This window comes from Episyrphus balteatus, chromosome 3 (genome assembly GCF_945859705.1).
Source record: "Episyrphus balteatus chromosome 3, idEpiBalt1.1, whole genome shotgun sequence".
NCBI classification, from domain to species: Eukaryota; Metazoa; Arthropoda; class Insecta; order Diptera; family Syrphidae; genus Episyrphus; species Episyrphus balteatus.
The window spans coordinates 97,041,517-97,178,854 of NC_079136.1; the positions used below are offsets into that span (position 1 = coordinate 97,041,517).

The 137,338-nt window shown below is 32.9% G+C and overlaps 9 protein-coding genes and 1 long non-coding RNA gene across 13 annotated transcripts; 4 read left to right on the forward strand and 6 right to left on the reverse strand.

The window, feature by feature from the left end:
* Positions 1-22,696: 22,696 nt before the first annotated feature.
* On the forward strand, positions 22,697-84,014 carry LOC129916656 (protein spartin). Of its 4 annotated transcripts, XM_055996751.1 has the most exons (6): positions 22,697-22,709; positions 77,088-77,113; positions 81,333-81,935; positions 82,011-82,712; positions 82,771-82,901; positions 82,965-84,014. In XM_055996751.1, the coding sequence occupies exons 3-6, from the start codon at positions 81,342-81,344 to the stop codon at positions 83,206-83,208; spliced, it is 1,671 nt and encodes a 556-aa protein (XP_055852726.1). In that variant the 5' UTR covers positions 22,697-22,709; positions 77,088-77,113; positions 81,333-81,341; the 3' UTR covers positions 83,209-84,014. The 4 variants fall into 4 exon arrangements, with proteins under 4 accessions (XP_055852726.1, XP_055852723.1, XP_055852725.1 ...); XM_055996748.1 differs by lacking the exons at positions 22,697-22,709; positions 77,088-77,113 and adding an exon at positions 76,848-76,947; XM_055996750.1 differs by lacking the exon at positions 22,697-22,709 and having other exon boundaries at positions 76,954-77,113.
* On the reverse strand, positions 61,549-66,705 carry LOC129916677 (uncharacterized). The gene is made up of 4 exons (XR_008772525.1): positions 66,467-66,705; positions 66,251-66,334; positions 66,079-66,177; positions 61,549-61,674 (listed from the first exon to the last, which is right to left on the reverse strand). It is a non-coding gene; the product is annotated as an uncharacterized LOC129916677 (long non-coding RNA).
* Positions 70,408-74,390, reverse strand: LOC129916655 (mediator of RNA polymerase II transcription subunit 17). The gene is made up of 4 exons (XM_055996747.1): positions 74,179-74,390; positions 72,800-74,113; positions 70,602-71,022; positions 70,408-70,536 (listed from the first exon to the last, which is right to left on the reverse strand). Exons 1-4 carry the CDS (start codon positions 74,283-74,285, stop codon positions 70,453-70,455), a joined length of 1,926 nt encoding a protein of 641 aa, XP_055852722.1. The 5' UTR covers positions 74,286-74,390; the 3' UTR covers positions 70,408-70,452.
* A 5,059-nt stretch (positions 84,015-89,073) lies between the features above and the next one.
* On the forward strand, positions 89,074-90,576 carry LOC129916663 (beta-1,3-galactosyltransferase brn). The gene has a single exon (XM_055996759.1). The coding sequence runs from the start codon at positions 89,231-89,233 to the stop codon at positions 90,482-90,484; it is 1,254 nt and encodes a 417-aa protein (XP_055852734.1). The 5' UTR covers positions 89,074-89,230; the 3' UTR covers positions 90,485-90,576.
* An 828-nt stretch (positions 90,577-91,404) lies between these two features.
* LOC129916662 (acyl-coenzyme A thioesterase 9, mitochondrial-like) lies at positions 91,405-93,441 on the reverse strand. The gene is made up of 5 exons (XM_055996758.1): positions 93,323-93,441; positions 93,139-93,240; positions 93,005-93,066; positions 92,586-92,828; positions 91,405-92,517 (listed from the first exon to the last, which is right to left on the reverse strand). Exons 2-5 carry the CDS (start codon positions 93,216-93,218, stop codon positions 91,592-91,594), a joined length of 1,311 nt encoding a protein of 436 aa, XP_055852733.1. The 5' UTR covers positions 93,219-93,240; positions 93,323-93,441; the 3' UTR covers positions 91,405-91,591.
* A 6,112-nt stretch (positions 93,442-99,553) lies between these two features.
* On the reverse strand, positions 99,554-100,969 carry LOC129915151 (uncharacterized). Its single transcript, XM_055994618.1, has one exon. The coding sequence runs from the start codon at positions 100,967-100,969 to the stop codon at positions 99,554-99,556; it is 1,416 nt and encodes a 471-aa protein (XP_055850593.1).
* A 2,707-nt stretch (positions 100,970-103,676) lies between these two features.
* LOC129916670 (programmed cell death protein 6) lies at positions 103,677-107,304 on the reverse strand. Its single transcript, XM_055996768.1, has 4 exons — positions 107,169-107,304; positions 106,727-107,102; positions 106,493-106,605; positions 103,677-103,885 (listed from the first exon to the last, which is right to left on the reverse strand). The coding sequence occupies exons 1-3, from the start codon at positions 107,222-107,224 to the stop codon at positions 106,504-106,506; spliced, it is 534 nt and encodes a 177-aa protein (XP_055852743.1). The 5' UTR covers positions 107,225-107,304; the 3' UTR covers positions 103,677-103,885; positions 106,493-106,503.
* A 3,080-nt stretch (positions 107,305-110,384) lies between these two features.
* Positions 110,385-112,157, forward strand: LOC129916661 (protein FAM98B). The gene has a single exon (XM_055996757.1). The coding sequence runs from the start codon at positions 110,536-110,538 to the stop codon at positions 112,048-112,050; it is 1,515 nt and encodes a 504-aa protein (XP_055852732.1). The 5' UTR covers positions 110,385-110,535; the 3' UTR covers positions 112,051-112,157.
* Positions 112,158-114,629: 2,472 nt separating this feature from the next.
* On the forward strand, positions 114,630-116,755 carry LOC129916659 (uncharacterized). The gene is made up of 2 exons (XM_055996753.1): positions 114,630-116,285; positions 116,352-116,755. The coding sequence occupies exons 1-2, from the start codon at positions 114,897-114,899 to the stop codon at positions 116,589-116,591; spliced, it is 1,629 nt and encodes a 542-aa protein (XP_055852728.1). The 5' UTR covers positions 114,630-114,896; the 3' UTR covers positions 116,592-116,755.
* Positions 116,756-120,896: 4,141 nt separating this feature from the next.
* LOC129916676 (enhancer of yellow 2 transcription factor-like) lies at positions 120,897-121,561 on the reverse strand. Its single transcript, XM_055996775.1, has 2 exons — positions 121,394-121,561; positions 120,897-121,332 (listed from the first exon to the last, which is right to left on the reverse strand). The coding sequence occupies exons 1-2, from the start codon at positions 121,456-121,458 to the stop codon at positions 121,107-121,109; spliced, it is 291 nt and encodes a 96-aa protein (XP_055852750.1). The 5' UTR covers positions 121,459-121,561; the 3' UTR covers positions 120,897-121,106.
* Positions 121,562-137,338: the final 15,777 nt, after the last annotated feature.

Below are 137,338 nucleotides of genomic sequence, written 5' to 3' on the forward strand. Positions count from 1 at the left end.
GGAAATAATGGCGATTAAAGAAGTACTGACTTGGCTCAAAGAAAACGTGATATCTACATCGGATATCCGCATCTTCTCTGATGGCCAGGCCGCCCTTAAATCGTTAGCTTCGGTTTCCACAAACTCCGTTACTGCCCGCGACTGTCGATCATCTCTCATGGAGATGTCAGAACAGTTTAACATTCACCTTTTCTGGGTGCCGGGTCACAGAGATATTCTGGGAAACTGTGAAGCAGACGAACTCGCCAGAAATGGAACTCTAATACCAATTTTACCCAATAAGGCAAATATTGGTATACCAATCGCAACGTGCAAACTCATGCTGAAGCAAGAAGCTATAGAGGCAACAAACATACGATGGTCAAACATTATAACTTGCCAAACGACCAAGCAGATCTGGCCTAGGCTAGATCCAAAACGTTCAAAAAATTTGTTGTCTCTAAGCAGATTGCATATCAGCTCTGTAATAGGTGTCTTAACAGGACACTGTCTCATAGGTAGACACGCCATAAGACTTGGCGTAATCTCTAACGACTTCTGTAGAAGTTGCCTTGATGAGGAAGAAGAAGAAACAATCCAACATCTTCTCTGCTCATGTCCTGCCCTTTCCAGTAGACGTAAAAAATACCTGGAAAAATATTTCTTAGAAGATACCAGTGAGCTAATCAATACTGACATCTTCAACCTTCACCGCTTTATTAAAAGCTCCAACTGGTTTAATTAGTGAGGAATTTCCTCACAAAATCATGGTATCACAACGGACCAATAATTGGTCTAAGTGTGTCAGTTGTTTTCCTGACAGCCATTTCTACCTAACCTAACCTAACCTAATGCCATCTCGTCCATTTTACTACGCCTGCGTTGATTTTGCGGGTCCTATAAAAGCGCATTACAAAGTATCTAGCTATTTTTGTGTGCTTTTCAATAAAAGCAATTCATATAGAAGTTGTTGGAGACCTTACTACAGAGTCGTTTATCAATTGCCTCACGCCACACTTTATTATGCGATAATGCTACCAATTTTTTTTGGTGCAAATAACAAACTCAAAGACCTTAAGAGAGTCATGCAATCAAAGAAAATGGAGTCAGCCATTACTTTAAACCGGGCAAAATGCTTAACATTATTGAAAAAAAACTTCAGAAAAAAAGTTTTGTTCGAAGTCGTAACGATAAATCGAAAAACTAATGATGCCAATCGATTTTTCAGGTCCGAAATAGGGAGAAACAGTCAACAGCGCACATGTCACATGAGACTTTGGAGAAGTTCTGTTATTATTGCGAAGAGTGCAAATCTCTGTCGCCTGTCCAAATCTTGCGGGCAATAAAGTGCAATAATGACCTTCTGCGGTCATTATCAGACACTTTTTTAGACCTTAAGACTGAAGTGCGTGGTTATAATAATAAAGTCAATTCGACTATTGACAACACTTTGGATAATATCAATTTTTATTTGGAAAAGTTGGACAACAATGCCAACTCGAAATCACGTCGTGATGTTGTTCCTGCCCCATCTCAACTCAGAGCAGAACTTAATAAAATGTTTGACTTGCTTTCAACAATGTACACTAAAATTGAAACGCATCATCTATCTAATAAATCTGTTAGTGATGATTTAAAGATTTTAAAAAGATTAGTAAACGTAATGGAAAGCCTAAAAAATAAATCGGATGGATTTAAGGAGTCGATAAATGGCGTTATGGATGAACTTCGTTTTCTCTACAACAAGTTTGATAACAATTCGGCCTCAGCAAATAACAAATCCATCCTTGATGAAATACTTGCCATCAACGTTGAACTCAATCCTGTTTTACCTGCACCTCAACCTATCATGCCTGGCCCTACAATCAATGTTCCTGTTGTCCCTGTCCCAACAACTTCGACAATATCACCACTAAAATCTTCTATTTCGGAACAATAATAATAACCATAAACAAAGATTTAATAAGTCCGAAAAATAGAATTAGGAAGTTTTGCTAATTGGCCAATTACTTGGCATGAACATTGAAGATTTTTTCAGCTTATTTTTATTTCCAACGTTTCGTTTTTTTTTTCTGTAACGAGAGCTCCTGTGTGATTGATTTTTAAGTTCACCAAATGAAATACGATAAAGTGTTGTAAGTAAAGCACATTGTTCAACGGAACCACAACGATGCAGAAAATTTTGGTATTAAATTTTATCCTCATGTGTGGGAGCAATCGTTAATATCCCACTCGTTGCGATTAAGCAAGGAAAGGGAAAAATGATCACCGGGAATTACAAAATCATTTACCTAATTAATCTAACTATGTTCGAAGAGGTACTAAGTAAAATCAATATGGACAACAACCGCAATATACCCAAAAACAGCCTTTATCTACCGCAGCTGGAACTACAAAAAAACAAAAATAGAAATTCTATTAGAACAGCTTCGAAATAAGACCCAGAACAGTGAAGAACGGTCAATCAACTGAATAGGATCCTCTTGGTAGTGGCTGGCAGGTAATCCCGATGCGACGGATTGCGACAAAATTGTCACCGAAAATAACAAGCTCTCCAGTCTCCATCAACAATAATAGACAATATCACATAAATAAATACTTAACTAATGTAACGGACACCTTGATTGACAACTACAACAAAATAATTGAAGGAATTAATACTAATATCACCGAAAGATATGAGCAAATTATTTTTAAAAAGCTTATAGCCTCTTAAAGAAGGAAATAGGAGAAATAGTAGCGCAACTCGCAAAAAAGGTATTGTTAACTCAAATTTATTAAGCAAAATTGAAATTTCTGATATCCTTTCCAAAATAGAATCACTTCCATTTAGAAACGAGCTTCGAGCTATTGAATTCGCTGAACCAATGATGCTTGTAAAAAAATCAGTTTTACTCTACGTTATATTTCTATTCCAACCTAAGGATACGACATTTAACAATATTATCGTAAAATCAACAATTAAAAATAATAAGAGAATTCATCAAAGTTTTTCAAATCTATTCATTTCACAACATCTTAAGCTTGGCATAATAAGGAAATGTTTGTTTAGAAATCGAAGAAACTATTCTTTATAATAGATGTAAAGAATTAATAGTTTCACTATTTTTAATCAATTAATTTTTCATATTGATTTGTGTTAACTTCGATAACTTGGATGTGCAATATTGAAAAATTTTCACATTATTTTATCAAACTGCTTATATTCTTTTTTTTATTTTCAGACTTGGAAACGTCTATCAGGACTAAGCCCACATTTAACAACTCAGGATTATTTGCAAAAAGAAAGGAAATGAAAAAAATAAAATCACAAAACAAAACTACAACAATGATAAAAAAAATCATTGGATACATCCAGCTCTAATCATTGGATACCAATACTTACAGCTCTAATCAGAATTGCAGCGCATCAAGGATGATTCCAGCTCCAGCCAGGTTCAACCCTTTATTTTTATCTGTTGCATCGTTTGCTTTTTCAATCCTTTTCTCTTTTTATATATTAAATCTTTTGTAATCCTGAATAAAACTAGTGTTGTGTCTCCTTCCAGATTGCCAGGTGTAATCATTTCTGGGACTTTTGAATTACTATAGAAAATTTATACCGCAATTCTCTAAAATAGCAAATTGTTTGAATATCGATGTAACATCATGTATAAGCCTGCCAAAACCAACTGCAATGCAGATGCGTTAAGCAGGATGCAAGTTATCACAGTATAAGTTGTCGTCGCTAACAACACGCGCGACACAACTTAGCTAACACAACATGTTGTCGACCCCAGTCAACACGAGCCAGTAACCAGACTGCAGCGAGAGTTCCCACAGGTGGGAATTCCAAGAATACGAAGTCAGCAGTAACACTAACAACATAGCAATAAATTAGGTTTCTTTCGGGTTAACAAAATGTATCTAATTGAGTTTATTACCGTCAATAAAAGAGCTCACATCATTGAGCGAAAAATACAAAAAATTGTTTTTTTTTAGTTCCACTAATTAACAAATCCATAACTTGCATAAAGATAATGATAGTATCAAAATTGTACAGATAAGGAGTAAGGCCAAACAGAATAGAGAAGTTCTTAATATTGGAAACAACATAAATATTAAAAACGACATCGAAATTACTTCTAATCCAGTTAAATAAGGGTTTATAAATAGTATAAGAAAAATTAAGAAAAGGGGAGTCTTGAGAATTACACTGGACGCAGAATTACTTAGCGGAGAAACTTTTAATCTTGTATCCTAATATTCATAAACAATAAACGTAAGAAAATTGTACAAACAAATTAATTAACCTTTTATTTTCTTTCTTCCAGGAAGTGGGCCATAGTTGCCTCTAAATAACTGGCCTCCAGTGTGCCTAACCACTGGGAAGTAGGGAACTTTAGGGAAACTATCTTAAAAAGGGAGAGGAACCCTTTTGTCGGGTTTACATCCCCTGCCTTTACGGCAAATCCATTACAATAATATTCGTTATGTATGAAAGATTACATAACAGATTCGTCGTCAGTATAGATGGAAAAGCATGAAGAAAGATATTGCAAATTACATCAGGAATTGTGACAAATGCCAAAAGAAAGTCAGGGAAAACGACCAGAATGCCAACGGTATTGACAGATACCTCATATTTTCCGTAAGAAAAGGTATACATGGACATGGTGATCAGTGGCTGAGACAGGCAATGCATGTCCACAACAACAATGTGCATACCGCCACTAAACTGGCACCAACGAATAGCTTGTATGGTTTCGAGTTCGAAATGCCGACAAATTTAAATGTAACACCTAAACCTCTGTATAATGATGAAGATTATACGAAACTTCTCCAACATTAACTTCAGAAAACGCACGAACTTGCGAGAAAGAATCTCGAACTGACAACCGTCAAACCAACCCTGTTTCGTTACCAGTCGGAGCAAAAGTCATGCTTAAAAAACCAACTAGGAAAAATAAGTTCTCCTCTATTTGGTTGGGACCCTACGAGGAAAAATAAGTTCTCCTCTATTTGGTTGGGACCCTACGAGGTACGAGGTGGTCTCCGTAAATGATTCTAACTACCAATATTGGAGTAGGTAGGAAAATCAAAACCAACTCAAGGCTTATTTTCATTTTTTTTATTTAAAAACGCTCGGTTACAGAGGAAACTGACGCAATTGGAAAAAGTGCGTATAAATAGTTCCGAAAAGAACAATAGGTGTAAAAAGTTCGGAAAAGAAAAAAAAAAAAAACGCGTATAAATAGTTCGGAAAAGAATAAAAGTACGTATAAACAGTTCGAAAAAGAACAAAAGTGAATTATAATATATGTTTCGATCAAAACACAAAACGACAAAGAATGCAAACTAGTGCTATTAAAATCTTTAAATAAAATGTATTCGAAAAAATAGTGCGGCGTGTAACAGAACCTTGTAAGAGAATAAAAATCATTTATTCTGAATCAAAGTCAAGTGTTGTTCATATTGTTGCTTTCCCCCACCAGCGGTAAGGGCAATAATCACTATCAAAGTTATACGAAATATACTAAGGTACAAAAAACCTTTTGTATCAATCTACGGTCTGATCAAGGTTTATGTACCCTGATCAGCAAGTCGGTACAAACTAGTGCCGACTATAAACATTGGTGACCCCGACGTGATTTGAACACGCAACCTTTCTGTCGTAAAATCCGAAACACCTTCTGCTAGTGCTCTAATACGAGTTAATCTGTTTCCGAGTTCCAGATCAGTAGTACTTTCTGCTAGTGCTCCAATACGAGTTCCTGAGTTCCAGATCCAAACAAGAAAATGGAGGAAGTGCAAGTATTCACTGTTGTAGCCAGACAAAAGGCCATTACTGAGGAAGTACAGCGTCTCAAAACCAATATAAGTAAAGATGGTTCTGACCGAAAAACAGCAGACTATGTAATAGAAACCTTATCATGTTCCATCGTGAGAATCAAGGCCAACCTTGATTCCCTCGATGCAACATGATGCAACTCCAAATGCATCTAATTACATCTTGGGAACCATTCCTATATATGGTTCTCCAGGTGTATCATGCTAAGCTTGAATTTTGCAATATTATTATGTTATGTTATGTTTGACCAACCCTAGACAGTCAAAATACAAACCTCGTTCCGTCTTGTTCAATCTTCTACATGGCGACCGTGACAGTTACTTAAATATTATAATAATTGTTTACTTATCCTAAATCTTATAATAATTGTTTGCTAAAATGGGAAAAACCCAATCAAAGCTAATAGGGCGAAGCTCTGCCCAAATAAAAAATTGACTTTTATTTTTCAAGATACATTCGTAATTTAACTCGCGCTTCTTGTTATTTTCATTTATTTTCTTTGTTTGTTATTTTTGATTATTTGTTATTGATTGTAAATATGTAGACTAAGCTTTTTTTTACCTATAAATATGAATGATTGAATAAAATTCAGGGGTCAGTCACTTAAATGAACTCTCGTCTTTTACTTGAATTTTCAAGCGAATAAATCACAAAATTACAAGATCTTGGTGTTTCACCTGGACCTTTGACATTAATCAAACAACTTATACTCATAGTGCTACACTGTGAGTATACATCAGTCACAGTACTACACTGTGATGTGATCATCTTATACAATTTCGAAAGAAGCTTCGAATTAACAAGCACACTAAACTCATTTTACTGTCACTGCACATTCATATCATTCACCTTTTATTATTATTAAATGCATATTTTGCACACTTGCACTTTAGGTATTACACAACTACACTGCGCTTGGTTAAATGACACACTTTAGAATTTTATATTTTGTATTGCTGAATTTCATTTTTATAGGTTTTATCGATTTATTGTTAGTATATAAAGAATTTAATTTTACAATAAATAAGACTTGAAATCTCAACGTCAATCACTTAGTATCGATTTATTGCGAGTTATCTCTTGCCATCAGGGTGCATCGCTCCGACTGGCAATACGAGTTATCGTACGTTTACTATAAAAAGATTCCGACGGCGACGTTTTTTTAGATTCGAGGACGGGTTGTTGAAATGTGCAAAGAACCGCGATCTTTTATTGTTGAAGGTGAAGATGGAACTTTGAGTCGTCGTAATCGCCAACATATCTTAAGCAAAAATTCGAATAGTGCTACACTCATTTTTGTAAATCCTGATCCAACAGAAAATGACATTCAATCCAGTTGTAAAAATGATTCGTGTTAAGCTACCTTTGAATGATCGGCATAATGGGCACTCGTTTTCCAACCACCTTTAACTACACATCTTCAAATAAATTTATAATTAATCTCAATAAGAAAATATAAGTGTTTTTATTTTATTAATATAAAAAGTTCTAAAGTTTAAGGAACAATTCGGAACCTTTAAAAAATAAAATTTTGTCGGATGAAATTAAAACTCGTTTCGGAAGGAAAGTAAAACCACCTGATAAACTTAACTTTAGACATATTAATAATAATTCATCAAACTTCAGAAATAATGCAATTAGTTCAGGAAACTTCAGAAACAATTCAACAAATTCAAGAAACATTAGAAACAATAACAACTCAGGAAATTTTAGAAATTCAGGACAATATCCTCACAATCATTCAAATTCGAACCAATACCAAAACAACCCAACAAACTCAGGACAAGAACCCATGGACACCCTATCCACAAGTTATGCGAGGCGTGTTAATTACATCCAAACGAATTTGGATTTTCAATTAACCAGCCTCCAAGAAAATTACCTTACCTATATAATAATAGAAGCTAAAAACAATACAAAACTCAGATTTTTGATAGATCCGGGCTCAGAAACCAATATCATTAACCCATACTAACAAATGGGAGAAAACAAAACAGCAGAGTTTTAAGAATTTCGATTTTATCAAACATTAGATGGATTAATCGGAAACAACATACTAATATCTGCAAATGCTATTTTAGACTTCAAAAACAGGAAACTAACAAATTAATGATATAGAAACGCAAATCTTTCTTTCCAAAGACGATGAAGTTTCTAATAATACATATCACAATCAAGTATAAAAATTAGAAATGTACTATACCGAAGTTAACTAGTATAGTTATTATAGTTATTTCAAAGACACATAATTCCTTTAATCATAGAGGAATCAATGGAACTTACGAGAATTATAGAGATGTCTATTACACTCCAAACTCAAAAGAAAAAATCCAACGTTACATAAATAATTGCGAAATTTGCAATGAAGCAAAGAACGAGAGGAGATCACCATATAAAATCCCTTTCAAAATTTCTGAAACACCGACTAAACCAAATCAAGTGTTACACATTGACATTGGGTATGCAAGTATCAATTTAATGTACGTAACAATGATCGTCAAATTTACAAAATACGTACATGGACATCACTACTGAACACATTAGAATACAAATTTGCAAATAACGGTATACCAAGTAAAATAATTACAGATAATGAGACAGGATTTTCTTCAATGGCAATCAAAGAATACCTCAAAGAAAACAACGTCACATTACTACACCGTACCACAAAACAGGCAATTCGGATATCGAAAGATTCTATCAAAATAAACGAGCACATTAGAACATTCGCATATATCCAATAACATTGTTTTGTTTTTCCTTTTTTTTGAAAGAAAACAAAAACAGATAAGTATAATTTTGTTTTTATTGTGTTTTGAATCGTTTTTGATTTTTTTAACTTTTTTTTGAAAACCGATCTACTTATTTTTTTTTTTTTTTTTTAATTAGCTTGAATTGTTTTATTACTACGGCCAATATTAATTAATTTAAGTTAATGTATATAGGTCAGTTTAAAACTTCAAGTTTGGGATAAGCGAATTAAATATATCTACAAGTTATGACACCCACATTTCATACAAATCCAATTGCAATCTATGCAATTAGTAATCCATAAATTCCTTTTTGGATTCTTTTCATATCTTTCAGATACAGTATCTTACACAGTATCGCTTGTGTGTCGAATATGAATATCATATTCGATGCCTTTGATAAAATAAACAATGATGAATATTGATGCTTCAGATTTGTTTTGAAGTGAGTCTTAAGTAAAACTCCGAAAAATAAAGTCATTTATTTCATTATACTGTTTTATACTGTGCTTAACAAATTGGTGGCAGCGGTGTAATTCGAAATAAAGATAAAAGTACAAGTTAACAAACAATTTAATTAAAATCAAAAAGTAAACATCCAACAGTCATCCTCATCACATATTGATATCCAATCCATATTAATAAACAGTTTTAAAGAATACAAACAGTCAGCACATTACCAATTTTACCATACGTCAGCACATCCACCATACGTGGGAGTATCCAGACCGCCACCAACGATGCAGTACAGATAAGAAATCAAGAAATGTCAATGTAGGCTAAGATAGGATTAAGATTCAATTATAAAATTAGTTCTAAGTTGAAAGTCTAATAAAGAGGTTCGTCCTCATAAAAAATATTTTTTTATCAAAATTAATTAATATAAATTTAACTTATATAAAAACAAAAATCAAGTCGAGATTCAACCCTAAAATCTTTGGGTGAATCAACAATTCGACACGAGATTTAAAAACGAAAAAAAAGGAAGAGACTGATATCTTGTGCGTTATGTGTCTAAAAATTACAAAAAGATTGATGAAATTTTTTATGTAAGTTTGTTTAAGTTTTATAAATATGTTAGAAACTTCGGATCACGAGGAGAAAAAAGATTTATTGTTTATATAATATAATTCATTGTATTGCTGATTACCTGTGTATTAGAATTATGGCTTCTAATAATTCTGAATTAAACCTTAGAGAGGAAATACTGGACTCCCAATTTCAACGCAATGGGGTTCAAACCGGGAACATATTTAATTTAAAAGTTTTTGAAATAGTGGCAAACAAAGGTGAAGGTGCAAGGCAAAGAAGGTGAAGACTACTTAGTCTATTTTAAAAATGAAATTTTTTCGAGAAGAACATTTTTAGTTCTGTTAGAGGAAGAAAACAAAGTTGCTCTACAATTCAGCAGAGCTCATGTTAACACACATTCCACTGACCCAAAAGCTCAGAATACTTTGAGATTTCCTCCACGGAATCAACACAATAACAATAGGAAACCAGAACCTATGGAATTAGGCAGTTCTGCCCATAGGCCAATAACTTGGCACGACCAAAAAAGATTCGAAAATCAAAAAAGACAGTATAACCCCTTTAACCAAAACCATTTTAATAATAATTTCAAAACCAACCAGCCTCGATGGCAAAAACCGACATTTAATACGTTCAACAACACCCAACGACCAATATTTAGAAAAAAACGTAACGAAAGTTTGCAACAAAGTTTGCAAAATCCCCCACCGAAGATGGAACGAATTAACAATCTAAATGAGGAAAAAGAAACTTTTTTAGATCAGCGCATGGACTACCCCATATAAGAAGAATAAATAAACGCATTAAAATTTTAATAAATACCGGAGCTAGTGGTAATTACTGTAAAGCAGGTATCCTTGACTTTCGACAAAAATTAATAATAAAAAAGAAAGCAATAACGGTTAACTCCGAAATTATAATAGAATATTTTTATGAACCTACAACTTTTGACCAAATAATAAGAATATATGGAATAAAAGACTAAGAATACGACATTCTAATAGGTAGTAAGACTTTGAGACAGGTAGGAGCAAATATAGATTACGCTATCGATTTGCTCATAATAAATAATAAAAGAGAAAGGCTCTTTTATGATGATTTCCCGAATTTGCATAATATAACAAATTTAAATATAGAAGATTTGAGATCTAAAGTTATCTCATACAGAGGGAACATAAAAATATAAATACAAATCTACCATTTAGAACAGATGTGATTGCTGAAATAAGAACTACAACAGATAAAGCAATATGGTCAAAACAATACCTATATCCTCTCAGTGTGAATAATTTCGTCAATAAAGAAATTGAGTAACTATTAAAGAATTAAATAATTCGCCCAATTAAATCGCCATATAAAAGTCCAGTTTGGGTCGTTCCCAAAAAAGGTTTTAATAAAGATAGTAAAACAAAAAACAGAATGGTGATTGATTTCAAAAAATTAAATGAAAATACTATATCTGACAAGTATCCGATTCCAGATACAAACGTCATATTGAGTAATTTAGGTAAAGCCAAATATTTCAGTTCTATTGATTTAGAATCAGGGTTTCATCAAATAAAGATGAAAACTCAAGACATAGAAAAAACAAACATACCAATTGGTTTGAAGAATGCACCGAGTATTTTTTAAAGAGCTATGGATGACATACTTCGTCCATATATAGGAAAGTTCTACCATGTGTATATTGATGACATCATCATATTTTCGAATACATTACAAGAACATACCACACATAATCATTAATACGCTTAAAGAAGCACATATGAAAATATGTTTAGAAAAAAGCTCGTTTTATAACGATCAAATTGAATTTTTAGGTTATGTGGTAGCACATAATATCATTATTACACATAAGTAATAAAGTCAAAACAATTAAAGAATATCCATTACCAACTTCTTTAAGACAGTTACGGAGTTTCCTAGGAATGATTGGATATTATAGAAAGTTCATTAAAAATTACGCTCAGATTTCGAAACCATTATTAAAGTATTTTTCAGGTGAAAACGGTCAAGTTTCCACGCACGAGTTACATATGATATAGCCGATACCAAATAACCAAATGCAACAGCAGTACATTTGGGTCAAACGAAACAAACAATTGCAACATCAAAGGGTCAACAACCAATATAAGTTATCACAGTATAAGTTGTCGTCGCTAACAACACGCGCGACACAACTTAGCTGATACAACATGTTGTCGACCCCAGTCAACACGAGCCAGTGACCAGACTGCAGCGAGGGTTCCCACAGGTGGGAATTCCAAGAATACGAAGTCAGCAGTAACACTTACAACATAGCAATAAATTAGGTTTCTTTCGGGTTAACAAAATGTATCTAATTGAGTTTATTACTATCAATAAAAGAGCTCACATCATTGAGCGAAAAATACAAAAAATTGTTTTTTTTTAGTTCCACTAATTAACAAATCCATAACTTATATGCAGCCTATAAAAGTAAAGGCATTGCATATCAAAGTGCTCCAATAATACGTTTATAACCTTTGTAGTCGCAGTGACGCTTGGACGGCGGACTACTCTGGTTACTTTTTGTAAATTACCTAATATTTAATATTTCTTTCAAATTAAATGAAGCATAAGAGGCCAGTGGCCCAAGTGAAATATAAGGAAACTATTTTTTTATTTCCTTAGCCGCCACTTAAAATATCAGTCACGTTGCAAAGAAAACGGTAATTAATCTAGATGAGAGTGCAATTCAAGCTTTCAAGATGCAATTCAAGCCTTCAGTTCTAGGTTGAACTAAATCAACCAAATTATACGAAAAACTTTGTTTTGACAACAAATGAGTCTGATGATGCAGTAGGGGCAGTATTATCACAAGATAATAAACTCATAACTTTTATTAGTAAAACATTAAGTAATACAGAACGATCTTACGCAGCAAATGAAAAAGAACTATAAACAATGCATTAATTTATTGAAGTAAAACTTAATACTTATATTTTAAGTAAAATTTTTCAGTGAAACATTTATAAAAATATAAAAATTATAATTGTAAGAAAATAATTATTTTAAGAATACTGGACGACTTACTATACAAATTTGACAATTTAAAGATAACAATGCATTAGACTCAAGACTTAGTCGCAAGATTAATAGCGACCACTACTGCTTCCATGCAGTCAGAGATTACTTCATTAAAAAGTACTCTCACAGCCGTTACAAATAGTAACGTGGTAACTGAATACAAAAAAAAACAAACTATATCAGACGAAGTGACATGTAATGAGTCACTAGACGTTATAAAGTCACTACCCGAATTCTCTGTGAATAGTGCAAATTCGTCGTAAGCTTCGTAAGCTGGCGTGAAGCAGCTAACAATTCAATTCCTCTGTACACAAAAGGTAGTAGAAAATATTTCGCTACCCTGACAATTTTATGAAACAAAATAACACATAGTGCAAATGACGTACTAACCAACCATGGTACAGTACTTAATTACGATGCGATAATCGCTAGACTCGACTTTGGTTACGCAGATAAGCGCCCTGCTCATATCATTGAGCAATCGTTAAGTATATTACGACAAGGTAATACAACTCTCATTGATTATTACAATCTTGTTAATACGAAATTAACACTTTTAACCAACAGGACAATAATGTCACATGGTACACTCAGCCCTAACTAGGGAACTTAAAGACACTCATCGAAGGAATGCTCTCCGAGTATTCATTACAGGATTGAATGCTCCGACACACAATACGTTTAACAATCCACAATACGTTTAACAATCCACAAAGACCGATCTTTAAAAGAGAACGTGATAACAGTTTGCAAAACTCCCCCCCCCCCCCCCCTCAAAGAATTAAGTGTATTACTACAAGGCAATACAAGTTTGATAGATTATTACAATCTTGTAAACGTAAAATTAACACTACTAAAATAAAACAATCATGTTTCATGGTAACGAATCATCCTTAACAAAGGAATTAAACGACACTCAAAAACGAAATGCTCTCCGATCGATATTTATAACAGGATTAAATCCTCCACTGTCGAATATTCTATTTTCTCTTTCTCCTGACGATCTACCTTGCGCTTTAGCGAAAGCACAAGAGTTAGAATCTAATAAAATAGAACACAATTTGCTATACAGTTCAGCAGAGCTCATGCTAACTCACATTCCACTGACCCAAAAGCTCAGAATACTTTGAGATTTCCTCCACGGAATCAACACAATAACAATCAACATAGGAATACAGAACCTATGGAATTAGATTCGAAAATCAAAAAAGACAATATAACCCCTTTAACCAAAACCATGTTAATAATAATTTCAAAACCAACCATAGATGGCAAAAACAGACATTTAATACGTTCAACAACCCCCAAAGACCAATATTTAGAAGAGAACGTAACGACAGTTTGCTAAAAAGTTTGCAAAAACCCCCACAGAAGATGGAACGAGTTAACAATCTATATGAGGAAAAAGAACCTTTTTAGATCAGCGCACGGACTACCCCATATACGAAGAATAATTAATAATAAACGCATTAAAATTTTAATAGATACCGGAGCTAGTTGTAATTACTGTAATATAAAAAAATATAAGTTTTATCCGATATCACTTGTGCGCCTCCAAAATAAATTCAAACAAAACAGCGAGACCTAAAAAAAACAATACAACATTGTATCGATCTACAATGTTGGATTATGACATATACCCTTCTGGTATTTATCTTGTAATACAAAACTGCGACACCCAAGCATCCGCTAAAACGACTGTAAGATGCTGTGTCATCAAAAGAACATTGTACCGATCCCCAGTTGGATCATTCCAAATATCAGAATTATAATTTAATCTTAAGTCAACCAATGAACAAGATACTTCGTATCTTAATTCAACCTCCAAGATTAAAAACTAATAAATTTATTTCTTTTTTAAAAAGTGTTTTAAAGAAGTTTAATTTGAAATTTACATATATTTTATATCTGCTAAATTACAAAAGTAACTACATAAACATTTATTCCTGTATATTTATGTTAAAAATCCTCAAAACACTATAATATAAACGAAAATTCAACATTCTCAAATTTACATTATAAAAATGTTAGAATTAAGCTGTAAAAATTAAATAAATTAGAAAAACACTCCAGTGAGTCCGATTATATCACTTAAAAAAAAAACGGTTGTTTTAATATAACGTCGTCAAAAGCACCTTAACATTGGCGCAGCTGGTAGGATAAGTTTAAGTACAAAATATACCTATATCGTATTAAAAAAAAAAATTTTACATTGTGGATTCAGTGATTAAATAAAAAGTTCACAAAACACAACAAGATACCTACAACTGACGTGAGCAAATATCCATTATAGGGTATTTTAGACCACATGTTATGCCCCATATTGCATCACTCAGAAGTGACCCGCTCTACCTAAATATATTTATAATTAAATAATGAATTACAGCAACTTTGTGTCACACTTAATGTAACCATACGCTCAGTGGGTCAAGCCAACTTCCAGAATACAACTCAGCAGGTGAAAGCTGAGTAATGCATTTTGGAAGTTCATGACGTTCCGGGTTGGTCTTTGGAACTCGGGTTGAGTTTTAATTTAACCATCAACCAAGACGGTCCCTTTGTCTTTTAATTTATCCCTAACATATTGGCGCAGCCGGTTCGCGAACCGTATACGAAAAGAAAAAAAAAATGAATATACGACCCGTAACTGAAAGAAAAAAAAAATTAATATAATATCCAAATAAGAAAAAAAAATAACAGAAAAGAATTCAAGAAAAGTGTTCAAGTTTCATAACAAAAAAATTATAATACAAAATATAGAAAGTGCATTTAGTGATTCAAATTCAATAAAAAAAATAGTGGAAAAATATAAATTTAGTGATTCAGTGATTAAATAAAAAAAAAGTTAAAAAAAAAACCACAAGCTACAACTGACGTAGCAAATATCCACAGGTAAGTATACGTATAACTGTTTATGTAGGTTTATGTACCTAGCTATTTGTTTAAAAAAAAAAAAATTTATGAAGTGCAAAGCGGAAATTTGAGCTTGTGCACTTAATTTTTTTGTTCTTCTAATTAATTGTTTTTATATTTGGTGTTATTGGTTGTTTTATGTTCTTATTTATTGTTTTTATATTTGGAGTTATCTGTTGTAATTTTTTTTTCCCACGCGAAAACGTTTTTGTTGGCATAGGTCGCGATAAAAATATTATTTTTTTTGCATACTTCTTTTGTTGGGAACCGTACAATAATATAAGGTTGGGTTAATTAGCTCCAGTATTTGTGATAGTTTTATGGATAGAACAGAAAGGTCTAAAGATCAATTGATAGAAGAAATCCTTCAATTGGAAAAACGATCCAAAGACCGAGGTGACGAAATTCAGAATTTCAATTACCATCTATTACGGGAACTTAAGGCTATCACAAGTAGGGAGACATATTCACTTATTTACTCCCAGTTAAGTTTGCAGTGGGGTAAACTTACACGACTCGAGACTACCGACGCAATACTCGTTGAGTATTCAGAGGCAGTCCAAAGGCTCCAGGATAAAAATAAAAGAGAAATCCAGGAGCTGAGAGCCGAACTCAATAATATTCCAAAAAATTCGTTTGAGTTTTAATCGGAGTCAGCTCGAGTCCGAAAGCGTAAACGAACGGACCGAAGAAGATATATCAAAACTAAACTTCGAAATCGATATACTTCGGTCGAACCTCACTAAGGCAAACAGTGAGTTAAAGTCTTTCCAGAAGTCTGTGGCAGATAAAGAAAGGGAAGTTACGTGGTTTGGAATTAGAGCATTCCACGGAATTAGAGGTTTTAAAAAACAAACTAAAAGAAAAAATAGTCTGCTTGCAAATTCCCGAGAATTTAAACACGGTTGAAAAAGAAGATAAGCCCGTCATGTCACACGAAAAAATTGTTAAAATTGTTGCCCAATTGGTCCCACAGTTCTCGGGGGCAAGAACGCCTAAGTTGTCTTGCCAAGCTTATGAGATCCTAAATGCTTGCGCTTTGGGGTTGAAATGTATTGACGTGGAACATGAACCAATTTACGTGTCAATACTTTCAACAAGACTGATTGGAGATGCCTTTGAACTGGTAAGGTAATGTGGGTATAACAATATAATAGCAATACACATTTCAATTTTACTGCACGAGTGCACATCACGAAGAAGACATCAATGACTCTGAATGCATGGGAAACTTATGAAGAACTAAGCAGCTACTTGCCCTTTCACCGACAAAGGCAAATGATCCGAAATTTCATAACCAGAGAAAAATTATATTTTGCTATTAAAATACAACAAAATTACTAATTAACTCTTATGTACTTGCAGCACAAAAACTTCTGTGCTAGAAGGCACGGCACTCGTTTATTCCGGAACTGCAACATTGCGATAAATGGCCTCACTTATGAAGATAGTCCTGACACCATTTGGAACGAAATACATATTTCACCACCTCCAAGCAGCCATATTAAGGCTACAGTCATCAAAGAAGCCCTTAATCTGGAAAAGCTAAAGGAGTAAAATTTCATCACTAACTCAATTTTTTGCAAAATTCTATGCAAAAACAGAAGTCCTTCACCTCATATCAGCATCAACAGCATTATATACAATATTCACCATCATAGTCATCAATTTTTAGAATTAATTAGAGTGTGTCTTTCAAATATTAAAAATGTTTTTTTTTTTTAAGTTCCCGCTTGGTCGTAAACATAATTCGCGCGGCACATAATATGTTGTCGACCCCAGACAACATGAACGGGTCGCATTACAGTCATAAGAGACCAGACTGCAGCGAGAGTTCCCACAGGTAGAATTCCTAGAAACCATCAATTGCAATATCAGCAACGACATCCTGCTAACCTTCATTTGATGCAACATAAGCAATAACATCAACAGCAAGTCAAATTCAATAGGTTTCTTTGTATAAAAAGTAAATGTTAAATTGAATTTAAATAAAGCGTTCACATCGGTGAAAAATAAAATTGATACTTTTTTTTAAATATTTAAACTAAAGATAACATAACTGGCGCCCGAGCGAAATAAAATCGTGGAATAACCGTTGATAAACAAGTGTGAAAAGCCGAGCAAATAGAATAAAAATAGCCGAAAAGAGCAAAAAAAAAAAAAACAAATAAAAAAAAAAACTAAAACACTCGATATTGAAACAGTGCCAGGCTTAAGACTCTCCTGTGGAAACGAGGCCGAGGAGCAAAAGCAAAGCAAAACGGAGGTAAACAAGTTTCAACAGCCGCCCAGGAAAATTAACAGAAATACAAATATTGGATTATTCAATCCAAAAATAGTTGAAACATATATGGGCAGGCACAGCAAAGCTTTAAATCGGCACATTAAAAATAATGATAGATTTAAACCAATACGAAGACGACCTAACGACCATCCAGGCTGATATAGAAATCCCAGAGCCATTAATTTTATAGGAAGCGCATGGAAATGGTTAGCCTGTTCTCTCAAGTCAAAATAGCATTAAATAAGTCAATCTTGCGTTACATAATAACGATTCATAAAACTGGAACAGAAATTTGCAAAAAAATTCTTGTTAAAGTAATAAAATGTAATAAAAATGTAATCAAATTAGAATATGAAAATATATTACGCTGTAACGACCAAATATATGGAACAAAAAATAATTCTAAAATATCTAATACTTTTACTATTTGTAAGAGAAGAATGATATAATTGTACGAGAATCTTGTGATTTGTTGGATATGCATTACTTCGAAATGGCTCGAGGTCAGTTGAAATCAAATGCCTTGCACAAGCCATGAGTGCAATGACCAACATCGACATACAAACGTTTGCAACCTGGACAGTCTGGAGTCAACAGAACACAAAATTACAAAGTCAGCAACAATTATGGATTGGAAGAAGGTTTCGCTTAAAGTTTATTTATTAACTTAGTTCAGTTCAAAATTGAAGTTTGTAACTCGTAGACTTAAGAAATAATATTTAATAAAATAATAAAATAATTTTTTTTTAATAAAAAGCAATAAAGAATAGTTTAATTGGCGCCCAACGTTTTTCGAACTACAACAGTGCAGTAAATCGACGTAAAGAAGCTCGCCGTGAGTGAATAGCCGAAATAATAAAATATGGACAGTCAATTGAGGGAGTGTGGAAGTGTTACCTGAGTAGCTGCAGGAAAATAGGATAAAATAACCTTTCAACAGCGTGGGATGTTCCGCACAGTAATAGTATTGTAAGACTTAAAGAAGTGAATCGAAATTTTTAAGTAAATTAAGAAAACTAAATTTTATTATTTTAAGAAATTTTTCCCATTACATAATTTCAATTTTAAATCCACAATCTATATTAATTTTTTTAATAAAATTGGTAAATCAAAGCAGTCTAAAGCTGAAAAAATCATGTATCCCATTACTTATACCGAAAATCCAACCGATAATACAAATCCTCCTGACCTTAGCGGCATTCAGCTGCAATTTCCTAATCTAAATATGCTCCCTCCAAGTGGAAATGCCACCGCAAATAACAGTAATAGTTATTGTCACAGCAGAGCTCGAAAATCTGGTTACAAATATCGTTTCAAGAGTGTGTAAGGAACAGCGTAAAAACATAGTTGAAACAATTATAAATCCTCATGCCAACTTTTACAAGGGCATAGAGCAAACTATTGATGCCCAATTTTCCGGAAATCTAAATGATCCCGACAAAGTACCTGATGTGGTACGAACACTAAGGGAATTCTCAGGAAACCCTGGAGAATATAGTTCCTGGAGAAAAAGTGTTCAGGGGATTTTCAACATTTAAAACCATCTTAAAGGTTCACCAAAATACTTTGGTATCCATAAAACTATAAGAAACAAAATTGTAGGTAATGCTAATGCAGTTTTAGAGTCATATAAAACACCGTTAAACTAGCAATGTATTTCCAAATGTCTGACTACTCACTATGCTGACAAACGAGACCTTGGTACACTCGAGTACCAAATGACTACCCTTACAATGAGTAATAACACTGTTGAGCAATACTATCAGATGGTATATCAACACTTATCACTGATACTTAACAAGATATCAAGCATGAATATTTCCACAGATGGAATGCATCTGCTAACGGAAACCTATCGGGACAAAGCAGTTGATAGTTCAAAATTAAAGTTTGTAACTCGTAGACTTAAGAATGAATGACAATGAAGCTTATTTAAAATCAGAGACAGTTAGGTCAATGTTGTTCGATCATTTTAATGCTGATATTGTAAACGCTCCACCTTTACACAGCACATCCAATGGCCAAGTGGAAAAGTTCCACAGCACTCTATTAGAAATCGCAAGATACAATCGAGCTACTGCTATTAGCAATAGAAGAATTAGAATACAACAGGACCGTTCATTATGTTACAAACAAAAACCCTATTGATTAAGTATGCTTCTATGCTTCTTATCTATCTTTAAATTCGCAGAATGCAATGCAGTACTTTTAGCTGTAATGCATGCTCGCCCACGTCACAGCTTGCTTTGTCTTTTCTTTTTAGATAAGTTATCACAGTATAAGTTGTCGTCACCAACATCACGCCCGACACAACTTAAGTTCATCCAATATGTTGCCGACCCCAGACAACACGAGCGGGTCAGGTTGCAGCTAGTGACCAGACTGCAGCGAGGGTTCCCACAGGTGGAATTCCTGGAATACAACATCAGCAGTACCATCAACAAAATACGAATAAATGAGGTTTCTTCCAAACAAACAAATTATGTAAAGTAGAGTTTTACGTTGTCAAATAAAGAGCTCTTATCGCGGAGCAATAAAAATTAAAAATTGTTTTTTTTAGTTCTATAAACTAAAAAATACATAACTGATACCTATCTACTTAGAAACACCAGTGTGTGTTTGATCGTCAGAAGTTACACATTGCAAATTGAAATAATAAATAAATATCATTTTACGAAAAAGTGAATAAATAAATAACCGCTTATTGTTTTACACAAAAACACACGAAGTTAAATTACAATAGAAAATAATAAATATTATTAAAAAAAGTGTCTTATTTTAATCAACCACACGGCACCTACGATCACTATATAGGCATTATAAAACTAATGAAAGCATCTAGTGTTAAGATTTTACAAAATCAAAATGTATTGCATATTATAATTATTAAGTATCCTAAACCTAAGATAGTTTGTAAGAAGGTAATTATCAGCAAGTCGGTATAAACTAATGCCGACTATAAACATCGGCCATAAGTCTTGTAAGAGATTCCAATAAATATAGAAATAAATATCAATAACAGAAACCTGTTGTTATTACTTATAGACGTAAAACTTGTTATCAATAAATAAACTTTAAATTTGTATATCTTTTTTAAAAATTAACAAAAAGATTTAAATAACGCAGTCGGTAGGATAGAATAATTTTAAAGAAAAAAAAATTATCCAGTGATTTCGAATCTTACGACAAAGAATAAGTGACACTATAAAATCGACCAAGATTAAGTGTATTTATTTGTAATCCAAGTATTCAGTGGTAATAATATTCCAAAATTAAGTCGAAAAAGATTAAAAATATACAAATACGTGTTACATCAAGGCATTCACCTTTATGTATCATCTACCCTACATTTAGCTTAAGAGGTTTGGAATTCTTTTCTGCAACCACAGCAACGGAAGTAATAATAAATTAATTGCAAGGTGCTGACTAATTCCGTGCTGCTGTTGCAGCAATTGCTGTTGTTAACCTTAGGAAATAAAAATTGTAAATAAAGTAATTCAGTCATAAGACCACGTTCAAACCATTTGTTTCATTATTTATTATAACTTACGTTGAACATTACTAAAGTGGTCCAAAAATAACAGTGAACCGAACATACAAATATACATAATTAAATATAATGAATGATAACAAGAAGTCAAAAACGAAATAAATTTGACACGACCCGAAATTTGCGTGATTTTGAATTGGAAGAATAAAACCGCGAACTCTAGAAACAATTGAATTTGAGAGCAATAGCTGGAAGAACTGAATAATTATTTTCAATTTCATTTATTTTAAAATGTATAAATAGAGTGCTAGTTACATACAAAGTCCACCTGGAAGATACTGTACATATAACCGCAGCCAACATCGAAGATCCGATGGGGATCATCATCCACCAAAGCAAAATGATTTAATTAAAAACAAACTATGACTTCAAATACTCAGACTAAAACAACAATTGACTTTTCAAATTTTTCGCCTATAAGCGATACAGTAAAATCCATTAATAGCTACTGTAGTGAGGTTGCAGCAACCCGAAATAGGCTCAACGAAATCATGGAACTTCTAAAATCCTCAGACAACAACAACGACAAAAATGTCCCAAATTGTACCCTTAATCTTAACACATCATCACTACATGATGAGCTGTGCGAAATAGGCGCATCCACATCGTTTCATCGTAAGATAACAACATCTCAATCTACTCAAACATTCCTTGAAGAGCCGTGTATTTCAAATCAGTCTACAAATGTTCCTGTCTCTACTACGACCGTTAAACCTCAAGTATCATCTAATAAGCCTCCTGCTCCTTCTCTAACTTCACCGTCGACCAACAACTCTTCCATCAAATACTTAATTAAGGGTCTTCCTTGGGTCATTACTGTAAGATGGCTTTCCAACTGGTTCTTGGTGAACTATAAAATCTATATTACCAGCATCAAAAAAATTTCAAGGCATGGAGACTCTAATACTTGCACATTCTTGGTACATATGCCTGCAAAATACGACTGGATGTTTTTAAACCCTCGATCTGACGACGCCTCCTTCAATGGCGTAGAGTTTTATCGCTTTAACAATAATAATAAAAATAGATCTAAGTCTAGGTTAAGAAATAGTCCTCTTGTAAATGATCCTAACTGGCAACTAAAAATTGGCAGGTATCCTAATTTTAACAATATTCACCCTCTCGTTGCCAATCATTCTTTAAATCTAACTCCCCCCTCTAACATTATCAGTTCACTAGCTCACACAAATAATACTTCCACTTCAAAACCCTCAACCACTCCTGCTTCCTCCAACTCATGCTCTGTGTCTCCCAACCATAAATACCCAAACTTCATTTACTCTCACGTTTTGAACCCTCCCCAAGCTTCCATTCCAACTTCTTCATCCCTTAGTGTACCCACTTCCCCTACTACTACCTCCTTCGCTGAGTCCTCTAAACGTAGCACGCAGAATAGAGTTTCATTTGATTTAACAACGGTTTCCTCTTCGTCATCCCTATCCTCTCCTTCGGACTTTAAATCTCATGAATCAACCGTAATTACTCTCCCTCCAAACTCCACGGTTTCAGTCCCTTCATTTATTGATCCTTTGCTTCCCCCAGTTGTTAAACTTGCTCAACAATTTTCAGCCAGCGACGATGGACGTTATATAGTTTTCGTGAGGTTAAAACCTACGAAAATGTCCGGTTGTACCTAGCTTATCTACACGACAAACCTGAAGATATATGTGTTGATGGTAAAACCAAAACGAACCTTGAGCTATTGATTTCCAAAGATGGACTCCCTTGCGACTTCCTTGCTTTGAAAAAAATCTTCATTCAATACCATGAAACCTTTAACCTCTTTCCTCTACGAGTTTCTAAAGATCTTTCAGCTTACGCTAGTTACCTCAATTCTCGAAGAATTTCACACCTGCAAAGATCTCAAGCCGCGCATTCTAGTTTTTTTCGTCGCTAACTCCAAAAAAACCGCTAGTCGAAATGCGTCCCTTCAATGCCTCTCAATCTATTACCAAAATGTCAGAGGACTTCGAACAAAAACTTCTGATGTTTATAATTGGCGCCCAACTTAGTGGCAATAAAATATAAAAAAAAAACCTAACACAATTTTAAAAGTGAGAGAATTAACAAACAAAAAAAATATATACATATAAAAAAAACCCCAACCGTGACTGTGTGTTTAGACAAACATAAATCATAATAAATAACGAATACAAAAGAATAAATGTAATGCGGAACTTGCAAGCAACTACATTTGCAAGTTCCGCAAAATAAGCAAATAAGAACAGGTGTGTAATTCAAGGGTTATCTTGAATTACTTAGATTTAAGATTATATAAATACTAAGTTTAATGAGAAATAAAGTTACTAAGAAAACTACAGTCCACGAGTTCTTATATGAGCTATACATTGGTCCTTCGAGCCGGATGAAGACACCAGACGCTTCTTTGAACAGATACCATAACATCAGAATCTTCGTAACCAGAAGACATCAGAATCTTCGTAAAAAGAAGACAAGAGAATCTTCGTATCCAGAAGACATCAGAATCTTCGTAACCAGAAGACATCAGAATCTTCGTATCCAGAAGACATCAGAATCTTCGTATCCAGAAGACATCAGATCTTCGTAAAGAAGACACCAGAATCTTCGTATCCAGAAGACATCAGAATCTTCGTACCAGAAGACATCAGATCTTCGTAAAGAAGACACCAGAATCTTCGTATCCAGAAGACATCAGAATCTTCGTAAAAAGAAGACATCAGAATCTTCGTAAAAAGAAGACACCAGAATCTTCGTATCCAGAAGACACCAGAATCTTCGTATCCAGAAGACACCAGAATCTTCGTAACCAGAAGACACCAGAATCTTCGTAAAAAGAAAACACCCCAAACTTGAACTATGGATACACTGATGAATCAACAAGACGAAATTGGCAACAATTTAGCAAAATTGCTAGAGCCAATAAGAAAGGAACCGATAGCAAGACGAACAACAGAGTACGTTAAAAAAAGAGAATCAGAGGTCAACCACCTATGGCAGCAATTCACACATAATCATGACGAAATTTTAAAATTAAATACACCTAATCATGAATACTTTACAAAAAAATATTATGAACAGGTGCAACGCGTCATGGAAACAATTAACGATAAGTTAATTGCATATGCAGTTGCATTGGGGAAATCCAGCAACGATGACAAAAAAGTTGAAACTGTAAACAATGAACTTGACCACAAAAAAAATGAAGAAATCCGAACCCAAAACACAGAAAAAATAAATCTGGGCCATAACGACACACAGTCAAGTAATATGAAACGAGCACAAATACGAATGGGGTCGTTCGAAAGGCAAATAGCAGAAACATTCCTCCACACAGATATGAGTAATTCGGCAATCGAATTCCAGACCACGAATCTTATGGAGGAATGGAAAAAAATAGACTCAATATATGAGGAAGTATTGCTTTTCGAGGTATTTAATGACGAAACCGATAAAGCTAATTTTTTGACCCAAATTGAAGGGTTGAAAAAGAGGTATTCGGAAGTAATGGTGTCACTCAGAGAGATGAAAAAACCTGAATCTGCTTCCACCTCACACCATAAGGTTAAACTCCCAAGAGTTCAGATACCAATGTTTGATGGCAGATCAAACACATGGATTGAATTCCATGATATTTTTAATCAAGTGATACACTGCAACAACAGATTATCAGATGTTGAAAAAATGCAGTATCTCAAGAATAATCTTAATAGTTTGGAGGCCTCACCTTTAAGATTATTCTTTTTCAAAAAATTTCAAATATGATTTTTTGAATTAAGTAATAAATTTTCTAAGACAATTTTAAAAGTGAAAGAATTCACACAAAAAATATAAAAAAAAACCCAACCGTGACTGTGAAAATTTTTCAAAAATTTCAAATATGATTTTTTGAATTAATTAATAAATTTTCTACAATTTTAAAAGTGAAAGAATTCACACAAAAAAATATAAAAAAAACCCCAACCGTGACTGTGAAAATTTTTCAAAAAATTTCAAATATGATTTTTTGAATTAATTAATAAATTTTCTACGACAATTTTAAAAGTGAAAAAATTCACATATAAAAAAAAAATATAAAAAAACCCAACCATGACTGAAAATTTTTCAAAAATTTCAAATATGATTTTTCGAATCAATTAATAAATTTTCTACGACGATTTTAAAAGTGAAAAAAAACTTTGAAGAAGATCAACAAATATTACGCTCAACAAATCATATACAAAATGCTCATTTTTTTCACAATTGCACAACTGAATGCAATATCTGCACAAATCATTGATTATACTAACGATGATTATATACTCCTGGAAAATGATGACGCACTGGTATACCAAGACTACGGTGAAATATTCCATGTTTTCAATATAACATATTATGAAAACATTTTAAAAGAAAAAAGTGTATTACACACATGAAGAACACTTAGAGCTGGAATCAGAGCTGACTTTAATAGAATCATTTGTAACTCAATTAAAAATAAATAAGGTCAAAAGGGGAATAAACGAATTAGGAACATTTTGGAAATGGATAGCAGGTCCATGACCATGATAATTTCCTCACAATATCCAATAAAGTTAATGATCTTATAGAAAACAATAATATTCAATTGATAACAAACACTGAAATTTTCAAGGAAATAAAAAGACTTTCTGGTCTCATAAACGACATAATTGGTGCAAAGTCAGCAGTCGGAAAACTAATAAGAAAACAAAAACTACGGCTTACAGCCAGAGACTTAAATCCATAATTTGCATATAGCTATAAATAAATGCTCATATAATTCAACTGGCACCTTCAGTGCACCAGCTATATAATATGACACCAAATATACAACAACACTTTCAGTGATTAAAGAAAAACAAACATAATTAAGGGTCGCTGACTTATGGTAGTAAAATATGTATCATAAGCAAGCTAGCCCAAAACACTTGAAGTGCATGGCTATTATGCTGATGCTGCATTTTATGGGAATTCTTATTGAATATCGAAGTATTGTTGAATATCAATACAGGCAATATTTTATTGACAAATTTTGTATAAAAAGAGAAGAATAAAATTAAAACACTCTTCTCTCTTCTTATTCTACATTCAAAGATTGCGTTTACTTTATAAAGCAACTCGCTGGAGTCAAGGCAATTTTTGATATAAACATAGTAATATAGGCGCCCTATAGAGCTACTCGCTTTTGGGTTAAGGTATACTAGGCTACTCGCCGGACCACGTCTAATTGCTAAGGAATATAAGTCAATATATGTACATATATGCTCCAAGCGTTATCCAGCATACAGACTTTGCACAAGGACGAACAAAGGAAGTGCTAATAAATATTCAAGAGCCGGAAAACTGGAAGGAGATAAAATGATATAAAATACAACTGAAAATCAACTTTATACCAGACACGGAACTTAGGGATTTATACAAAGCAATTAATGAAATAAGAGCCAAAAGTGAGCTACTTATTCAAATACAAAACACGGTTATAACAACCGCTCCCTTAACCCCAAAATATAAACATTCATGGGTGATAGAATTACATTGGTCGTCATGACCAATAATAATATAATAATTACGGTAATAACAACATAATGAGTTCAAACTTGCTTATAATTGACATCATAATAATTATATTAATAATATTAGTAGTGCATATATCTACTCTTTGTGATTACTAAAAGTTTTTTCAACCGAAAAGACCAACAAAATGTGGGTAATGAAATTAAAAGTTTTTCGATTTAAAGTATATACACAAAGGAGCACAATGACTCCAGAATTGCCACAAATTCCACAAATGAATCAAGCTGAAGCCGATATAAATTAAGAAGCCGTATTATGTTCAATTTCAATCCATTTGTATAGACATTTTCAATATTTTCGATTCAGAAAAACATCAATCGAACGATCTTTAGCTTTCAGTAAAGATCGGCTCTCTCTAGCCATCATCAATATTCGGCTTGGGGAAACCTAAATCCCCCATAGCTTTATAGAGGAAGGAGACGCAATAGGACGCACAACTTTGCACATGACTCATAGGAGTCTAATTTATAGATCATTGCTTATTTACACATGATTAAGTCTTTCTTAGATCGAAGATAACTAGCGCACACACACAATCATACAGACAATTCAGCAACAGCTAATTGCTCAGATTCGAATCTGAAACAGTTACTTAAAAGTGACGAGAAGCTTTTTTAAAAATCGAAGCCGATAATAAAGGTCCAAAAAAGAAGATGATTTTGAAATCAACAGGAACAACAATTACCAAATCTTTAATTCAAATTTAACATCCGTCGCGTCTAGGTGTTTTTTAACTCGTTCCATACCTAAAGCCCTAACTACAGTTGTATGTTTCTTTTGTTTTATTTTTTAACACTCTTGACCCTAATTCTAAATCAAAACAAATTTTCTTGACAATATCAGTCTTCCCTGTTGTTTTATTATCACCTCAATAACTATGTCACAAAAGTGCTCTATTTGCAATTCCGAAGTTGGTGTTGATCGCATTACTTTTGGTGGCCTCTGCGGTAAACTTTTCCACCCGTGTTGTATTATTGGTGTCAAAAAACTTTCGCTGACATCTCATACTCATTTACATGAAATCACTTCCCGGTTCGTATATTATTGTGACGAATGTAGGGAAATATCTCTTTCTCACATTATGATGGCAATTAAGTGTGTTATGTAATATTTCATACAAAACGAAAATAATTACATATAATCTTTGCCGTGAAGGCGAAGGTTTGGTAGTAGGATTAAAACCGAAATTAGTTTTTCTCCTAACTTCGCTTTCTTCTAGGTTTTTATCCTAGGTTCTCTATTGTACCCTAAGATTCCCTACTTTTCAGCTATTTAAATAATGGCACACTGGAGGCCAGTTTAGTAGAGGCAACGAGGCCCACTTTTTGTATACCAGGGGTATCTCTGATTTCTTGTAAAATCAAAAGAAATAAATAGGTTAGTGAATGGATTAAATGTAATCTTACATTTATTTTTATTTGGAAGAAAATTGACTGTCGGCATCAACACTCAATTACCAATTTGACCCATAAGCACTTTTCTTGAAGTAATTTAAATTGTGACCTCTTAACGGAAACAACAATAAGTGTCGACGTTTTTCCGAACTAAACAAAATTAATGACTTGTTAAATTTACAGAAGAGTTGCATACGTCTAAAATGACCTTTCGCCTTTCATTAAGCAAAACATCAAAGACACTAAAAAAAGATATTCTGAAAAAAGTGATTGCATTTCTGAAGGTTGCGCGACGAAATTAGTCGATCCGCGAATCGTATTACGGTGTTGCGAATAAAGGTCGTTCGGTCAGTTACCCATATAAAACATTAAATTCCCACAAGTTGGATTACTTGTTATAAATTCCCACAGTTTGGATTACTTGCTTGTGCATACATATGACACCGCTTCCATCGAATGCAAATGCCATCGTTTGCATAGTGCTAGGTGCAACGACCCTTATTCGCTGATGCCAACAGTCATTGATTTCTGAAATATGAAATCGCTGACTAATAGTAATAAGTTTCAACTAGAAATAAGTTACTAAGTCAAAATAACTATCCAACCGAATGATTATTGTTTGGTCTTTAAAACAAATAAGGTGTTTTCTTTACATGACGATCCTGCCAGTATAAAAATAAAAAAAAAAATAATTGCAAATATCATAAGCTACAAAAAAAAAATAACTTACTTTTACTTTTGACAAAAATAAAATGACCAAAAGAAGTGCAAAAATCCTCGGAATTTGAAAATAAATACTTTATTAAAATAAAGTTGTAGATATTTTTCAATACAAAAATAAAACAACGAAATAAACATTTTGTGCGCCAAAAAAAAATAATTAAACTTTATGCTTCATTTATAAAAAAAAAAAAAAAATAATAATGAAATTTAGTTAAGCTAAAAAAAAAAACAAGGAAACAAAAAGAACTTTCTACTAAGTGAAAAAAAAAACAACATTAACGTATCCGTATCAAAGTGCGTCATCACCCCTCAACGATTGTGAATGAGGGACAGCTATAAAAAAAAACAACAACAGAAAATTGGATATAAGTTATCACAGTATAAGTTGTCGTCGCTAACAACACGCGCGACACAACTTAGCTGACACAACATGTTGTCGACCCCAGTCAACACGAGCCAGTGACCAGACTGCAGCGAGGGTTCCCACAGGTGGGAATTCCAAGAATACGAAGTCAGCAGTAACACTAACAACATAGCAATAAATTAGGTTTCTTTCGGGTTAACAAAATGTATCTAATTGAGTTTATTACTATCAATAAAAGAGCTCACATCATTGAGCGAAAAATACAAAAAATTGTTTTTTTTAGTTCCACTAATTAACAAATCCATAACTGGCGCCCGAGCAGATTATCGCGGAATAAATAACCGTTTACTTAAAACCCGTGCAAACTTAAATAAAATAAGTGAAACCCGGTTAAAGTTAAAAAAAAATAAAAGTGAATTAAAACACTAAATGCAAAAAGTGAACTAAGACACTAAAAGCAAATAAAAAAAGAAAAAAGTGAATTAAAACACTAAATGCAAAAAGTGAACTAAGACACTAAAAGCAAATAAAAAAAGAAAAAAGTGAATTAAAACACTAAATGCAAAAAGTGAACTAAGACACTAAAAGCTAATAAAAAAAAGTGGATAAAAAGTGGATTAAAACACACAAAAAGTGAACTAAGACACTGCGTAACTCCCCTGAGGAAAAGAGGCCCCCCAGTAGCAACCAGCAAAAAAGGAGGTGAAATTATTTACCAGCCGCCCAGGACATAAGGAAGATGATAATTACAATCATAATAGCGTAAGGAAGTTTATTATTTTTTAAAAAAATTTTTTTTCAAAAGAAAATTATTTTTAATTTAATTAATTCAAAATATATTAAAATAATACGACAAAATATATAAATAAATTTATATAAGAATTTACAAAAAAAAAAGTGACAAAAATTAAATAAGAAATAATTACGCAGTATTTCAAAATAAATTAAAATAATACGACAAAATATATAAATAAATTTATATAAGAATTTATTACAAAAAAAGAGACACAAATTAAATAAGAAATATTCTACGGTATCTTGAGTATAATTCGTAATAAAATTATTGGTAATGCAGACGCCGCACTGTGGGCTAGAACGCTATTTTAGCAGGAATTAATTAAAAAGTCAACTTCTTCAAATATTGCTCCTTTTAGTCTTATTCGATAGATAAATGGACTAGCTATAATTGTTCATTCAAAATTGAGGTCAAAGCATTCATTGGATACATAAAAACACAATCGAAAAGCAAGTTTTCGAAAAAAAAAACAAAAAAGGCCACTTTTTCCTCTATCCAGATATTCGTTTACTGAGTTTGTTTTAACGGATCGATTATGAAAATTTTGCTAGTTTATCAATTAGTGATATATCCTCATATAGTATTTGCTATTAAATTGTAATTATATTGAACTTTTGTTTATAAATTTTAAGGTAAAGTATGTTACTAGCATCGATTTCATATAAAACGAATGTTCCTAAGCTTTAAAAAAAAGGCACGCGTAGGCACACTCTAGAAATAATTTTAAAAACTAGCTAGCCTATATGGCATTATGTTTTTTATAAAACTATGTCCTACAAGAGCAAACTTTTTTCGCTGTAACTCTGAAAGTATAGTGAGAAAAATGTTCAAAAAATCCACTTACGATGAAAAAAAACGTGTTGAATGTTTTCAAATAACGGTTTTTTTATTTGCATTAATATTTACCTTCCCTATTTAGTAAAAACAACTTTTGTAAGCGTTCAATGACACCATTTTCGAGTTTGATGCGTTCAAACTTCAAAAAACTAATTTTTTGTTTTTTATACCAATAATATCTGTTGTAAATTGGAAAACCTTATTTAACATAATATTTCGTTTATTTTTGTTGTTGGTCTTATCTTTAGTGTCTGTTGTACCATAAAATTATCATTATTATATCATTCGACATCATCTTAATGGCTTTAACTGCAACTTTAGATTATTTCGAGAATTTCTATAATTAATTCCAGCTAAAAAAGCGTTCTAGCCCACAGTGCGCCGTATTGGAGTCGTATAATACTCCACTAGACTGGAGAGCAATCTCCAAATGTCTAACCTTACACTATGCGGATAAAAGAGATTTGGGTACTTTAGAGTACCAAATGACATCTCTTGTTCAAGGATATTCTTCAGTGCAAGAGTTCTACCAATCGGTATATAAACACTTGTCACTCCTCCTAAATAAGATTTCCTGCATGGACGTTGGTCAAGAGGCCATCTCTCTGTTGACTAGCAACTACAGGGACAAGGCATTGGATACTTTCATTAGAGGCCTAAACGGAGATCTTCCAAGACTCCTAGGCATGAAAGAGCCGTCGGACCTCCCAGAAGCCTTAAACTTATGCCAAAAACTGGAAAATCAAAAATTTCGCTCCCAATATGCGAGCAACCATCAAAATCAGCAACATTTAGGAAACTATCAAAAATTCCAAAATAGACGACAACAACCAACATTGTCCACCGGATATGCACAGAATAGGAGAACACCACAACAAAATGCTTTCTATCCAGAAATTGCCTACTTGCCACAACCTAACAACAGTATCCCTAATCTTGCTTACCAAAATAAGCAAAGAAATTATCCCAACTACCCCAACTACACGCACCCTAATTATAACTACCCCAATCCTAATTACCCTAACTATACACAAACACAAACACAACCTAACTATAATTTTCCCAATTTTGCTCCTCCACGCCCACCCAAACCCCAACCCAAACCGGAACCAATGGAGACATCAACTATCCACTCTGGTGCCGTAAACTACCAGAACCGTCCCCAACCGTTTAAATACGCTGGTAAAAGGACACAAGGGTTCAACCCTTCAGTTCAAAATATGGTACCTCAGAAAATCCAAAGGAATTTTCATATAAACTCTGAAAATCCAGTTCCATCATCTTCAAATATACCTCCAGATTTCACCCTGCAGCCAACTGGATATATCTCTCCTAACGATGCTTATGCCTTCTACCAACAACCAAACGTACAAGAAGCAGAAAACGATCCCGATCTTTATAATTATATGCAAGAACAGATTGAAGATCAGGAACCCGAAGCCGATGAATGTGACATTCATTTTTTAGGTAAAATGACTCTTCGCTGCCATATTTTCAATGCAGAACGAAGAGTGGACAACTACTAAATTTTCTAATTGATACAGGCTCGAGTAAAAATTACATCTAACCATGTTTGGTAGAGAAACCTCTTCCAAACGAACAAACATTTTTGGCAAAATCAATTGCAGGTAACATTGAAAAAACGAAACACACGTTCGTTAACCTATTTAATCTAAATGACGTCAAACTGAAATTCTACCTTCTCCCAACCCTTATATCTTTTCATGGGATCTTGGGAAATGATAGTCTTAAAAATTTACATGCAGTTATTCATACAAAAGATAGTTTTATGTCAATTTTAGGCAAAACTAAAATTCGAATTAAACAACTTAACCCTAGTTTACCGCACGCAAAATAATGCAATAACCAAACTTGGGGGTTCGCGCGAACCCCAAAGCTTTTATGCACCTCTAATTGTTCATTATCAACAATTTGATGCATTGTCTCTTTCTTTTATTGATTAAGGTGACAGTTGCGGTGTCTTTTTATGATAACACGTATATATAACAGGTATATTTTTGCCAAAATATACCTAATAAAAATTGTTGAAAATAGTCCATTTAAAGTCTTGGGGTTCGCATGAACCCCAAGTTTGGTTTGTGACTTTTTTTCAGAAAAAAATTCCAGAAAATTATATAAAACCGCTTTTATGGAAAAAAGACAAAAAACGTAATCAAAAATGAATTCCGTTCACTGAGTTTTCATCCCAGGTCGAAAAAACGATTTAGAAAAAAGTTAAACATGCGTTGGGGTTCGCACGAACCCCAAGTTTGGTTTGTGACTTTTTTTCAGAAAAAAATTCCAGAAAATTATATAAAACCGCTTTTATGGAAAAAAGACAAAAAACGTAAACAAAAATGAATTTCGTTCACTGAGTTTTCATCCCAAGTCGAAAAAACGATTTAGAAAAAAGTTATAACCATTTAAACATGCGTTGGGGTTCGCACGAACCCCAATTTGTAAATTAGGGTTAAGTCACAATACGTAAACCCCATAGGTATAAAAATTGACCATATGTCAGAATCGCAGAAAAAAACTATAGCCACTATCTCTCAAAAATTCAAACCTCTATTCGCTAATCCAAATGAAAAACTTACATACACAACAAGAGTCATAGGAGAAATACGCACCAACACAGATTCCCCAGTATACTCGAAATATTACCCTTACCCCGCCTCATTAAAAGATGAGGTGGAAAAACAGATAAATGAGCTTTTGGAAAACAATATAATTAAACCTTCTCGATCCCCATACAATTCACCTGTGTGGATTGTACCAAAAAAACCCGACTCATCAGGAAAAAAGAACTTCAGACTTGTAATTGATTACAGAAAATTAAACGAGGTCACTATCTCTGATCGTTACCCCATCCCAGAAATTAACGAAATATTATCCCATTTAGGTCAAAGCAAATTCTTTTTAGTTCTCGATTTAAAAAGTGGTTTCCACCAAATTCCCCTAAAACGTTCCGATACGGAGAAAACAGCTTTTTCCATTAACGGAGGCAAATACGAATTCACCCGACTTCCCTTCGGACTTAAGAATGCGCCATCCATTTTCCAACGTGCAGTTGACGACATTCTGCGCGCTTACATCGGTAAAATATGTTATGTCTACATCGATGACATAATTATATTTAGTCAAAACGAAAAAGACCATGCATGTCACATAGAAAAAGTACTACACACACTATGCGAGGCAAACATGAAGGTACAACTAGACAAAAGCCACTTCTTCAAAGAAGAAGTAGAATTTTTGGGCTTCATTGTATCGTCAAAAGGTCTAACGACAAACCCTTCCAAAGTTCAAGCAATAGCAAATTTCCCAATTCCAAAAAACCTAAAAGAATTACGATCATTCTTAGGATTGGCCGGATATTACAGACGGTTCATTCACGATTATGCTAAATTAGCAAAACCATTAACGAGAATGTTACGCGGCAAAGAGGGCCACATTTCAAAATTTAAATCGAGCAAAGTTTTAATTTCACTATCCACCGAAGCAATAGAAGCTTTTAACAAACTTAGAAAATCCCTTACTTCTAAAGATGTAATCCTCGCCTACCCTGACTTTAAAAAAAGTTTCGAACTCACAACCGATGCATCAGAGTACGCAATCGGTGCAGTTCTCTCGCAAGATGACAGACCAATAATGTTCATTTCAAGGTCATTAGACAAGACAGAAGAACATTATGCTGTCAACGAAAAAGAAATGCTTGCCATCATTTGGGCATTGGACAGCTTCAGAAATTATTTATACGGAACAGCTCATGTTAAAATTTATACAGACCACCAGCCGCTTACATACGCTATGAGTAACAAGAATAACAATTCGAAAATGAAACGCTGGAAAGAAATCCTTGAAGAATACGACCACAAAATTATATACAAACCAGGGAAAAGCAACGTAGTCGCAGATGCACTATCGCGTGCTCCACAAAACTCCGAAGTATTCTCACTTACCGCATCTCAACATAGTGACCAAAGCTCGTCGCATAATTTAATCCCTAGTGTTGAAAGCCCAATTAACGTTTTTAAAAATCAAATCTTTCTTCTCATTGGCAAAGAAACAAAATACGAATTTAAAATCCCTTTCCCAACCTACCATAGACATATATTCACACAACCAGATTATACCATAGACCAGTTAATTTCAATATTTAAAAGAGTTTTAAACCCAAGTGTTATCAATGGTCTTTATACCAACGAATCAATTATGGGAAGAGTTCAAGAAATGTATCCGCTTCACTATCAAACTTTTAGAATTCGTTTCACTCAAACACAAGTTACCGACCTCACAAATGTAATCGATCAGAATGAAGAAATCTTAAAAGAACACAATAGAGCCCATAGGAACGCTAAAGAAAACAAAATTCAACTCCTTTTCAAATATTATTTCCCAAAGATGAACGCTCGAATTTCCGAAATTATTAAACAGTGTAGAACAGGCATGTCAAACTTGCGGCCTGCGGGCCGCATGCGGCCCACATCGTATATTTGTGCGGCCCAAGCTTAATTTAGGTACAACTTGCATTTTCAATTTTTACATTTAATTTTAGTTATAAAATAAAATTTAAATGTCTCTAATGTACACGAACAAACCGGGGAATCCAATAAAATTGTTTTGAATTTCTCCATTTCAACACGATGTTAACTGCAGAGATTTTAACTTTTTGCTATTTATGTCGCAATGGAGAATTTCCAGCTTATATGAGTTCTTGATGGGTGAAAAGGTAAACAAACATTTTTTGTATTGAAAACAAGCTTTTTTTTGCTGTATTTAGTATTGGAGTGCAGTTTGACCAATGGGAAAGCAGTGAAAAAGTTCCATACGATTTGTTTCATCCTAAGTGAATTTTCGGGAATAAGCTCTGAATTTGTTTATTTGTACAAAATATTTAAGGTCCATTTTCTTCACTCGGAGTGAGAATTTTTAATATAAAATTTCTCAAGTTGTGTTCAACTTCGAGTGAAGAAAATGGACCTAAGTCGACTTCCAAGCAACCGAAAATTAGATTTCCAGTCGACTTGCAGTCGCTACTTTTTTCTTAAATGAACACCAATGCAAATATTTTCGCTACTTTGTCCCGAAAAATCCATCCTTTTTTAATCTCTTTTTGAGACGGGTTTATAAATATAGAATCAGTACGTAATCATTTGCAAATGGAGCTAATCGAAATCCAGTGTGGCTCCGTTTAAAGATATAAATTCGATGAAGCTGGGATACCTGAATTTTACAAGTATCTAACAAGCAGATTTGAGAACACTCGAAAATTGGCATATGAAATCATTTGTATGTTTGGAAGCACTTCATCGATGCGAGCAGCAGTTTTCACTTATGAATCGAAATGAGTCACCTGTTAAATCCAGAATAACAGATCTACGCCTTGGGTCTGTTTTAAAAGTAATAACTTCTAAAAAATTTTCATCACAAGTAGAGAAGATGGTACAGAAAAGAGATGCCAAGTGTCAGGCAGAAAACATTAATATTACTACATATTGTTCTTGTTCTTTTATAAAAATAAATCTGTTTCGTAAAAATTCTAATATCTTTTTTTTTGCGGCCCATAGAAATTTAGATCCTGCTATATTGGCCCGTGAATGCCATTGAGTTTGACAAGCCTGGTGTAGAATATGCAAAGAACAAAAATATGAACGACATCCTAATAAACCAAAAATTCAAGAAACCCCAATTTCACAATTTCCAGGCGATATAGTTCATATTGACATTTACTCAACAGATTCAAAACAGATACTCACTGCAATAGACAAATTTTCAAAATATGCGCAAGTAAAAATTATTAAATCAAAAGCTATATTCGATATAATTGAACCTTTAAGGCAGCTCATATTTTCCTTCGGCGCACTGTTGTCCAAAATGACTTATCTCGTTGCAAAAATCATAACTTTTGAACGGATTGAGGTAGCGGTACAGTTTTTTTTTTAATTTGAAGGACATTTCTAGGGCTGTTATACCAATGAATTTCAATAAAATTATTTCACAGGGTGTTTAGGAATCATCGACCGAAAACCGATTTTCTTTAAAAAAAAAGTTTAAATTAAAATTGGTATGCCATTTTGTAGAAATCACTAATCCACATCTAAAAACAAAATTTCAAAAAAATACAATGTCCCGTTTTCGAAAATTTTATTTTTCAAAAAAAAATTTCAAAATTTTTTTAAAAATCCAAAATTTATTTTTTTTTTAATTTTATTTTTGGCTTATATTTGAGTTATATAAGTGCTTCTTCACAAAAAATTTCGTTGAAATCGAATAAGCCGTTTCGGAAAATATCGGATTTGAAAAAAAACGGTTTTATGGCAGGTACCGTAAAAAATCCATTCGGTTCCATGCATTAAGCCGAATAGGGTATGTGTACCAATCAATTGTTGATCCAAAATAAAAATATTTAGCTGCGCATGCTTGCGCACTGCCGAGATTTTGTACTTTGAAAAAAAATGAAGGCAGAAGGAATAGATTTTCTTTAAAAAAAATGTTTAAATTAAAATTGGTATGCCATTTTGTAGAAATCACTAATCCACATCTAAAAACAAAATTTCAAAAAAATACAATGTCCCGTTTTCGAAAATTTTATTTTTCAAAAAAAAATTTCAAAATTTTTTTAAAAATCCAAAAATTATTTTTTTTGAAATTTTATTTTTGGCCTATATTTGAGTTATATAAGTGCTTCTTCAAAAAAAGTTTCGTTGAAATCGAATAAGCCGTTTCGGAGAATATCGGATTTAAAAAAAACCGTTCTATGGCAGGTACCGTTAATAATGATTTTCCAAAAAAATTTTTTTCATTAGAAGATAGACCTTGTTTTCAAACTTACATTTGAATTTTTTAAACAAAATCGTTGGAGCCGTTTTTGAGCAATTACAGCTTTACTGAAATTGGTGTATGACAAGTACCGTTATTTTTGGCCCAAAAAAATTAATTCCAAAAACCCCTCTGGAGGGTCTCCAAAAAATGCTACATACCAAATTTGAAGTCAATCGGTCCATCCGTTTAGGCTGTAGATCCTTATACAGACAGACAGACAGACGGACTTCCGGGACCAACTTTTTTGGCATTCTCTATAATCGTAATATCATGGAAAAGTGTAATCTGAACTTTTTTTAGATGTGAATTAGTGATTTCTACAAAATGGCATACCAATTTTAATTTAAATATTTTTTTTTTAAGAAAATCGGTTTTCGGTCGATGATTCCTAAACACCCTGTAAAACAATTTTCTTGAAATTCATTGGTGTAACAGCCCTGGAAATTTCCTTCAAATTAAAAAAAAAACTGTACCGCTACCTCAATCCGTTCAAAAGTTATGATTTTTGCAACGAGATAAGTCATTTTGGACAACAGTGCGGCGTACCGAAAAAAATAATTTTCGACAACGAAAAATCATTCAATTCAGGAACAATATCCTTCATGCTTCAAGATCAGTTAGGAATCCAAATTTATACCACCCCTCCTTACAGCAGTTCGGTAAACGGTCAAATAGAAAGATTCCATTCGACACTCTCTGAGATAATGCGTTGTTGAAAAGCTGAACGACCTCGAATGCCATTTGATCAACTTCTTGATTGCTCTGTATACGAATATAATTACTCTATTATTCTGTTACAAATAAAAGACCAATCGAAGTATTCTTCGGTAGGACTGTTACAACAGATCCGAAGCAATTCGAATCAGCAAGACAGGAAAATATTGAAAACCTCCGATTGAAGCAGAGTAAAGATTTGCAAACCCATAATAAATCAAGACAAGAATTAAAAACATATTCACCTGGTGAAACCATTTATATCAAAATTAATAAAAGGCTAGGAACAAAATTAACCCCCAGATTTAGAAAAGAGATTGTTAAAGAAGACAAATCAACCACAGTTCTAACAAATTCAGGCAAAATAGTCCATAAAAATAACATTAGGAATTTCCTTTGCGGTGTGCTAAGCGAAATACAAATTTTGGATTATTTCAATTCAAAAATTGTAGCCACGAACATGGGCCCAGCAAAATTACAAATCGGCGCGTTAAGAATTATCCACGTCATCGACCTAGGCCAATACGAGGAGATCTTAACGAATATCCAAGCCGACATAGACCATCAAGTCAATAAATCCGATCCCAGTCTTCCCTACCTGTCCCACCAAATATCCGAAGTCCTCAAATCCCTAAATAATTTAAAACCCAATAGAAATCCGAGATCAATGAACTTCTTAGGAAGTGCATGGAAATGGTTGGCCGGTACTCCGGACCACGAGGATTTCCGAATTATAAAAGCACACACACAAAAATTATTACAAAATAATGAGAAACAAATCATTATTAATAATGTATTAACAAAAAAAATAAATAAAATAAGCAATATAACAAACAATTTAGAAATTACTAAACTTAATGCAATCCAAAAAAACGAATTTCTGTTAGACGTTAAGTTCAAAGTACAAATCATAAAAGAAGAAATAATCAATATAGAATACGCTCTACTTTGGGCAAAAAATAACATAATAAATTCATTTATTTTATCTAATTCCGAAATCGAAATTGTCAAAGAAAAATTTAATAAGCAAAATGTACCATTCATTAACTTAGAAGAGGCACTTGAATTTTCGAATGTAAAAATAGCCTCCAATAATACAAATTTACTTTATATAATAACTATTCCCACAACGGGAACAGAGATTTGTACAAAAATTCTAATCAAACCTATTAAACAAAATAAAAATGTAATTAAAATAAATTATGAGAACATATTAAATTGTAACAATAAAATATATGGTGTAAAAAGTAAATGCAATACCTGCAACAATCTAACTATCTGTAAAAGAAACGAAATTATAAATTTAGAAAACGACAATTGTACAAGAAACCTAATCCAAAGTAAACAACTAAACTGCGACGAAATCAACAACCAGCATATCCCGACTGTAGAGGAAATACACCCAGGAACAATACTACTCAACCAATTCAACGGCTCTATTCTGGTGGAAAATAAGAAAGTAAATCTAACTGGCTCCTTCATTGTACAATACAGCAACATTTCAATAGTTATAGACGGGCAGGAATACCTATCAAAAGAGACTCCAGCAGGAAAGCCATTACCTGCAATCTTGCATGAGAACTTTTCAACAAAAACCTACAAGGAGATTCTCACAATGGAAATGCTCAAAGAACTGCACATCAACAACACGGTGCATCTAAAGAGAATCCAAAGCGATGCAAACATCCATAAAATCGCCAACTATAGCCTTTCGACCATCCTAATACTTTCCATACTAGCAATAATCGTCAAAATAATCATTCCAACCAAGAAAGTCATACAAATCAAAGAAGAACCAAAGAAAGATCATATGGACCAAAACAAAATACCAGTGCTCTATTTGTCGACTGAGGACAGTCGAATTTAAGAAGGGAGGAGTTATCACAGTATAAGTTGTCGTCGCTAACAACACGCGCGACACAACTTAGCTGACACAACATGTTGTCGACCCCAGTCAACACGAGCCAGTGACCAGACTGCAGCGAGGGTTCCCACAGGTGGGAATTCCAAGAATACGAAGTCAGCAGTAACACTAACAACATAGCAATAAATTAGGTTTCTTTCGGGTTAACAAAATGTATCTAATTGAGTTTATTACTATCAATAAAAGAGCTCACATCATTGAGCGAAAAATACAAAAAATTGTTTTTTTTTTAGTTCCACTAATTAACAAATCCATAACTTATATCAAAGTACTTCATCACCCCCCAACGATTGAGATTGGGGGACAGCTCTATCGACATAATGAACAATGCAACTAGCAGGTTTTGTTTTTATTAAACCATTTTTTTTAATTATAATTTCTTAATTATATGATATTTTAAATAATTATATAATATGTATATATTAGATATTTTAAAATAAGTTTGCAGTTTCTGACGAAATTTTATTACATTTCATATATCACATAAGAATAGGTATGTCATTGTTAAAGAAATTGCCGAACGCAATTTCAATGGCGATTTCAGGTTAGGAAAAGACAGGCAGGAAGACAAAATAAAAATCAGGGAAACCGAAAATAGGTTTTACGAAAATATAAATGAACGACTACACCCGCTCCCAGAACATAGCCGACCTTTAACTATCATCATAGTTATATTTATCATCATGGTAATTTTGTACTTGTTGGCAAAAGCTTTTATTCTCTTTAAATTAAATAGACCAGAACCAACACCAATAATAAAAAAAAAAAAAAAAAGTTATATATTTTGCGTTTACCACATCTTTTTGCGTAAAAACATCTAGTCACCTGGGAAAACTTGTCGAATAAATTAAAAAAGGTAAAAACTGAGTTTGATAAATCCTACAAATGTTTAAATAGATCACCTGTGCCAAAAAAAGCAACGCAAATAAAACATCTCAATATTCTTCAATGTCAGTAGTAGTTGGTGGACCAGGACGTGTGAAAATTTTGGATGGGATGTATGCCTTGTATTCCTTTGAGGTCACGGCGGTGTTATTTAAGGATTTTTAATGGGTTTGTGTTTTGTTTGAGGTGGCCGCCTTGGCGCCGCCGCCGCCGGCCGCTGCGCTATGGGTAATTGTGGAATTTAAATTAAAAAAATGCATTGCCGCGGCGGAGATTTGAACCGGGAACCTATGGCGTGTCGGGTGTGTGACACTTGTACTAGGCTATCGGGCTAGTTGTAGTTTGATGCGTCTATAGTATATTTAGTTAAAAAAAAAGTTATTTATAGAATCTTTTGGTATGTTTGCCGAGTAGTTGCTGGTTGTGAAAAATCTATTTATGTGTGGTTTCTAATAAGAAATTTGGTTACATATTTGATTTAAAGGGGATGTTGATGCATTGAGAAAAAAGAAGAACATTTGGATTGTATGTAGCTCGATATTGGAGTGTAAATTAAAGTGCGAAGCAGCAGACGCATCGGAATATGATCAATTGAAAAATGCATTTGTGCCACCTCCGCCGCGTGCTGCAGCGATGAATATTTTTTGGAGTTAAATAAATTTGTAGAATCTTCTGATGATGACTGCATTTTTTTTTAATTTTAAGGCCGATGCATCTTGAAAAAAAAATATTATTTTTATGCCTAAAACTCAATTTTGTTTGTATTCAGTAAAGTAATAATTTATTTCCTTATGTAGGTATTGAGATTACATAGTTTAAGCCATTTAACAAATATCTGATTTTTTTTCGTTTGAAGAACTTTTTCAATTAGGAATGTGTCGGGAAATTTCGTTTTTTGTAGTTCAAGTTCGTAGAATCCACCCTTAAGACTGGGTTCCCTTTTTCAGCAAAGTCAAATCTCATGTAAAAGCATTTGTGTGTATTAGTGAATGTGTTTCGCTCTCTCGCCATCGAATTCTCTGGTTTTTTACTCTCAGGATGTTGGTTATGGTTTTCATTCATTGTCTCTTTGTGAGATCGCCATCGCACTCACGCGTGCGGGGTGACATGCAAATGGATGTAGGTATACTACATAGATCTTTATATGGATATGGTGTTTGTGGACGAAAACTGGTTTGAAATTCAATATTTTCATGAAAGATTTCTGGAGTGTATACCTATTTATTTTTGAAATGAAAACTTGTTTCCATGTTGCTGTTGTGGATGGCATTTGAGTTTTTTGTGTATCAGAGAAATTTTTTGCATTATAATAATAATTATAGTTGTTCAGCGGAGAAGCAGGTAGAGGCAGGGATGGGACTTTGCTGCAATTGCAGTAGATCTACTGCATTTTCTTCAAGAAACAAATCTACTGCCTTTAAATAAAATCTACTGCACTTTTTGCTTTACAAAAAAAAAAAAAATATCAGCCTATTGTGAGTTTCATGTGAACAAGATTTCACCCGAAAAAAATTTAATTTTACTTTTATTTCTATTATGAGTTCCGTGAGGAAAGTTGTTGACGTTCAGAAAACTCCCCGTATTTTGTTCAGGTAATGTGCGAGGTAGTGTTTGCCAGAGCCTGCTATTTATCGCCAAACAAGCTCCTTGAACATTTCACACGCTACTTAAAATTTTGATTTCCGATTTATCGGAATTTGGCCTTTTAATTTTGAACTTGGCGACTTAAGGCTCCTTTGAAATCAAAGCATTTTACAACAAAAATTTATTAAAGATGTGAACAGAGATAACCAATTTGCATACACTATTCATTATTGACTACTACTAATTTAATTTCATGCCCGTCAATGAGCATAAAAACCATAATATACAAATAGGTATCAAATAGGTATGAAAAAAAAAAAATTTTACTTGAGGTCTAATATGCAAAATTTTTCAGAAAATTAAAAAAAAAATCAAAAATCTCATAGCAAAACAAAACTATATGCGTTTTTTATGCCATATTTTAAAAAGGCTATTTTTGGCTCCAAGATTTTTCAAAATCGGCTCCTTGCTTCTAAAATATTCTGGCAACACTCTGCGAGGTAGTCGACAGATCTCTTCTCACTTAAAATTTAGTGGCGAACAAAGAACTAGTCTTGCCGTTATTAAAATTCCATGCGAACAAAAATGCTTCGTGTGGAAAATTTCCACGTGAATCTCATGTAAAAATATTATCAGCATATTATTTATATTATTTGTTTGATCGTTCTTCTGAATGCAGTCAATCTCACCACCACTTTTTGAAAAAGTACAAAAGTGAAAATATTTTTTTTCTGGCTAGCGCAATTGTTTTGTTGAAAAGAGTATACAAATTGTTTATTAGACCAAAAAGTAAGCTTTCTTCATCATTTGTTTTAATTTTTCAACCCGAAAAACTATAGAAAAATGTGTTTGAAAATTTTCACTTTTGTACTTTTTCACTTTTTGAGCCAATGTAGTTAAGCCTTATAATTTTGGTATAATTTATTTCAATTCGTTAAATACTAACGTGAATATACTTATACATTTATACATAATACTTAAATCTAAATTTATTACTATTTTATATCTATTTATTATTTATTAGTTTGTATAAAAATATGAGTAGATGCGCAGAAGGATTGGTTTTCAGGTTCTTGCTCACTTTTCAGTTGTTCTTCGTTGAGCAATTTTTTATCTCGCACACGCGCGTGCCGGCTGACATGGAAATGTATTTACTTACAATACATATATAGAATGTTTAGGTTCTTATCTATATGTTGTTTGAGGATGGACTCGATATCAATCCAATTTACTTTCAACACCTTTTTAATAAAGATTTTTTTAGAGTCACCAATGCAATGAACTCAGTTGAATCGATTTTGTTTTTTATTTACCTATACCTACATTATTAGGAAACAAAAATAAGGCAGCATTAATAACACTGGTCAACAAAATTGAACTTTTTTTTTGCCACAAGAACCAAGATATACTTTTCTATAGGTTTTTGATATGCTGAACTCGAATCTGAAGTCAAAAAAAATTTGATTGGCCTCCGTTTTTGAGATATAACAGTTATAAAATGCTGAAAAACGTCATTTTGGCTCTTTTCTAGCTTCTGTTTTTATGTGGGGTAATTCATTATAAACAAATTTGTTGCCAATAGCATTTTTCTGATTGCGCATTCGAGTTCAGCAACTCAAAAACCTTTAAAAAAGTATATTTTGGTTCTTGTGGCAAAAAAAGTTTAATTTGTTTGGCCAGTGCTATTTCTGAGTCAAAGACCACTCCTTAAATTTTAAATATCTCGGGAAGTAAAAAAGATATCGGAAAGATTTAAACATTTTTTGAAAGAATAAAACCAGTTCTTATAGGAACCGTTACAATTTTTTTCATAAGGAACTACCCCACATAAAAACATAACCTCGAAAACAGCCAAAATGACGTTTTTCGGTATTTTCTAACGGTAATATTTCAAAAACGGAGGCCAATAAACATTTTCTGACTTCAGATTCGAGTTCAGCATATCAAAAACATATAGAAAAGTATATTTTGGTTCTTGTGGCAAAAAGCTTGTTGACCAGTGTAACTTATAAGTTACTTTTTTTAAACCTTGAAATTAATTTTTCAACTATGTAATCAAAGTTTAGGGAAGTTTTCAAAAATAATTTTCAAGCTCAACACTTTGAAAAAAAAAATGATCTATTTTTTCAAACTGATATTTTATTTATAAGGAAACATACTGAGCATCTTCACCTATTCAAAACTATTTCTATAAATACCATCAGGTGCATTCTAACCACAAATACACTTATATAACCCTTTACACATTCCCCCGCGAAAATATAACTATTATACCTACAAACCTACAAAAAAAAACCGAATCCGCAACATATAAACAAAGACTATGAAAAACAAAACGATATATTTATATTAACCCCGCACGCACGCGCGAGTGTAGTATAATAAACAATACAACCCAGAAATCAACCTAAATATAGAAATCAATCATTGTGCACAAGCACATGTCAAATGTCAATACACATTTTTACACACAAACAAATGCATACCACATATCTAATCCTTTACCTATATCCCCGCACGAGCGATGTGAATATTACACAATGCAAAGAATTTCGCTGACACCAAAAAAAAAAAAACCCAAAAGTGTCAACTCGCAACCGCGGGTGCGATATTATAAACAGGAAATGAATTGTTAGAAAAAAACCCAAGAGTCAACAAGAACAAAACAACCCTTTTTGAAAACAAAAGATAATGATCTTGCAAAAAATATCGACTATCTACCTACTCTCTGCAGCATCTTCATAATTTCATGAATGATTTCTGCCTGCCTGAGTGAGGAAATAGGAAACAAAAAAAAAAAAGTACATATTATGTAAACACAAAAAACAAAAACAAAATAAAACGAGAAAATGAGAGCGCAAGAGCAAGTTTTTTTTCAATAAATAGAAAAGAACAGAAAAAAAGAGTTCATCAGCGCCAGCTTATGCGTGGCATTCTTTTGAACTAAATTTGCATGTGTGCGTGATCAATGGAATTTTCAAAGTAAAAAAAGCTAAAATAGACACTTTTTCAACAATTTATATTAAAAATACTGTGAGCAAAAATATATATTTTTTTTTTGAAACTGATTTGAAATATAATGAAAAAAAATAATAAAAATAAATTGTGGATGCTTTGACTGCCCCTTCCTCAAAAACAGAATGCAAATATTGGTTTATTAAAATCAAATTTTTAGTGTGTAAATAAAAAAAATATTTTTTTTTGGCAAACGGGTTGCATGAACAACTTTATTAACTTCTCATTAAAAAATACAAAAACATTTTAAAAAATAATCACGCTTTGCCCCACGACCAAAATGCTAAAAAAGTGCATTTTGACACCTTTCCTTCAAATTAACCGTTCAAACTAACTTCAAATTAAATTTTAGAAATTTTATTGGATTCTCCTAATTTCCCTTTATTGTTTTCTTTTTGTTTCATCTAAAAACACTAATAAACGGTAAAGTTATTCTAAGAAGAGTGAGTAAAAAAACATGAAATTACAACAAATTAACGAAGCTTTTTTTCTAATAAAAAAAAAAAAAAAAAAAATCTGTTTCGCGTACTGCATGAAAACACATTTGATCATTATAAAACAAAAAAAAAATAAATAAAAAGTTTATAAACAACGGTGCCCCAACCAAAATTCTGATTCAATCTAAATTTGCAGGAAAAAAAATCATTTTCGACCCTTATAAAAATCGCACAAGAAATGTTTCTAAAATTTAAATGATGCAAAAATATTTGTACGTTTATTACCTTTTCAAAAAAGTACGTTTCATAAGATTATCTTATAAACTGCAAAAGTTATACAACAATTAGTCAACCGTCTTCCATTAAAATGCTATGGAAACCCCCCCTTAATTGGGGTACCTTCATAATCTTCTAGTAGATTTGAGAGGATTTGTTTTGTAAGAAGATTGAGCGTACTTATACACTTGTGCATGTGCATATCAACTTCTCGGGTGTACTATGGATGAGATGCAGTCATCGAAAAGGAACTGAGAATGTGGTCACTGTTGATCGCTATTACCATGGACATTAAAATCACTAGGAATCAAATTAAATTTTTGAGGGTGATTGAACTGAACGATGAGTCTCTTCAACCGACTATTATATTGTTTTTCATATGATATGGGTACAAATTTTCTTAAATGAGAAATCAGAGTTTATTTTGTTTAAAAATTTCACATACTTTGAAACTCAAGAGGTGTGTGAAAATATGTTAAGTGGTTTCGTAGATTTCCTATGACTATTATTTTTGTTAAAGGAATGAGGAGATTGAGCATGAACTTATGCATATCAACTTATATCTTGGCATGCTGTAGATGAAATTTAGTCATAAAAATTTAATTTGAAATTTGATTTTTCATCGTTACTAGTTAGTTATTATACCATAAATAATACATGTTAAGTAAACATTTAAAGTAACATTTTAAGTAACCATATGACCAATAGTATTATTACATTGCATTGTTGCTGACACGATGGGAAATGATTTCTTACCAGTTCCCACTGAGTGTTCTTTTTAAGTATAATTATGTATACCTACTTATTTTTGTATTCTATCACCCATTTTTACCTTTCCTACCATATCATATTTCCACCCAACTCCTACTTCTGCGTGAGACCAGACGAAATAAGATCATTTAATAAAAGTTCAATGTTTAGTCTCACGCGCTGAGTGTTCATTATGCTGACTTGTCATTTTTGGCAAAGTACCTTTGAATGATCGGCATAATGGGCACTCGCTGTCCAACCACTTTCAAGTGAACATCTTATTCAAATAAAATTGTAATCAATATTAATAAGAAAATATAAGTCATCTTATTCAAATAAAATTGTAATCAATATTAATAAGAAAATATAAGTGTTTGTATTTCATTAACATACAAGGTTCTAAAGTTTAAAGAACATTTGGCGACAGTGACAGGACCTACTAAAAGAGTTTAGTGGCCTGTAAATAAAATAAAATAAAATAAAATAAAAGAAACAGTGTTGTGAAGTGAGTCGTTATCAAGAAGTTCATTTCAATTACTAACAATTCAATATAAAAATTCAATAATTAAAATGGTGGCTACAATAGAGGAACTTACCAATCAGCAAGAAGCTGTAGGAAAAGAAATCTGTACACTTGCTCGCAATTACGGAAAGGATAGTCCAGGAAGAAAAACCCTGGATTATTTAAATGCGCGGTGGACAAGATTAAATGAATTATGGGAAGTATTCGACAATGTTGATAGCGAGATAAGAGACAATTATCCGCAGGTAACTGAACACGAATACTTCACTAAAGGTTTTTACGATGGGGTAAAAAAAATTCATGATGGAATGAAAGATGACATCATCAAGCGGTTTGCAGTAGCGGAAGAAGAAAAATCTGATGGGGTTATAGAGGAGACCGCAGCAGTCCATCCTCAGCCGGAGCAGCTAAAAGGAACCCTCGAAGGACCAGCAGCGGTTAAGCCCCCAGCAGGGCATTCAGAGGGAGTTACCGCAGCAATTTCCAAATTTAACATACCACCAGGGCTGACAATAAAGCCCACTTTAACAGATGACACCAGTGTAAAGGTCAACAGGATGACTACGGATAGCAAATTCCGATTACTCTGCAAAATATTTCAAGGAGGTCTTAATAAGTGCCCATTGAAATTGCGGGAAACTTTACCGCAGCAATTTAACCAAAAAACCAAAACTCTTATGACCAATTGGGATGAAGTAACAACGGCGTATAGACGACTTGGAGGCGATGCAGCTATAGAAGATATACAGCTTTACTTTGAACTCCAGGATGAATTAGATTTGAGGATGACCTGGCTACCAACAAATACATTGCCAGCTGAAACATCAGCTCAAATGAATCAAGGAGGAGCAACAACAATTAAGCTTCCAAAAATTGAGATACCCAAATTCGATGGAAGCTATCTTAATTGGCCGCAGTTCTTCGATCTATACAAACAAATGGTGCACAACCAACCAATTGCACCGGCTCAAAAATTATACTTTTTGAAGACAAATCTTACTGGAGATGCCCAAAACCTGATTCAACATTTCCATGCCACTGATGACAATTATGAATTGGCTTGGAACACTCTAGTTGACAGGTTCAACAACAAGCGGTTGCTGTTATCCGCTCAGTTAAGCCGATAGTTCCAATCAAATACCATCGTAGACACTGTCAGAAGTCTCAAGAGGCTGCATGATACCACAAAGGAAGTCATTCAAGCCATCAACAATCTCGGCTATGACACCAGTGGATGGGACCCATTAGTTGTACATCTATTGCTGGAAAAAATGGACAAAGACACCCGAATGCTTTTCGAGGAATCCCTACAAGCACCAAGAATAACACCAACTCTAACCCAATTACTGGAATTTGTCGAATGCAGGTTCCAAGCACTGGAGACGGTGAAACCAGATGAAAGGAAGAAAGCGGTAACCACCGCATCTGAAAATAGGGAAGTTTCAAATTGTCCATATTGTAAAACTAATAATCATAAGATCTTTAATTGTAAAAAATTTATTAATCTTTCAGTTGAGGATCGCAATCAGCAGGTGCGGAAGCTTCAACTTTGCACCAACTGTTTGCAAGGACATCGTTTCCCATCGTGTCAACAGCAACGTAGATGCAAGGTTTGCAACGGGAAACACAACACTTTACTACACTATCCAAATAAAAAAGATGTCAACGTAAAAAACCCAGCATCCGGTAAGTGTGATAATATTATTGGTCGGGTGGGTGAGTTTCCTTCAGGGTCCCATAATAACAATTCTCTAGGGGTCGTATTAAAGGGTCGCGAGGTATATCTCGCCACGGCGATTGTGAACGTCGTGAGTTCAAAAGGAACGCGTATTCCTTGTCGTGCTATGTTAGACTCGGGATCTCAATTACATTTTATTACAACATCCCTAGCCCAGCAGTTAGGGAACATAAAGCGAAGAAAGGACATTCCGATTAGCGGAATTGGAGGCAGGGAAAGTCAGGCCAATTTCGTAATAAATGTTCATTTAGAATCCAGAACTTCATCATATAAAAGAATTATTGAGACCAGTATAATGCCAAAAATGACAAGTCAGCATAATGAACACTCAGCGCGTGAGACTAAACATTGAACTTTTATTAAATGATCTTATTTCGTCTGGTCTCACGCAGAAGTAGGAGTTGGGTGGAAATATGATATGGTAGGAAAGGTAAAAATGGGTGATAGAATACAAAAATAAGTAGGTATACATAATTATACTTAAAAAGAACACTCAGTGGGAACTGGTAAGAAATCATTTCCCATCGTGTCAGCAACAATGCAATGTAATAATACTATTGGTCATATGGTTACTTAAAATGTTACTTAAAATGTTTACTAAACAATACATTTTATGTTTCCTTTTCATATGAATGTATATTTTGATTATGAGTACTCTTGAATATGTCACTGTGACCTAGAATCGTTCTGTTTTGGATTATATGTTTGAAATCTTGGACTAGCCTGTAGGATCACAAACCATGAACAAATTATATTGGTTTTCTAAGATTAGAGTGGGAATGACATAGACATTTTGGGGAAAGGAACTTAGTATAAAGAGTAGAGCATTTTCAAAATTAAAAATTATTCTTTTGAATACGTCAAAGTGTAAACTTCTCTATTTTCATTTTTGAATTTATTTAAAATCTTAAAAAAAAAATGTCAGGATTCTTAAACAAACTTAAGTCGAAGGTAACAACCACTCAACCTAAAAAGGTTGTATCCTCAAAGAGGAAAATTTATAAAAGGCTGGTCCAGCTCAAGAAAAAATATAACATAGTTCGGGGCTTTAGACGAGATTCGGAAAATGGTCCCTCCATCATGCTGGAGTTAGACGACTATGAGGTTTACCTCCCTAAAAGGTGCAGCAACCAAATGGATGATGAGGATATAGAGGGGTTGGCTAATTTAGCCTTTGAAGTTGTGGCCCCATATGGCCACAACTCTTTTCAACATAGATTTCCACGAGAAGGAAAGTAAGGTAAGTTACCTATACAGATATAATTTTATACTTATATGTTGTTGAAAGTATCAACAGGAACACCAACAAAACCCAACACCAAATTTCCACGGCAATCATAGCAGTCTCAGTATGCTGAGTCACAACAAAATACTTTGACTATAATATTGTGTTACATTAAAGCGCAGTGTCATCAATAGTTTTAATTTTGTTTATTATTTATGTTTTGATTTGCCTTCCGCTTTTTTCTGTCGTTTATAGGTCAACCAAAAGTAATACATATATTATTAGTAAGCATAAGTTATAATGAACTATGTTTCAAAATACCGTTAAGCAATATCTGCAATGAAGTTATATGAAACTAAGCATAAATTGTAGTATAAATAGCAGTAAGATTCAATCAATAAATCAGAATAAGTTTTAGTAAAAATTAAACGAGTTCTCTCTCCTTGTATCGATCCCCCACCAGTGGTAAGATCGGTGTTAGGTAAACAAAATTCATAAATATCGCAACAAAATTGTTGCCAGAATTCGACGGCAAAGTTGACAATTTGAATAAATTCATTAATGCTCTAGACTTACTTGAATCAATAAAAGAAACAAACGAGGCAATAGCCATTAAACTAATCAAAACAAAACTGAAACAAACAGTTAGCAGGTTACTTACTAATGAAACTACGATCGAAGCAATTAAAGTCACGCTAATTGCAAATATAAAACATCAATCACCTCAAAATATTGCAGCTAAATTGCTTAGCATTAAACAACAAAACAAAACTGACAATGATTTTGCAAAAGAAGTTGAAAGTCTAATACAACAATTAGAAAGCGCATACATTTTAGACAGTCTATCCCCACAGTTAGCCAAGTCATATTCTGCGCAATCCGTAGTCAAAGCAATAAAAACAAATGCTAGGTCTAGTGAGGTAAAAATGTTAATGCGAGCTGGCCAATTTTCTACAGCTAGCGAAGCATTAACATAATTTATCGAACTAGGAGTGGAGTACAGACACTGTAGGTAAACATAAATTACATAAATAAATCAAGGAACTTTAACAAATACAGTGGACGTGGAAATATTTCAGAATTCTCTCAAAGAAACCATAATTTTAATGGAAATATTCGGGGACCTCAACAAAACCCAAACTACAACTATAATCGAAACAACAATCATAGAAGTAGTAATTAATGGGGAAGATACAATAGTAACAGAAATGTCAGGTACTAGTCTGCACATTCTTCGTTTTGAATGTGCACTTCAAATCATAAATTCCTTTGTCAGCAATTGCATAGAACATATATGTTTATATCTTTCAAGTAGAGACCAAAACGTCTCACCATTAAATTCATCTTAAATGTTGTTTTTGCATACCACTTCGTTTCTTATCTCGCTTGTGTGTCGAATATGAGTATCATATTCGATGCCTTTGATAAAATAAACAATGATGAATATTGACGCTTCAGATTTATTTTTAAGTTAATCTTAAGTAAAACTCCGAAAAATAAAGTCGTTTATTTCATTATAAAATAAAATATACTGTTTTATTTTATTTAAGAAATTCGTGCTTAACATACCTACCAGAGGAAATCGTCGTGCGTTGAACTCAGCACACTTCAATTGTGTTGTACTCTTTGATTGTCAATTCGATATCATATTACGGATATTGTTTTGGGTCAATCAAAGTGCAATCATACAATAGTTGAATTGTGCTGACTCTTTAAACGTGCCGACGATTATCCACTGCGAATGTTTGGGCTTGCGATCACCTAAATGACACGACAAGATTGGTCTTTTGAAAACATCCAAAGAAGTCGATCGTTTCTTGTACTTATTAACCTAACACTTTAACATTGGCGCAGCCGGTCCGCGAACCTAGTTTTCTATTTATTTAAACTCGCGTGATATATAATGAATTTTCTTTCACAGAATTAAGGGAAGTTTTGAATTCTGAGGTTTGCAAACTCGTCAATTTTTGAGCTAACGTCTCAGTGGGGTAAATTAACTAGAGTAGAATCGACTGACGCGATCGTTAGCGAATACGTCAAAGCCGTACACGCTGTTGAGTTAGACATTAATCTTATATGTCTCACACTAACCATAACCCTCCACAATAATTAAATCGGAATTCAAGGGCACCAAGAGTAATTCGCTTTGTAAACAAAACAAACGAATACCAGCCACCAGTGTGCCAAAATAGCTGGAAAGTAGGGAAATATAGGGTTAGAATCTATTAGGGAGAGGAACCCAATTCTCGGGTCCAAATCCCTTGCCTACACGGCAAATCTTTTGACAAAAACTGGTTGGTTATGTATGAAACATTACATAACATATTTTGGCGCAGCCCGTAGGATGGTATGGCGTTTGGAGAATAAAAAATTGCCTTAAAAACTGAAGCACCTCCAGCTTCAGCATACCATCCATCGAATTTATTTGTATTCTCTCTTTCCATGGTAAACAGCGTTCAAGCCTTTTTTTTCCTATTTTAATTCATAACAAAGACTTCTCTGGTTCACCCTGAACCAATATAAATTGTTTATATGAACATTATTTGGTGGTCCAAAAGACACAACTTCAAAAAATTAAAAACCGAAAAGTTGAGTGCTTTAGTTTAACGTGATAAAAGTGAAGTAAATTTAACTTTTATATATATATAAAAAAAAAAAAAAAATTATTATAATGATAAAAAATAAATATATTAAAATGCATTTCCACAGATAATGGAATCCAAAAATCAACTGATCGAACACATCAAGAGGGAACCCCAAGCCGGACCAAGGCCTATTACCTTGGACGAATATCGAAGGAGATATAGGAAGGTAGAGGAAGTGCCAAAGGCAAAAAGCAATCCTCCCAAGGTCCCATTCGGATGATTTGACACCAAGAAAAAGAGAGGAGAACACCAGATCTGGGTCCACCAGGAACTGGGGAGGCTATACCAGCTGGCGGGACTTTGTAGAGGGTAAAAAAAAAGACGATTACTACAGGAAGCAAAAACCCTAAAAACACAGGAATACCTTAAGAGGAAGGAAAAGGCTGAAAAAAAGAAGTTACCCTGAATTTAAAAAAAAAAATATATATATAATATGTTGTAATTATAAAAAAAAAAAACATAATAATAAATAATAAATATAAAAAAAAAAAAACAGTTCTATTGTAGTATTGGGTCTATTTCTTCTGATAAACTTTCTGGATATTATCCTATAATACCGATTTCAATTGGTTTTATTTGAGGATTCACTCTATTTGTACCAACTTTCATTTTATGTCGTTTTCAATTGATTTTACTTGAGAATTCACTCTATTTGTATCAATTTTTATTTTATGACTGAACAGTCTAGTTTAGACCTAGAAAGAATTCTTGATATAAACAAACAATTGGAAAAAGAAAGGGATGAGCAAACACAAGAGATAACACAAGAGATAACTTCAATAATACATTACTAGCTGAATTAAAATCACTAGTTGGTATAGAAGTTTATGAGTTAAATTTTAACTCACTCAGTGTACAGTGGGGTCAATTCACTAGACTAGAAACCACTGACGTCATCCTAATCATATATATAGACTCAGTAAAAAATCGACTGAGAGAAAAGGAAAACCAAATCCTCGAGCTGAAAAAAGAAATAAATAATCTTAACAAAAAACGAACCAAATACAAGATTAACCAGCAAGAGCCAGAAAACGTCAATAAACAAGCCGAAGAAACGATTTCAGGGCTTGAAAAACAAATTTCTCTTCTGGAACAACGAAAAAAGGAAAAACAACTCAAATTAAAGGAAATAAAGGATAAAGAAATAAAATTTAATCTCGAAGCTGACAAATTAAGAAGTCGTGAGGCACTTCACATATATCAAATTGAATTTCTCAAAAGTGAACTTAAAAAATTAAAAAGCTCACTGAGTATCAGTTTGGAAGATAAGACACAGCTACAACCAATTCAAGATAATCCAGAAATATTTATACCAAATCAGAACAAATCAAAATATCCAAAATGTCTTTAGGTTTTGAAAAATTGTTGAAACTATCACAAAGTATCCCCGAATTTGCTGGAGGTACAGACGCAAGGGTGGCTCAAAAATTACAAACATTCCTAACATGTATCCGCCCCATAAAAAATCATATCCCAAAAGAGGATGAAAAAACTTTCATACAAATTCTTATGCTCTTGACCTGATAGTAACTTCAAACCCCACTACCTTCACGGAATTTGAAGAAGCTTAAAATAGGACATATTTACATATCGAAGATTATAATGACTTGGTGAATTGTTTAATACCAGTTTGTAGGTAGACTTCGACACTCTCTAACTCTAGTAAAAAACCACGCTAGAGAGGCAGAAGATCTTACAAAACAGCTTAAAAAGAGTGAGTTTAAGCGTAAGGAAGCCGAAAAACAACTTCTGAAAACAACAGAAGAAGCTGACCAGGGAATAGACCAGCTCACTATTGAGTTAAACAAAAGTTTAACAACTCAAAGGGAGCTAAGAGAAAAAGGTATATCATCACCTTATTCTGAAAGTTGAAAACACCTTATTCCGTTGCTCTGTACCCCTCAGCATACCTCTACACCAAAATCATCTGTGAATAGAAACCTTGGCGACACAGGAGTTCAAACCACAGTTGTAGAAGTATTTAAATCAAATAAATTCACACAAGTAGAAATAGAAACAAATTGTAGCGAAATGTCACTTGAGAATATAAGCAAGGTAGTTTCAAGGTTAGTCCCCATATTCAACGGGGAAAGAAATCATGAACTTTCACGAAGAGTTCATGAATTCTTAAACGCATGCGATCTAGCTTTGAAAATGGTAAAGCCAGATGAGGAGGGGATCTTAGTGTCTCTAATCTCAACCCGATTACAAGGCGATGCGTTTGAGTTAATTCGTTCCAACATTGTAAATACAATAGGGGATTTGGCAAAACTGTTTAAAGACAGTTATTTAGTGCCAAAAACTCTGGACAATGTGATGAACGAATTGAAGCTATGCCATCAATTGTTAGGCGAAGATGTAAAAGTGTTCGCTAGACGTCTAGCGAAACTGAAAGCTACATCTGTTGAGATAATATTTTGACAGAAGAAGAAATAAAAAAATATGAAATAGATCTCTATAAATTACAAAATTATTACCAATTTAGTTATTGTATCTAATATAAATAACAAGGACTTTGTTTGAAAAGATACAATAGAAATCGAAATGTATATTCATGTTGCAGTCGATAGTGCAACCATGTTGTAGTCGATAAGGCAACGACGCGACACGTAGCAATAAATAGTGCAACCATATTGCGGTAAAGATATTAATAACTGTTGCGACGAATGCCCAAAGAGAAGATTGCTACGGTCAGGTCCAATGACTTTCGGTAAACGAAGCTTTCTTTTTATTTTAAAATTTTGAACCATTACGGTAGGAGAAATCATTCGACAACTTATCGTCATTGTGAAAAGACGAAATCGTTATAAGTATTTCTTGTGTGCGGAGAGAAATTTAAAGTCATAAGACTACAATTATTATAAGATAGTAAAACTATCCTTTTTTAAATTTATAAGTTGTGAACTTATATTTTTAAGGCGGTTCTTGAATATAAAAGCCGTCATATCTCTTCTAGTCCAAGCGGCGACCGTCGAGTTACTTAGCTCATAAGGTTAAAATTGGTGTCAAATGAAAGATAAGTTGATACTGAAAATAAAAAATAGGGTTGCCACTTCTAAAATGGGAACTTCCATGTGGCAACCCTATTTGAAAGGAAAAATTGTCACATAACTAATACATTCATATCTTTGTTATTTGGCCAGATAAAAATTTTTTTTTTAATGCCAAACGAAAGTCAAAATATTAAAAAAAAATAATAAAATAATATAAAGAACGTAACCCTACAAATGTGGCAACCCCATTCAAATGAATACAACACTGACAAAAATCTTCTTTGAACAAAACAGTATAACTTTTTATGCACTAGAAAGCTAAACTATACGCCATATTTTAGATAATACTCCCTTCTATCTAAAAAATGTCGGGTGCCACCTCGCAAATGCAGGCAAGTACTCGGCAACCCTATCCAAATGCTAAAAATCACTTGTTTTTTGGCCAAAGTGTATAATATTTGATAGAGTTAAAGGCTATAAAATACATCCTGTGTAGCTTAGACTCTCTTCTATCTAAAAAATGTCAGGTGCCACCTCGCAAATGCAGACAAGTACTCGGCAACCCTACTAAAATGCTAAAAAACGCAAAAATCACTTGTTTTTTTGGCATTTGGATAAGGTTGCCGAGTACTTGTCTGGATTTGCGAGGTGGCACCCGACATTTTTTAGATAGAAGAGAGTCTAAGCTAAACAGGATGAATTTATTAGCCTTTAACTCTATCAAATATTATACACTTTGGCCAAAAAACAAGTGATTTTTGCGTTTTTTAGCATTTGGATAGGGTTGCCGACTACTTGTCTGCATTTGCGAGGTGGCACCAGACATTTTTTAGATAGAAGAGAGTCTAAGCTAAACAGGATGTATTTTATAGCCTTTAACTCTATCAAATATTATACACTTTGGCCAAAAAACAAGTATTTTTTGCGTTTTTAAGCATTTTAGTAGGGTTGCCGAGTACTTGTCTACATTTGCGAGGTGGCACCCGACATTTTTTAGATAGAACAGAGTCTAAGCTACACAGGATGTATTTTATAGCCTTTAACTCTATCAAATATTATACACTTTGGCCAAAAAACAAGTGATTTTTGCGTTTTTTAGCATTTGGATAGGGTTGCCGAGTACTTGCCTGCATTTGCGAGGTGGCACCCGACATTTTTTAGATAGAAGGGAGTATTATCTAAAATATGGCGTATAGTTTAGCTTTCAAGTGCATAAAAAGTTATACTGTTTTGTTCAAAGAAGATTTTTGTCAGTGTTGTATTCATTTGAATGGGGCTGCCACATTTGTAGGGTTACGTTCTTTATATTATTTTATTATTTTTTTTTATATTTTGACTTTCGTTTGGCATTTAAAAAAAAATTTGTATCTGGCCAAATAACAAAGATATGAATGTATTAGTTATGTATGTGACAATTTTTCCTTTCAAATAGGGTTGCCACATGGAAGTTCCCATTTTAGAAGTGGCAACCCTATTTTTTTATTTTCAGTTTCAACTTATCTTTCATTTGACACCAATTTTAACCTCTAACCTTATGAGCTAAGTAACTCGACGGTCGCCTCTCCGACTATTCTGCCTCGGTACTAAACAGGAAATTTCAACTAGGAAATTTGCTTCCGGAAATCTCCGAAAAAAATATTTTTTTTATAATAATTTGAAATTGTTTTAATTGGCGCCCGAACAGGCCTTAAGTAGCCCGCCGCGTAAGCTAAAAACGTTTGTCGAAAGAACTTAAGTCGGTCTACAAGGTAGCCCGCAGTGAATCGATAAAAAAAAATAATAAAAGTGCACTTCCATATTTTTAAAGCTAACAACGAGGAAGTGTGAGAAGGGTTGGGTACGGTTGACCGCATTTTAAAATCTTGTTCTTAAAACCTCGCATCTTAAAATCTCGCATTATGAAATCTTTTTAATCGAAATCTCGCAATTTCAAAATCTCGTTTACTAAAATCTCGCAACATTAAAATCTCGCAAACTAAAATCTGGAAATTTATAATCTCGCATTGAAATAAAATATTTATTAATTCGCGCGCGAGCCTCTCTAGCGTGGTTTTTTACTAGAGCGTGTACGGCTTTGACGTATTCGCTAACGATCGCGCCGGTAAATTCTACTCTAGTTAATTTACCCCACTGAGACGTTAGCTGAAAACTGACGAGTTTGCAAACCTCAGGATTCAAAACTTCCCTTAATTCTGTGAAAAGAAATTCATTCACCGACTTTAATTGTCGTTGATTTTCTTTCTTTTCTTTTTTAATAAACTCTAACTCCGCAATTAGATCGTTTGTATCTATTAATGTAACAAGAGATGGATTTTTTTAAGACTTTTTTTTCTCTTTTTTTTCGCTTTATGATTCACAACAACACAACACATTTCAAAATCTCGTTTACCAAAATCTCGCAACATTAAAATCTCGAAATTTATAATCTCGCATTGAAATAAAATATTTATTGATTCGCGCGCGCGAATAGCAAGAATTTAATGAACTTGCGAGATTTTTTCTAAAATGCGAGATTTTAATATGCAGGATTTTAAAAATGCGAGATTTTGTTATGTGAGATGTTAAAAATGCGAAATTTTGCTTTGCGTGATTTTTGCAAAAATGCGAGATTTTGTTATAAGAGATTTTAGTTTGCTATCAATCGTACCGCTCCCTGAGAGAATGGACAAAAATCTCTCACCAACGTTGGAGCATGTAGCTAATCACCACTATTATTGTGCTCTGCATTGCGCGTAGCATCGCCGACGTTAAGATGCTAGACTACTCGAATGCTAAGCTTATAGCAATCGACACGGGAACAGCAAAACTACAAATGGGTACCTTTAAACTGGTACACGCCATAATAATAAAAAAAAAAAAAAGGATAAAAAAGGGTGAGTTTTCTTTGTGAAGTTGTTTTCATAAATACATATTTACTTATATATCCATACTTGTTATATTAATTGCGAGAGTTAAAAAGGGTATTTTTTTTGCTCAATGCTAAATTAATTATTATTAAAATTGAATAAAAGAGGATTTGTATCCCAAACCTTACAAATAAATCGAAGACGTATCTATAATTTTGCGAAGAACACTATTTTGGCAAATTGATTCAGTGGCTGAATAAGGCATATTAAATACTTAAACATACTTAAAACTAAAATTTCTAAATATATATCAAGAAACTTAAGCTAATTGTGTAGAGAAAAAAAGATGGACTGTGACTAAAAGTCCGAGTATAAATCACCAACACAAAGAAAAACTACAAGAAACATGGTATAAAGTAGATATTCAGAGGAGTTAGTTAAAAAGATATCGTGGTCGAGGTAGAACCGTAATTAAAAAAAAATAAAGAAATATCATTTCATAAATTAAAAATATTTTGAGTTTTCTTAACAAGAGTTGTATTGAGTTTTAATTGTTTTTAACAATCTTAATTTTTTTTTAACAATTAATTGTTTTTTTTTTACAATTAAAACCAACATGAATCTAATATATTTAATTTCATGAAGATTTTAGTAATCTCACTATGAGTAGTGAATAGACTAATTTTATAAAGAGATGAGGAGGGCAGTATGAGGGAATTATGTTCTGATAGTGAGAAGATACCTAGTTAAGGGATCGTCTAAGCGAGTATGACGACAAAGGTAGGGAGGGCAGGAAAGATTCTCGCATCTTTGAACACCTATGGATGCATAAGTCTGATATGATTATTTTTTGTAATGTATAAGAAAGACAAATAACCCACCCCATCGACGAGATAAAAATGGGTACCAGCATATCAGCACTAACCTATAGCCTAAAAATTAGTACGTTACAAAATATAACATTAGGCACCGCAGAGTACAAAAATGACAAAATTATATTTGCAATAAAAATTCCAAAAGAAATATATAAAGTCAAACGCTCAATTGTTATACCAATTGGTAATGCGAAATTTGAAAAATTTGAGTTTGATAATAAAGAAATTATAATATTAAATAAAACTAACTATGATTTTATTGAGAATGTACAATATGAAAAAACTCTTAAAAACTCCACACTTTGTATTTACAAGAAAAATTGCCGTAAAATAAAAAACAAAATCAGAAATAATAAAAATAAAACCTAATTCCATATTATAAAAAAATCAAAATAACACAGTACTAACAAGTTCATTTGACGATAGAATTTATAACTGTAACATTAAAATAGAAAATCAAATATACTATGGGAAAAATGAAGAATTTATTCAAAACTTTGTAGTACAAAATAATAATGATCAAATGAACGATAATGAAACTACTTTATCTTTTAATGATATTGTCATTAAGCAAATAGAAAATATGAAAACAATAGAAGAACTTAAATTCCACAAAAAAAATGCGTTTTATACAACTATTAAATAGATTAATTCGGAATGCAATTATAAAAATTGATTTAAAATTTTTTTGATCAAGGCTGAATTTAAAACAAAATCCACTGTATATGAGATTCAAAAAGAAAACTCTAGTTTGTTAGAAATTTTGATCTTTTTAAAATTGTTTTAAATTGGCAAGCATTTATATAAATATATCCACTTACCCGCTAATTTTAATATATATTACGTTTATTAAAATAATACAAGTCGTTGGCATTATTGATGAAATGCATTAAATCCGTTGTTGATTGCTGATCGTTTTAAACGAATTGATATATCCAAAGTTTGATCTCGTTGCCTTGCGGTTCAATTTTATTTTTAATTTTTTTAAACGAATTGAAGTATCCAAAGTTTAATCTCGTTGCCTTGCGGTTCTCTTGCATTTGCAAATAAGTACAAATTAAGTCACCAAAGTAATCATTTTGATAATTTAATACATTTTTTAAAAAATAACTTTGCAAATAATTAAGTATTGACACTTTTTTAATTTTAATTTTCTCAACACCAAATTTTTTCATGACACGAATTATTTAAGTTTACATACATATGTACATATATAATCCACAAAAACGGGTTTATGATTTGATAATGGAAAGTAAATAGATTCTTGCTTTCGCTTTGAAAAGGCATTTTTTTGTATTAGACCAAATATTTTTTAACTTTTTTTTAATACATATTTGTGTACGTTGATGTATGAAATTTTTTTAAACTGAAATAAAAATTAAAACTATTTTCATAACAAAAAAATCAAAGAAAATTTATTTTTGCTTGATCAAGTGCTTAATAATATAAAGGTACAATACAAAATGTTTGAAACAAATCACGGAAGAGAAAACTAGCTATGTACTACATATGTATTAGGTATATTTTTGCTTAATACGGAAATTTTAAATTTGGATACTCCATGGGAAATTTCTTTAGTGAAGGAGGACAAACGATTTTTGGTGGAGCTCAACAAATGCAACTGGTTTTATATGTTGCGGTCTGAATTGGAAGATTTTAGATTATTTTTTTTAAACCTCCTTTGAAGAGTGGTCCAACAAAAACTGTTGGTGGCTAAACCTACGCAAAAAAATTCCCAATGAATCACATTTAGGGTTTGGCACCGTTTGGAAAAACCGTTATGTACACCATCTAGGCTATCCAAATTAAACTTTCTCTCATTGATGAACTTAAAAGTTTTTCCATTTTTCATCCCAGAACCTATGATTTTTGCCGAGGCGAAGGCGGGCAAGTTTATGTCTCGACAAGACCACCGGTTTTCACCATTTACCTTCGTAGGAATGGGCTTAGTTGACCTCCATTATTTAGTGCACTCAACATACTCTCACTTCCAATTTCATTTTCTCGAAAATTTCTCTTGCTGTCAAATTCTCACGAAAAATACTTCATTTTTTGTGACTTTTGGCTCTCTCTTCGACCAAAGGCTTCCTCCCTGATCGTTTTAGTTAACTATACATGTCACCTTTGTAAATTAAATTATCAATTACACAATCGGACGTTTCTAATCCTCCAGTTTTTCCCATTTACACAAGCCCTATTCATGGTAGGCCTCGATTTTGCCCATTTCTGCCTGGATCAGGGGTTTTTCACGCCTTATTTTAAAATAACCGAAAAATTTTACTTTTGAAATGGTTATAATGGGTTTAAATTCATTTTCTAACTGTTTTGCTTACTTTTGTTTACATTTCATCTCGCTAAATCTCACTTTTAGTGCAAAAATCAGATGTGTCCTTATAATTATTTCGCTCCAGACCCGGAAAAAATAACTGTATTATTGTATTCTAATGAATTAAATAAAAACAAATGGTGGGAAACAATCCCCCATATACATGTCTCCTTATTCATAAAAGAAATAAAAAATAATATCCTTTACATATCTTAAGACGAATTAAATAAATTTGTCCTTATAATTATTTCGCGGAGTGTATGTGTATTCGCGCCAAATTTCATTTCATCAAGTGTGACATCTGACATTTAAATCTATGAATGTGTGAGTGATTCTGCTTCTGATTCTGTTTTTAAAACCAGAAGAGAAATTCTCTTTTTTTCAGAATCAGAACTGTCACTTTTGCCCAATTGAACGCTTTCAGATTGCTTTTTTTTGCTTCCAGATTGCCAATTAAAAACCCCATTAATCTGTGCGGTGATAGTGTATAATGTTGTTCTGAAACCTCATTTTGAATATTGTGGTAGCTTACTTTTTTTATGCCTTCAGTACCAAAAAAATAGACTTCAAGTGCTCCAAAATAAAGCAATGAGAATAATCTTAAACTGGCTCAACGTTAACCAAAGACTATTTATGTACGCTATGCTGTTTGTTTATAAAATCAAAAATGGTATTTGCCCAATATATCTGCAAGAAAGTGTTAACACCAACGAAATCTGTGAACATATTCTAAGAAACAACAATGATTTAAGAATGCAACGCGTACGAACAGCAAGGGGACAAAGAACAATGCAGTTCATGGGATTTCAAACATTCAACAGCCTACCTGACTCTGTTAAAACTTCAGAAACTATTTTTGAACTTAGCCCTGATTTTTTAATCGTCAGTTAGACTATCAGAAGAATTAATGTCAATATAAAAAAAAAACTTTTATTCCTAGGAAAAAGCTCTAAACTGAGGTTTATCTGACTATTGAAAAATTGGCCCTTAAAACAAAAATTTTGAATTATATGTATAGTACAGGAAAGTTAGTGAAAAAACAGGCATATTGTGGAACGAAATATAGGACGGCTGAATTTTTCAAATCTGAAAGAAGGGTATTAGAAAAGCTTAAGTCCTGGTTTTCGGGACGCCACCCCCTGGCGAAATCCGCCATTTTGAAAAACGCGAATCGCTCTATATCTCCAAAACCGTGTGTCCTAGAGAAATGGTTATCAGGCCAAAGTTCTTGGAAATTTAATTATCCTTTTCTTTGTAGTACATTATTTTTCTGATCGGGCAATAGTTTTTAGGTTATGTTGTTTTAAATTTTATTTTTTCGGTTTTTTTAATTTTTTATCATTCCCGGTAATAGTAATATAATTTTTTAAACAGTAAAAGTTATAGACCATCAAATTTCCAATAGTTTGGTATATTTTTGAAAGTCATGCGATGTATGAGTCGAAAGTTATTGATCTGAAAACTGTAGTCTAAGTACAGGAAAGTTAGTAAAAAAAAAAGGCATTTTGTGGAACGAAATATAGGGAAGCTGATTTTTTCAAATCTGAAAGAAGGGTATTAGAAAACCTTAAGTCCTGGTTCTCGGGATGCCAACCGCATTAATAAATCCGCCATTTTGAAACGTGAATTGGTCTATATCTGCTACACTATTGACTTGCCCGAATAAGCTACCCAATTAAAGTTGTAGGTAATATAAATATCTTTTCTTGTGCATTCACTGTTTTTCAACGAGGACAACACTTTTGAGGTTATGTTGTTTTATTTGAAATTTTTTTGGTTTTTTTAATTTTTCTCAGTCTCTATGATAGAAACAAAATTTTTTAGTATCATAAAAGTTGGATGTTTGACTAAAAACAAAATATGTGTATCACAATAGCTGCGTTCCTTTGGAAATATTTATCTACTTTTTAGTACTAAAAACTACTTTGAACTACTTTTGCTATATTGAAAAAGTAGTTCAAAGCAGCTTTAAGTACTAAAAAGTAGATAAATATTTATAAAGGAACGCAGCTAATATTAAGTTTCATCTTATATTATATATTTTTTGAAAATATTGAAATATTATTCCGTATCTTTGGTTTGAAAAGTCATATAATCTTCAAAATTATACCAAATTAATGGAAATTTGGAAATTCTACAACTTAAATGATGCTAAAAATTACGTTTTATCATAGAGAGTGAGAAAAATTAAAAAAAAAACGAAAAAATAAAACAACATAACCTCAAAAGTGTTGTCCACGCAGAACAAAAGTGAATGCAAAAGAAAAGATATTTATATTACTTTGGTTAAGTAACTTATTCTGTCAAGCCAATAGTTAAGTGGGTAGATATAGACCAATTCGCGTTTTTTAAAATGGTGGATTTCGCCATGGTGTTGGCTTCCCAAGAACCAGGACTTAAGCTTTTCTAATACCCTTCTTTCAGATTTGAAAAAATCAGCCTCCCTATATTTCGTTCCACAAAATGCCTGTTTTTTTTACTAACTTTCCTGTACTTAGACTATAGTTTTCAGATCAATAACTTTCGACTCATACATCGCATGACTTTCAAAAATATACCAAACTATTGGAAATTTGATGGTCTATAACTTTTACTGTTTAAAAAATTATGTTGCTATAACTGTTAATGATAAAAACTTAAAAAAAAACGAAAAAATAAAATTTAAAACAACATAACCTAAAAACTATTGCCCGATCTGAAAAATAATGTACTACAAAGAAAAGGATAATTAAATGTCCAAGAACTTTGTCCTGATAACTATTTCTCTAGGACACATAGTTTTGGAGGTATAGAGCGATTCGCGTTTTTCAAAATGGCGGATTTCGCCAGGGGGGTGGCGTCCCGAAAACCAGGACTAAAGCTTTTCTAATACCCCTCTTTCAGATTTGAAAAATTCAGCCGTCCTATATTTCGTTCCACGAAAAAGTCTATCTTTCCTGTACTAGTATACGTTTAAATGTTCATTAAAATATTATGTAAAAGTGTTAAAAAGAGAAAAAATGTAGGTACCTAACTTACTTTAAGAAAATTTGTAAAATTGTAAATATTTTCTTTAAATGGCACAAGTTGCTAAATAAAACTTAACAAACAAACAAACAAAAAATCTTCCAAAACCCAATAAAAGATTTGACATGACTGGAGCTGTATAATTTTAATTTTTTACAGAATGACAGAGATACATTTTTGGGAATTCGAACATATTTTTTGTAGAATCGAATTACATAGTTGGGCCCCTGGTTTTAAGCTCCCAGTGACCCCTCTCTACCGTTCTATGAAAAAATACATTTTTTTTCCATTTCAGCATTTTTTTTTGTATGTACCTACAATGAAGTGGCATTCTGAATTGTGTCGCAAAAACATACATGAATTGAATACTTGGAATTAAGTTTTCATAATGAATTCTTGGATGAAGTCAATTTTATTTGATATTTGATACATACTTACATTTAATAACTATTTTGCTTTAAGAGAATGAAATTCACAGCCAATATAATTTTTTGCAAACTTGCCAGTTTCTGTATAGAAGAAGAATTGCAATCTCAGCTGAAAGTAAAAACAATTTAAATCCTACTTTAGTTAATAAGTTAATAAGGCTTTTCCAGAAAATTATTTTTACCTTTGCATTCCATTTCTGAGCTAGTTAAAACATGCAACAAGTCGTACAATGAATGGTTATCCATTTGGTATATTGAAAAGAAAACTGCAATAACAAAAATTAATAATAATTCAATACACAAGTTAGCAAGTAACGAATGTAAATTTAACTGAAGGAATTTTTTAGAACACAAAATAATCTCATTGAAGAAGAAAATAATGCAAACTCAGCACTCACTTGGAACAATCATTTGTTTCACTTAATGATGATGTCACTTGAGCTCTTCAGCAATTATGCCTTTTTTAATAATCCAATTGGATTTTAGTTGAAGAAACAACTTTATACAACTCTATTCTTATTTGTTATTTTTATTTCCAAAATAATAAATAAGAAAAAAAATTCAAACGGTATAATAATTACCGTCGATACTTTCTGTTCTGCTACACTCTGCAAAGTGCAAATGCCGTCTACTTCCATGTTCCATGGTATAAAAATACCATGGTCTGCTTCGGCATCTGGATCTGCATTCTGCAGACAACACAAATGGAATGAAATGGAACTAAAAATAGTTGATTCATTTATAATTCATTTGCTGTCAAGTCATTCCAGTTCCGAATTATGGAAGTTAAATTTGTTTATCCTTAAGGTGCACACAAAGAGAAGCGTTGAAGTAGACGTAAAACATGGTATAAAAAGAGGATCATTAGAAAAAACTCTGTATCCCCGACAAACAATTTTGGTTCTATAAAGCTTTACAGAAGCAATCGTTTCTTCTGTAAAGCATTATAGAAGCAAAATTGTTAGTAGGGTCGAGAATTGTCAAAACTTAAAAATGGCTACTTAATGTTTTGACAGCTGCCCATTGAAATTGTTGTTGTAAACAAATTTGGCTTGAAAATTGTTGTTGCTTTTGACTTTGCCAAATTAAACGTCAAAACCTTATTACCCCATTTTGTAAGATGGTGGCTCTAATGATCATACCTTGTCTTTTTGTACCATGGACGTAGAAGGTAGAACTACAAATGTAACGGCGAAATTATTCACTAGTGTAAAAATAAATAATAATACATCTGGAAAAATTGCCAAATGTCAATTTGACATTTTTTTCTCTGTGTGATAGTGAATAAGCACGTTCAGGAAATATTAGGCACTGAATATTTAGGCAACGTCATTTTCTGAACGGAAAATTTGAGTAAATTGCCTAAATTAGTTTGGATATGATGTTCTTGTCAAATTTTGAAATTTACTTAAGAATTTTTAGATCGCATGGGGCAGACACCAAATTTCACTTCACTTAAATAAATAAATAATATTAATTATAACCGATAATGCACATTTTACTAGTTTTTCACACAAATAAATTTAATTCTGTTAACGAAATTCTATAATTAAAAACAATCTGCTGTCATGTTGACAAAAAAACTTTCCTAAATTTTTAGGGAAAATTTTCTTGCCTAACTTTCCAGTTAGCTTTCCAATAAAATTACCTAAATTGGAAATATTTTTTTTGACAGTTGACCAATCAGAGGCCAAGAAATCACCTAAATATTTAGTGCCTAACGTTTCTGAACCTGCCCAATATTATGGATTTGGATTTATTTTTCAAACTTCAATTTCTCTACATTGAGATGTATTTTTTAAACTAGTGAATAATATGGCCGTTAAAATCGGAATAACTATTTTGGATTTGGATTTATTTTTGTCATTTGACATCCAGATGTATTTTCCAAATGAATAATATGGCCGTAAGGTAATAATTTCGCACGTCGTTAAAATTTGTGGGTCAAATTTTATTAAATCAGAGACCTTGTCAAAGTGACAAATGACGCATTTAATTTATTTTGAACAAAGAAAATTTGTAATCTTTAATTACTTATTTTTTTTTCAAATGACATTTTAGACTGTGATTAGGCTTCTTAGCAACCTGTGCCCATTGCCCATGTTCTGTAACTTTTATCACTGGCGATAAAATATTTGAATGACTTTAAAATCAATCAAATCTCATCAAAATAAAAGAAATTTTGTTCCGGATTATAATTTCTAAGTCCATAAATTCTGAATTTGAAAGAAATTTTGCTTTATTTGAGGATGAAAATGGATTTTATAGACGTTGGAAATGTTTATCGCCAGTGATAAAGTTACAGAACAGGGCCCCTGGTCTTTGTATTAAATTACATATATTCAATTGCTCCACTTAAACATTTTTATTATGTTTTTTATTTTTATTTTCTTTTCTATCATCTAGTACGCTGCTGAAGCGAAACGAAATATTCCATACAAAATTTCGTTAACGAAATCTTGAACGCAATTAATTTTGTTTTGTTTTTGTTTTTTAGTTTATTTTCTGATGTTTTTTCTTGAATTTTTTTATTTATATTTTTAATATTTTTCTTTTTCTTTGGTATTTTTTCTTTTATATGTTCCCTATTGACTTTGGAGACTTCAAAATTTTTCGTTCCGCTTCAGCAGCGTACTAGGCTTAACTGTTTATTAAAGAAGTACAAAAAAAAACCAACCAATCAAATCAAATTTTTTCGGAGGAAAACAAACGCATACATGCATATTAGGGTGGAGTGAAATTTCATCTTGTACATACCAGGGACTGGTGCCATTAGACATCAAAAGATAGCATAACAAATTTTAGCCCGATGCCAAAAAGCTAAAGGTCGAGACAAGAAAAAAATCTTATGGGAGAGGTGGGTATACTACACTTCGTATAGCGGAGGGGCAGTTAAAAAAAAAATTGATTAAATTTGGAAAAAAAATTATTAAAAATCAACGGTTATACCTTAGAGGATATAATATATGGATTGCTTGTTCCTATACCTAATACCTAATACATTGTAACGCCATATATATGTATAGGGGTCGCTGCCTTCGTTTTTCAGTGCGAGTCCGGTTCCGCAGCTGTAAATAAACACGCTTCTTGACAGTCATCTAATGAAAATAAAATGGAGGCATGCACTCATCGAAAAACTTAAAGAAACTAGAGCCCTCTATAAAAGCTTCACGGAACTAACAGCACAAGCACTCCATATATTATATCCTCTAAGGGTTATACCTAAAATAAATACTTTTTGTAAAGCCAAAAACCTAGTCTTTTCTAAAAATTTTAAATAAAGCCATTTTATGGCACAGTTTTTGAAAAATTAATTTTCAAAATCAAAATTTTGAAAACAAATTGGAAAACAAAATTTCAAACTAATTTTTTTTCAAAATTGTATGTAATTAAGGGCATTTGCTGAATCGAAACATAAATAATTTATGTTGAACATAAGCTCTTATTCCCTACTTTTTCCTCTTATTGTTTTTGAACAAAAACAGTATCCAACAATATCTTGTCATTTTCGAGAAATTAACAAAAAACCAAAACTACTTACCTTTTTCTAAGAAACCTGTTTATTTTTTGTTTGAAGTTTTCTTCTCATGGGCTTACATTTAGAGGGGTTTCACTGTATAAATATATATGATAATATTTAAAATTATTACGACTATTACGTGGAGAAATACCCTTGAAAAAATTTTTAAAAGAACAATAGAAAATCTGCTGATATTTGTACAAAAAAACTCTATACCAACCTTTAGGTTTTTTTCATTTTTTTCTGCTTTGATCGATCTGAAATTTTGTTGGTAACAAGTTCGCTGTTGACTTTGGAGACTTAAACATTTTTCGTTTCGCTTCAGCTGCATACTAGGCTTTAGACGAAAATTGATATGAGTTCCAAAATTGCAAACCCTTTAAAACCAAAACTGCGCATTTTTGTGCTCTTTGTATTCACCCTCTTCGCATTGCATACAATTTAAATTTTGTTTGCTGTAAACGGCCATATCTTCATTAATATGCGTCGTATTAGACCCAAACTTGCAAAATTTCAAAACCTCTATAAACTTCTTCGTATTATGAGTGTTGTATTCAAATACGAGATTTTTTGAGAAAGTACGTTAGGGGTCAAAATTTAAAACATAACGGTTTTTTTCTGGAGAATAAAAATATGTACTACAGTCATCGATTTTTCCAATGATATTGGTCACTATGTGTCATACCAATGGGGCGAAGCCGCCCATTCTTCTTTTAACCAAAAAATAAGACTGAATTCATTATATCAACATTTGTTCAGATATTTATGCACTTTAATTAATAAATTCTAATTTCAATTACTTTTTTTCAAATAATAATAAAATAATAATTTTCTCTCCTACCCCCTTCAACATTATACATTTTACTAAGAAGATGAACTTGTCAGACTCGCCATAAGGAATTCCATTTTATTGAGAAAACTCTTTCCTTCAATCTTGTCAAATTTCACCTACAAATCAATAAAAATGTTAGAAAAATAGTCTTTCTCTTTTGAATATAGATTAATAATCTTACTTCTTTGAAATGTCCTCCTAAATTTTCCCAAAATTTTTCAGGCACCAGGGGACTCGGAAAGAAATCTTGCCTCGGACTGCGGGCAATGAAAACTTTAACATCTATTTGTGGATCACAGCGAATTTGTACTGCAATCATACGGTCACTATTTGGTGATGCCAATAGGCAAGAACTAGCATTGCCAAGAGGTTCAACTTCTCCGATTCCCAAATGATTACTATTCGATAGTACTTGCCATGCCATGCAACGAGCTAGATTTAACAAACAAGAGATTTGATGTTGATTTATTTGGCAGAGAATCAAATCACGAAGTTCTTGAGGTTCATATGACAAGTGCATAACACGTCCATCTCGACAAATGCATTTTAGAGAGCGCTCCTTAACGTGTATTACCAATGATGTCCGATTTATTGTATCATAGCTGGAAAAAAAATATTCAAATTAATCGGCAATAAACGAAATACAAGGTAAGGAATGGATAAGCCTGAAATGGCTGATGGCTACACTTATGACCGTTTTTAAAACAAATAGAAAAATTTCTATGGCAACCAGTTTGAAAAATATTAGATTATTTTCGTTCAGTGTATTTTTAATTTCATCATCATCTTACGTTTTAGTTCACCACCACCACGAATGAATGAATTGTATAAATTTCTTTTTTTTTTATAAATTTCTACAATCTACTCACCACACAAGAAGTTAAAAGTTATTGGTACCAAATTGCAAAAAAGCCTATAATTTAATAAATTAATTTTACTGTATTATCTTAAGTTTTTTTTTCACATTTCAGTCACAAATTAAAGGTTTTTTTGTTCTGAAGTCATATTTTACAATAATTCTTCTAATACATACATATCTATTAAAAAAATGTTAAAAACGTTGAATAGTGGCTATAGAAAAAATAATTTAATTTTTTTTTTTAAATCCAAAGTAGAAAAAAATTGTTAGTTTGCTAATTTGCCAATTACCACTTAAAAGATAAAATTAGGATTGGCTAATAATATTAACTCATAATTAAATTGCGTCTAACAAATATTGGATGTTTTTCGTACCCCAATAAGATTGGGAATGCAACACGAATTTGAAAACGTACCAACATTTTTGATAAGTTTGCATTGGGCCAAATTGGCCCAATTGGGAGCGAAAATATCAATTTTTCTTTAAATCGTGATCATTAAAAGCCCTGTTCCATTGGAGGTGGTAGTCTACTATTAGTAGATGTTTTGGTTAATCTAGTACTATCATCTACTCATGCTCTTCTTCCTGAATAGATACGATTTGTATTGAATTCGTTGAAAGTGCGTTCCATTGAAAATCGCTAGTAAACTACTAGTAGTACTTTACCACCTCAAAATTCAAATAAGTCAAAATTCAGAACAAGCTGTTCCGATGTACAATTGAATGTCCACACTTAAACTGAACAAACAAATATTTTTTTCCACTTTGCATTAAAAAAAAAAGTTAAATTATTCAGTTTTAACTTTTTTTTAATGATAATGTATTATAAGAATTATTGTGAAATATAACTTAAGAAAAAAACCGATGGAATTTATGCATTTGTGACAGTAATCTGATAAAAGAATTAGAAAATATAGTAAAATAAATTCATTAAATTAAGATGCCTTCTTTCCCTTTTGGTTTTTGGTACCAATAGCTTTCTAAATACTGTAGTCTGTATATACGATAAAAACTGTTACCATTCTGAAATTCTTTTTTTCATACAACAAGTGTTTAAAATTTTTCATAAAATATTTTTTTTTTTACATTTTGCATCTGTAGTCTGTATATACGATAAAAACTGTTACCATTCTGAAATTCTTTTTTTTTTCATACAACAAGTGTTTAAAATTTTTCATGAAATATTTTTTTTTTTTTTTTACATTTTGCATCAAAAAAATAAGTTCAAAATTTTTTTAAAGGAAAGGTTCAACATTTATGAAAACTGTTATCTTCTTGTGTGGTGAGTCAATCATTGTAGAAAATTATAAAAAAAAAAAATAATTTATAAAATTCATTCATTCGTGGTTTTGGTGAATGAAAACGTAAGATGATGAAATTTAAAATACACTTAACCAAAAAAGCTAATATTTTCTAAACTGATTCCGATATTTGGTTTTAGAACAGTCATAAGTGTAGCTATCAGGCTTATCCATTATTTACCGGACACCCTGTATATTTGCAAAACTATTCAAACTTACCCATGAGTTACTATATTAATTTTAACACATGCCATTGTTGGACTGTTCATTGCATTCCAATGTGACACTATCTGCGGATCTTTCACATCTCTAGCCAATGTATCCAACACATACTGCGTCCGTTTGCGCATAAATATATGTTGTGCCTGGGCAATAATTTGCTCGAGAATAGTTTGTGTTTTTGTCATTTCAAGGAGTTCATGTCGATCGGCTGCAATTGGACCGGCCAACATGCGTCGTTTACTTGGTCCCATTGGTCCACTAGCCGGATGTGGAAACGGATGATGACTGTTTTTATGATGAACTTCACGCAACAATTGATGCAATGAATGCTCCAGAACATGATCATGATCGTTTATCGGTCCCGGTTGGCTTGAATCAAATGTTGTCGAATGACAGAGTGAGATAATTAGTTGAATTCCTGGAAGAAGTGTAGCTCTAATTTGATTGCCAACAACAACATGTGGAATGGGTGCTTGCATATGAATGGCTTCTCTGGCCAACTGACTGAAAAGTTCTTTGCAAAAAAGAACATTTTGCGCAAATTCAAGTGTCTTCTGCCACACTCCTACTTGTTGAGTTATATTCTGCCCAGTTCCCATTAGATTTACATTCGCAGTACAAAGATCTTCTTGATCTTTTTGGGTAATAACTTTGATGTAAGCAACACCTTGAAGTTCAGGTGGAACATTGACTCTCAGTGCCGACGTTGGCTTAGCCACTGGAGGTGCTACACCATTGCCGGCTCCTGTAGGAGTCGTTTCGTCATCAACTACATCTTCAGCTTTGGTAACTTCAAATGTCCCACTCATTCCAAACTTGGAACCAGCTGTCCGATAGCTAAGATCTCCAATGATGGCATTGGAAACCTTTTTCAAACGCCAATTCTGTCTGAGTCGCAATAGTTCGATATGGAAGTCGGCAACATTTCGATTTCTTTGCTCACTTTGGCAACTGCGAAGCCTTTCAGCTCCATTAAGAAGCACATTCGCTGCTTGACTTAGTGCTTTTTTACGAGCATAAACTTGAATGATAGGTTTGGTGTCTTCGGGTTCTTCTGGAACGGGATCTAATACTAAATAGCGCTTGTCTTTTGCAATTGAAATTACATCAGACAATACACAAATTTCAGTAAGAGCATCTTTTAGTTTGTTGCGTACGGAGTCCCATGGCCAAAGGCTAGGCTGAAATTGTGATGGATCTTTTAATTCTTCTTCAGATAATTTGTCTTCTTTTTTCAGATCATCAAGAGATGTTTTGCTGAAATCTATACGTGCTGCACATTTTGTTAAGGTCTCTGAGAGTGTAGGTGGTCTGGAAATGTTATAATTTGTGAAAATTATTGATAAAAACGCCGGCCATAGGGTTATTGAACTTACGGTTGGTATATCTCTGTTCCGTCGTAAGTAATTTCTTGTATTTGATTTTCACATGGTGCTTCAACGGAAACATTTACAGAATTTGTCATATTCATTGTATAACTCATTTGAAAATCTAGTTTAGTTTAAAAATTAATTTTATAAAATAATAAATAGAGCTAGATTTCTCCTTATCAAAAGACGCGCAGTAAACAATTTTGTGACTTGTCAAAAAAAAAAAATGACAGGTGTCAAGTGAGTTTGACATTTGTCTTGAAGCTTTTAATGTAGATATGTTTGATTCGAATATGCAACTTGTTTCTATGCTAGATACGTTTGATTTGAATATAGAACATGTTCTTAAAAGCTGCCGATAGCGTTTTTGTCGACGCGACTTTTACGTTTACACACAGTCTAACCGTTCGCGTACACTAAAACCGAATTATCGGCCGATATCGGGTCGGAACTACTCGGACGACTTTCTCGGACGACTTTCTCGGACGATCGTCTGCATACACTGCTTCCGATCTAGGACGTCGCTGCCGGTCTGTAGTCTGTGCCTACGTTCTGTAACTTAAGCCTGGTACGCTGCTCGCGCTAAATTTTAGCTGAGATAAAATTCCCATACAAGTTATCGATAACTTGTATGGGATCCATTTTATCTTGGCTAAAAATTTTCGATAATTTGTATGGGAGCTAAAATTTAGCGCGAGCAGCGTACCAGGCTTTAGTCGAGAACTTCTCGCATCGAAAAATTTTGAAACAAAAATTCCATAGATACGTTTCTCTATTTGGAAAAATAACCTGTGTCTGTATCTCGATGTGAAAAGCACCCCTGTAAATTTTTTATTCCATTGGAATTATTGGAAACTGTCAAAAAAAGGGAAAATATTTGTACCTTTGGCCATCAAAGGTCATATAGACATAGAGTTTTACAAGAAATATCCCAAGGCTCGATAGTCCGAAGGTAGAGCAGTCGGTCAGCGAGTGGAGGGTACCGAGTTCAAGTCGCAGTTAGGGCATGTAATTTTTCCTTTTTTTTTTTTCTTTAATATTCTTTTTTTTATTTTAAAAATTTAAGTGATACAAAAATAAATTACCGTGAACACTATTTCAGAAGTAACATCTCTTATTTAAAGCCTGGTACGCTGCTCGCGCTAAATTTTAGCTGAGATAAAATTCCCATACAAGTTATCGATAACTTGTATGGGATCCATTTTATCTCGGCTAAAAATTTTCGATAATTTGTATGGGAGCTAAAATTTAGCGCGAGCAGCGTACCAGGCTTAATGTAAGATTATCAAATTTTTTTCAAATATCTTACTTTCTCGCATCCTTTTTGCTTGTGAGTAATTTTGGCAGTTCAAGCCTGGTACGCTGCTCGCGCTAAATTTTAGCTCCCATACAAATTATCGAAAATTTTTAGCCGAGATAAAATGGATCCCATACAAGTTATCGATAACTTGTATGGGATCCATTTTATCTCGGCTAAAAATTTTCGATAATTTGTATGGGAGCTAAAATTTAGCGCGAGCAGCGTACCAGGCTTAAAACAAAAACAACATGTTTTCTATTGGGATCATTTTTATTGAACCAAACTTTAGTTTTAATTCTGGTCAATAGAATATTTCTTTTATTATTCGATAGGGAGACAAAAAAAAGCGATAGAGCATGAAGCCTGGTACGTAGCTCGCGCTAAATTTTAGCTCCCATACAAATTATCGAAAAATTTTAGCCGAGCTAAAATATATCCCATACAAATTATCGATAACTTGTATGGAAATTTTATCTCGGCTAAAATTTAGCGCGAAAAGCTTGAGTTGGCAAATGAACAAATATAGCCTGGTACGCTGCTCGCGCTAAATTTTAGCTCCCATACAAATTATCGAAAATTTTTAGCCGAGATAAAATGGATCCCATACAAGTTATCGATAACTTGTATGGGAATTTTATCTCAGCTAAATTTTAGCGCGAGCAGCGTACCAGGCTTATAAGCGAAAAAGAGATGAAAATAGAAATCCGTTTCAATTTGATTCAGATCGTTTAATTTTGTAATCATGATCTATATGGACTATTGATAAAACGCATGATTAATCTAGGTGCTATTTATTTTCCATCCATCTAGAAAACTATCTCGCTAAATTTTAGCTCCCATACAAATTATCGAAAATTTTTAGCCGAGATAAAATGGATCCCATACAAGTTATCGATAACTTGTATGGGAATTTTATCTCAGCTAAATTTTAGCGCGAGCAGCGTACCAGGCTTATAAGCGAAAAAGAGATGAAAATAGAAATCCGTTTCAATTTGATTCAGATCGTTTAATTTTGTAATCATGATCTATATGGACTATTGATAAAACGCATGATTAATCTAGGTGCTATTTATTTTCCATCCATCTAGAAAACTAGATCGAAAACTGAAAATTTTATAGTTAAGCCTGGTACGCTGCTCGCGCTAAATTTTAGCTGAGATAAAATTCCCATACAAGTTATCGATAATTTGTATGGGATCCATTTTAGCTCAGATAAAAATTTTCGATAATTTGTATGGGAGCTAAAATTTAGCGCGAGCAGCGTACCAGGCTTTAAACAAAAGTATCAGCGAAAATGTCCACTTTGTATGGACTCGTCTGTTAAACCAAATGCACCAAAAGCTCTAATAGCTTTTTGTGCATTTTTGTTTTTGATAAACAAATCATACGTCATAAAACTGACATCTTCTTACTATGAGCTTTCCATTCCGGGCCATTTTTGTGCCACTTCATGTTCATCTCTCATCACAGTCACAGTACGTACATACATTATACAAAGATTTGTTTCAAAAGTCTTTTTGTTTTCTATTCCAAAATGAAAATAAGTGTTAATTAATCTTATTTATAGCAAGTTAATTTCCACAAAATTCTTACTAAAGACATTCCAACTTCTCTCACTCCAGGAAAAGTCATCAATAATCGGTATGTAAGAAAAACAAAAAATTTTCCTTCAAAACCTTGACTTTATTTTGTGTTCTTTGGACTAATTTGAGTTCATCAACACACCTTAAAATGTCCGAAAAACAAGTACAATTTTGATGCAAATTAGCACATGGCCTTTAATCTAGGCAGTGACGTAGAAACCCAAACAATTTTCATTTTGGGAATAAAATAAACAAGGCACAAATAAAACTTTCAGAAAAGACAACTAAAGTACCTACCATAAATATAGCCTTCAAGAGTTTAATTTCTCAACTTGAGAGTCATCTGCGAAGAAACATAATTTAATAGATTGTTGGGATGTTGGGTCAGGACAGGATGTTGGACTAAATCCAATTTCGAGAAAAGCTATTCGACGACACTAGACAGAAAGTTTTGTCAATTGAATGAATCAGTGTTATTTCAATTTTTGTTAGTAATAATTAAAATTTTACGGTCGGTGCTTTTTATAAATTGTGCAACGAGATGTATTTTATATTAAATAAAGTAAGCCGTAATCATATTTTGTTACACTTGCCTAAGCAATATGGCGTGGTTTTAGTTTTAGCTTATTCTATTATAGCTTTAATGAATATACCTGATACCTAGTGTGGTTGAAGTAAAATGCCCAGTTGCACTTGAGGTCATTACCTTACTATTAGCGCTCCATTCAATTTATTCTTGTCAGATTTTTGGTCAATATGTTAGCTTATTTGTATGGAAAAGATTTTCAAAATAAAAAAACTATTCTTCCTATACATCTTGTTCGACGCTATTATTATCCGATATCGAGAGAATTATTATAAATGTAGCTCTCCCGAGTATCTGCTTCGAACAAGTGCTTCACATGTGAAATTCCTTGTTGAACTGAGAAGGGGACAAGCTTCCCGGTTTTCGATTTATCCATATATGTCTTATTTTCTTGTTTTCCTGTTTTTTTTTTCGACCGTTTCGGAACGTTGCAAATCGGCAGTTGTTGACAAGAGTAATCTTTAGTTCGATTTCACCCCCGGTGTTGTTGTAAGTGGTTATAGTGGAGCCTATGTAGTCCTAAGTCCTTTATACTATCTCGAAATTATAATTGTCCATGGTGAGTTTTGCCTAATAGGTCAATGAGGAGTGGATAGCGGATACTTGGATTTGCTCTTATTGACCGTTAAACCCATTTTTTTCACTTCCGCTTCGATGCTTTCAAAAGCGCTACTGACATCAAGCTGTGTTCTTGGGATTATGACAATATCAACATTTATGCAAGCAGCTGGACGGACTTTTAAAAACTGATGCCACTTGTTGGCGTTAGATTTATGTAGTATTCTTCCAAGGATAATGTTAAAGAAGTCGGATGACAGCGCGTCGCCCTTCAAAAACCTTTTTTGACATCATAATTATCGGTGAGTTCTTTGCCGAAACTGTTTAAGCCACGTACATTCTATATCGTCATCCTGCGAGCCTGGCAAGCATGCAAATGCTAGACATGGCAACATGCAGCTCGTCTCTATATTATAATTCTGTTATGATTTTATGTTTCTCGTTTTTTTTTTCTGGTCCTTCGTCAAAGTGTTGACGATGGGCTTAAAACGTTCATATGATACGGCAAAGAGAACCTCCGTAGTTGTCGCACTTTAGAAGGTCTCTTTTTTTTAAGAATCGGGCTCACAATGTTAAGGTTCATTCTGCGGGTATGTTTTTTTCTGACAGTATTCGGTAGATGGTGCAAACCTAATCTCAACTAGGTCTTCTCCTGCTGCTTTAAACAGGTCGACTGCAAAATCTGTAAGCTTCACCCGCTTTATTCGACTTAAGTTTGGATATGACTTTCTTCACTTCGTCCAAGTTTGGAGAACGGAAATGCCGGCAACACTTCGTCGCCCGAGAATTGTTTTGTTTTGTTTTTGGAAAATCGCATTCAAAGGTTTGCGTTGCTAAAAAAACAAAATAGCGATGAAGTTTTTTTCAACTTTTAATAGAATTTTTTGTGGGATATCTTTTTCTTATTTTTTTTAGTTAAAACTCTATTGTTTTTCAAATTATTATGGTTTGTCGTAAACTCATTTTTTACGAAAAATCAATATTAATGTGATGCTTATTTTGTTAATATGGACAAAATGAAAACTAATTATCTCAGTAACGGTACACGATAGAAAAAATCTGACAACAGAACTGAAAAGAGCTCATTACTACATATCCAGTTTAAAAAAAGTACATTTTGGCGTTTGCGACAAAACAATACTCGGACGACGACTTCTATTAATCCAATTCTCCTCCTTCGGAGGACACAAAATCACTTATGCTGTGACTCTTTCTCGTGGGACTAGTCAAGGTTTTTAAAAGCCGTCGTCGTTTCAATCTTGCTGATTGCTTAAGTTTGTTATATTATAAACAATTCCTACTTTTGATTTTAAGATGAAAATTCTGAAATATAATACGCCCTAATCGTTTCCACTTCCATTTTTATTTTTGTGGCACTGAACTACCGAAAATATGTTTTCAGAAAACTAGAATCAAACCATTGAGGGTATATACAAACAACACCTCAATGCCTCAACTGAACAATATTGGTCTGGGTGGTTACTGAAGAGCAACACTTGCCACACAGCATATATAATAATCGATTTATTCCAGCTGAGATTTTTAAAAGCAAACATCTCATGAGAGATCATTAGGTTTGACGCTGTGCGATCTCTTGCTTTTTGTTTTTTTTTTTTTAATCTTGCGCTTCCGCCAATAAGCAATTTACAATTCCAAGGCTCAAGGCCTAGAGCAATTACAATGCTTGTCAAAAAGTCAACAACATTTTCATCAGAGCCGCGTGGCCATTTGCTGAATATCACTCATTCTTTCTTAACAATATAGCTGCGTTCTTTTGGGAGTATTTAAAGCTGTTTTGAACTATGTACTTTTTAAATAGAGTAAGTGTAGCTGAAAGCAACTTTAAGTACTTTTTTTTTACACTATCAGTTCATAGCCGAAGAGCGCTTATATCAAGCACCGTCTTGTGACCATTTGCCAACACATAACTGTTTTATCCGGCTCATCACTTAGTGCAGTGTTAGTAGTTAGTAAGCAAATAATAACTACAAAAAACGTGCACTAAGAAAAAAACATTGAATTCAATATTAAATGAAACAAACATTAAAGAAATACAAACAAAATAATTACTTGAGCAACAAAAAAGACATAAAAACAAACACAAACATTTATGAGCTTGGTACACTGGTTTTTAAGACAGTTTTTAATCTATTTTTATTAAAGTTTAAATCAAAAAGGTTTGAATTTAAATTTAAAAGTTTGCACATGTGTGTTAAAGGTTCATGCAAGCCATAATTTGTTCGGTGTGGTGGAATATTCATTAAATCCAAGCATCGGAGGCTATAAGCACCCCCTCGATAGTTAAAACCAACAGAATTAAGTAAATTTGATGCATCAATTACGCCTGTGATTAACTGGTGAATGAAGATTATGTCATTGTTAACCCTCCTTTGAGCCAAAGTTTGAATCTGAAGGAGATTAATTCGATGTTCATAAGGAGGAAGATTATAAGGATCAGACCATGGCAGTCCTTTTAAGGCGAAACGAATGAAATTACGTTGTACTGATTCCAGTCTTACATTATGGGTCTCGTAAAAAGGAGTCCAGACTTGCGATGCGTACTCAAGTACTAAGCAGTAGATAAATGCCCTCAAAAGAACGCACCTAATATCACAAAAATAATTATTTATTTTGATATTAAAATTAAAGAGTGTGTCGTTATTGGAACACTTTATATACTAAGTTCTCCAATGTTTTTAATCTTGAACAGTGTTTAAATGTTTAACATTCTAATTCTTATAATAGCTGATTCATTGCTTTCGTCGTGAATCTTGTTTCATAATTAAACAATAACAATAAAACTTACATAATTCAAATTAATGATTATTTTTTTCTTTCTTTGTGTTTGGCAAAGAAAACAAAAAAAAACAAGTCAAAATATTTGATGTCATTTATACAAGCACATATAAACATTCGAGATATTAACACGAATATTATGATAAAGTAACTATCGTGATCTTGATTAAAATACGAATTTAATGTATTTTTGTATTGGATGCAAAGTTCAACTTTATATTTGATCATAATTATTGTTCTTAGCGTAATCTTGTTTATCATTTAGTTATGGTTTTTTTTTTTGCTATAAACACCATTTGCCAGAGCTTGAATTTCATATGTTTTGACATTTTTTCAGTTTGTTGCAATGACTTCCGAGGCTGAGTTTTTAAAGTGCTACAGCAAAATAAAATTGGGATATTCTGAAGTCATCAAACACATCGATGCTTCTGTAACTTTAGAGGAGGAAGAGAATAATGGCGAGGCTCTGCGTAGCTACACCAAATGCATTGAAGCCATCGACGCTATATTTGCGATTCCAGTTGGTCTTCCTGATAACGTGGAATCAGTTCAAAGTCAATGGAATGACGCATGCAACATAATCCAAAAACTTAAAACGTTTCGCTCCGAAGTAATCTACAGGAGATCTTGTCTCGAATCCAAAGCAACAGTTGATCAGTGTTCAGAAGTTTCTCCCGAAAGCGACTTGACAGAACCAACAGAATCAGAAGCTTGTGCCACTGGCGCTACTACAAAAATATCACCCAATTGTTTGACTAAAAATTCCACACCATTTGCGATAGCGAACGAATCGGGCATTCCAATGACGTACAGACAAATCATAAAAGGACTTCGTGTTGCCATTGGCACGGAGGAGTCTCCTTTAAACTTTGACACAATATTTGAATCGAATGCAAAGTTATACAAGATTCAACCGAACGGATCAGTTACTAGCGCTGAGGTACATAATAATTTTCAAAATAATATTTTAAAAAGCGGAATTTTGCTTTATTATATTTATTTTATATTTGTTTAGAATGGAACACAGCTCCAATTGGCCATCATTGGTACGGATTCACCTGAATGGAAGTATCTAAATAACATGTACTTTATACACTGCCAAATGACTGCCGGCACGGAACCATCAAATCATGAAATGTCTTGGGTCTATCCACTTGTTCCTGGTGTTACTACTTGCTTCCGTACAGAGTATGGAGCTTATATTTTTCCCGACATGGAAGCCGATGAGCCTGGTACAGCATTTGGTATAATTCTTGAAGGTCAAGAACCAGAGTACAATCAATTCTGGTTAGACCTAATCGAAGCAATTATAACTGGAGAAGTTTTGGAACTTAAAGAGGGTCCGTCACGTACTAAGCGAGATGTTAGCACAACTGTTTCAAAGACCATTGTTGGTACAGCAGATTTCATTGCGAAGAATCTAGTGAAAGGAGCTGAAAAAACTGGAGAACTTATGGTCAAGTCAACTCCTTATTTAATATCAAAAATGTCTCAAGCTCCTCCTGATACACCTCCAGTTTCATCTAAAGTTCAAACATCAGTTGAAGTTGCGAAGAATGTGTCTGGGGCTGCTGTAGGAGTTACTGGCTACATAGCAGGGAAAGTTGGGTGTGCCACGATGGCGATAGGACGTTTCCTAGCACCGCACATCAAAAATCAAGGAGCAAATATACTCTCAGTAGGCTTCGGTTTAAGCGAAGAAGACGCACAAGATAAAGTTAGTTAAATTTAATATTTTTTAAAAAAGTAAAAACTAAAATATTTTTTTCTTTTAGATGCAAGGAGCATTTACTATTGCTGCTGGCGCAGTTGAAGGCTTCAGTACAGTTTTCAATGGACTTGAAGAGTCAGCCAAAATTCTAGGCACAAATTTAAGCAACAATTCTGTTAAAATAATTGAGCACAAGTAAAGCAATCGCTATCATGATTTTATTAAAAAAAATGTCTCAATATTTGTATTTCTATTCAGATATGGACCATCAGCAGGACAAGTGGCTTCTGGAACATTCGATACACTTGGAAATGCATTCACTGTTAGTCAGAATGTGAAATATATTACTCCTAAAGGGATTGCAAGACGAGTTGCGAAAAGCACTGGTAAGGGTGTATTTGAGATATATAAAAATGGACAGCGTCCAGAATCTCATTATGTACCAGCTGGGGTTTTGTATCCTGATTTAAGTGAATTAAAGGAACAGTATTCCAAAAAATAGATACTCATCATATTGATATTATATAAAACAAACATAAAATTGTATTTAATATCAGCCATGTTATGGTATATCTGTTCAACAAAGCAAACGATTGTACATTATATCTCTCTTTGTTTATGGTATCCCTGTTTAAATGGACTGGTACGACATGGGTATGATAGATATTCTATTAAATAATAGGTCATGTTATATATATATGATTTAGTGCGGACGGTGATTGATCGGCTGAGACCAAATTTAGTCGAGTTTTATTTGACATCGATGGCTGTCTAATAACCGTCCTATGTTCTCAAATAACCTACAAAAATCTATAACTCTAGTTTTACATTCCATTTTAGTGAAAAATAACTATAACCCTTGCTGAGAAAACTCAAGAATGTAAACAAAGCTTTAAAACGTTTCTTTCCACGAACGAAACTTATTTTTCGATTAGAAATCATGCAAATCGCTAATATATTACAGTTTTGCTATTTTAATTCAGATGCATATCTTAAATGTTTTTTTTATTTATGAGGAACGTGAACATATCAAAACAATTAAATCAAACAGGTATCCGGTGATATTTTGTACATATCGTAGGTGATACATTGTCGAACAGATATACACAAGGTTGATTTAATTTAAAATTTCTCGAATCTCTTGTTAATTTAATTATATTTCTTGATTTTTACAAATAAGAGAAAAAATAATATTTAATATTAATTTTGTAATTTGTGCGAATTAGGGAAAAGAAGTATTGTTATATTTAATTGTTATTGTATTGTGCGTTATTGTTTGTTGTATACGTGGAATAAATATGTAAACTCGTATGAGATATTAAAATTTTGCAATATTTTCATTTTTGTTTATTAAACTTATTATTATTAGTACCTGGGTGACCGAGCTTTGCTCGGTATCTTTAAATGTCATAACTTTCAGTGAAAAAAGTCAAATGTAAACAGCAATTTTTTGGAGTGGGTTTGAGTTTGCAATGACCAGTTTTTTCGCGGGTTACAAAACACCACATTCCCACTTTATAATCCAGTTTATTTACGTTTGAATACACATACGACGATCAGTAATGGATAGAAGGGTTACAGGAATCTGCATTATCGAAAATGCCTACAGCAATGAGATCCCTTTTTGTTCAAATTTTAATTTACGGGTCAGAAAGTTTTGGATAGTGTACATAAAGTTAATCTTTTTTTCAAGTTAAGCCTTGTCGGCTTGTTGTGAGTTATTTTATTTTTATACGTTAACAATAGTTGCATTTAATCAAAAGAAAAACGTAAGACAAAGGTAATGTGTGATACCTAATTAACAAATTACTTAAAAGTTTCAATACATGATCAAAAAAGTCATGATCTAAAAATTTTTGTTTAGTTATTGTAACAAAAAGAAAAAGAACAATGCGTAAAATATGGAACCATCCTTCAAAATTTTATTGAAATCGTTGAATCTGTCTCCGCGAAAAAAAACTAATGTAAGAGAAAATACTTTCAAAATGTTGTATTTGCCTAGAGGAAAAAACCCTCAAAATTTTATCGAAATCTTTAAAGCAATTACCAAAAAACTAATATGTGAGAAAAATAAGCGTAGCTGTGAGCGGATGTTTCTAAAAGTACTTCCAAAACATTTTATTCGGCTAGGGGACCAAAACCTTAAAATTTCATCGAAATCCTTAAAGTTGTTACCAAAAAAAATTCCATGTTAAAAAAGTGGGCGTGGAGGTGGGCGGATTTTTCCAAAAATACTTCCAAACTTTTTACTCACTTAGATAAACAAACTCCGAAAATTTCATCGAAATCCTTAAAGTGGTTACCAAAAAAAAATTCCATGTTAAAAAAGTGGGCGTGGCAGTGGGCGGATTTTTCCAAAAATACTTCCAAACTTTTTACTCACTTAGATAAACAAACCCTGAAAATTTCATCGAAATCGTTAGAGCCGTTCCCGAAAAAACTTATATGTTAAAAAAGTGGGCGTGGCAGTGGGCGGATTTTTCCAAAAAAACTTCCAAAACTTTTGACTCGCTAAGATAAACAAACCCTGAAAATTTCATCGAAATCGTTAGAGCCGTTTCTGAAAAAACTTATATGTTAAAAAAGTGGGCGTGGCAGTGGGCGGATTTTTCCAAAAAAAACTTCCAAAACTTTTGACTCGCTAAGATAAACAAACCCTGAAAATTTCATCGAAATCGTTAGAGCCGTTTCTGAAAAAACTTATATGTTAAAAAAGTGGGCGTGGCAGTGGGCGGATTTTTCCAAAAAAAACTTCCAAAACTTTTGACTCGCTAAGATAAACAAACCCTGAAAATTTCATCGAAATCGTTAGAGCCGTTTCTGAAAAAACTTATATGTATGTTAAAAAAGTGGGCGTGGCAGTGGGCGGATTTTCCAAAAAAAACTTCCAAAACTTTTGACTCGCTAAGATAAACAAACCCTGAAAATTTCATCGAAATCGTTAGAGCCGTTACTGAAAAAACTTATATGTTAAAAAAGTGGGCGTGGCAGTGGGCGGATTTTTCCAAAAAAAACTTGCAAAACTTTTGACTCGCTAAGATAAACAAACCCTGAAAATTTCATCGAAATCGTTAGAGCCGTTTCTGAAAAAACTTATATGTTAAAAAAGTGGGCGTGGCAGTGGGCGGATTTTTCCAAAAATACTTCCAAAATTTTTTACTCGCTTAGATGAACAAACCCTGAAAATTTCATCGAAATCGTTAGAGCCGTTTCCGAGATCCCAATTTTATATATATTTATATATATATATACATATATATAAACAATTTTAGCTCGTTTAAAGTTATAAGATTACCTTAGAGTTATGATCCCCTAAATAAATACCTAACCACTGTAAGCGAACAATTAGAAAGCAAATTATCCCAGGTCAGTAATTGGACCAGGAGATGCGGTCTTAAAGTAAACCCCCTTAAAACAGAACTGGTACTTTTCACAAACAGAAGGAAAATTCCTCCTTTTGCAGTGCCAAAAATTGATGGCACCCCACTTAAGATTTCGGATAAAGCGAAATATCTCGGAGTGATCTTGGATAAGAAACTTAACTGGGGTCCAAACATTCAAGAAAGATATAAGAAAGCCACGTTTGCACTCTACTCATGTAATAGAATTCTTGGCAGAAACTGGGGACCAAATCCTAAAATAATCATGTGGATGTATACCGCCATTGTCAGACCCATTCTGACTTATGGCAGTTTAGTCTGGTGGCAAGCTCTGGATAAATCCACGAACTTGAAGACCCTAACCAAAGTACAAAGAGCAGCTTGCATTAGTACTACGGGGGTGATGAGGTCCACTCCAACCGCGGGTCTGGAAGCAATCCTTAATCTCACTCCCTTAGATCTATTTGTACAAGAATTGGCAGCGAACAGCGCCCTACGACTCAGTCAAACCAACATTTGGAATACTAGTCAAAACGGCCATACTACGATCCTTTCTAACTACGTTGGCTACAACGTTAGTACAGATTACATGACCCCCTACTTAGACTTTAACAAGTCTTTTAATGTCAGTTTCCCTAACAGACAATATTGGGAAAACAGTATACCTTTCTCAAATGAGTCGACTATCGCCATCTTTACCGATGGTTCGAAAATGAACACTGGGGTTGGTGCAGGTTTTTACTCAGAAAACCTCAACCTTGCCAGTTCTTTCAGGCTCCCCGATCACAGCAGTGGCAATAAAAGCGATTTCTGCCACCTTAATCAAGTCTAAGCTTGTTTCTTGCTGTCGCGAAGAGCTTAGGGTTCTTGGTATGCAGCATAATGTAAGACTCTGCTGGGTTCCCGGCCACAGTGATGTGTTCGGAAACGAAAAAACGGATGAGCTTGCAAGGGAGGGCTCAGTGCTTGATCCCTCTCTCATAGACCTTAACATTAGAATCCCACAATGTGAAATAAGGCGAAATATCGTCAACAAGATTTCACAAATAACCAACGATAGATGGAACCTCCTAGAAACCTGCGGTCACACCAGGAAACTATGGCCGAACTTCGACGAGAAAAAATCAAATAAGATCTTACTACTTAGTAAGCCTTCTTTAAGATCCCTAATAGGCGTCTTAACGGGTCATAACCTACTAGGATACCACAAAAAGAAAATGGGGCTTTGTACGGATGATCTATGCAGAGGCTGCGGTAATGAGGACGAACAGGAAAGCACTGTTCACTTCCTCTGTCACTGCCCAGCACTCTGTCGCACTAGGAAAAAATTCTTAGGAAACTACTTCTTTAATGAATTAGAAGAACTATCGGAACTCTCAGGCAATAGCCTACTGAACTTTGTCAAGTCCTCCAAATGGCTCGAACAACCATAGCATTCATAGGTTAACACTTTTTTTTTCATGAAGTTACAATACTTCAGGGTATCACAAGGGATCTACATTGATCTAAGTGTGACGGTAACAATATCAACTGTCAGCCCACATAACCTAACCTAACCTATGACATTTTCTGCTGTAATGATTTTAATGACAAAAACATTAACAAATATTTTTACCATAAGCCTGGTACGCTGCTCTCGCTAAATTTTAGCCAAGATAAAATTCCCATACAAGTTATCGATAATTTGTATGGGATCCATTTTAGCTCAGATAAAGTTTTTCGATAATTTGTATGGGAGCTAAAATTTAGCGCGAGCTGCGTACCAGGCTATATGGTAAATATTTACGCAATTACGTCAGGAAAATGACCAAATTATGATAATTATGTCGTGGAAATCGACATAAAGCTCATTGAAAAAAATTGATTTGGGGTGTTGTGTTTCGACCTCCAATGCCCCTCCCCAGGGTCCGGACCACCAAAATATAGTGTTGTCATCCGAACTATACATAATATATATGTAAGGTTTCAGTTCGATATGCTAATTGGAAGTGGGTCAAAATTTAGTTCCAAGATTTTATTACATTAGGGGTATTCACGATCTGGTGCAACAGGCCTAGTAAAAGTGTAAAATTTTATTTTTTTTACAATAGATCGTGAACGCACCTCTTCTTATCTATAGTAAATATTGAATGGAATCCATGATATGATTTATATCAGCTTCACTCTTTTTTTTTACGGAGTTGTCTTTCCACCGATGCTTCTTCTTTTTTTTCAATTTTTTTATAATTTCATTCTTTGTTGTGATCGGGTTAATTTATTTTCACAAATTACATCAAAAGAAACAAAATAAAAAAGAATAAGAATAAAAAAAATAAACTATTCATCATGGGCGACACGCGACGGCGAGCTGCCATCTGTCAAAAAAAATTTACATCATTGTATTTTTATTTTGCAATAGGGTTAGGGTATAGCAAAAGTGCAAGACCATTGTAAAATTTCAATCCATATATTTTGTTGTTGTAGTGTTGTAAGATTTTACACTTTTGCACTTTTGCAATGATACTAGACCAGTTGCATCGGATCGTGAATACCCCTATTATTGCTAGTTGGTTAATTACAACGTTACAAGTGAAGCTAATAGATAAATATTTCCAAAGGAACGCAGCTAAAAGTGTATTAATAAAATGGAGTGAATTCTTCACTTCCAAAGTTTTGAAAGAGTAACGAAGTAATCACCAATACATCTACATTTCTTCATGAAAAAGTTGTCAAATTACTGGGTGGTTGTTTTTTTTTTTTTTGAAAAAAATTGTATTTATTAAAAATTTAATAAAGTATCTATACAAGTGAATATAAATGATTGTGTTGTTATTTTATTTATTATGTATCACAAACAGATGCAAATCAAACGAACAAAAAATTACCTCCAAATTGTAACTCATGCAAATGCAGCATTATTTTTGTTCCCTGTGAACACTTTCCCAATTCACAATCAAACATACCTTTTTTGCTGTCAAAAAGTGATGTTTCTGCTGTCATTTGGAATTTTTTTTTGTAGGAAAACATATCAGTGCACACTGCAGGCACTTTTTTTTTAATAACAAATGAACTTTTGTCCACAAATAATTAATCCAGACTTGTTCTGGTTAGAAAAAGCCTATTAAATTTTAGTAATACATACCAATAAAAATGTAAGCTACAAAAATGTTTCCTCGATCTAATTTGTATTCTAAGTTAAAATGTGTTGTCATCGTGTTGCTTTTTATTTTTCTTATCGATTACTTTGGTATCCTAACTCATATGTTTGAATTGGATTACTATCGACTCTTTAATTATCCACTCGATGGAGATATTCTACAATACTCACATCGCGTACGATTCCACCAAGAAGTAGAAGTAAAACCAATCAATTTTTACAACTACACATTCCTCGAGAAATGCCATCAAAAATGCGTAGAAGATGGAGGTTCTCCCATATCGCCAAAAATTACATTTATAGTTAAATCAGCAATGCCGAATTTTGAGCGACGACAAGCTATACGGCAAACTTGGGGTTACGAAACACGCTTCTCTGATGTTATTATTCGGACAGTTTTTATGTTGGGTGTTTCCAATAACCAAGAACTGCAAAAACATATCAAAACCGAGTCTCTGCAGTATAATGATATAGTACAATCTAACTTTGAGGACACCTACTTTAACAATACGATAAAAACAATGATGGGTTTCAGGTGGGCCGTCGAAGTCTGTCCCACGAGCAAATTCTACTTGTTTGTGGATGATGATTATTATGTGTCACCTAAGAATGCTCTGCGATTTGTTGAGAATCCAGAAAGTTATCCACGAAATATAGACGAGGCCGATGAAACCCTTCGGAAACTGGGTAACCGGTTTAAAAATAGATTATATTTCAATAAATTCCCAGAAGCCATGGCCCAGCAGGGGCTAACGGATAGGAGAATTCTGGCTCATCTTCATAGTAATTTCTATGAAGATTCAGAGAGTCCAGCAGTTAATGCCAACCCCGAGGAAGAATATAAAAAGCAAAGTGCACTGCTTAGTGATGGCCATAACGATAAGCTTTTTGCTGGTTTTGTGTTTAAATCGTCGCCTCATAGACACAAATCTAGTAAATGGTATGTTAGCTTGGCCGAATACCCATTCCATATGTGGCCGCCGTATGTTACGGCTGGAGCTTTCATATTGTCACGTGAGGCACTCTTTGAAATGTATTTCGCTAGTATGTATGTGCAGCATTTCCGATTCGATGATGTCTATTTGGGTCTAGTTGCTTTGAAGGCGAAAATTGAATTGCATCATTGTGAGGAGTTCTATTTCCATAGACCAACGTATTCGGGTCCCTACAGCTATCGATATGTTGTGGCGACGCATGGATTCGAAGATTCCAAAGAACTGATTAAGACTTGGACCGAATGTAGATCGGCTGGTCACGCTTAAATCGCTCTGTATTGAGAACAACCAAAAATTATTTATGTATAGGATATTAAATGAAATTGTTAATAAACATACTTTTGAAATTTGAAAAAAAATTGTTTTAATATTTTTGGATGTGTATAGTTTTACAATTTTTATTTGCTCATAGGACTGTTTGAGAGTTTGAGAGTTCTTACAAATTTAACTTTTTTATTTAATTTAGAAGATCCAGAAATTTGAGATTCTTTTTTGTTGAAAAAAAGGTCATCCAAATTATAATTTGTTTTATAACAAATTTTTATTTACATAAAACTGATTTAGTAGCACAGTCTAACATTTAACTGAGAATTGTTTCTATACTTTACTAATTATTGTTTCCATATTTCAAACATGGAAACGAAAATGATCGTGAAATGGATAAACGATCGGATCTGCTTTCTCTCCATGGCAAAGCGTTGTTTCCATTTTTTTTTTTAATTTTCAAGAAAAATTATTTTTTAAATTTTGATCCTCAATTAAACGAATCTTATTTAATATGCATTTCCAATTGCCACAAAAGTTAAATTATTTTGGTTCTTCTAGCAAACAAATACTAATATACCAATTTATCAAGTTCTATTTCTTAAAAGAGATATTTTTTCTACTCGAGATGAATTTTTTTAGATCTAGATTTTTAACGAGATTTCCAGACATTTTTACAGCCACTTTAGCACACACCGCATTTATGTGAATATTTGTTTTTTAATTCTTGTCATTTTGTTTATATGAAAATATATCAATTTGCAACAAGAGATCATTGTTTAGTTTTTTCACGTAAATGGGATAGAAGAACAGGGCTGAATAAATACATGTGTTTGATTAAATAAATAAAACAAAAAATTACATATATAAAAAAAAAAAACAGTTTAAAATTAATAAAACTCGTACTAATTTAAAACACATCATTAAAATTATCATTTAAATAAAATAACCAGCATTTTATTTTGAATTTATTTCAAAGCCTCTTGAAATTTTCACAACAATTACAATAAATACTATTGAGTCAATTTTAAATCAATATTTGCACTATTAAATGTTACAAAATGAACAAAATATCATTTAAATCTCATACATGATATATGTACCAAATATCTATTCGGTTTTCAATGCATATTTAAGTTTTCTTCTACCATCGATATACCACAAAGTTTCATCGTATGTCCTTGGTAGAACTTCTGCAACTTTAGACGGTGCCTTGTATGTGTAATAGAAAATATTCGATGTCACTTGATTGCCTGAACTAGGTTCAATAATATCAGCTACAGTCATAATTTGTATATAATTATCTTGAGTATAAACAACGTGAGCATTCATTTTTAAAAACGACGATACATTAACTGGCTTCTGAAAACTAATATCGCATATCGTTTCAAGCTTTGGACGTTCTCCACAATACAAACATGCACACACCCAACTAATTTCAAGTGCATTGCGCATAAGAAAACCACCAAATACTGTATTGTGAGCATTACGGTTTTCAGGGAATGACGCCATTGTTGAAACTATCGAAGTATCACCCATCCAGCGGGCATTGTTTGGTAAGATTCTAGAATTCAATTCCATCGAGTCGGTTCGGGTAGTCCGAACAAACAAGTCATGACTTATTTTTTGTTCTTCTGCATTAGGTTCGACTTTAAGCAAAGACGATGATTGCAATTGCTTTCTTCTTTCTTTGCGCTGTTCACCTCCAGCCAAAATCATTTTCTCGTTCTCATTGGCAGGAATTAGTGGATTCACTGGAGCAGATTTAGTGTTATTTGCATTCCTAGCTGCCATTAGGAAGAGAGCGCGTGTAATTTTCTTGTATGTATCGCCTTCTAATTGTTCCAACCATACTACAATTTCCATAGAACTCCTACCAACCCAAGAAACATGACCCGACAATCGAATATCTTGGTTTGCATGTGGTGTAAAGTCGGTAAATGTAATCTTATCGACAAGAATTGTTACAAAAGTGTATGGCAAAGGCACTGATGGATCTAGTTTAGGAATTTTCAAATGCTGATGACACACCCAAACTGGGAGGATATATTTGATTTTATTAAAACGTCAATTTGTGATAAATTGAGAAAAGTTAACAAAATACCTGCAAACAAATCCATATCCTCCATTAACCTGCCTAATCGAACGTGCCCTAATGTTGCTACATATCGATCTTGTAGTGATTTGCTCACGCTCAAGGGTATAATTGCAGAAGTAAAAGAGTTCTGCATAGACCTTGGTGGAAGGTCTTCCATTTTTGGTTCATATGGCAATAAGTGCTCCCTTGGTTTAGGATGTGGATTGTATCCACAATCAAGACCTAGACTTTTCATCATTTTGAATTTAACTATAAGAAAGAAAATATATATTGATAGCGAATAATAAAAGCAAAAAATCGCATAGGTATAAATAAGCATTCGCATTATGTAAAATATTGAACTTGTTTGTTTTTGATTTGCATTTACTGATTAGATTTGGAATGGAGAAAAAAAAAATCAACAAATACAACAAAGTGATGCTTACTTTCGCTCATCGTTTCGTTGGTTCCATCTAGTCGTTCGAAATTTGAGCTACATTTTCGTGGGCTATCAATAATTATAGATACATAATTTATTCAATAACTTATTATAATTTATGAAATATTCAGATTTACATACAATTTTTGTAAAACACGTAATCCAGGGAGAAGTTGTTTGTTGGCCATGAACGCCGTTTTCAAATAGTTTAATGTAGCCATTTGCGTGTAGTAAATTTTTTCCCTATATTTCAAGATGTATTTTAAGTTAATATTTATTAAAAATTAAAAAAGAAAATGATTTAAAACTGGAAAAAAGTATTTACAATTTGTGCTGCAGGAATACGCTCTACCCAGATAAATCGAAACATAAATCAAAGTCGAACTGACAAGTGATGTTGACGTAATAGCCGTGTTCACAAAAAATATTTAATAGCGCAGTTCATATTTCTGAATAGTTAACACTTAGTTCCGTAACAAATACAGCTCGGAAAACTTTTCACGTGAAATAGGGTGCTGGCACTTAAGGTCGGCAGCCCTAGTAGTTGGCCACCGCACATATGGGTATTTAGTCAATTTAGGCGGACAAAACACGAAATTTTATGTCGTTTTCTTTCACTCCAATGAGAGTACCCTTTTAGTACTTATTTTTTCACTTTTGAAGGTTTTGTGATCTTTGACGCCACAAAAGTGTAAAAAAAAATTACTCCGGAGTAATTTTAGGACTACGGAGTACCCCGGATTTACTCCACATTTTTAGTCAGATTTACACCGATTTGCACACGCACTTGCACATACACTTATGAATTTGAAGTTTGACATTTTAAAATTTTGTTTGAAAATTGAAAAATGCGAAAAGTTTTTCTTTCAAACTCTTTTGTTATTAAAAGAAAACGACCATTATGAATATATTTCCTATTGTATTATATTCCGCCAGATATATTTCTTCCATTTTTTCGTTAATTCTTCACTTTTTCCAAAATGAAATTGAAAACCGAATACAAAAATTTTCCGCCAGTGTTCTACATCAATAAAAAAAAATCCTGTGCCATATAACAAAAAAAATCCCATTTTTTCTGCGTTGATGGGATATTTTTATTTTACAATTATAAAGGCTTGGCCACACTGGAGGGTATGCGGTAGCGGTACGGGTAGCGGTGAGGGTACTTGTATGAAAAAAATTCCAAACTGACACATCAACGTTCAGGTGTGGAATTTTTTTAGTACAAATATCGTTACCACTATACCGCATACCCTCCGGTGTGGCCAAGCCTTAAGGCTTGGCCACACCGGAGGGTATGCGGTAGCGGTGCGGGTAGCGGTAACGATATTTGTATGAAAAAAATTCCACATCTGAACGTTGTTATGTCAGTTTGGAATTTTGTTCATACAAGTACCGTTACCTCTACCCGTACCGCTACCGCATACCCTCCGGTGTAGCCAGGCCTTTAAAATCAAACTAAGGGTGTGTGTCAATTAGGCTGAAAAAAACGATCAGAAGCATAATGAAAAATATACCAAAAGTAAAACTAAGTCCGCTTCTACACGAAGACTCAAAGCGCGAGACGCGCATAAGAGCAAAGGAGAAATAAAGTTCGAAAAAAAGTGAAGAAAGATTTTCTACCGTGAGTCTCCGGAAAAAAATTGTGTGATTCTTTTTGACGTTTCTCTTTGATCTTGTTCTTTTTATTGCTGGTCTGCCAAAGAAAATAACTTTCAAATTTGCGTCTTCAAAAAAGTAATACCTGTAGAAGCGCGTGACGCACCGAAACGAAAATCAAAAGGAAATTGGAAATTGGCTTTCCGTCTTCGTGTATTATGCTTCATATGTTATTAATATTAATTTCGCTTTTCAATTCATAAAATGTTTTCCCTAGGCCTGTTATCACTATTTTTTTCAAGGAAATTATCCATTTTTGCCTTGTCACACACACAATTACATAAAAAAAATTACTCTCATTATGTTCTTTCACTCCAGAAAAAGGAGTAAAAATTTAGAGTACTCCTTAATAGAGTGAAAGAAAACGACATTAAACTGATCCAAACGTAATAATTAAACATCCTACTTAAATAAGATAGTTTACTTAGCATTGTCTTATAGCTTAAAAATTGATTACCACTCCAGGTGACGTAACAGCAGCGCTCTAGAGTTCAGAGTTCTCAGCCCTAAGATAAAATTAATTTTTATTATAATTTACCGACAGTGCTTTAGTACTTTTTTTTTTAAGTAGCTATAGAAAAAAGTTGTTATACATAAATATGGATATAGAGATACGAAACTGCCTACTTTATGTTGTATCTAAATGTTATATTACTTCATAAATAAAAAAGTTTATGTTGAATCTAAATATAAATTAAACTTAAAAATAGTTTTTTTTTCTGTGTTGGTAAGGAGATAAGTTATACTATTTCACAATATATGGTTAATAGAAAAAATATAGGCATTTCATACAATTTTTGGTTTTATTTAAAGCTTCTTCTAATAGCCTGTATTCACTAGAGCCCAAATGAGATATTATTATTATTATAATTTATTAACATAAAATTAAAATTTACATGTTAATGTATATACAAGTGCTAGCTGCTTAGAGCTTCTGACTCTTAAATGAAAAAAAATAATATTATATAAAGTACTTTATAATATAATTACATAATTTATAAAGAAAAAAAAAATATTTTTAAATGTTTAAATTTCAATGTTGTGTGATTTGATAAATTTGTATAATTTTTTGATATTCTCAGAATCTAAGTTTTTCAAGATCTCTACTACTGATGACGTTTCGTTGTAGATGCTGGTGTTGGATGTCAATGATTTGCATGCTCCTATCCCAAGAATGTGTTTCAAATCTATTGTTGTTTGACAAAGAGTGCATGTTGGTGGGTTTGTTTTTTTAAGAAGATGTTGATGGGTGAGTGCAGTGTGTCCTATACGGAGTCTGACCATTACAGTGTTCATCTGTCTGGAGGTGGTGGTTGGGTAATATGGTTTGATTTTGTCGATGTTGATTGATTTGTATGGGTGTTGATAGTTGTTGTGCCAATCAGTGAGTTGTTGTTGTGTAAGTTTGTTTTTGGTTTCGCGCAGAAGATCACGTTTGGTTATATTGGCGATCGATTTGACTGGCGCAGAGTGAGCCTCATTGGCCGCCTTATCAGCATGTTCATTACCGGTAATACCGACATGTCCAGGCAACCACATTAGTTTTGATTTATTCTGATGTTTTATCAGCAGATCTCTTATTTTACTAATTATAACTGTTGTGTTGTTTGGATTCAGAATTGCGCTGAGGACTGCACGACTATCTGAGCATATAACAAAATTGTTGTTTAGCTTTGTCATTATAGTTGCGGTTTCAAGGATCGCTGATGCTTCGGCGGTAAAAATTGAAGCTATATTATCTAATAAACCTATAGATAGCAATGAACCATCTTCGTAAGTTGATGCGAATGATGTGCTGTATTGGGTTTTAGAGCCGTCGGTGTATACAAATTTCCAACCATTCGACTTCAATAAAGTTGTTACATCTTGAAATAATGCTCGGTACATTTTGCTGGATGTATTACCCTTTGTGTAGTCTGCCAAATCCATGATAAAAGATGAGTTTTGAATAGACCAAGGTGGGAACATTGGGAAGTATTTACTGTTTTTCACAACAGGAAGTTCCATTGAATTTGCGGTTTTTATTGCGATTGATAGAGCTGATGGAATACGCTTGGGATATTTTGCTTGCAAGATTGATTTAACATCATCATTTATTATGGAGCCTTGTGTAAATGACAGTTTTACATATAGTTTAACTCTGCTTTCAAGAATGCGTTCATCGACTGAAGGAAGTCCAGCTTCCGCCATAATATTACGTATAGGACTGGTGGGAAAAGCGTTTAAGCATCTACGAACTGTTTGGTGATATGGGGCTTTGATAATGTTGATTGTTGTTTTTGGGGAGTTACCATAGATAAGAATACCATAGTCAATCTTACATAGTACCAGAGATCTTGCAACGTTACATAGAGTGTTTAGATGAGCATTAGATTTACTACATGATAAGTATTTAACGATGTTAGCCCTAGCAGCTAGACTTTTTTTTAACTCAATGCAATGGTTTTTAAAATTATATCTATCACTAAAAATAATACCTAATATACTTAACGTATTTACATTTTGTATGTTTACATTATTGAAGTTAAAAGTATTTTTTTTGCAAGATGTTTTACGACATATATGTAATGTTTTGCATTTGTCTACAGATAATTTTGCTCCGGAATTATCGGACCAAGTTAAAATGTCTGAAAGAACGTTAGTGAATATATTTTGTTGTTCTACAAGACTGTTATGCCTGCATAAAATGTACACGTCATCGGCATAGATACAATGATCAAGTTGTGAATAGTTTGATATTATAGAGCTAATTTCATCAAAAGCAATCAGAAACAGAACCACTGACAGTGGAGACCCTTGGGGGATACCGTTCTGTAAAGAGTAATATTCAGAAAAGCAATTATTTGTTTTGACACAAATTTTTCTATTTGTCAAAAAAGATTTTATGTACTGAAAAATCTTCGGGCCTATACCCCAGGCTTTAATTTTGTTTAAGACTTGATGTATACCAATTCTATCGAAAGCCTTTTCGAGTGACAAGATAGTCACATGGTTTCGAGCCGATAGAGCTTTTGTAACATAATAATCGAGGTGAAGGAGGGCGTCGTCACAGCCTTTGTTAGCTTTGAAAGCTACTTGATTGGGGCTTAAAAGGTTTTTGGATTCCAGAAACCAAAGCAGTCGTTTCGCAACAATTTTTTCCAATACTTTAGAAGCACAGGGAATAAGTGATATTGGACGGTACTCGTTAACACTCGTGTTTATTTTTTTTGGTTTTGGTAAAGGCAGAATGGTTGCTAACTTCCAGCTTTGTGGAATGATACCAGTATCAAGAATGTTATTGTATAATTGTATAAGTCTAGATTTAGCTGTTGTTGGAAGGTTTTTCAGCATCGGATAAGAAATCCGATCCCTGCTGGGAGTTTTGCCTTTTAATTTGGAGAGGCAGCTTTCGAGCTCGATTTTTGAAATTGGTGTTTCAATATGTAGAGATTGAGAAGAAAGGTAATTAGTATTAAAAGGTGAATTCAGTGATTGAATTTTATTAGTTCTGAAAGACAAAGAAAAGTTTTCATCGTTGGAGAGATTTGACCACGTTTTTGCGAAAACGTTACTTATTTCGCTCGGGGTAATGATTTTTTTACCTTGGTCTTCTATACACATTATAGAGTGCTGTGTATAAGAACCTGTTAGACAGCGGATTTCTTGCCAGATTTTAGAGGGAGAAGATGTGGGGTTTATTGATGATGTAATTACATTAAATTTATTTGCCTTTGAAATTTTTAATTCCCTACGAAATTTAGCATTTGATTTTTTAAATGCGAGAAGGTTAAGCTGGTTAGGATATTTTTTGAAAAGTTTCCATGCCTTGTTTTTTATTTTTTTTAATGAGTTGAGCTCTGAATTCCACCAAGATACGTTCCGACTTGGAGGTTTTGGCGAATTTTGGGGAATTGAGAGGTTGGCTGCAAATCTAATCGCTTTAGTAAGTCGAGCTGTCTCTTGATTAATGTTTGAGGAAGTGTTCGTGCATGATAAATTTTGTGTGAAATGGTGTTGAAAAACGGTCCAGTTTGCAAGATCAGTTTTAAACTTGGGAGTAACACGATACTTTTCGAGTGTTTGACTAGATGTTAATGTCGTTATTATAGGGAAGTGATCACTGTTGTAAAGATTTTCTAATGCGATCCATGATATTTTTGGAAACAATGTAGGGGAACAGGTGGTTATGTCTATATGTGTGAAGCTTTGATGGGTGGAAAAATGAGTAGGGGAGCCATCATTGAGAATTATGAGGTTAGAGTTAGATACAAACCTTTCTAAGATCGCACCTCTACAGTTAGTTACGGGGGAGCCCCAGAGAACGCTCCATGAATTAACATCGCCAGTTAAAATAACTGGCGTGCTTATTTGGTCAGTTATATTAACAAGATCATTGATGGAAAACGACTGATTAGGATGTATATATATCGATATTATGGTAAAATTACATGGGAGTTAAATTTCAACTGCTAGTGTAAGAATGGGAGAATTAATCACCTTTAGTTTATGTGGTATACCTTTTCTTACTAAAATAGCTATTCCTTGTTTTGATGTTACGTTTTGTGGTAAGTTATGAAAGTAACCTTCATATATTTTTGGTATATTCGGTTTGAAATTGGCTGCGCAGTGAGTTTCTTGAAGAGAAATCACACTTGGCATGTATTCTTTAATAAGAATACACAACTCATTGTAGTTATTAATAAAACCCTTCATATTCCATTGAAGGATTTTGGTTTTTTCTTTAGTTATGTAGGTGGACATTGAGTCATTTTGTATTAAATTGGTGTTGTCGTTATTGGGGTGATCAGTTTCTTGACTCCGCGGCTCGGATGTTGAGGCAACCAAGCTCTCTGAAGAGCTCGGCTGACTCAATTCCCGATCAGCGGAGTCAAGTAGTGGTTCGATGTTAGTGTAGTTATAGCATATCGACATCTTGTGGGTCTGAGTTTTCTACGTAGTATTTATGTTTTTCAAGCAAAGCTTGAGTTACTTTTGAAATAGGGGATTGAGATTGTTTATTAGATGTGTGGGTTTTTGATTTTTCAGATGAATCGGGCTGTGTGGTAATAGAGTTGTTTGGGTTTGTTTCTGAAATTTTGGAAAAATCAGGTAAAGGAGTTGGATCGGATATTTTTGGTTCTTGAGTTAAATTAAGATCTTGTTTCTTATGATTGTTTAATTTGGGAGAAGTTGGATGATAATCATTGGAAGTGGTGGATATAATGGTGTTTTGAGGTATATTTATGGCAAGGCTATGAATTGTGGAATTTGTACTGTTAGTTTTGGTGCTTTCAGAGTTTAAAGTTGATTTTGCTGTGTTAGTTTGATTAGACTTATGAGAGTTTTGTTCACTTTCTTTATTAAGAATTTGTGCTGCTGAATCATCCGCGTTTTGCTTTGTTTTTTCGGAAAATAACTCTGATGAGGATGAGAAATGAGCGGGGATGTTATTTTGTTCTCTATGAATTTTTTTTGCTTCAGCCATTGTGCATTTTTTGTGGGTTTTTATTGTTAGGATTTCTTTGGCTTCTTTATAAGCAGGGCAAGTCTTAGAAGAAGACGAGTGAGCTTGTGAGCAATTTGCACACATAGTTTTAGTGCAAGGTTGAGGAGTGTGCGGAGGGAGACTGCAAATATCGCATTTTGCTTCACCAGTACAACGTTTACTCGTGTGACCGAGAAGTTGACAACTACGACAGCGCATTGGATTTGGTATGTATTCAGTGACTTTTGCTTTAAAAAAGCCAATGTCAACTGTTTTCGGGGTGTAGTAGAGATTGAATGTAAAGAGAATTAAACCGGTTTCTCTCTGCTTGCCATCCACGTTTTTGGTAAATTTATAAACATCTTTAACTCCTTGACATTCCATTTCTTCAAGTATTACGTCTTTTGGGGTGTTGATCAAACAAGGGGCATAGGCAATGCCCTTTGACTCGTTTAGTTTGTCATGCAATTTTACAATTACTGGACAAGTTTTGGCAAGATTGTCAACTTTAAGGAATGTTTCCGCAATTTTTTCTGTTTTAGCTAAGACAAGAAGGTTGCCGTCACGCAATTGAGAAATTTGATCATATTCTTTGGATATATTGTCAATTGATTTTTTTAATAGGAAAGGATTGAGGGACGATATGGGCTTTTCATTTGATTTGGGAGAGATCACTATAAATTTGGGATTTTTTGTGTTTGTTGAAGTTGGAAGTTCGGGGTAAGTATATAAAGGAGTTGGGGTTATATTGGATTTATGTTTTTTATTGGGTTGGGAAAAGGATGAATCCACATCAAGCGGCAAATGCCTGTAACGGGATCCACCTAGCCCCGCGGGACCAGGCATTTTAAAGACGTTAGATAGCACTCACACGTGTATTTTTCTTTTCAAGCAAAAGAGAAAACGAAAATGATTGTTATTCGATAAGAGAAATGTGGTATAACGGGAGATACCGGTTTGCGCAAAGTAGCACAAAATAAAAATCACACAAGAGACTACGAACGATGCTTTCGGTTCGATGGCTAGTCGGTGACTGTGCCCAAATGAGATAATTTCGCATAGGTCAGTTGAAATTAAATTTTGTTCTATACGATTTCACATTCGAAATATTCGTTCGAATTTAAAAACGGCAACGAAAATTGAATCCGTACGAATTGAAAACGGTTGTTCTGATTTCTATTCGAATTTTTTGTTGGAGAATATTGTTTTTTTTTTTCGGTAGAAAATTGTTGCCCGGTTTGAAAATGGCAAAAAATTGTAAACAGCTATTAATTCGCAAAATGAGTTCGAATACGGAGTTCGGAGCAGCTTAAATTTAAAAACGGTAGAAAATAGAATTAGAAGAATTAGAACGGAAATCAGAACAGCCATCTTTTTGCAAAATTATATCATTTGGACTGTAGTGAAAACAGGATATAACAGTATTTAAAAAAAATTAAGATTTTGAAAATCTCCATTTCGCGCTTCGACCTTGAAAATCGCGACTTGCGGACATGAGATTTTTCTAGTGAGGTATGTTATAGAATGCCAAAACGAAGATATTGAGCAAAAAAAATTTCTATTAGCATTCATTCCGAGGTTTACCCCTTTTTTCACCTTATTTGACTGTATTAGACCTATTTTTCAAAAACACTTTATTCTATTTACTTGATTTTAAAATTAAAAATAGAAATCAACTGCTGGCTTTTTAAAAATGTACAAGTTAACGTACAAATATTTCGTTTTATCTTATTGGTTCTACCGCTTACATTGGAAAATATCCTAGACAATCTTTTGATATCTTAAGATTTATGAAATTTTAATAACAAAAAAAAATAATATAATATAATAATAATTATGTAAAGGAAAATGATACTTATATTTCCAGTGAGTAAGGTCCTAAAAAAACAAAACCAAAAGCCCCAGAAAATCAAACATGACACAAACTGAGATTCGTTCTTAATATCACTCCCTCGTCAGTAAATTAAGCTGATGTCATAACTTTTTTTCAGATCCTCCATATTTGAATCCCCATTGACTCAACTTAAAGGAATGCGCTTATTGGTACCATTTTGACTGCGAACGCCCCGCTAAAAATCCTCCCTTAATTGATCTTCGAAAATTTTTTTTATTGATTGTAAATTAAGCATAAGCATGGCTTTCGTGTTAGTCTTGTTTCTGTAATTAATTCGTATACTTACTGTATGATTATGGAGAAACTATATTAAGGAGTTATATCTAGTTGTAAGTGCAAAAAAAACCTTCTTTTTTGTGGATTTTTTGTGAAGAGGCATTTAATTATATAAACATAAAGAATACATATCCATATAGCAAATTTAATGTTTTAAAATAATTCGATGTGTATTTAAAAAAATATAGGGTTCCGTTATTTTTGTAATAGATCTCCTAGACGACCTCCAAAAAAAAGGTGTCTGGCGGTGAGCAAAATTTCTCCGAAATGGCCAAAGTAATCGGCTTGAAATTTTTACACAGTTTTTTTAGATACTTTTGTCAGGTAATGAACGAAGGAAAAAGGTTTTTGACAATAATTCGATTTTTTAAGCCACTTTAAAGTTTAAATTTTCGTGAAAAACAACGATTTTTTTCTTTGGGAAGCCGCCATTTTGTCAAAAATCAAAATTTTGACTATTCCTTCGTTCATTACCTGCATTCGTCTATCCTGAAAATGAATCTTTTGGTTTTTTTAATTTTAAGTGACTTGGATCAGAGATATCTTGCTCACCGCCAGACACCTTTTTTTTGGAGGTCGTCTAGGAGATCTACTACAAAAATAACGGAACCCAATATTTTTTTTAATTCACAGCGAATTATTTTAATACATTAAATTTGCTATATGGATACGTATTCTTTATGTTTATATAATTCAATGCCTCTTCACAAAAAATCCACAAAAAAGAAGGTTTTTTTGCACTTACAACTAGATATAACCCCTTAAAAGTAGAATATTAATAGCTATCCAAAAATACTGAATTAATAACATAATTTGTCTTGTATTATTTTTATTTAGTACTCGGTAGCTTAACGAATGTTAAATGTTACATATTGAGATAAATCTATTTTTTTTCGATTTTTATTTTTATAAAAGTAATAATACAACAACTAAATCCTTCACTACATCCATAGTTTTAATAATTTATAAATAAATCCATATTAAGAAATTCAGAGAGTATCTATCATAAGGTAAGCTTACATTTCAGCGCTCATTAACAAAATTCAAAGTTATTTTCCATCTTCTATGTGCACATCAGATTTATTTTAAATACAAAAAAAATCCCCCAAATAATTTTTTTTTTTATTATTGTTTTTCTATAAATTTGGTTATTATGTTCAATGAATTGGCACATTTGTAATTATTATTTTTTTTCACGAGCGAACTGTAAACTAGGCTTAACAAGTAATAAAATTTTAAATTATAATTGTTTGTTATTTTCAAATAAAATATTTTGTATCATCATAAAGCACTTCTGTTTGAATATTTTGTATCCCCAAGGAACTCTGTTTTGTATGGTTTTATTAATTTTTAAAATAGATATTAAAACTTGGCACACGGGAATCGATAGTGTCTTTTTAAGTTTATTATACAGTCAAACAACAATTATAATTTAATAAAGTGGACATCACATAACAGATAAAAAGTAAAATAATTGAATATTTTTCATGTTTATTCTTAGAATAATTTTGTTTAAAACTTGTAAAAAAAATTTTATGTAAAGTTGTCCCAGTAAAAGCAGCAAGCATGTATTTAAAATATCATTTTTTAAGCTGCAATGAATAAAAACAAATAATGTAGCAAATTAGATTTGAGGATATACTTATTTAACACTTAATTAGCAAGCAGTGTTATAGGGATTTTATGATATTTTTAACCATGAATATAAAAATAATCCTTATTATGGAAATAAAATTGTGCTCTGTATAAAATGATTTATATGATGATTTATTTATGAGTGGTACAATATCTTTTGAGTATTAGGAATCAAACTTGGTAAAAAATGTTTGGTTTGTCTAGACTTTGAAAAAAAAACTGTCATCTTATCAACACACTACCTTAAAGCATTTATTCGCTCACTTAATAGTGGGTGTGTACTGTATTGTTAGGAAGCCAAAATAGACCGAAGATGTGCCTGCCATTGACTTAAAAACTTTTTTAGTAAAACGTTTCTCGACAGTGAGATCTTAATTTTTGTCATGTATGTTTGAGTGGTGCTACCTTTGGTATAACCATTGTAAGCTTTAGTACAACCATTAGGTAGAACCATTAGTCATTTTACACGTATCCACTCTTTTTTTGTAACCGCCGAAGAAACATAAAATCGTTCTGGGTTGTTAGTGAACCCGTGACCACGACAAGTGGTCGACAACCCTGTCGAAACGTAGGGAAAATATTTTTTCATCGATTAACTGGTAGACCAGAATGTGTGTCTGTGGCTTGTGTCTTGTGTCGCTGTCAAAGTTAAAAAGTATGAAATTAGTATATTGGTGCCAGAATACGTAGCTGTGGCTGTGGCAAGGAAATTCGCTGTGGTACAAGTCGAGTCGACTTTTACTTCAAGCTACAAGCGGAATGACTTTTGACGTTTCTAATGTGGTTACTCAGTTAAAATTATTTTTTTTTCAAGGCAATTGACATTTTTGTACGCCACATAATTCTGTTCATCTTTTCTACATTTTGAGCGAATTTATTTGACATCTTGTACCACGACGTTTTTCTTTGCTACAAGCGAATTTTCATTCTGTTCAACCAGTAATATCGTTTAAAAACAAAAGTAAATCGCGAAAAGTATGTAAAACATAAAAATTCTTAAAAAATTCTAATAACTGCGAAGAGAAAAGTTTAAAATCTAAGATTACCTACTTTTAAAATATTAGATTTTTTGTATTTATTTATCTTTTTATAGATTTTTTTTTCCAACTTTTACAACCCTGAAGAAGAACGTAGACGCGTTGGAAACGTCGACGAAAACTTGATAACATTTAATACAGACCTTAAGTCCGATTAGGATGTAATATATTGTATTGCCATATCAATTTAATGTCGAATTCCAATGAACAAAAAACTAGATCTGCAGTCGACTTGCAGTCGCTACTTTTTCCTTGAATGAATTGCAATGAAAAAAAATTCGCTACTTTTTCCCAAAGAATCGATTTTTTTAAAATCTGTTTTTTTTTCAGACGGATTTACACAGATTTTCACATACTACAATTTTGCCAAATGCAAAACGTCAAACCAAACTAAAATTTTGTAAAGAAATGAAGAACTAGAGCCAATTTTTGTATATTTGTGAAATATAAATCATTTTTAGTGAAAAAAAAAAAAATAAACAAACTTTACGTTGTTTTGTTCTTAATATGAAGTTTATATTCTTTTGTTTTTTATTGGTCACTTGTACACAAATGCAATCACAAAAACAGATCGCTACCTTTTTTAATTTCCTAAACAGCCAAAAATTATCGACTTTATAGCGACTGCAAGTGGTTAAAAGGAATTCGACATAAAGTAATTTATATTGTACTTGCCGCATAGGTTTGAAAAATCATCAATATTTTAATAATGAGCTCTAATCTTTTGTCTCAAGAAAAAGGGTTAGCTTTTTACCTAAGTTCAATGCATACATTTTTGTTTTAAGATTCAAATATGAATATTCTTAGAAAGTTCACAAATACATTATCTGCTTTATTTACAGATAAAATTCAACCTAAACTGTACCTACAAAGTTTAAACCTAAAAACTTCGAAGATTTTGGAGGATTTTTTTTTTGACATTCTTGTACTTTAAATCCCGTAACTCGCCTATATAACGCTTTACTTTCTTGTAATTTTTCTCTTGAACTGAGCACGAAAAACCTATAGTAGTTACCATTTAATTACCAAAATATTGCAATTAATTCGTGAGTCGAACGTTCGGATCAAGTCGGACGATCTGGCAAACACTCTTGTCGTGGCCTATAGTGCTATAGTACCTAATTTGTAAAATTTTCGAATCAAGCGAGAACTTATTCTCTGTTTGAACTATTTAAATATTTATGAAACTGATTTATCTATTCCATTATTCAAAAATGACTGCAAATGAAATAAAATGTATCATAACACCCAAGGTAAAATCAACAGGTCAGTATCAAACGCAACAATTGCGTGCAGATCCTTGTTGTTGTACAGTTTCACCTCATCCCTTGCTTAATATTATATTTTTGTGGAGCTTAGGTACATAAGGTTTTCATAGAACTAAGTGCGTTATTATTATTGATCCAGTGTTAGCGTGGTAGGTATTCGAATAAATGAGCAAAATAAGAGAAACTTTTTGTGCTTACAAAATTCTAATTACCTATGCATGTTTTTTTTTTTTTTTTGCTAGTATGAAATATCATTTACCTTTAGTGAGATTAAATTTTCAGAGAAAACACCATGCTCAGGAATTGTTCATAGTGAATTGTAATGACTCCATCCATGTCTGTATCATGCTGTCTAAATGCCGTCGTAAGTGTCTAATAGGGAAAAAAAATAAGTTCAGAAAAAAACCACCCATTATAAATAAATAATTCAGAAAAAAAAGATGACGCATACTTCAAGTTATAACTAATTACACAAATAATAATCATAACTTACATATAAAACAATACAGCACTGAATAAAATCATCGAATAATATTGTACCCCTTCCGAATCGATCAAACTTTCTTATAAGCATATCAATTAATCCGTCCGATAGACGATATCCAAAAGTGGTAAGTGCTGTTTTTAATTCAGTTCTATCGATATTTCCCGAATTATCTCGGTCGAAAGAACGAAAACAATTTTGCCAATCTGTTACATATTTCCATAGGGCACCAAAATCTTGGAATGATACTGTACCACGGTTCTCTCGATCGAACATTCCAATCATTAAACGGACGGTTTCAGGATTAAAAGGACTCCAGGTACCATTGGAGAGAGCGACTTGTAGTTCATCAGCTGATATGTGTCCACTACGGTCTTTATCAACTCTGAATATTTTTTAAATTTAAAATTAAAATTTAAATAAAAACAAAATGAATATAGGATTGATTTACCTTTGGAATACATCCCATAAAAATTGTTGATCGGGCATAGTCGATTGTTGCGCCATTTTACTTCAGATTTCAGAAAATAAATAAAATTTTATATCCATGAAATGAAATGTCCAAAAGACAGTTGACATTTATTTAAGCATTGCCATCATGCAAATAATAAATGAACTGATTCAGAGACAAATTTTGTGGGTTTTCTAAGTACGAATGCGCTACCAGTGGTCAGGATTTGAACTAAATTTGAAGTAAAACAAGTCAGCTATTACATGAAGCCTCAAGAGGCGCGCCTCTTTTCAAAACTAATGAGTGCAAAAGAGAAAGAAGATAAAACAAAAAATTATCCGACCGGAGAGTCGTGGGCCAAAATTCTGAGACTCTTTTTTAACGTTTCTTTTTCCACTCTTTCTTTTTTCCTTTCATTTCTTTTTGCTTCTTGGTGGAATACAACAACAACAATACTTAAATTAAGGGCCAGTTGTACAAATATTTAATCCGTGGTTTAGCAACTTTTATCTTCTGAAATCGGTGGTAAGGCTCCGGTTTAGCACTGGTGCAAGGTCCACATATGTAAAAATAGCCACATCCATGCTTGAACCGAAGTTGACCCGCAGCTAATCCGCCGAAATCGGTGGGTTAAATTCCTGATCCGAGGCTGAACCACGTTTGTACAACTGGCCCTAAAAGAGAAATGTCAAATTTGAGTCTTTGACTCAAGAGGCATCGTGTAATAGTACGCGCCTCACAGAATGATTATCAAAAGAAAATTCGAAAAAAGAGTCAAGCCTCTTGAGGCTTCATGTAATAGCTGACCAACGCTGTTCGTATTGAGAATGACAAATGATCTAAAATTGTAGATATGTTTTTATTATCACCTAGATCTGATTCTGGATCAATTTTAAACTTATGACCAGTTGTACAAACGTGTATCAGGCTTGGTTCAGGAATTTTCCTTGCTGATATCGGCGGATTGGCTTTGGTTCAAAGTTGAATTTGGCTATTTTAACATATCGTCGCCTCAATTAAATAATGTCGTACGTTACATTCGGCTACTTTTGGGAAAACGCAATTAAAGTTCAGATTTTTTTTTTCTCGAAAACATGTACGGTGAATTTTTTTAAAAATATCATGACATATACAGAAAATATTTGTCTATTGAATTATGTTAGAATTATTTCAATATACCAATCCAGAAACAGATAATAGTCAATTTTCTCCAATATGCCGATGTCGTATGTAACGTTTTCACAGAAACTATTTGTTAGCCAAACACATACGACAAATTGATGACACATACGACAAAAATTAGCAAAGTTTTATTCGACACTTGTTTACGACATACGACAAATAGATGTCAAATTCAATGCGAAAAAAAAAAACAAATAACTAACGTTAATTTATTAACTTTTTAAAATCACATTGGCTCTTGGTAACAACCCGAGTCTAACAAAACTCAATTTTAACAAAAACTTCTTAAAGGCTTGGCCACACCGGAGGGTATGCGGTAGAGGTACGGGTAGCGGTAACGATATTTGTATGAAAAAAATTCCACATCTGAACGTTGATATGTCAGTTTGGAATTTGTTTCATACAAGTACCGTTACCTCTACCCGTACCGCTACCGCATACCCTCCGGTGTGGCCAAGCCTTAAGGCTTGGCCACACCGGAGGGTATGCAGTAGAGGTACGGGTAGCGGTAACGATATTTGTATGAAAAAAATTCCACATCTGAACGTTTATATGTCAGTTTGGAATTTTTTTCATACAAGTACCGTTACCTCTACCCGTACCGCTACCGCATACCCTCCGGTGTGGCCAAGCCTTTAACAATTGGTTTAGAAGCAGTATAAAATGATAGAACTTGTTTAATTTGGAAGTGAAAAAAATCAAATATCAAAAATCACATAAATAAAAAAAAAAAAAAATAATAGGTAGGTACATTATTTTTAAAACAATTTTAGAATTAATGAGATCACAGTTTACTAAAATTAAGTTATGGGGACTTTTCACGTGCCGCGAAGCTTTTCGACCCGTGTGAACGTAAGTCGCAGGCGACTAAAGTGACAGTCCCCATAGAAAAATCCTAGTCGACCGACATATCGTGCGGCTAAAATCGACTCGTGAAAAGTCGGCATTACTATTCAATTATTAGTTTTAAGATAGCACGATAAAAGCTTCATACAAATTTCGTAGGGCCAAGTTTTCATTGCCACTGGATTCGAAACATTGGGGGAACCTAAAAGATCGGCATCAAAGAATTCATCATCCAATATTTCTTTACGTATGTATACTAAATTAATAAAATCATAAAACCACTATTTTATGCATTTTGTATGCATAAAATAGAGCATAAAGCTCCTCGGATAGACTTGGAGCAGGTCGACTCGTCCGACCTGCTCAAAATCTTGATTGCAACTGAAATTACACTCGTCAGTGTATTTCCTTATGGGACAAACGACAAACGTTTACTGAAATTCCAGTAAAATATTGTTGTATGTGTTGCAAAAACAGCACATACGACAGTAATTTACCGAACGAAGAAAAACACTGATTTGTATGAAAAAATTGTAGTATGTGATAATTTTTGTCGTATGTGCACGTTTTCTGTGCACTTACGACAAAAAGCTACTGAAAATGTTTGTAATGTAACCCTACACATACGACAAAATGCATAGCGATTATCTCGGAAATTGATACAGATATCGAAAAACGGATTTCACAGAACGAAGGAGAAAAAATCAATGAGCAAAACTGTATTCAAATCTCAAAACCTCAATTTTGCACATACGACAATATTTTATTGAGGCGACGATATATGTATATGAATATGAACCTTGAACTAGTGCTAATTCTCAGGGCCAGTTGTACAAATATTTAATCCTTGGTTCAGCAATTTGTATCTTCTGAGATCGGTGGTAAAATAGATTTTTAGCCCTGGTTCTAGGTCCATATAGGTTGAAATAGCTAATGGCCAGTTGTATTTTTCTTTTTACAGATCAACAAAATGTAACATTTAGTCGTTCCTAAATCAAAGTTGACATTTTGTAACAAAATGTAACAAAAACAAATACAACGATTTTTTTGACATAACAACAATAGTTAACATTGTTCAATAAAAGAACGGACCACTCACTGGTAGCGCATTTGAACTTAACCAAACTTCAACCTCAAATTCTCTGAATACATTCATTTCTCAATTTGAATTGGCTGCACTTTTATCGATGTGTACACAAAAAATGCTTTGACAGACAACCATCAAATTTTATGTCCACCCTTTTGCCCGGCTTTGCCAAAAAGTTCTATTTTTTTCATTTTCGCCAGCATTTGAAAGAAAATTCGTGAATTTTTAAATAGCAAAAACCACTTCTGCAATATGGAAAACGAACAAGACATCATAGAATCCCTAACCGCAGTTGGATATCAAGGTAAATCCCTACAAAACGATGTCCTAACCGAAGCTTTAAAAATTGGAATAAAATCAGAAGCATTTCGTGAAGTGGTTGGTTGGGTTGCTTTCGAATTGCATGTTTTGCGAAAAACCGATGAAAAAATCGACAAAGATTCCAAGGATTTCAATGAATTTGGAATGGAACTATCATCATTGTTGAAAGAATTGGGCTGTCCTTTCAAGAAATTCGTAACTGGTCCTCTGTCGAGTAGATTTCAAAATCAAAAAGATCGAATACAGTTGCTAGAGTATCTTATTACTGAACTTATGACTGCAAAAATGTGTCTGAAACAAAAACCTCAAGAAGATAAATCATTTATCATTTCCAAATCTGAAACGGATACAGCTCGAGCTTTGGAAATTATAACAAAAGATTTGGGCCTAGAGAAACCACCAGATAATATTGCTCCTCGAGCTCTTATGGATAAACTTAACTTCAAGCTGGAAGAAGCTAAGCGAAATACGAATAAACTGGTTCTAAGTGACGCACTGTTGAAGTCGGACAAACAATTAAATGCAGCACAATGGAAAAAACTGGAAGACATACAAAAGAGTCTCGACGAAGAGTACAATCTGCGGCGGCAGGTTTTGTTGACGCGTCTAGAGGTGACGGTGCAATCCTTCCAGTGGTCAGATCGTATGCGAGGAAAGGAAAATGTCATAGCTAAAAATTATCAAAATAAAATGAAAGAACTGGACAACTATCGTGTGGGCGGAATAGAAACCGATATTGTAGCTTTGTTGTCTGCTCGTACTGATTTAGCTATTATTGAAAAGACCAGTAGTGCGAATGTGCGTAAGAATACTGCTTCAAAAATACAGAAACATGTTATTGGTAGTGTTCCCGATCGAGGCGGCAGAGCTAATGAACATGCTCCTCCACCTCCGGAAATGCCATCGTGGCAAACGCAACGTTCAGCTGGTCCAGCTGGCGGTGGCCGCGGAGGACGAGGAGGTGGTTTTGGTGGGGGCTTTGGTGGTGGACGAGGTGGTAGTGGTGGCGGTGGAGGTGGCCGCGGTGGTGGTAATTGGCAACAGTTCAACAGCAACAGTAGCGGCGGCGGAGGAGGAAATTTTAATTCAAATAACTTTCAATCAAATCAAAACCAAGGTGGAAGTAATAACTTCCAATCAAATCAAGGAGGAAACTTTGGCCAGTCGAATTCTGGAGGCAATTGGTTAGCTGGAAGTGGTCGTGTTCAAGGGTCTGGTTGGCAACCAAGAGACCAATCTAATAATAGTTTTAACAATTCTGGGCGAAATAGTTTTTCTGGTAGTTCTGGATTTTCAAGTGACTCGTATAGTTCTTATGGCAATAACCAGAATCAAGGCAATCAGTACGGAGGTGGAAGTGGAGGGGGTGGTTCTAATTTCAATAGAGGTAGATCCAACTATAATAGAGGAGGTGGTGGCGGCGGCGGAGGATACAGAAATAACTAGACTGATTAGGTGGAAAATACTTTTTTTCTGAGATTATAATATGAATGAAATATTATTAATTGTAAAATTAATTTTTCTCAACAGTTATATTTGCAGCTTGGCATATGTACTCCAATTGTTTTTTTTTTTTTTTTTTGAGTAGCGAATAAAATAAATCGAAATGAAATTCTTGTTTATGATTATTTTTTACAGAAAGAGTTTCAGTTTATGCATCTTATATCTAAGATTATTATCTATTATCTTCACAAAGCGGATATTTGACTCAAAAGGGATACATATTTTTGTATTTGTGGCATTTACTTTTTGTATTCTTGTATTCTATAGAAAAAAAATTACAGCGTTAAAAAGACCTTTCGCTTTTAAAACTAAAAGGCCAATATTGGACTTGGTGGAAATGTAATGTCCAACACTAACAAAAATCCCAGCAAAATGCTAATTCGCTGTGGACAAAATTTTAAGAGAAGGTAGGTACTTACCAGAAAATCCAACGGTTTATAAACGTTTTTTTGCATAGTTCAAAAACAATAACAGTATAACTCGCTTAAACCTCTATTTCATTATAACTTTAAATTGTCCTTATAAAATCTAAATAGTTAACCGATATATATACAAGAGTCAGTCCTCTTTGAACTCATCATAATGACTAAGCATTTACTACATAAAATAAAATGTACCACTGGGTCGCACGTACATACATATATGTATGTACTTGCTGTTATGGTAAAAATAGCTCCTATGTTTACCGTTTAACAAACAACAAAAAAATTGAAAATCATAGGAACCGTTTTAAAAAAAATATTTTTTTCTAACATTTATCAAACAAAGTTGATATGCAATTTTTTGGAAAATATAACGCTAAAAAAATTTAAAAAAATAAGATCAATCTATCCGTTTTCTATGGATTTTCCCAAAAAAAATCTTTGATTGTTTTTTTTTTTTAATCCAAGAAAGTCCTTTTTTTATGATGTAAAAAAAAAATGATGTAAATAACTAAACCGCTTCTGTATAAAAATTATACTTTTCTATTTTTGTTATATCACAGGTACCCGTACCATTCAGTTTGATCTTATTTTGAACTGTTAACTACCAAGTTTGAAGAAAATTACTCCAGTGGGTTAGCCTTTTTAGCTCAAGGTACATGCAGACAGAATTGCGAGACCCAATTGTTTAGCATTCTCTATTAGAGTAATGTCATGCCTGATTTTTATATAGAGTTCGATTTATTTTACGAATAATAAACTTGTCCTATAGTGGCTACATTTATATCGCAAGTAAAAATCGTATATTATGTATGAGATATTTAGCAGAACTCTCAACCTAATGCCAAAAAAAAAAAAACACATCACTCTCTACGTTTTCCTAGGTCAAAAACCACTTATATAATTTTTATATCCAACTATGCGTCATGATCATGATGTATTTTAATAAATAGTAAAAAGTATCTAAAATAAAACGTGCTGTTGATGAAATCCAATTCCCATTATCACCAATATTATAACTTGAACCAATTGAAAAAGTAAAATAATTCCAAGAAACTTTGCTTTGTATGTATGCAAGTATCACTTTCAACTAATTGTAACTTAAAATTTCTATTACCACATAGATAATAGTTAAAATCCAAGATGTAGGTACTTCATTGTTAAAACAAAAGTAAGAGTCGCATCACGTAACAAGTATCCATTATGACGTGTAAATGTTCAAAAACCAAAACTTCAAGATAGTCTTGCAATGTACAAGCATATTAATGTCATACTACCGAGATCGTAAATGGCTGATACAAAAAAATGTGACGAATTAATTACCATAAAGCATGTACCAGTACTATTCTTCATGTTTAATTCAGATCATCCCGTCTTTATGTGCCTTAACATATTGTTTGCATTGACGAAAAACTTACCACAGTATTAAAGCATTAAACCTTATTAAGATGTCTTTTATGTATCGTGTTTGCTCCATCTCAAAGGAAGTTTGTGAATTTTCTTCAACCAAAAATAATTCACTGCCGAAAAATGACAGTTATAAGTTTAATTTCGTTGATTATTTTAAGTATTTTAATTGTTGATATAAAATTCGCATTCGGGAAAGGTAAAAGTTTTTGTTTATTTTGGTTTTTATTTAAAACACTTGTATTTGAAAATTTAAAAATAATTTTTGTATGACAATTCAACATTGTATTTGAAAAATATTGGGGAAAAGTGCAATGTTAAACAAACAATCTCATTAATCCTTTAAGTTTCTTTATATGAATGCAGCTTTTAGTTTACTTTTTTTAAATATTAAAAGCAAAAAGAAGCTAAAAGCTATATTGATTATTTAATACAAAAAATATTTAACCGACAAAAAACAATAAATTAAGTCAAGTTAAAATCTGAATAAAACAGCACCATTGAGTAGATGTAATTAAAAAAGAGCGAAATTTGAAACTTGAAAGTCATTCAAAAAAAGTTACATAATATATGTAATTATTATTTTTATTCAAAAATTTAACTTTTTTTAAATTTCACTTAATTTTTTGTTTGTGTTTCGTTAAAATTAAAGTTTTAATTTTTTGGAAAAAAAAATAATGTTAAGAGAATAAATTAGTGTTCCATAGTCAGAGCAAAAAATGCCACCGCAAAAACTATCAAACCCAAAAGAAACGGACAAGATTTCTCATAATCGCATTTAAAAAGTCGATTAATTTTTAATCGACACGATTTAACTATAGATTTTTTTTGTTTACAGAATCATATATTAGGTCAGCAAAATCTATTGGCTACTCCAACTACATTAATCATGAACTAAAAAAGTATGATTCGGATTTCGTTAGTCATCCTTGCAAACGTAAATGCCTTCCAGGAGTTCATATGACATGCTTTTATAAACTAACAGTACACTTTTACGAAACAATGGGTCCTAATTGTGAACGTTGTATCAGAGAAAGAAGACTATGCTCTCGAGACAACTGCATATATGCTGACGGAATCAATTCAGCTGTGGTGGCAGTAAATAAAATGCTACCAGGTCCACCGATTGAAGTTTGTGAAAACGATACAGTGATTGCGGACGTTTTTAATCAATTGACAGAAGCTACAACAATGCACTGGCATGGCATACATATGAGTGAAACACCAGATATGGATGGTGCACCTTTCATCACTCAATACCCTATAAACCCTGGAGAGTCTTTTAGATACAAGTTTACAGCCGATCGTAGTGGAACAATTTGGTATCACAGTCATAGTCATTGGCAGAGAGGACTCGGAGCAGCCGGAAGTATGGTAATCCGTCAACCAAGAATCTTTGATGTACATGCAGATTTGTATGATTATGATTTAACTGAACACACTATAATGATTCAAGATATAGTGTATAACTATGATTTTGATAAACTTTCAAATATTTTAATAAATGGAAAGGGACGCAATCACGTCAGCGGAGATGAACAAGATTCGAGGTATGAAAAATTTGAAGTTGTTCGAGGGAATCGCTACCGTTTCCGAGTGATTTTCAACGGAGTTTTCAACTGTCCCATTGAATTCTCCATTGACAATCATCGTCTTCTTATTATAAGCACGGACGGAAACGATATTGAACCTATAGTTGCTACTTCATTCTTCATGACATCAGCGGAGAGATTCGATTTTGTATTGCATGCAGATCGGTATGTTCAAAACTATTGGGTTAGGGTAAGGGGCTACACAAACTGCAGTATTGATAATCTCTATCAAGGAGCTATTTTGAACTATAAAGGAGCTTATGAGTTGAATGATCAACCTAAAGAGGAATTAAGTTATGATTATAGACTAGCGGGAGTCAAGGTCAATCCAATAGATCGGAATGATTTGAAAAGCAAAAGTCTTTCCATAACGGAGCTTCGATCTGTTCGCCCTGTCGAATGGTACGAGTCAACTAAATTTCAAACATTTTATTCAAGTTTTGGTGTTTTTGACCGCAACGGAGATGTTCAAATGCAAATTGACAATATAACTTATACAATGCCTGGATTATCTTTACTACAATCTAAAGATATATTAGATAACTCGATGTTTTGTAACAAAACTACTCTAGCCAATGCAGGGAGAGATTGCTCCATAGAAGCATGTCAATGTGTTAACGTATTATCATTTCCAGCTTATTCACCTATTGAGTTGATTGTTGTTAATTACATGGGTGGAACCCATCCATTTCATATTCACGGTTACACATTTAGAGTCGTTGGACAGGGTGTACTACAAGAGAATAACGTATGGAGGGTAAGTAAATAAAAAAAAAAAAAAACAAATTTTGTGATAAATATTTAAAAGATTATTTTCTTTCAGATTGAAGAATATAACAGATTAGGTTTATTGAGTAGAAATGACTTCTTTCCGGTTGAAAAAGATTCGGTGCAAATTCCTGGATTTGGTTATATAATCATTCGATTTTTGAGCAACAATCCTGGATACTGGATGTACCATTGCCATATTGAAAATCATTCTATACTCGGAATGATGGCTGTTCTTCAAATTGGCGAGCCATATGAGATGAAGAATAGTTTAAGGTCAACACTAAAGTGTTAATTAATTGTTTTTATTAGGCGTGTTTTTTCTACAACTCAGTAGCTACTCATTTTTTTATTTTATTCGAAAAACAATAAAAACAAATACTTGCTTGTGTAATTATTATTATTTTTTTGCGAATAAAATGAAAAATGAGTAGCTACTGAGTAATAGAAAAAACACGCCTATTAAGGCTTGGCCACACCGGAGGGTACGCGGTAGAGGTACAGGTAACGGTACGGGTATTTGTATGGAAAAAATTCCAAACTGACACATCAACGTTCGGGTGTGGAATTTTTTTAATACAAATATCGTTGCCGCTACCCTTACCGCTACCGCGTACCCTCCGGTGTGGCCAAGCCTTTATTAGCTTAAATAAGTTTTATTTACTTTTAATTTGTATTTATACATATGTTTATTAATTTATTGTTGACGTACAAAAATAGTGAAATAATACAGATGTGGGTTTGAGAAAAACACAGTAATTAAAGATACTATAGGGAGAGTTAAAGGATACGGAATATAAATTGAGTTGTTAAATATTTCTACAAAAGCGTTTCAGTAACCGCAAAACGAAAAATAAATTAACATTTTCGAAAAAAAAAACACTTTTTTAGAATTTTTTTAATTGAATATTCAAATTTGAAAAGGGTTTGATGAATTTTGTGGGAGCTTTAATTGTTGATTAATATTTTCTTATAAATTGCATATCAAGTTTTTTGTTTTTTTTTTTCAGAAAATGAAAGAAAATTTTTATACAGGGTGTCCTAAAAGTAATGATCGAACGAAATGTTCTGAAAGACCAAACAAGGACAAGGGTTTTTCAGAGCAACTTTTTTTGTAATATCTGTTAAATCTGTAAAACCGTTCAAATTGCAATTTCTTTCGTTCTAAGTTCAACTTTGGAAACTTTTATACTTTTTTTATAATAACAGGAAAAGTATTTAAAAATGGAAATCCAATGTCAAACCATACTAATTTTATTCAGTGTTCTGTTCCAGAATTAAAGTTGGAAATTTAATTTTATTAAAAACTCGAACTCAAATTATAATTATAATGGAGCTACTTGTACCATAGGAGGAGGTACATATGTAGAAATGTCGTATATTCTTGTAGGGGCTTACACGTTCTACAAAAAAGCCCTTGGCATCAAATTGATTTTTTTAACCGTTTAGAAGATATTTGTATCCAAATCGCAATGCATGCTGGTCATAAGAAAACTATTGAAATCAATGGCATTAGGGTTTGGATACGAATATCTTCTTAACGGTAAAAACAATCAATTTTGATGCCGAGGACTTTTTTGTAGAACGTGTAAGCCCCTACAAAAATACATCTTGCTAATTTGATAATAATGTATTTTCAGTGAACTAGAAAATATAGAAAAAAAAATATTTTTTTTATATTTTTTTTTTTATTTGACCTCGAATGTCTTTCAAATGATTAGTTTAATAAAAAAAAGTTAACAAAACCTTTTTGTGGAGCAATCTGCTTCCTGAAAGAATATGTCTTGTCCGTTTGATTATTACAATTTTTCAATTTGTTACAAAAAACGAATTTTTTAAGATTTTCTCAATTTTTGGACCTCTCAAATATATTTTAAACGGTTAGATAAACGAAAAAAGTATCCAGAGCCTTTTTTGTAGAGCGTTCAAATTCCTACAAGAATATGTAAAGAAATTAGCTAAAAAGTGAATTAAAAAAAAAATTATTTTGTTTTAGTAGAAGATTGATGTAAAAATGGAAAATTGCGATGCGGAGCACATTCCCATTACTATAAAGAGCTTATATTTGGTGAGTAACTTCTAGAGGTGTCCAGCAATCGATTTTTCGGATTATAAAATAAAAAAAAAAAAAAGAATTTCGATATTCTTGAACCACCCTAATACATACAGTGCTGCTAAAAACATTCCGGATTTTTTTACCATTTTCATCAAATAAAATTTTAAAACACAAAACTAAAACAAAATATTGTTTTAATATTTTTTCTAGGTCGTTCATATATCAATTAAGCAATTTCAACATAAAATAATGATCTTTGACACATTACAAAAATTTAAAAATTGAAAAATGAAGCAAAGCCAGAATTACGGATGTGAAAAACTAACCGGATTTTTTAATGTTAATGTTTAAAGTTAATATTTTGTTGAGAAACCTTTGTTTTCGAAAACTGCTTGGCCCCAATGAGACTTGGACTCGGCCAAATTTAATAAAATAGAACTAGGAATATGCTCCTAGTTATTTTTCAAAGCTACAAGTACGTTAGTTGCTGAGGTGTGCTTTTTCTTCTCTACTTGTCACTTAAAGATGACCCACAAATTTTCAATCGGGTTCAAGTCGGATAATTGTTGCGGCTATGTCATACCAGGAGTGTTGTCTACCCCGAAATACCGTTTTACGAGCTTTTAAGAATTTTTGGCATCTTAACTTGCAGGAAAAGCCAATGTAAAGGCATTTCTTTCTCCTTTTATGGAGCCATTATCGACTCCAACATCTCTCCATTCTGGAAATGATTCATAAATCCGTTGATTTAGTGCAACGGGGTAGAACCTGCAGCTGAAAAAACCCCAAACCATCAATGATCCTCTTCTGAGTTTCACGGTAGGGAGCACATTTTTTTTGGTTTCAAACATGTCTATGTTTTAGCGCCTGGCTGCCATTTTACAATCGGAATAGAACAAGTTAAAATTGCTTTAATCATTGAAAAACATATTTTTCCGTTTTGTTATCAAGCAATTCAGATGATTTTTTGTAAATACAAGCATGATGAAGTATTTTCATTTTAAAATTTAAAGTTTTTCTTAAGATCCTTTCATTGCCTACCTCTTTAGACAATGCTTAGCATTAAGGAATGGCTTTTTTCCGAGCGGAAAGAGATTAATACCAAATCTCTCAAAGCCTTCCTTACTGTACTTGATGTTGAAAGCAGATTAAGCTCCTCACAAATCGATTAAGAAGTCGCAAAAGGATCTTTAATCAAAAACTCTTTATTCGCCTATCAGTTTTTAGGAATATTTTGTTATCGCATCCACCCTAGTGATCTGCTTTAACTGATTTTTCTCTTTTTTACTGTTTGACGATATCATACTCACTTGACGTTGCAATTTACAACATCCCAAAGGGATAACATTTGGTTTTATTTCGACTTGAAAGTGTTCTACGACTTAGTAACGAATTTTATGACTATAATGCGTTTTTTTCGTTATTCCATTAAATAATTTGTACAATTCACAAAGCTAACAACTTTGTTTGTCACTGCAAACAAAAATTTTACAGAAGTGACGCTTAAAACCGTTACCTCAGCAACGAGAATCGAAATCCTTGAAAAATCCGGTTAGTTTTGCACAGACGAAATTCTGACTTTCCTTCATTTTTCGATTTTTAAATTTTTTTAATATATTAAAGAACATTATTTTGTGTTCAAATTCCTTAATTGATATATTAAGGATGTAGAAAAAATACTAAAACAATATTTTGTTCCAGTTTTGTATTTTAAAATTTTATTTGATGAAAATGACAAAAAAATCCGGAATGTTTTTAGCAGCACTGTACATATGTGTGTAATGGTTGATTATTTTAGTTTATCATAGTTTATGTATCAAAATATCTAGATATTTGAATTGATTGAATTAACTTACTTAATTATGATGACCGCATTCAATATCGTCTTCCAGTTAGCTCTTGGGTTCGGACTTTGTAACTCAAGTCGTCGGCTGTTTATCGTATCCTTTAACCTGGCGTTGAGGATTTAGTGTTGAAGTTTTGATTTTCTTAAGATCTACAAGTTCCAGTCATTCGAAACGTTTAATGCATAGCCAGATGTTATGCACACTATTCATGCAAACAGAAACATATGTACAACATATGAAAAACGATCGGTATCGGTGTTTCGCAAATAAATTAATGATCTGATCCGGATCACGAGGAAAATAAAACACAGCTATTATCAGCTCTATTCTGAATGAAAACTCGCAGAATTCCCTCGTTCGATTGCCCATTTCAATTTTCTTCTTTATTTGTTAATAATGATGATAAATCAAAATTTTCCGAAATTTGTGACTGGGAGTTTTGATTCAATATAAAAAAAAGATAAAATGAAACCCATCTTTTTAAAATTGATAGGTATTGGTTCATAAAGACGATATTAATAACATTAGCATCTTTTATTTATTAATTTTTTTGTTCGAAGAAAAATCAACCAAAGTAAGATTTATAAATCCCTAGAATTTGTTTGCCAGTAAACGATTTAATTCAAGGTCATCTTGGCTTAGCCTATTTTATTGAAGAGATTTTGATGAGTAAACATCTATTTCACTTATTTAAGTATTTTTGCTTGTGTATCAATTACAAAGAGAATCTGTTACATATTTATTTTCTATCGGAATAGGTACATATTTTTAAATAATTTAAATATGGGCAATTCGCCCAACTGTTTTGTATTTTGTATAAAACACCAAATTGAAAATTAATAATAAGATTAAAATTAAAAATTCTAGCATATAAAACAATAAAAAGATATAATGAACTTGAAAATGTTTAAATATCAAGTCCTTCTTGTGCGGCAAGGATTGCCTTGATTTTCATTAAAAGTTCCTTTTTGATTGCATCTGGAACAATGGAACGAGCGCTAGGAGTAACTTCTGCTACCAGCTGCTCGATTTTTATGTTTCCACCATTTTCCTTAATTTTATTCCGACACATAAGTTTGACCTGATCCTTCCACCCACACTCAGCTAGACGATTGCAGAGCAAATCCTTAAGCCTGTTAAAATAACTTTTTTTCTTGGCAAAATTTTTGATGTTAATAATTATTATGTACTTACTTTGATCGGTCACCACTTAAGATAGTTGCTTGGTCAACAGTTTTTGTAAGAGCCATTGAGGACATGTGTAAATAATTTCTCAGTATTTATTAAACAAAAATTTGCGCACTTCAATCTAAATCCAAAAGCATCGAAATCCAAATCGACAAATAAAATAAAACAAAAAATATTTTAAAGATGTCACCTTTCACCTACCAGAAAAGTCAAAACAAACGCACTATATTACCGACGTAAGGTACAGTACGAATCATCATGATAAACAGAAAACATGAGGTGCGTTCTTTTTCTAACAATAGTTAACTATGCTTGTTATGTCAAAAAATAGCCTTGTTCCATTGGAGCCAGTAGTCTACTAATATCCCTACTATAGTAGGGATATTAGTAGACTATGGGCCTTACCAATAATGAATCGCTAGACACACGTTTAAGTATCGTCGGGTTTAATTTTACCGTCGCGTTAAATTGGGTGTATACTAATAATCAAAATAAACACGCGTTTAACTAATTGTGCTTCTATTACCAGATCTATTACATTTGTTGTCAAAATGACATCATTGAAGTGACTTTTTTTGCATGTAATGTAATAATGAACAAAAACATAACTACAAAATACCTACATACCTTCATATATTTTTATTTTGATTGTAAAAGTTAAAAAATGGAGCCCAAGAAGGAGGCCAAAAGTGCATAAAAAAAGTTCATCTATCGTGAAGTACGACGATGAATATGTGCAGATCTATTTCTTTTTAAGTTTTCTTTTTCAGCCTATTCTGAAAGTAATAAATACCTATTTATTAATAAAAAAGAGAAATATTTATAAACAAATTAATGTTTCCATTTACTTATTTAATAATTTGCCGCCAATACTTTTAATTTTTCTCAACAACTTGTTTACTTGACAAATGTTTTTTTTTTTTGCTGTCAAATTACAGTGCAAATCGTGCGTTTTAATTTAACCGTGCGTTTATAGTTCAGTTTCCCAACTATAAACTTAACGTGGCGTTAACCCTTAACCTGACTATTAAATTGGTTATTGGTATGGAGAAATATTTAAAGCTCAGTTAAATATTTAACTGAGCTTTAAATTTGATTATTAGTAAGGCCCTATGAAATTACAAATAAACTCTGAAGTTGAAACTTTGGTTAGAGATTTAGATTTATTCAGATGAATTATTATATTATCAAAACACACAGTACACATAAAAAGGTAATATATTCCGGAATGACATTGGTCGCCAGATTGTCAAAACATGACTCTTTGGCGACCAATGTCAGCTACCGAATTTTTAACTGTTTAAAATACCGACGAAAAACGCAAAAAAACCGATAAACCACGCACACCACTAATTTTTATACAATTATTTACCATTTCCCGCGATGAAACACGAAGAAAATTTGTTATTTTTCAATTTATAATAATTTTAAATGACATTTTATAAATTAAAACAAAAACAAATTTCCTGTTTACTGCGATTGAAATATAAAAATTAAAGGCCGACCTGACAGATTGGTGCCCATTTTTGACAAACAAATTTTGACAACGTTCGGAATATATTACCTTATTATGTGTACTGTGATCAAAACATATGCAATGCACGTCTTGTGTGACACTTTACTTCAGACCACTATGAGGAACTGTAAACTCAGTCATTGAAGTCTGGAATAATTCATCTCCACTAGAAGACAGAAAAATCAACAACTGTATAATTTATCAATTTTAAAATCAGCATACCTTTATTTTTCAAATCAATTGGTGGTGGTTTTTGTATCATTTTTTTAAGAATTTTTTTTTTTCTAAATGCAAAAGTTGTATTTTTATTCTCCAAATGGAGCACAGAAAAAATTTTTTTTTGTTGTTGCTGTGGCTATGGTTTCACTAAAATATATAAAATGCAGGAAAAATCAAATCAAACGCGAGCCGCCATTACAAAAGAGACAAAACTTTGTGCATTGCATACATCGCGCTCTTTTCCTCCCATTTGCCAAAGAAGAGTTTATTTTTTCAGGAGAAACAAAACTTCTATTTTTGGAGGGGAGAGATTTTGGTAAATAAGGAAACACATACATCCTCAAAATAAGCTTTGTTGGTGGTTGTATTTTCCCCTAAACTACTGAGGTTTGGTTTGCAGGGTAGTAGTTTACTAGCGATTTTAAATGGAACGCACTTTAAACGATTTCAATACAAATGGGGAACTTCCAACGAATGTCATTTCTGGGCTAGATGTAAACAAACGTTTTATGAACTGAAAAATAGGTTTTTTGTTGTAATTAGCATTGGAACAAATCTTTGTTTACCTCTTCACCAGTGGAGTTTGACCAATGAGAAAGAAGTTCTTCTAGTACTTTTCCACTTGGAAAAGCCCCTGCAAACCAAACCTCAGTAGTTTAGGGGAAAATACAACCACCAACAAAGTTTATTTTGAGAATGTATGTGTTTCCTTATTTACCAAAATCTCTCCCCTCCAAAAATAGAAGTTTTGTTTCTCCTGAAAAAATAAACTCTTCTTTGGCAAATGGGAGGAAAAGAGCGCGATGTATGCAATGCACAAAGTTTAGTCTCTTTTGTAATGGCGGCTCGCGTTTGATTTGATTTTTCCTGCATTTTATATATTTTAGTGAAACCATAGCCACAGCAACAACAAAAAAAATTTTTTTCTGTGCTCCATTTGGAGAATAAAAATACAACTTTTGCATTTAGAAAAAAAAAAATTCTTAAAAAAATGATACAAAAACCACCACCAATTGATTTGAAAAATAAAGGTATGCTGATTTTAAAATTGATAAAATATACAGTTGTTGATTTTTCTGTCTTCTAGTGGAGATGAATTATTCCAGACTTCAATGACTGAGTTTACAGTTCCTCATAGTGGTCTGAAGTAAAGTGTCACACAAGACGTGCATTGCATATGTTTTGATAATATAATAATTCATCTGAATAAATCTAAATCTCTAACCAAAGTTTCAACTTCAGAGTTAATTTGTAATTTCATGGTGTAGTTTCAAAAGATTTAGATTTACTAGGAACAAACTACTTCTCTTACGTACAAATTTCACCACTTAATTACGTACTTCTAGATTTGAGGAGAAATGGAGTTTCAGTGGTTTTTCTGTAGGTAAAAAAGTACTGGAAAATGTACATCAGAACCACTTCCAGATGTGCTTCGCTGATGTACTTTTGAAGTACTTTGTCTGTACTTTTAATGGAGGGGAAATTTATTTCATCTTGCATGCAAGAAAGAGATAGATGCTTCACAACGGCGTATACAAGGGGGGGGGGTCACGGGGTCATGACCCCCCCCCCCAAAGAACTCAGAACTTAAAAAAGAATTTGTTATGTGATACTGAAATCTCTCGAGTAAGATTATTTTCAAAATGTTGAAGTTTTAGAACATGAACGAAAATTAAAGGTAAAAAAAATGTTTGGTATTCAAACAAACTATTTTACCATATTTTGGGGATGTGGTCATATTTTTAGCGAACGCTATGCTGGATTAGGATTATTTTGATTCGTTCGATAATATTAGTTGAGCTGTGCTGTAGAGTTTTGTATGGAAACAAAATCCGGATAAGTATTATATTCAAAGCTTTTTAAAAGAAATTGAATCTAGTAGGTACACAAAAATAATATCTCAAGGGCAAGACACTGCTTACCAGCAAATAAAAGAAGCAGCCATATCTTCTATTTTTTTATATGATGAAGTGAATAAAATATGTTTTAAATAGGGAAGCTTTCTGTGGCCTTGCTGTGTGGAGGTCAATTCTGTTGATAAAATTCGTCATCGGCAAAATGTTAAAGTAGGATATCATTTCTCAAATCTTTTTAGTTTTTTGCAATGTTCCAGTTCAATACATTCGTCTGATAAAATTTGGTGAATTTTGTTTGCTTACAGAATATAACAGTATTTTGTACATACTTAATTTGCTAGATCTGTTGCATTTTTTGAAACAACTATCGATTTGTTAATCATCAATGGCCAGCCAATTATAGAAGCAATGTAAGCAACCTTATCTAAGGCAATTTAAATATTATTATTAAATATCACTTAGGGCTAATTTTTTGAATAGTTAGATAAACCTAAGTTAGAGCTTATTCCTACAAATTTTTATAGTGACCTTTATTCTTCTGATAGTCTATCTGACGATTGAAAAAGCAGGGCTTAATTTAATAAATACAACTGAATGTTTTTTATATTGTAAACCGCTGATTAATACCTGAAAACGGTTGAATTTCAAAATATCGCCAAAATTATTTTTTTTGTCTTTACTATTTTAATAGAGGTATTTTAAATTCCCATACAATTTTAAAACAAAATTTTAAAAAAAATTATATTTTCAATGCAATTTTTTTTACAAAACTTTGCGATTCGTTTGCCTGAGGTTAGGAAGACTTTTAATTCAAAAGTTAAAACTGTTATCAAGTAAAAACGATTTTTATTTTAACTTTCTGGGCTAGCGGAAAACAATGAACAGTTGTTTTAAGGCAAATTATTCAATCGAAGATCTCGTACAGTACATAGGATAGCCTCAATTGGTCAAAATTAAAGCCTAGTGCGCTGCTGATAAGAAACGAAAAATCCCATACAAAAATGAAACAACGAAATGGTAAACCAAAAATTTCGTTCAACTTTTCGTTCTGTAGTACGCTGTTCGGCACAACGAAATTGAAAGTCTAAACTTCTTTTTCGCATGTGAAGGGATCGCACCAGCGATCACTTAATTAATTGCCTTAAACATAAAAACAATTAATAGAACATTCAACCTGCTTCGATATTTAATATCCATATTCCCATCGCATTACATTTCATAATCAGCCATAGCAAAGCCAATGCACAAACAACACAACATTTATATTTCCGTTGGCACACTCAGTGCATTGTGCATATAGCTATAACATCATATAGCTCATATAGTTCAACTGGCACCTTCAGTGCACGAGCTATATAATATGACACCAAATTCATATACAACAACACTTTCAATGAATGAAGAAAAAACAAACATAATTAAGGGTCGCTGACTTATGGTAGTAAAATATGCATCATAAGCAAGCTAGCCCAAAACACTTGAAGTGCATGGCTATTATGCTGATGCTGCATTTTATGGGAATTCCTATTGAATATCGAAGTATTGTTGAATAGCAATACAGGCATTTTTATTGATAAAATTTTGTATAAAAGGAGAAGAACAAAATAAAAACTTACACTTCTTATTCTACACTAAACGATTGCGTTTCACTTTAACAAGCAACTCGCTGGAGTTAAACCAATCTTGTAGTAATATAGACGCCCTAAAGAGCTACTCGCTTTTGGGTCAAGGTTTACACGGCTACTCGCCGGACCCGTCTAAATTACTAAGGAGTAATTTTCATCTATACAGTTATCCAGCTACAGACTTTGCACGCACACAAACAATTGCCGGGGACATTCATTGTGTGTGGAAAAATGACATTTTGAGTTTTTACTTGCTCTATAGGGCAAGTATTGGTTTCGTGTCGAAAAAAAAATTTGAGGTTTTAATCAAAACCAACATTACGATGATGGAGAATTCCAAAAAAGTGGGTCTCGCAATTCCGTCCGTGCGTCTGTACGTCTGTGCGTCTGTGCGTCCGTGCGGTTGTGCGTCCATCTGTACACATTTCCACAGCCTAAACGGGTGGACGGTTTTTTTTCAAATTTGGTACAGATGATTTTTATGGAATTCTGAAAGTTGGTTTTTTTTTGTTTTTTTTGTATCTCCCCTAGAAAGTGTACCTCCCATACAAATTTTTCAATTCAAACCAAATAACTCGAAAACGAAAAATCTTGAATTTGTTGCTCCATGATTTGACCATCAAATCGTCTGCAACAGATGCATTTTTTGTATAGACTTTTTATCTATAATTTTTTTCAAAAAACTAAAAACGCCAAATTAAAAACATGATTTCATGCACTGCAAAAAGTAACTTTAAAATTCTCCATCGCTTTTCATTCCAGCCTTAAAGTCCAAAAACTAGTCAACTCTCACCCCTAAAAGCTGTGTGGGTGCTATCTTGACGTCAAGATAGCACCCACACCCCCAAATTTCCAAAATCTGAGTATGCAGAATTTTAGTGTTAATTTGTTGCTAATTAGTTGCTCTAATCTTGAATTTGTTGCTCCATGATTTTTTGTATCTCCCCTAGAAAGTGTACCTCCCATACAAATTTTTCAATTCAAACCAAATAACTCGAAAACGGCTCTAACGATTTTAATTAAACTTTGCAGACGTAATATTCGAAGCAATTGCAACAAAACTGCATTTTTAGTTTTTCTCAAAAAAGTCAAAAAATTGTACCTCCCATACAAATTTTTCAATTCAAACCAAATAACTCGAAAACGGCTCTAACGATTTTAATTAAACTTTGCAGACGTAATATTCGAAGCAATTGCAATAAAACTGCATTTTTAGTTTTTCTCAAAAAAGTCAAAAAATTGTACCTCCCATACAAATTTTTCAATTCAAACCAAATAACTCGAAAACGGCTGTAACGATTTTGATTAAACTTTGTAAACGTAATATTCAAAGCAATTGCAATAAAACTGCATTTTTAATTTTTTCTCAAAAAAGTGTACCTCCCATACAAATTTTTCAAATTGTACCAAATAACTCGAAAACGGCTCTAACGATTTTGATTCAACTTTGCAAACGTAATATTCAAAGCAATTGCAATAAAACTGCATCTCTATTTTTTTTTTTTTTCAAAAAAGTCAAATAAAAAAAAAATTTTTTTTTCCATTTAACAAAATTTTGCCCTAAATGTCGGCTCTTCCCCAACATCAACAAAATTTCTTTAATTTTATATAGAGGCAGCTTTTAAAATCTACAAGTAAACCAACATAAAAGTGTTTTAAACTGCAAGAGCAAGTACGTGCGACCCCAGTCGTGCATTTTATTTTGTTTGTTTTTGTTGTTCATTTTGTCATTGCATGTCTTTCTGCGATGCGTGTTTGCTTTTTTTTTCATTTATGTTTTGCAATTTTTGAGTATTTTTCGGTCCAGATTTCGCAAGCATTTCGTTGTCCTCGTGGAGACCGACGAAAAATTTCGTTTCACACCAGCAGCGTTAAGGTTCAACGCTAAACTTAAACGAATCTCATACCGTTTTTGTTTGGTTATTTTTAGAACTATACATTCGGAACTTTTCGATTCGAAATGCAAGACGCACAAATTTTAATGTTTAATATGTAGTTCAAAAAGCCCATTTTCAGGTTTATGCCTGCTATCAAAACTTTTGAAAAAAAAAAAAAAATTGGCATGACCCCCCCCAAGAAGCAAACCTGTATACGCCCCTGATGCTTCACGTATTCTTATATACAGAAAGTATATAACTGAGTTTTTTCCCGAGCTCCTATCTTTTTTCAGTGGAAAAGAATAACTTCTTTTACGTACATATTTCACCGGTTTTTTCTGTAGTTCTACGTTTGCTGGGAACGCGACACAACGCGACGTGACACGACGCAACACAACGCGACGCACAACGTGACATGACGCAACACAAGGCGACACAACGTGACATAACGCGTCACAACGCGACACGATGCGACACAACGCGACACAACGCGACACGACGCGACAAAACGCGACACAACGCGCCACAACGTGAGACAAAGCGACACAAAGCGTCACAACGCGACACAAAGCGGCACAACGCGACACGACGTGCCACAACGCGACACGAGGCGATATAACGCGACACAACGCGACACGACACGTATGTGTAGCATCAATAGTAGATAGCATCCCCGGAAGTTTTGGCTGAAAAAGATTAATTTAAAAGAAAAATCGGTCAACCTGTTTAGTTTTTACAAGTTTTTTTTCACTTCCTTTGTAGGGGGAAAGCGTTCCCTCGTGTAAGAGAGGTAACCCCTCCTAAATTTTCAGGTCCGTCAAGATAGCACCCACACCCCCAAATTTCCAAAATCTGAGTATGCAATAATTTGTTGCTAGTTTGTTGCTAATTAGTTGCTCTAATCCCGAATTTGTTGCTCCACCCCTTCCCCCTCAAAATTGATGGAAAGGGTGTGGGTGCTATCTTGACGTCAAGATAGCACCCACACCCATTAAAAACCCAACATTTCAAAAAACTGAGTACGCAATAATTTGTTGCTAATTAGTTGCTCTAATCTCGAATTTGTTGCTTCAAGATTTGACCTTGAAATGCACTTCAACAGTTTTCTCAAAAAAGCTAAATTCCCTAAAAATGAACGCACAGCGACAAAAAAGGTGTCAAATTAAAGGGCTTCTCAACACCTTTTCAAAAAGGTCTCATTCAACTTTTAAATCCATCTCCTTCATGTCCAAAATGCATTGTGGAACTTGTGGAACATATCAAAACGTCAAGATAGCACCCACACCAAGAAAAACCTAAACATTTTAAAAAATAAGTATGCAATAATTTGTTGCTAATTTGTTGCTAATTAGTTGCTCTAATCTTGAATTTGTTGCTCCACCCCTTCCCCCTCAAAATTGATGGAAAGGGTGTGGGTGCTATCTTGACGTCAAGATAGCACCCACACCCCCTTATTTCCAAAATCTGAGTATGCAGAATCTTAGGGATAATTTGTTGCTAATTAGTTGCTCTAATCTTGAATTTGTTGCTCCATGATTTGACCATCAAATCGTCTGCAACAGATGCATTTTTTGTGGAGACTTTTTATCTATAATTTTTTTTTTAAAAAAACTAAAAACGCCAAATTAAAAACATGATTTCATGCACTGCAAAAAGTAACTTTAAAATTCTCCATCGCTTTTCATTCCAGCCTTAAAGTCCAAAAACTAGTCAACTCTCACCCCTAAAAGCTGTGTGGGTGCTATCTTGACGTCAAGATAGCACCCACACCCCCAAATTTCCAAAATCTGAGTATGCAGAATTTTAGTGTTAATTTGTTGCTAATTAGTTGCTCTAATCTTGAATTTGTTGCTCCATGATTTGACCATAAAATCGGCTGCAACAGATGCAGTTTTGTGGAGACTTTTTATCTATGATCTTTTTTAAAAAACTAAAGATGACAAATGATAAACATGATGTGATACTCTGCAAAAAGTTACTTTAAAACTTTAAATCGCAATCCATTCCGGTGTTATAGGCCAAAAACTACTTTTTGATGACGTCACTTCGACAAAAAAAAAGTAGCACCTCAACGAATTAAATCCAAAAATCTGAAAATGCAGAAATTTTACTCTTTTGTGATGTTTAGATCTAATTTAGATACTAAATTTTTCCATTACGTACCTATGTAGGTAGGTACCTACCTAACTAACAAAAATATATCACATCCACAATATAAATTTCAAAAATCTGAGTAAGTATACCTACCTACAGATATTAATTGCTACAACCAATAACCACTTAAGTCGAAAAAGAAAACAAAAATTAGGTCTTACTATATAATGCTCCGCATTTTTTAATGTGCCGCAAAAACAGCTCAATCTTTTCTTAATTCGATGTAGATGGTTTTAATTTATCATAGTTAAAAAATTAGGAAGACGAGACTTTAAATTGGAAAGCATCATTAGCGCACTCAAAAATTTTTGGCTTTATTCACTAAAGCGGTTATTGGTTGTGGCCACATTGATTACTGTAACTATATAACTTCAATAGAAATTTGGTGTCTCATTGATGTTATTTAATTTAAGTTCCTAAAGGCCTCAATCCCACATTTGACCTCTCTTATATTGCCCAACGTTTTCAAAATTGAAATTGAATTTTAAAAATTAAGCACTCAGTTTTTTCAAACAAAGGAATATGATAACAATAAGCATTATTGTTACAATTTCTTGAATCTTTAAAAACTTGTACAAATTGTGAATAGTGTGGGTATTTGTATCCTAACATTTTGAAGCATTTTTCCGTGGGCTAATTTTATCTATATACATAGCCTTAATTTTGGAGAGATGCATTTCACATTCATATAATTTCATTTACTACCACTATTACATTTCTAAAACCCTCAACGCTCTTCATCCAATCAGATCGCTACCTATTTTTTTTAAACAAACAAAATAAAAATTTATCTACCTATACTAAATAAAAAAAATCACACATTGATTTTCTTAAGAATAATCGCGTGTGTATGCGTTGATTTTAATTTTGGCTCCGCCCTCGACGTCTACTTTGATGAAAATACACTATCCAAATCAGATATACCTACACGCCTACCCCCTGAAATGTTTCTTTCTTTAGTCGGTTTCAGAACTGCTCTGAGGTAAGTATGATTTGCGTTCTCTCGAGTCAAAAATATTATGACTAAGGTATATACATATATATAGCATTCGCACTTTTATTTAAACTTAACACAAACTATTTAACCTTTTCACAAATATATTTCACCTTTTAGCAAATATATTTCACCTTTTAGCAAATATAATTAAACTAAAAGCAAATCAATTAAACCCAAAAGCAAATATAATTAAACTAAAGCAAACTATTTAAACTTTTAGCAAATCTATTTAAACTAATCGCAAACTGATTTAACCTTTTCTAGAAAAAGCTTTTGGTATGGAGCTATGAAGAAGGGATGAGGATTTTGAAGCTGTCCGTAGCACTTAAGTCAACGAAACACCCCAAAAACCACAATAAGACCCTATAAACAAAATGTGCATTTCAGTTAATATGGAAAAATCTAACAACAAAAGAAACTCCTTCTAGGATTTGATGCAGTTTTTAAGAGGGGTTTATTTTCAGTATGAATCTCAGTTAACGTAATTTTTTGTTGGGTGGGACATCCGCTATTTAAAAAATCGCGTTACTCTCAATACCTCGAAAACGACTTGTTGCACAGAAAATTCGCTGATTTTTTCGGTTTGCAAATACAATTATCTTTCTTTCTCCCATATCTCATTTTCTAATGCGAGCTATACTTTCTGAGTTACATCGCGGTAAAACCTGTGTTTTTTAAAGTTTTTTATTTCCGAAAAAGTTATGTTGGTAAAAAATTAAAAGTTATTTACTCCAACTCTTATAGCATAGCTTATTAATGAAAAAAAGTCACTAACTTTAATAAAAACATACGCACGACAAGTTCTAAGTAAGATTAACATTGACCATAACTTGGTTGCAGTTATTGAAGTAAAATTGATTAAATTAGATTGCCCTAGCAATGTTATTGACATTATTCTAATTATTCTAATGTCAGCAAACTAACTAACGTTATTAAAAAAATTATAACACTGTTATCATTTTTCATTTTAAAGGTGAAATAAATTTGTGTTTTGGCTAAATAGATTTGCTAAAAGTTTAAATAGTTTGCTTTAGTTTAATTATTATATTTGCTTTTAAGTTTAATTGATTTGCTTTTAGTTTAATTATATATATTTGCTAAAAGGTGAAATATATTTGCTAAAAGGTGAAATATATTTGCTAAAAGGTGAATTATTTTTGTGAAAGGTGAAACTAATTTGTTTTTAGTTTAAATAAAAGTGCGAATGCTATATATATATACACATAGATATAGCTCGGAGGATTTCATGTGGATTTTAAATATTGATATTAGGATGAAAGTTTTTTTTTCTTTACTTTACGATGAAAATCGTTGCATTCTTTAAGGGAAACAGTAAGAAAGTAAGAATTTTAAGCCCTGATTTTTCAATCGTCACCTTAATGAAATTTGGTAAAAACCTTGTATTAGCTATAGAAAGCAATACTAAAGAGTTTTAGTAGGTATAAAAAAAATTGAGTGTGAAAGGGTGTTTTTTGCAAATTGACAGTAATTGGTCCCAAAAAGCCAATGAACCGTGTATAACGTCTAAGAACTTACCTAAGTACCTAGATAGTAGGTATAAACGTTCAATTTGTCATCGAAACAAAAAGTAAATGAATCATTGGCAGATTTTATTATCCCTTCGAAAAAACTCCCTTTGACCAAATTTTGTTTTATAAAAACACTTTATTTTTGCACTCAGTTTTTTTTTTTTCAAACATACCTAGTACCTACCTATGTACCTAATATGACAACAATAAGAATTTGTGGTTACAATACACCCACCGAAATAATTATAAAGGCAGTCGATTTTTTTCGCTTTTAAACCATATAAAGGATATTTAATTTTTACTCCTTGCACGAATAAGATGGCAAGTACATACTGGATTGTTTGCCACCCTTTATATTTATTTAATTCGTTAAACTTAATTTTAAAAATTATTTTTTGAATTTCTGGTGCGAAATAATTATAAAGGCACAGCTGATTTTCACATTAAAAGTGTGGTTTAGCGAGATCAAATGTAACCAAAAGTAAGCAAAACAGTTGGAAAATAAATTTAACCCATTATGAACATTTAATAAGTAAAATTGTTCGGTTATTTTTAAATAAGGCGTGAAAAAACCTTGACGCAGGCAGAAATGGGCAAAATTAAGGCTTACCATGAAAATTGATTGTCCAACCGCGAAAAATCTGGAGGAGTAGAAAGGTCCGATTTTGTAATTGATAATTTAATTTACAAAGATGACAAGTATGGTTACCTAAAACGATCAGGAAAGAAGCCTTTGATCGAAGAGAGAGCTAAAAGTGACAAAAAATGAAGTAATTTTCGTGAGAATTTGATAACAAGAGAAGTTTTCGTGAAAATAAACTTGGTAGTGGAAGTACGACAAGTGCAGCAAATAATTAAGTCGGACTTAAGCCATTCCTACGAAAGAAAATGTGGAAAATCGGTGTTTTTTCATTTTTCATCCCAGAATGTATACTTTTAACCGAGGCGAAGGCGGGAAAGTTTATGCCTTGATAAGAGCACCGATTTTCCACATTTTCTTTCGTAGGAATGGCTTAAGTCCGACTTAATTATTTGCTGCACTTGTCGTACTTCCACTACCAAGTTTATTTTCACGAAAACTTCTCTTGTTATCAAATTCTCACGAAAATTACTTCATTTTTTGTCACTTTTAGCTCTCTCTTCGATCAAAGGCTTCTTTCCTGATCGTTTTAGGTAACCATACTTGTCATCTTTGTAAATTAAATTATCAATTACAAAATCGGACCTTTCTACTCCTCCAGATTTTTCGCGGTTGGACAATCAATTTTCATGGTAAGCCTTAATTTTGCCCATTTCTGCCTGCGTCAAGGTTTTTTCACGCCTTATTTAAAAATAACCGAACAATTTTACTTATTAAATGTTCATAATGGGTTAAATTTATTTTCCAACTGTTTTGCTTACTTTTGGTTACATTTGATCTCGCTAAACCACACTTTTAATGTGAAAATCAGCTGTGCCTTTATAATTATTTCGCACCAGAAATTCAAAAAATAATTTTTAAAATTAAGTTTAACGAATTAAATAAATATAAAGGGTGGCAAACAATCCAGTATGTACTTGCCATCTTATTCGTGCAAGGAGTAAAAATTAAATATCCTTTATATGGTTTAAAAGCGAAAAAAATCGACTGCCTTTATAATTATTTCGGTGGGTGTATTGTAACCACAAATTCTTATTGTTGTCATATTAGGTACATAGGTAGGTACTAGGTATGTTTGAAAAAAAAAAACTGAGTGCAAAAATAAAGTGTTTTTATAAAACAAAATTTGGTCAAAGGGAGTTTTTTCGAAGGGATAATAAAATCTGCCAATGATTCATTTACTTTTTGTTTCGATGACAAATTGAACGTTTATACCTACTATCTAGGTACTTAGGTAAGTTCTTAGACGTTATACACGGTTCATTGGCTTTTTGGGACCAATTACTGTCAATTTGCAAAAAACACCCTTTCACACTCAATTTTTTTTATACCTACTAAAACTCTTTAGTATTGCTTTCTATAGCTAATACAAGGTTTTTACCAAATTTCATTAAGGTGACGATTGAAAAATCAGGGCTTAAAATTCTTACTTTCTTACTGTTTCCCTTAAAGAATGCAACGATTTTCATCGTAAAGTAAAGAAAAAAAAACTTTCATCCTAATATCAATATTTAAAATCCACATGAAATCCTCCGAGCTATATCTATGTGTATATATATATAGCATTCGCACTTTTATTTAAACTAAAAACAAATTAGTTTCACCTTTCACAAATATATTTCACCTTTTAGCAAATATATTTCACCTTTTAGCAAATATATATAATTAAACTAAAAGCAAATCAATTAAACTTAAAAGCAAATATAATAATTAAACTAAAGCAAACTATTTAAACTTTTAGCAAATCTATTTAGCCAAAACACAAATTTATTTCACCTTTAAAATGAAAAATGATAACAGTGTTATAATTTTTTTAATAACGTTAGTTAGTTTGCTGACATTAGAATAATTAGAATAATGTCAATAACATTGCTAGGGCAATCTAATTTAATCAATTTTACTTCAATAACTGCAACCAAGTTATGGTCAATGTTAATCTTACTTAGAACTTGTCGTGCGTATGTTTTTATTAAAGTTAGTGACTTTTTTTCATTAATAAGCTATGCTATAAGAGTTGGAGTAAATAACTTTTAATTTTTTACCAACATAACTTTTTCGGAAATAAAAAACTTTAAAAAACACAGGTTTTACCGCGATGTAACTCAGAAAGTATAGCTCGCATTAGAAAATGAGATATGGGAGAAAGAAAGATAATTGTATTTGCAAACCGAAAAAATCAGCGAATTTTCTGTGCAACAAGTCGTTTTCGAGGTATTGAGAGTAACGCGATTTTTTAAATAGCGGATGTCCCACCCAACAAAAAATTACGTTAACTGAGATTCATACTGAAAATAAACCCCTCTTAAAAACTGCATCAAATCCTAGAAGGAGTTTCTTTTGTTGTTAGATTTTTCCATATTAACTGAAATGCACATTTTGTTTATAGGGTCTTATTGTGGTTTTTGGGGTGTTTCGTTGACTTAAGTGCTACGGACAGCTTCAAAATCCTCATCCCTTCTTCATAGCTCCATACCAAAAGCTTTTTCTAGAAAAGGTTAAATCAGTTTGCGATTAGTTTAAATAGATTTGCTAAAAGTTTAAATAGTTTGCTTTAGTTTAATTATATTTGCTTTTGGGTTTAATTGATTTGCTTTTAGTTTAATTATATTTGCTAAAAGGTGAAATATATTTGCTAAAAGGTGAAATATATTTGTGAAAAGGTTAAATAGTTTGTGTTAAGTTTAAATAAAAGTGCGAATGCTATATATATGTATATACCTTAGTCATAATATTTTTGACTCGAGAGAACGCAAATCATACTTACCTCAGAGCAGTTCTGAAACCGACTAAAGAAAGAAACATTTCAGGGGGTAGGCGTGTAGGTATATCTGATTTGGATAGTGTATTTTCATCAAAGTAGACGTCGAGGGCGGAGCCAAAATTAAAATCAACGCATACACACGCGATTATTCTTAAGAAAATCAATGTGTGATTTTTTTTATTTAGTATAGGTAGATAAATTTTTATTTTGTTTGTTTAAAAAAAATAGGTAGCGATCTGATTGGATGAAGAGCGTTGAGGGTTTTAGAAATGTAATAGTGGTAGTAAATGAAATTATATGAATGTGAAATGCATCTCTCCAAAATTAAGGCTATGTATATAGATAAAATTAGCCCACGGAAAAATGCTTCAAAATGTTAGGATACAAATACCCACACTATTCACAATTTGTACAAGTTTTTAAAGATTCAAGAAATTGTAACAATAATGCTTATTGTTATCATATTCCTTTGTTTGAAAAAACTGAGTGCTTAATTTTTAAAATTCAATTTCAATTTTGAAAACGTTGGGCAATATAAGAGAGGTCAAATGTGGGATTGAGGCCTTTAGGAACTTAAATTAAATAACATCAATGAGACACCAAATTTCTATTGAAGTTATATAGTTACAGTAATCAATGTGGCCACAACCAATAACCGCTTTAGTGAATAAAGCCAAACATTTTTGAGTGCGCTAATGATGCTTTCCAATTTAAAGTCTCGTCTTCCTAATTTTTTAACTATGATAAATTAAAACCATCTACATCGAATTAAGAAAA

Excerpts from the sequence above, each read along its gene's own strand:
- LOC129916663 (XM_055996759.1), top strand. The coding sequence starts at position 89,231 with ATGTTTCCTCGATCTAATTTGTATTCTAAGTTAAAATGTGTTGTCATC.
- LOC129916659 (XM_055996753.1), top strand. The coding sequence starts at position 114,897 with ATGACATGCTTTTATAAACTAACAGTACACTTTTACGAAACAATGGGT. Across the intron at positions 116,286-116,351 it reads AAGAGAATAACGTATGGAGG|ATTGAAGAATATAACAGATT; the intron begins GTAAGTAAATAA and ends ATTTTCTTTCAG.
- LOC129916670 (XM_055996768.1), bottom strand. The coding sequence starts at position 107,224 with ATGGCGCAACAATCGACTATGCCCGATCAACAATTTTTATGGGATGTA. Across the intron at positions 107,103-107,168 it reads TTATGGGATGTATTCCAAAG|AGTTGATAAAGACCGTAGTG; the intron begins GTAAATCAATCC and ends AAAAATATTCAG. Across the intron at positions 106,606-106,726 it reads AGTGCTGTATTGTTTTATAT|ACACTTACGACGGCATTTAG; the intron begins GTAAGTTATGAT and ends TTTCCCTATTAG.
- LOC129916655 (XM_055996747.1), bottom strand. The coding sequence starts at position 74,285 with ATGAGTTATACAATGAATATGACAAATTCTGTAAATGTTTCCGTTGAA. Across the intron at positions 74,114-74,178 it reads GGAACAGAGATATACCAACC|ACCACCTACACTCTCAGAGA; the intron begins GTAAGTTCAATA and ends TAACATTTCCAG. Across the intron at positions 71,023-72,799 it reads ATTAATATAGTAACTCATGG|CTATGATACAATAAATCGGA; the intron begins GTAAGTTTGAAT and ends TTTTTTTTCCAG.
- LOC129915151 (XM_055994618.1), bottom strand. The coding sequence starts at position 100,969 with ATGCCTGGTCCCGCGGGGCTAGGTGGATCCCGTTACAGGCATTTGCCG.
- LOC129916662 (XM_055996758.1), bottom strand. The coding sequence starts at position 93,218 with ATGGCTACATTAAACTATTTGAAAACGGCGTTCATGGCCAACAAACAA. Across the intron at positions 92,829-93,004 it reads CAACGAAACGATGAGCGAAA|TTAAATTCAAAATGATGAAA; the intron begins GTAAGCATCACT and ends TCTTTCTTATAG. Across the intron at positions 92,518-92,585 it reads GGATATGGATTTGTTTGCAG|TTTGGGTGTGTCATCAGCAT; the intron begins GTATTTTGTTAA and ends ATATCCTCCCAG.
- LOC129916676 (XM_055996775.1), bottom strand. The coding sequence starts at position 121,458 with ATGTCCTCAATGGCTCTTACAAAAACTGTTGACCAAGCAACTATCTTA. Across the intron at positions 121,333-121,393 it reads TTAAGTGGTGACCGATCAAA|GCTTAAGGATTTGCTCTGCA; the intron begins GTAAGTACATAA and ends TTATTTTAACAG.
- LOC129916661 (XM_055996757.1), top strand. The coding sequence starts at position 110,536 with ATGGAAAACGAACAAGACATCATAGAATCCCTAACCGCAGTTGGATAT.
- LOC129916656 (XM_055996749.1), top strand. The coding sequence starts at position 77,597 with ATGTATTTTATATTAAATAAA. Across the intron at positions 82,713-82,770 it reads AAGAAGACGCACAAGATAAA|ATGCAAGGAGCATTTACTAT; the intron begins GTTAGTTAAATT and ends TTTTTCTTTTAG. Across the intron at positions 82,902-82,964 it reads GTTAAAATAATTGAGCACAA|ATATGGACCATCAGCAGGAC; the intron begins GTAAAGCAATCG and ends ATTTCTATTCAG.